The sequence below is a fragment of the Oncorhynchus clarkii genome, chromosome 19 (assembly GCF_045791955.1).
Source record: "Oncorhynchus clarkii lewisi isolate Uvic-CL-2024 chromosome 19, UVic_Ocla_1.0, whole genome shotgun sequence".
Taxonomy (NCBI): Eukaryota; Metazoa; Chordata; class Actinopteri; order Salmoniformes; family Salmonidae; genus Oncorhynchus; species Oncorhynchus clarkii.
In genome coordinates, this window is record NC_092165.1 from 15024275 (window position 1) to 15159131 (window position 134857).

At 42.9% G+C, this 134857-nt stretch overlaps 8 protein-coding genes across 8 annotated transcripts; all 8 read left to right on the forward strand.

Moving 5' to 3' along the window:
- The first annotated feature begins 81 nt into the window (after positions 1-81).
- Positions 82-19891, forward strand: LOC139374768 (uncharacterized). Its single transcript, XM_071115901.1, has 6 exons — positions 82-484; positions 652-782; positions 980-1168; positions 18028-18180; positions 18552-18663; positions 18870-19891. The coding sequence occupies exons 1-6, from the start codon at positions 217-219 to the stop codon at positions 19889-19891; spliced, it is 1875 nt and encodes a 624-aa protein (XP_070972002.1). The 5' UTR covers positions 82-216.
- A 10370-nt stretch (positions 19892-30261) lies between these two features.
- Positions 30262-34027, forward strand: LOC139374792 (uncharacterized). The gene is made up of 3 exons (XM_071115933.1): positions 30262-30745; positions 31159-31289; positions 31509-34027. Exons 1-3 carry the CDS (start codon positions 30478-30480, stop codon positions 32769-32771), a joined length of 1662 nt encoding a protein of 553 aa, XP_070972034.1. The 5' UTR covers positions 30262-30477; the 3' UTR covers positions 32772-34027.
- Positions 34028-48755: 14728 nt separating this feature from the next.
- On the forward strand, positions 48756-68351 carry LOC139374787 (uncharacterized). The gene is made up of 6 exons (XM_071115926.1): positions 48756-49259; positions 51332-51462; positions 51646-51810; positions 62090-62201; positions 63492-63589; positions 64253-68351. Exons 1-6 carry the CDS (start codon positions 48971-48973, stop codon positions 65189-65191), a joined length of 1734 nt encoding a protein of 577 aa, XP_070972027.1. The 5' UTR covers positions 48756-48970; the 3' UTR covers positions 65192-68351.
- Positions 68352-76269: 7918 nt separating this feature from the next.
- Positions 76270-88372, forward strand: LOC139374815 (uncharacterized). Its single transcript, XM_071115961.1, has 6 exons — positions 76270-76742; positions 77233-77363; positions 77539-77700; positions 81712-81864; positions 85014-85135; positions 86703-88372. Exons 1-5 carry the CDS (start codon positions 76484-76486, stop codon positions 85128-85130), a joined length of 822 nt encoding a protein of 273 aa, XP_070972062.1. The 5' UTR covers positions 76270-76483; the 3' UTR covers positions 85131-85135; positions 86703-88372.
- Positions 78217-78672, forward strand: LOC139374818 (gastrula zinc finger protein XlCGF49.1-like). The gene has a single exon (XM_071115964.1). It carries the CDS (start codon positions 78217-78219, stop codon positions 78670-78672), a length of 456 nt encoding a protein of 151 aa, XP_070972065.1.
- Positions 85136-86061, forward strand: LOC139374816 (zinc finger and SCAN domain-containing protein 5B-like). Its single transcript, XM_071115962.1, has one exon. It carries the CDS (start codon positions 85259-85261, stop codon positions 85958-85960), a length of 702 nt encoding a protein of 233 aa, XP_070972063.1. The 5' UTR covers positions 85136-85258; the 3' UTR covers positions 85961-86061.
- Positions 88373-102143: 13771 nt separating the features above from the next.
- On the forward strand, positions 102144-107127 carry LOC139374807 (uncharacterized). The gene is made up of 3 exons (XM_071115950.1): positions 102144-102634; positions 102992-103116; positions 103322-107127. The coding sequence occupies exons 1-3, from the start codon at positions 102352-102354 to the stop codon at positions 104438-104440; spliced, it is 1527 nt and encodes a 508-aa protein (XP_070972051.1). The 5' UTR covers positions 102144-102351; the 3' UTR covers positions 104441-107127.
- Positions 107128-112855: 5728 nt separating this feature from the next.
- LOC139374820 (uncharacterized) lies at positions 112856-126570 on the forward strand. Its single transcript, XM_071115966.1, has 6 exons — positions 112856-113301; positions 114217-114347; positions 114553-114726; positions 124072-124236; positions 124853-124964; positions 125280-126570. Exons 1-6 carry the CDS (start codon positions 113055-113057, stop codon positions 126242-126244), a joined length of 1794 nt encoding a protein of 597 aa, XP_070972067.1. The 5' UTR covers positions 112856-113054; the 3' UTR covers positions 126245-126570.
- The last annotated feature ends 8287 nt before the right edge of the window (positions 126571-134857 follow it).

Sequence of the window (134857 nt, forward strand, 5' to 3'; positions counted from 1 at the left end):
CGCACACTTTTTTTCATTTAATCCCGCCCCAAGACGTCCACCAATGAAATCATTTTTCGTCGGTGTGGATGGGAAGTAAACAGTGACCAAGAACAATTTTCACGATAGTGTTTTTATTATTGTTATTTAGACATTTATTAACACAGGACTTGGTTGATCGATAGTACGTTATTTAGGCAACGCTAGATAGCTTCTAACGTTAGCTAGCTAACAACAATGGCTATGGGTTTTCACACTCAAATGGCCTCCATTATGGAGGTGCTAGCGAATGCAGCCGTGGCAGAGATCTGTAAACTCGTAGACGACGACTATGCAGTGTTTCGTTTGGAAATTTCTCAAAGCCAAAATGAAAACAGGGCATTGCGGAGGAAACTACAGCTACTAGAATTGAAGGTGGCACGGGAGCGCGCAGAGAGGACAATCAGAGAACGCGTCCTCGTCAGTAGTGACAAGATCCTTGACCGATACAGAGGAATGGCAAGAGGTACATTTTGCCCCGTTCCCCTCTGTGCATGGTGGATAGTATGCAGTAATTCCCCTGATTACAACTTAGCTATCTTTCAATAAGTTATGAGAAGTGTTACCTAACAGACAGTGTAAAATTGAGCATTGACAGTACCTAACCACCTCTTTTCCCCCAATCACTCTCAGGTGAGGGACATCTCACTGGAGGCCACAGGAGCTTTGTGAAGTCAGCGGGACACAATACATGGAGGGATGACCAACAAATCACTGTTGATGAGGGGAGTGGAACCTCAACCCAGCACGTTATTGTGATAGAGGTTAGTGTAATAGTATTACATCAAAATTACAGTACATCAAATGTGTCCAGTTTTATTTCAGAAAGACTCCCCTCAGCTATTCACTTCCCTACATGCAACATCCTCATTTATCTGCCATAGGGGAGCTTGTGAGACTTCCTTAAGACATTGTTACCCAATAAACTCATGTATCGACAATAACCTCTTTCTTGTGTCAGTCTGCAGATGCAGAGGCTGGTTATGGAGGATCGTCACTGGTCAAGCAGGAGAGGACTGAAGCAGAGGACCCACAACACAGCAGAGACATTCAGACTGGAGCAACGTCTGGAGTGGTGCTCCCTGTAGCCACGGAGGACCTATCCACCATCGCTGCGCCTCAGCCCAGAACCCGACACAGCATTACGGAGGTCAGTGGAATGCCAAACGCCATCCTCAAGTCAGAGACAGAGACTTTAACTGTAACACAAAGGCTTTTACACGCAGTACCTGACCACAGGTCAGACCCAGGGAGACTGGGCTGTCCTCCTGCTCCTGGCTCAGAGTATTTACTTTACGGTAACCCGAGCCCGAGGACTGTTCATTCCCATCGGGACTCAGGTGACGCCTTAGAGACTGGCAGTGATCCGTCTTGTTCTTACACTACAGAGATGGACCCTGGCAACATGCCCTTGGGTTTAGAAACACACACTGATCTGTCTAGAGGGGACTGGAACCGGTACAGTAGTAGTGTATACTCTGAAGGGTGCCTAGATAAGAAAGAGGCAGGTCTGGTCGTAGATGAAGTGACCATGAAAGTGGAGGGCGACGTTCCTCCAACATGGAATGCAGATAATCACCTAGGAGATAGACACTCACAGGGCAGAGATTTCTTAGATTGCAACGAAAGCTTAGAGACAAATCCAAATGTTGCAACCCACTCCCCTTTACACGTGTTCGGGGATTGCAACCCAGTGTGTACGTTGATGAGGCATTCCGACTCAGACAGCCGTGTCCTTTTCAATCAGGTATTGAACTCAAACGACAGGGCTAGAGACCAGGCTCAGGGAGGGGGAGCCACATCAGGCAATTGTAAAGAAAAACGATTCCTCTGCATGTTCTGTAACAAAGGCTTCAGCAGCCCCCAGAAGGTGGAAATCCACCAAAGGGTCCACACAGGGGTGAAACCCTTCAGCTGTACCAAGTGTCACATGTGCTTTGCCCAGGCTAGTGACCTGAAGAGACACCAGAAGGTCCACACAGGGGAGAAACCCTTTGGCTGCCACCTGTGCCAGGCCAGTTTCTCCCACTCGTTCAACCTGAAGAGGCACCAGAAAGTCCACACAGGGGAGAACCCTACAGCGGCCCCCAGTGTGAGAAGAGGTTCTCCCACCAGCTGAAGATGCACCTTGAAGGTCCACATGGGATAGAGGACGTTCACCTTTACGCACTGTGGAAAGAGGTTCTCAGAGAGGAGCAACCTCAAGATACACCTGCATAAAGAACCCTTTTGCCCTCAGAACAGCCACAATTCTTCAGGCCATGGACTCTACAATGTGTCAAAAGCGGTCCACAGGGATGCTGGTCCATGTTGACTCCAGTGCTTCTCACAGTTGTGTCGGGTTGTCTGGATGTCCTTTGGGTGGTGGAACATTCTTGATACACATGTAAACTGTTGAGTGAGAAAAACCTAGCAGCGTTGCAGTTCTTGACATTCAAACCGATGCGCCTGGCACCTACTACCATACCCCATTGAAAGGCACTTAAATATTTTGTCTTGTCTGGTCTCCCTCTGAATGACACACATGCACAATCCATGTCTCAATTGTCTCAACGCTTAAAAATCTACACGGATTTGAAATGGATTTAAAATAATTGCGTCATGTATAATGGAAACGGCAGAAATAGCAGACATTTTCTAGAGATTGACAACATTTATATCCGTTCGACCGGTGGATTTTTCTTCTGTCTAATTTTCTTTGTGACAAATTAGGACGTAAACTGTTTTTCAAAATAAATTGCAGAATCATTTTGAAGGTACGCAGGGCACGTGATGTCACCGTGTAACAATAATGCTCCACTCCACATTTAATTCTAAATGCCAACTGCTTGCAAAATACATTTTCAACTGTAAAAATGTTTCTTTGCAGAACAAGGATTGTCCTGAACTTCAAGAGCGCCTGAATTGTTTCACCTTGCTTTTCTGGTTGGCTTTAAGTTTCACCATCCAATTATTTCAGATCGACAGGAGTGCACGTTTCACCATGGCACAGACCATGGCGATACATTGGCACTTGAGAGTTATTAGTAAATGGAAAATATGAGTAAATTCTTGCATTCTATCCATGGGGGCTTTCATAGACTACCTGAGACATGAAAGAGATAGGTGGGAGGGCATACAGGCTCGCCAATTTATGAATGCGCAATTTGCCTAAATGGGTAATGGAAACACTTCAACCACTACATTTTTATTTGACACTATAGGTTCTTGCGATGTTGAATTTTTTTTGAAAATGAAAAAAAAACAAAAACAGGTGTGACATCATTACGTCCAGGCGTTTCCATTTATCTATCTTGTGTCGATGAAGACGCACACTAGCAGGCAATTGTCGCATCTATATTCTAACGTTCTAAATGTCGACAAAAACAAAATGACTGGACAAGTTAATGAAAACACCAGCTTTGTCACTGAAATGACGTGTTCCTAATGTGTGTACACTCAGTGCATAAAGCCTAAAGTCTGTTACATGTTGTGTTTGTACTGTGTTGGCTATATGATGTTCACAAAGTGCCTGTTTCATTACTTCTATCCAACTACTTTAAACTGCATTCAGAAAGAAAAAAATATTACGTTTATGCAAGTCTTTAGTTGAGATGGGCATGTGGTTTTCATGTGGTTTATTTAAAACTTGTTCATGTTTAATAAACACAGTTGGACCTTTTCGTTTTAAGACTTTCATTGAAACTATCTTTAGTATACATCACATCTGATCCCACCCTATTCTACATATACCCGACAGCGCTTGATAACCAATATACACTTACAAAATATACCCACACAACTACTGTACACGTCAGAATAGCTTTGTCAGGATTTTCTGACTTTTGAATTATCATAGCTGACAAAGTTTTAACAACAATGAAGTTCATCTGTACCTACAGTATAGGACTCCAATGTAGTGGGGATGGGTAAACACTTTGGATAAATACTTGCAAACACAGGGGTATAAAAATACTTTAAAGTAATACTTTTTATTTTATGTTGGGGTATCTGTACTTTACTATTTATATTTGACTACTTTTATTTCACTACATTCCTAAAGAAAATTCTGCACTTTTTACTCCATACATTTCCCCTGACACTCAACAGTACTCGTTATATTTTGAATGCTTAGCAGGACAAGAAAATGGTCCAATTCACACACTTATTAAGAGAACATCCAAATAAAATGTTATTGGTCACATACACATGGTTAGCAGATGTTAATGCGAGTGTAGCGAAATGGTTGTGCTTTTATTTCCGACAGTGCAGTAATATCTAACAAGTAATCGAACAAATTCACAACGACTACCTTATACACACAAATGTAAAGGGATGAATAAGAATATGTACATATAAGGGCCTCCCGGGTGGCGCAGTGGTTACGGGCGCTGTACTGCAGCGCCAGCTGTGCCACCAGAGACCCTGGGTTATTGCCCAGGCTCTGTCATAACCGGCCGCGACCGGGAGGTCTGTGGGGCGACGCACAATTGGCCTAGCGTCGTCCGCGTTAGGGAGGGCTTGGCCGGTAGGGATATCCTTGTCTCATCGCGCACCGGCGGGCCGGGCGCAGTGCACGCTAACCAAGGTTGCCAGGTGCACGGTGTTTCCTCCGACACATTGGTGCGGCTGGCTTGGATGCGCGCTGTGTTAAGAAGCAGTGCGGCTTGGTTGGGTTGTGTATCGGAGGACGCATGACTTTCAACCTTCGTCTCTCCCGAGCCCGTACGGGAGTTGTAGCGATGAGACAACAATTGGATACCACGAAATTACAGTAGAAAAATCTATATACAGCATGTGCAAATGAGGTAGGATAAGAGAGGTAAAGCAATAAATAGACCATGGTGGCAAAGTAATTACAATATAGCAATTAAACACTGGAATGGTAGGATGTGCAGAAGATGAATGTGCAAGTTGAGATACTGGGGTGCAAAGGAGCAAGATAAATAAATACAGTATGAGGATGAGGTAGATTGGATGGGCTATTTACAGATGAGCTATGTACAGGTGCAGTGATCTGTGAGCTGTTCTGACAGCTGGTGAGGGAGATATGAGTCTCCAGCTTCAGAGATTTTTGGAGTTCGTTCCAGTCATTGGCAGCAGAGAACTGTAAGGAGAGGCGGCCAAAGGAAGAATTGGCTTTGGGGGTGACCAGTGAGCGCGTGCTACGGGTGGGTGCTGCTATGGTGACCAGTGAGCTGAGATAAGGCGGGGATTTACCTAGCAGAGACTTGTAGATGACCTGGAGCCAGTGGGTTTGGTGACGAGTATGAAGCGAGGGCCAGCCAACGAGAGCATACAGGTCGCAGAGGTGAGTAGTATATGGGGCTTTGGTGACAACTCGGATGGCACTGTGATAGACTGCATCCAATTTGTTGAGTAGAGTGTTGGAGGCTATTTTGTAAATGACATCGCCAAAGTCGAGGATCGGTAGGATGGTCAGTTTTACGAGTGTATGTTTGGCAGCATGAGTAAAGGATGCGTTGTTGCGAAATAGGAAGCCGATTCTAGATTTAATTTTGGATTGGAGATGTTTAATGTGAGTCTGGAAGGAGAGTTTACAGTCTAATCAGACACCTAGGTATTTGTAGTTGTCCACATATTCTAAGTCAGAACCGTCCAGAGTAGTGATGCTGACGGGCGGGCAGCAATCGGTTGAAGAGCATGCATTTAGTTTTACTTGCATTTTAAAAGCAGTTGGAGGCCACGGAAGGAGAGTTGTTTGGCATTGAAGCTCATCTGGAGGTTAGTTAAAACTTCTTAGAACTACCCATCCCGGATCCGGTATATTTGTCATCAGCAACGCTGAATAGCATAGCGCTACAGTCAAAAAATATTACTAGAAAATATTCATATTCATGAAATCACAAGTGAAATATAGCGAAACACAGTTTAGCCTTTTGTTAATCACCTTGTCATCTCAGATTTTGAAATTATGCTTTACAGCGGAAGCAATACAAGCGTTTGTGTAAGTTTATCGATAGCCTAGCATAGCATTATGTACACTTAGCATCAGGAAGCTTGGTCACGAAAATCAGAAAAGCAATCAAATTAATTGTTTACCTTTGATGAGCTTCGGATGTTGTCTCACGAGACTCCCAGTTAGACAGCAAATGTTCCTTTTGTTCCATAAAGATATTTTTTATATCCAAATACCTCGGTTTGTTTGATGCGTTATGCCTAGGAATCCAACGGAAATAGCGGTCACGACAACGCAGACATAAATTCCAAATTATATCCATAGTATCGACAGAAACATGGCAAATATTTTTTATAATCAATCCTCAAGGTGTTTTTCAAATATCTATTCGATAATATATCAACTGGGACAGTTGGCTTTACACTAGGACCGGGAGGAAAAATGGCTACCTCTCTATGTTGCGCAAACATCACACTGAGAGCCAACAACAGACCACTTACGCAATGTGCACGATTACGCTCATTCTTCAAAATAAAGGCCTGAAACTACGTCTAAAGGCTGTAGACACCTTAGGGAAGCCACAGAAAAATGAATCTGGTTGATATCCCTTTCAATGGGCAATAGGGATGCATAGAAAGACAGGGGTTTCAAAATAAGAGTCACTTCCTGATTGGATTTTTCTCAGGATGTCGCCTGCATTATCAGTTCTGTTATACTCACAGACAATATTTTTACAGTTTTGGAAACTTTAGAGTGTTTTCTATCCTAAGCTGTCAATTATATGCATATTCTAGCATCTGGTCCTGAGAAATAGGTAATTTACTTTGGGAACGTTATTTTTCCAAAAATAAAAATAGTGCCCCCTAGCTTCAAGGGGATAATTATTAACACAGTGTCCAGCGAAGGGCCAGAGATATACAGAATGGTGTCGTCGGTGTAGAGGTGGATCAAAGAATCACCAGCAGTGAGTGCAACATCATTGATGTATACGGAGAAGAGTCGGGCCCGAGATTTTAACCCTGTGGCACCCCCATAGAGACTGCCAGAGGTCCGGACAACAGGCCTTCCGATTTGACATACTGAACTCCATCGGAGAAGTAGTTGGTGAACCAAGTGAGGCAATAATTTGAGAAACCAAGGCTGTTGAGTCTGCCAATAAGAATGTTGTGATTGACAGAGTCGAAAGCCTTAGCTAGGTCATGAATATGGCTGCACAGTAATGTCTCTTATCGATGGCGGGTATGATATCGTTTAGGACCTTGAGCGTGGCTGAGGTGCACCCATGACCAGCTCTGAAACCAGATTGCATAGCGGTTACGGTGAGATTCGAAATGGTCTGTAATCTGTTCGTTAACTTGTCTTTCAAAGACCTTAGAAAGGCAGGGTAGAATAGATATAGGTCTGTAGCAGTTTGGGTCTAGAGTGTCTCCCCCTTTGAAGAGGGGGATGACCGCGGCAGCTTTGCAATCTATGGGAATCTCAGACGATATGAGAGGTTGAACAGGCTAGTAATCGGGGTTGCAATAATTTTGGCAGATCATTTTAGAAATATAGGGTCCAGATTGTCTAGCCCGGCTGATTTGTAGGGGTCCAGACTTTGCTGCTCTTTCAGAACATCAGCTATCTGGATTTGGGTGAAGGAGAAATGGGGGAGTGCAGTGGGCAGCTGGGAGGAGGTGCTCTTATTCTCCATGGACTTTACAGTGTCCCAGAACCTTTTTGAGTTTGTACTACAGGATGCAAATTTCTGTTAGAAAAAGCTAGCCTTAGCTTTCCTAACTGCCTGTGTATATTGGTTCCTAACTTCCCTGAAAAGTTGCATATCACGGGGGCTATTCGATGCTAATGCAGAACACCACAGGATGTTTTTGTGCTGGTCAAGGGCAGACTGGTATGGAGTGAACCACCATCTATTCCTAGTTCTACATTTTTTGAATGGAGCATGCTTATTACCAGGCATCTTCTACTGATGGGACGAGGTCATGATACTCCGGCCAGGTCGATTAGAAAGGCCTGCTCGCTGAAGTGTTTTAGGGAGCGTTTGACAGTGATGAGGGGTGGTAGTTTGACCGCAGACCCATTACGGATGCAGGCAATGAGGCAGTGATCATTGAGATCTTGGTTGAAAACAGCCGAGGTGTATTTGGAGGGCGAGTTAGTTACGATGATATCTTTGAGGGTGCCCGTGTTTACGGATTTGGGGTTGTACCTGGTAGGTTCATAGATAATTTGTGTGAGCTTGAGAGCATCAAACTTAGATTGTAGGATGGCCGGGGTGTGAAGCATGGCCCAGTTTAGGACACCTAGCAGCACAAGCTCAGAAGATAGATGGGGGGAAATCAATTCACATATGGTGTCCAGGGCACAGCTGGGGGCAGAGGGTGGTCTATAGCAAGCGGCAACTGTGAGAAACTTGTTTTTGGAAAGATACATTTTTAGAAGTAGAAGCTCAAATTGGTTTGGTATAGACCTGGATAGTAAGACAGAACTCTGCAGGCTCTCTCTGCAGTAGATTGAAACACCGCCCCCCTTTGGCAGTTCTATCTTGGCGGAAAATGTTATAGTTAGGGATGGAAATTTCAGGGTTTTTGGTGGTTTTCCTAAGCCAGGATTGAGACATGGCTAAGACATAAAGCAGTGAATAAAGCAAACTTAGGGACTATGCTTCTAATGTTAACATGCATGAAACCAAGGCTTTTACAGTTGCAGAAGTCAACAAATGAGAGCACCTGGGGAGTAGGAGTGGAGCTAGGCACTGGAGGCCCTGGATTAACATCTACATCACCAGAGGAACAGAGGAGAAGTAGGATAAGGGTACAGCTAAAGGCTATAAGAACTGGCCATCTAGCATGTTTGGAACAGAGAGTAAAGGGAGCAGGTTTCTGGGCACGATAGCATAGATTCAAGGCATAATGCACAGACAAAGGTATGGTAGGAAGAGAGTACATTGGAGGTAAACCTAGGCATTGAGTAATGATGAGAGAGATGTAGTCTCTAGAGACGTTTAAACCAGGTGATGTCATCACATATGTGGGAGGTGGAATAACATGGTTGGTTAAAGCATATTGAGCAGGGCTAGAGGCTCTACAGTGAAATAAGTCAATCGCTAACCAGGACAGTAATGGACAAGGCATATTGATATTAGGGAGAGGCATGCGTAGCCAAGTGATCGTATGGGTCCAGTGAGTGGTTGGCCTGGCTGGGGACACAGCAATTCAGACAGTTAGCAGGCCGGGGCTAGCAAGCTAGCAGTTAGCAGGCTGGGGCTAGCAAGCTAGCATAAGGGCCTTAGAGAGACGTCGCGATGGGGGGGGGGGGGGGGGGGGAGTCTGTTTTTGCCTCCTCGTGCGGTGACGTTGCTAGACCAGTCGTGGAATTAGTAGGGTTACAAGTAGCAGAGGGGTCCAAGTCCAATTGGCAAAATGGGTATAGTGGTTCAAGAAACTGGCCGATGGATCAGCTAACAGTCCAATATGCTATAGATAGCTAGCAGGCCGCGGTTAGCAGAATGGGCCTTCAGGGGACATCGCACCTGAGGGGCCTGTTGGGATCCTCGGGCAGATTATGTCGGTATTCCAGTCGTGAAGGATCGGTGGGGTTCCATGCAGTTAGCTAGCTGCCATGATCCAGATGAAAGGTTCAGAGTTTGCGGTAGGAATCCGGGGATATGGAGAGAAAAATAGGTCCGGTATGCTCTGGTTTGAAACGCATTGTACGAACTGGCGAGAGATTTCCGAGCTAAAGGTTAGCTGATGACCGCTAGCAGTGGTTAGCTGACTGATAGCTGATAGCTAGTTAGCTAGCTAGCTAGCTTCAGTTGAGGTATTCCAGTTCGGAGGAATATAGAAATTCTTTAGAAAAAAAAACAGATCCACACCCCATTGGGTGAGGCGGGTTGCAGGAAGTTGAGGTTTAGGTGAAAATTACAGGCCTCTCATCTTTTTAAGTGGGAGAACTTGCACAAATGGTGGCTGACTAAATACTTTTTTGCCCCACTGTATACAAGGGACGAGACAAGACAAAGACATATGACTGCTCTGCCATCTTGGAAAACTCAAGGAGTTTTCATTATAAATGATGTCTGAGTGTGTCCCTGGCTATCTGTCGATTTAAAAAAAAATAGCATTGTCATTTGGTTTGCTTAATATAAGGAATTTGACATTATTTATACTTTTACTTTTGATACTTAAGTATATCTTTGCAGTTGCATTTACTTTTGATACTTAAGTATATTTAAAACCAAATACTTTTAGACTTTTACTCAAGTAGAATCTTACCGAGTGACTCACTTTTACTTGGTATTTTTCTATTAAGGTATTTTTACATTTACTCAAGGATGAGTGTCGGGTATTTTTTCCACCACTGTGCAAACATAAACCATTTAAATGGTTGCTTATCTGGCACAAAATGCGTATCAACCAATTAAAATCATCATACTTGCACATGACAGAATGCTAAATTGTAGTAGCTGGTCCCATAACATGGCACACGTTGGCCTATGCTAACCTCAACAGGTAGCACTGATTTATATCCTGGCACAAATTCTTAATCAGCCTATCAAAGACCTTAGACTTTATATCCACCAACCAATAGCATTTCATAAAATAGGTCAACCCTAGCAACTAGATTGATATTTTAAACCTTCAAATTCAAGGTTACTTTTGTTCCGTTGGTCTGTAACAAAATGTTGGGTGCCAATATTGCATTGATGCATCCTAGGTTACTAGCTAATACTAATGTTAGACTACATTTTCACAGTTTTGGCATATATGACAAAATTCATGTTTCTGTTTCACACACGCCTATCCACAAGAGGTCCTTACGACACAAGTTTATCATACATCGTAAACACGTTTTCAGTCATGTAGGCTACCATTCTCACCATTACTTCTAGGCGGCACACTCTGCTAAAGAGGTTGACTCTAAATCAATAGTGCACTTTCACCATGAGCCCCTCCGCATCAAGCTTTTTAGTTTAGGAAAAAACTGTTCACTGCCGGACCTTGATGTTCGATTCAAAACGCACGTGACGAAATGGATGATTTATAATAATGCATAGCCTATAAAACGTTAGAACTGCAATACTGCCTCGTGTAGGATGAGAACGAGAATGCAACCTATAATCATACTGTACACTAACGCTCATCCTCCTCCAGTCAAATGATGCATCTGTAACCACGTTTCCATCCACAGTTTAAGTAAAGTCATACTGTATATAAAAAAAGGACAGCTGTGATGATGGAAAAATTTGGTAAAATTGTATAATTGCAGACATAATTTGTTCTTTCGTCATGGTGGGATGTTTTTGGGTTGGTAAAGTGTATTGTGTGAGAAATGGTGGTGGAAACGCCTTTTATATCTAAATATTGATATTTAGATATCATCAAGCTCGAGACCCTGGGTCTCGACCCCGCCCTGTGCAACTGGGTACTGGACTTCCTGACGGGCCGCCCCCAGGTGGTGAGGATAGGTAACAACATCTCCACCCCGCTGATCCTCAACACTGGGGCCCCACAAGGGTGCGTTCTGAGCCCTCTCCTGTACTTCCTGTTCACCTGTCACAGCTTTCGTCGGAAGAAGAAGAGGAGTCATTGGACCAAAATGCAGCGGGGTACGTGTTCATCTTTATTAGCTTAACTGACTGAACACTGAATACAAAATAACAAAAAGAATAGCCGAAACAGTTCTGCAAGGTGCAACCAACACTAAACAGAAAAAAACCACCCACAACTAACAGTGGGAAAACAGGCTACCTAAGTATGGTTCTCAATCAGAGACAACGATAGACAGCTGCCTCTGATTGAGAACCACACCCGGCCAAACAAGTAAGAAATCCAAAACATAGAAAATGAACATAGAATGCCCCCACTAGTCACAACCTGGCCTAACCAAAATAGAGAATAAAAGCCTCTCTATGGCCAGGACGTGACATCACCCACGACTGCGTGGCCTCCAACTCAACCATCAAGTTTGCGGACGACACTACAGTGCTAGGCTTGATTACCAACAACGACCAGACGGCCTACAGGGAGGAGGTGAGGGCCCTCGGAGTGTGGTGTCAGGAAAATAACCTCACACTCAACATCAACAAAACAAAGGAGATGATTGTGGACTTCAGGAAACAGCAGAGGGAGCACCCCCCTATCCACATCGACGGGACAGTAGTGGAGAGGTTAATAAGTTTTAAATTCCTCGGCGTACATATCACGGACAAACTGAATTGGTCCACCCATACAGACTGCGTTGTGAAGAAGGCGCAGCAGCGCCTCTTCAACCTCAGGAGACTGAAGAAATTCGTCTTGTCACCAAAAGCACTCACAAACTTCTATAGATGCACAATCGAGAGCATCCTGTTGGGCTGTATCACCGCCTGGTACGGAAAACTGCTCCGCCCACAACCGTTAGGCTCTCCAGAGGGTAGTGAAGTCTGCACAACGCATCACCGGGGGCAAACTACCTGCACTCCAGGACACCTACACCACCCGATGTCACATGAAGGCCATAAAGATCATCAAGGACAACAACCACCCGAGCCACTGCCTGTTCACCCCGCTATCATCCAGAAGGCGAGGTCAGTACAGGTGCATCAAAGCAGGGACCGAGAGACTGAAAAACAGCTTCTATCTCAAGGCCATCAGACTGTTAAACAGCCACCACTAACATTGAGTGGCTGCTGCCAACATATTGACCCAACTCCAGCTCACTTTAATGATGGAAATTGATGTAAAAAATGTATCACTAGCCACTTTAAACAATGCCACTTAATATAATGTTTACAAACCCTACATTACTCATCTCATATGTATATACTGTACTCGATACCATCTACTGCATCTTGCCTATGCCGTTCTGTACCATCACTCATTCATATATATATTTATGTACATATTCTTTATCCCTTTACACTTGTGTGTATAAAGTAGTAGTTGAGGAATTGTTAGGTTAGATTACTCGTTGGTTATTACTGCATTGTCGGAACTAGAAGCACAAGCATTTTGCTACACTCACATTAACATCTGCTAACCATGTGTATGTGACAAATACAATTTGATTTGATTTGATTTAACTATCATATCGAAGTAAACTTGGAGTCACGCAACAATATGGTGTGTGGTCCTCCCACTACGACTCGGGAAACCATGCAGTTTACAAGGCTCCAGATGAAATAAGTTACGATGAGCATCACAGGGGAATGAAAGTGCACAGTATTGAGTTTGATGCTCCTTTCCAATAAATATTGAGGGTCAGGTGACTTGATGATTGATGCTTGACCGCCATTTGGCAAATACAAATATTATCGCTCTTATCCATAATCTAATTATGTAGACTAGCTTACGCAATAAATGTGAAAGTGTTACATTTAACACTGTCAGCGAGTACATATGGTCCCACTCTACACAGAGGAAAAAGCACAAAGTGTTACATTTTCTAGTGTTGATTTAACACGAGTGCAAAAAGTTAACCCTGCACTACACTGGCCAGTGTTGATCCAATTGAACACTAAGGTAATCAACACTGTGTTATAGTGACACTCACTAGTGTTGATCTTGGGTGACTCCTATTAGAGTACAAATGTGTTGACTCTATTCAGTGTTTAATTTATTTACTCTCTTGTAAATCATATTTTGTTAAAGCGCTTGGAATTTCACAAACTCAAGCAAAGCGGTTTCAACATTGAAATATGTTTTATGACCAAAACATACGTCTCAGCCCTGGCTTAAACTATTATCAAGTGACAGTAGAATGTAGTCAAACAAATCCCTTGCTCCATATGACATGAGCAAATCAATAGGTTTGTTGAAAAATGCTGACATTTACATTAAAAACAAATGTTTCTCACAACCTAACCATAAGTAACAGCCCTGGCTAAAACTTATCAAGTGACAGTATGGGACAATATAGTCAAAAAAAACCTTGCTCCATATGACATGAGCAAATCAAAAAGTTTGTGATCATGTTAAATACCTTGCTTCAAAACAACTTTAAATGCATGCAAATTATCATAAGAACGAGCTGACCCAACCAACAAAAAAAACATTCTCTTTCGGAACAATAGCCGTAATTTTGTAAAATACTGCCATTTCAATGACTATTTCACCACATATGACCAAATCAAGACGATATTCTGTAGCATGGGGCTTTTATCCATTTACCTGACAAAACATTTGTGTGCACTGAGACATTCAACTTGGCAGCAATCTCATTGCTTTCTTTCAGGTCATTGAGCCTTGACATCTTTCTGGACCTATAGCTAGTCTACCCTGGCTGAACGCTTCCCAATTATATGCCATGTCATTTTGGTGTTACTTGGCGACATTCTTAAAAACCCTTCAGTTTCTTTTTAAAGAAATTATGTTTTGCCTCGAAGCGCATACGTGAAGAATGGGCCCAATATTCCTTATACAACGAGGATAATGTGTCATGAAGTGGTGTTTCGGTAACAGATTTCTATCAGGAAACAAATACTTGAAAAGCCTGATGATGTTCAGCAATTAAGTGCTTCAGATTGTTTTTTTAAATCTAACATTTTATTTAGCTTTAACTAGGCAAGTCAGTTAAGAACAAATTCTTATTTTCAATGACGGCCTAGGAACAGTGGGTTAACTGCCTTGTTCAGGGGCAGAACGACAGAGTTTTTTACCATAGTAACAGAAGCAGCTGCCAGTATGTCATCTTTCTGTACCAGATCACCAAATATCAATGTCAAATTACGAAGACACCAAGACTGAATAGCATTTAGATCCAAATCATTGCTCCCATCATCCAATTTGAGTGCAGGTGGACGATTCCTCTTCTCTGTGCGGCCACAGTTAAATGATACCGTACACATCTTTAGCAGTCACAAAGTTGGCTTGTATATAGTGTAACAAGTTTTACCTCATTGTGCAACTCCTTCTAGAATGTCATGCATTATATCAACAAAAATTGCCTGTAGTATTGAAGTACTGCAGAGTTCAATAAGCAAGCATGCTTCACACCGTACATATGAGGTAGTGTTGAGGTAGTGTTGAGGTAGTGTTGGGTTTGACTGAGTAGTTTGACAATGGTCTGAGTTCATGTGCTTTGTTCGTAAAGTCAGTCTTTGGTAATCCTCAGAACACGGTTTGAAAATCCACTTTCTCATTGAGGCAAAAACGGCAACAATAACGAGCACAAAATGATTCCACACAACCAAACAGGCAATATATACCAAGATTATCTCCAGTTACTTGGACAATACTGCCATGTATACGACCACTGAAGAAGGGAACTTCAATACCCCCAGTCTCAAGCACTTTCAAATCGCTTACTATTGGCTCATGAATGGATTCAAATCCATAAGTTAAGGTCCTGGGTATGGAATAGTGCACATAAGTGAATATTTACCAAAATTGAATTAAACTTTGGGGTAACATTTCTGGAAGTAAAGTATATACCTCCCAAATTGTGAATACCCTTTTTTGATCGCAATGGATTAGCAGTCTCAAAGTCATCAAAATAGTTGAATTTGCAATGCATTTTTCTCGTTAGAATATATTTTAGGCCATCATCCAAATCAAAGTAAACTCCATATTTACAATTGTGCCCCGAGTTAAAACATGCCACTTGTGTTTGGGTTCTACAAAATTGACTGCAATGTCTCGAGAATTGGAACGTAAGAACATGTATCAGTTATGACTGTTTGATCATAATGTTCCAGTAGTGTTCTTTCTTCTACTGTCAAATCTAACAGTAGAAAGGATGTGAAAGGATTTTCAATATCCTGAAAAGAATGTTGGATGTTTCTGACAGTTTGTCTCTTTTGAAGATATACATAAGCGGTCGCTTTAGCTTGACCCTGTATCTCCTGAACTAGTCCTTCCATGGAAGATACAAAACTATTTACAGTTGTCTGACCTGCAGACTGCAGTTGTGCAATTGCAGACGCACACATATCAAGTGTGTTCTTGTTAGATATTGGTACAACCTGGTTACAACTATAATTTGAAGGAAAATCCCCATTACTTGGCTGATTATTAATGGCTATATTAGCATCCAAGTTAGCATTTAACAAAATTTGATTTGTCTCCGGAATTGTGCCCTGTTCAAATGCTTCCTAAAGCCTGAAAATGTACCAAATACACGACAACAATCTGCTTGACCACATTTTAGTTTAAGAGTTCTACCAGGGCACATTCCATGCATCAACTTGAGATGCCTCACGAGGAAGTTGGTACTTCCATGAGTAGCATGGCAAACAAAACATAACTTAATCAGCATTAGTGCAGGAGTCTAACTCTGAGCTCAGAGTCTCCTTAACCTTCCCAATGTCTGTTGTACACAGTTGTCTGTTTATGAAGGTGTACATGTTGCGCAGCATTGTATTGTAAGCAGTACCAAAAACAAAGTGAGTCTTGAAAAGCTCATCGAAGGCACCAAGAGTGCTCGTTGACATGCAAGGCTCGCTTGTCCAGGATGATGAAGTAAGAATGGATGCTGCTCTTCCTGGTCCCGACTGCAAGAATATATGGTTGGCGGCTCTGGTCAATCGTATCAAGGTGCTCCTGAATACTGGTTCCTGCCTGAAGACGATATGAACTAATGATGGTGTTAGTTTTTAACGGCTACAGCACTGTCCAAGAATAAGAATGCCAATACAAACCTTTTAGAATATCACAAGATGCGGTTCAGCTTGGGATTCAAACATCTTGGCTGGTCTTTTGCGGCTTTGTGATGAAGGAGGAATCAAATGGAGCAGGAGAAGGATGGAGGAAAGGTCACCGTCCCATCCTAAACAAAGAGATCCTGATTAAAATGGTAAATTCCATCATCAGTGACATTAACATTTCAGAGTCATTTGAAATATAAATGATAAATGATGATCATCTAACCGTCAGCATTCGTGTCAGCTCGTCAACTGCAGATTCTGCCATCTGGATCAGTTCCTGAAGTTCAGCTCCCTGAGTGGCCTTGCTTAGGGTCTTGCTTAGCATGAGGATCTTTTGCTTGAATGTAGTTGGCCACCTCTGCAAAAACTTGGCTGATGTTCCCTCTCCAAACAGCAGCACAAAATCCTGTTCAATCTGAAACAAATAAGACAAAGACAACTTTAGTTTTGTGTCAATTTCTTTCTCACAAAACATTCCACTTTAAACACAGTTTGAGTAAATCACCAGCCTTCAACTCACTCAGCAGTTGGGCCTCCAGAGTATAATTGAGTGGGCAGTTTCTTGAAGTTGAAGCCAAATTCTATACCAGAGGTACCCTTCTCCACTATTAGGGTCGCAATAATGTTCTTTAAGAAAATGAACATGGTTACTAATCTTGAAAGAAAAACCAAATAACCAAGTCCCATTTGCTCCGATACCATACCAGACAAATTAAACACAGATGCCCTTTATCAGTCGTAATGTATACTTACATAACCATTTGCAGTGTAGGGATCTTTCAGGTTATGGGAACAAGGAGACGATTCCTTGTGCAAACGTTTCTCACACTGAGCGGTGGTGATGTCCTGACAAGGATATAATTATAAAATTGCATATAAACATTTAGGCCTACATTTAAGTGTATGCGTATGACCATTTGAAATAACCTATACAATACGACTATTAGCCAATAGCAGTGTGTTTGTGCAAGGCTTAATGATTCATTCTTAATCTTCATTTTCAAGTTGTTGGCTGTAGGCCACGCCCCTTTTCAACACACTAAGACAATACATGTACATCTACATTTCAAAGAGTGTGGAAAAACGTGTGCGATTCGAACACTTGCCGCCACAATTTGCAACAATTATGTGGACTAGGCAATTTACACAGAGAGCAATTTGACCAGTCAGTCAAATACACGTGATAGTTGTTTTGATGATCAGAACGTGTGGTTGGAAGAACTTGTGCCTGGATAAAATCGCATAGTTAGCATAGGGCTAACCTCACTGTGTGCCATGTTGTCTGATGGGGCCAGCTACAATTTAGCGTTTCGTCCCGATTTTAATTGGCTGATACAGATTTTGTATCAGGGGATCAGTTTAAATTTAAGAGGTTGCTTATGTTTGCAAGTATGGACGCTCCATGTTGAAAGTGTGTTTATTATCTGTGTGTATGTACCTGAGGGAGTATATGTCTGTGTAATCTGTATCACCTCTCTTCCAGGAGGAGGAGGGTCCAGAGGTGCTGCTGGTGAAGGAGGAGGGTCTGGGGAACACTGAGGGGACCATGGTCATGGAGGACAACCAGACTACACCTCCTCCTGAACCCACAGATGAACCAGCTGAGCAGCACAGGACCACACACAGTCTCACTGAGGTCAGCCCACTATGAATTAATGTTTTAATGGTACTAGGTCAGGCCCTGTCCACAAAGTAGGAGTGCTGATCTAAGATCAGTTTGGTCATCAAAATGAATAAGACTATATAGACAGGTGCGGGACCTGATCCTCAATCAGCACTTCTACTCTGAGATAGTTTGTGGATACAAGCCCAGGTCTTGATTAATTTGGTCTTAAGATTTGGGCCATATCAAACAATGAATTAAAAAGTGTCAAGTAATCAAATCAACTAACATGTTTGCATAGTACTCATATCAATCCCTTATTGCCCAATCAGGAGATGCTCCATAGCAGGGTGCTCATATCAGATTTCTTGATCCAACATCCTCTCACTCTGTATCTCTTACAGTCAGTAGACATGGAGGATGGGAAGATTGATCTGCTGGTAGTCAAAGAGGAGACAATAGAAGATGGACCAGAGAGCATTGATCTGCTGAGTGGACTAAAGATGGGGGAGCAAGGTAAGGGAGATAATAGATCTCAATGGGAATAGTGATGCACCTGGCTATAGTTTTTCTCCATTCATGAAATGAAATGAATACACCTTATGTTTATTCACAAAAACACGTATTATAATGTATGAACTTGACCAGGTAATTGACAAACTCCATATATAGAGTTTTCTCTGCCATTTTTATGAATTAGATTTTGTAACCTCTTCCTGCAGGTGGTTGGCAGGAGGCTAACAGAGGAGACTGGGCAACCATTTTGGATTCCCAGACTGGTATAGCCAAGAGCCCAGGGGACGCCATCACCGACCAGGACAGGACCAGAGGCGACATAGTGGATGTTAGTGGATGGGACAATGTACTTAACTCTGGGCTGGGGAACAACGCTGTTAACCACAACCAGAAACAGACAGTGGAACACAAAACAACATCTGAATTTAGTCTCCAAGGCAACAGACTGGCTGAGACCAGGGCGAGGCGTAGATTTGGTCTGCGGGGACGGGGAGGTGTCTGTATGAGAACAGACTCGGCTAGCGATGCTCCGTCCTGCTCCTATAGTTGTGATTCAGAGAGACTGATGGCGCCTCAGGTTAACCCCCTAACAGGTTCTGCCTTCAGCCTGCCTTCTATAGGATCTATCAACTGGAACATGGACCCTGAGAAAACACAGACACTCCCTGGCCTTCGTCCTCCTCACACTCTCCTTATGTTAAACCAGACCTCAGAAAATGCCAGTGCCTCAACAGCAAATGGCTACACAAGCCCATTGACAAATGACAGTAGTAGTAACGCTATCAGTAGATCTGGTAGCAAAGAGAAGCGCTTCCTGTGTTCGTTCTGTGGGAAAGCCTTTCGTTTCTCTAAACAGGTGGAGATCCACCAGAGGATGCACACGGGAGAGAAACCGTTCGGCTGCCACCTGTGCCGGGCCAGTTTTTCACACTTGTCCAGCCTGAAGAGGCACCAGAGAGTTCACACAGGGGAGAAACTTTTCAGCTGCCTCCTGTGCAGGGCCAGTTTTTCACACTCCTCCAGCCTGAAGAGGCACCAGAGGGTCCACACAGGGGAGAAGCCTTACACCTGCTCTCAGTGTGAAAAGAGGTTCTCCCACCAGCACCATCTCAAGATGCACCTGAAGGTCCACACGGGAGAGGCCATTCACCCATTCGCAATGCGGGAAGAGGTTCTTAGAGAGGAGCTACCTGACAATACACCAGCAGAAAATGCACACTCCCCATGAATAGTGTATGTACTAGTTTGTTTGTAGTTAATTTTGCTGGTTTTGGATGTAGTCGGGAACTGGATGAGGTGAACTGAGGAAAGAAGGAGTATGATGAGGCAGATGAGAGATGGTGGTTAGTATGATGGTGTAAAAATGATTCTCCGATGGAAAGTGACAACCTTGTCCTGTTTGATGCTGGTGTTTTATAAGGAAATGATAGTGCCTTAAATGAATGTTTTTTTTTACTTTAAGTAGTGACGATGTTGAACCTTTTTCAAAGCATTCTAAAAAATAATTTTATCAAAGCAAACCTTTTTCAAAGCGTTCTAAAATTAATTTATCAAAGCGAGGATACCAGATTCACAGAAAAGTGTTATCATAGAGAGAAAAGTTATTCTACAATACTTGTCACATGTATATTTTTGTGCAATAAAAGTACTGACCAGTTTGTTGAAATTAAATAGGAAATTGAATCTGTGCTGACTGACTTGGTTATTTTTATCATTGCAGGGACTGAGTTTCACTTATTTCAGTCAATCCAAATCATTCTTAATTCTTGAATCAACACATGGATAAAAAAAAAAAATTTAAACTCCAATGGTCCATATTGTTAGGTACTTGAATCACATTCTTAGAAATGGGCTTGCTTGTGGTTAACATTTTATAATGTCATGTTTCTGTGTGTACAGCAGAGTTTTATATAAACCATTATGCTTTTCTGTTCAATATGTGTTTTACAGTCTGCAGCCCATGAGGACATACTGATATCTGATGTTGCTGGTGGGAGAGACTGGACCTCTGAAGCGGCTGGTCACAAACCCTGGCACCAAATCGGACCGAAGCGCGAGGGACAGACTCCACCACACAGAACAAAACCAGTGGACAGATGGACTAAACAACCTCAGTCCTGGTGGTCATCAGAGAGACAGAGGCTCCAGTCAGGAATCCAGTCTGCAGCCCAGACCCTTCTTTTCACAGTCTCAGTGCAGGGATGAAGCAGGGCCTGGGGCTGATAGAGATAGACCTTCCTATTCCTATGATGCAAACACCACAGTATCCATGATGAACAGAGCAGGTCACCCTGCGCTTCAGCCTTCACAGAGAGTGGGGGTGACCCTCCTGGTGGTAGTCTTTCAGGAAGAGCCTTCTTCTTCTTCTTCAGGATCTCATCCAATGCCTAGCAAATTGGATCATAGGGTCTGTGTTGGTAGCTCTTGTGGGCGTTCACCGCGAGGTACCTAGCCTTTAACACAGCACACAATCCCAACAACACCCAAACAATGGCTAGAGGTTAAGGAGGGAGCTCAAAGATTGGCTCCTGCTTCTACCTCCTCTGGTGTCATTGGGTCACAACATGAGAGGCCGAGCAGTAGGACAGGCACCGACAAGCCATATGACGTGTGGGAAGCGCTTTACTGAGGCGAACTGGGAAGAAGCACCAGACTGTTCACACCATGGACGCCCATCAAGTGCAAACTGTTACATGAGCTTCTCCTTCCTGAGTAGCCTTAACAGACATAGGGAAGAAATCGTAGCAGTGTGGCTTGAGATGTACACATGGGATATCTGGGAACCATTCCCCATATATTCCCATACGCATCGGAGTCCCATCTTTCCAGGTTATTTCACAGCTTGTTTCTAGCATAAGGCATTGCAGCCAAAGCGCTGTTATACTGTAGATCACCTTATATAATCGGATCAGTTTAATTTTCTTTCAAATCATAAGCTGTAAAAGGGGTAGGCGGCCTGTGCTTTTTGCAATTTTCTTTAATAAAATGTAAGTCGGTTTGACAGACAATTAGGCTATAGGCTGCTATGTCCATCGATTTGTCGATCAATTCCCCCACCCACCAAGCACTCGTTAGGACCAAGTCTCTAATTGACGGGGTATGAGAGGGTATTAAAATGAAGACTGTTTAAATGAATTATGCCTACTCAAATTTGTCTACTTTCAGCACCATGTGCTGTTAATTTCCAATTGATTGTGCCTTTGCTACTGCTTCACGTTTCAGCACCACAATGTAAGTCACTTGAATTGGGCTTATTGTGAGGTCAGTAACTTTGATAAATACATAATTGGCAAGAAAAAATGTTTTTAATAAAATCACTTCTAGTAGTAGCAAGCTATAAAAGTTGAGCTCCAGTCCTCCTCATCTTCGCCCTCTCCTCAATTGAAATTGCGCACCCAGCGTTGAATCAGAAATGGCATTGGGCATACCAATATACACTGCTCAAAAAAATAAAGGGAACACTAAAATAACACATCCTAGATCTGAATGAATGAAATGTTCTTATTAAATACTTTTTTCTTTACATAGTTGAATGTGCTGACAACAAAATCACACAAAAATGATCAATGGAAATCAAATTTATCAACCCATGGAGATCTGGATTTGGAGTCACACTCAAAATTAAAGTGGAAAACCACACTACAGGCTGATCCAACTTTGATGTAATGTCCTTAAAACAAGTCAAAATGAGGCTCAGTAGTGTGTGTGGCCTCCACGTGCCTGTATGACCTCCCTACAATGCCTGGGCATGCTCCTGAAGAGGTGGCTGATGGTCTCCTGAGGGATCTCCTCCCAGACCTGGACTAAAGCATCTGCCAACTCCTGGACAGTCTGTGGTGCAACTCCTGGACAGTCTGTGATGGATGGAGCGAGACATGATGTCCCAGATGTGCTCAATTAGATTCAGGTCTGGGGAACGGGCGGGCCAGTCCATAGCATCAATGCCTTCCTCTTGCAGGAACTGCTGACACACTCCAGCCACATGAGGTCTAGCATTGTCTTGCATTAGTAGGAACCCAGGGCCAACCGCACCAGTATATGGTCTCACAAGGGGTCTGAGGATCTCATCTCGGTACCTAATGGCAGTCAGGCTACCTCTGGCGAGCACATGGAGGGCTGTGCGGCCCCCCAAAGAAATGCCACCCCACACCATGACTGACCCACCGCCAAACCGGTCATGCTGGAGGATGTTGCAGGCAGCAGAACGTTCTCCACGGCGTCTCCAGACTGTCACATCTGTCACAAGTGCTCAGTGTGAACCTGCTTTCATCTGTGAAGAATCTTGGTGTTCTCTGGCAAATGCCAAACGTCCTGCACGGTGTTGGGCTGTAAGCACAACCCCCACCTGTTGTTCGCCTTTTTAGAAAGAATTTTAGCAGAAATCAGGTCCCCAGAAAGGGATTGTTCTATGGACACACTTGTTTTAGTTACTTGTTACTTGTTTTAGATTCAATCTCCATGCCTGCACAGTTTCCCTTTATCTTGTCAGCCCTAAGAAATCTATGTTTTTACCAAATGTAGCGACAATTTGTCAGTCAACCAATCTCTAACAAAATGCAATTCCTTACTCAGGGTCTCCTCTATATAAACATTATCCTTCACTGATACCAGTATGGCTGAGTCATCAGCATAAAGCAAGAGTTTGCACTTTACTGTATCTGGCATATCATTAACGTATATAAGAAATAAGAGAGGCCCTAAAATGTATCCCTGCGGTACTCCACAGGATATTTATTTGGACTTTTGACAGAACATCACCAACATTACATACTTGTGTTATGTTGGTCAGATAAGACCTAAACCAATTCACTGCTACACAATTTAGACCCATGGATTACAGTTTCATCAGAAGAACATCATGGTCCACAGTGTCAAAAGCTTTCTGCACGTCTAACATGACCATACCTGTATAGTTCCCCTTCTCACTTTCCTGCTTGATGTGGTCAAAAAGGTGGATGAGGCAACTATCAATGTAATGAGCTGTTCTAAAGCCAGATTGGAGTTCATAAAGAAGTTTGCGCTCGAGAAGGTATCCCTCAAGTTGATTAAAAACAAATCTCTGAACAACTTCGGATAAGGTGCTGAGGATTGACACAGGCCTGTAGTTTACTACATTTGTTTTACTGCTCTTCTTGTGGAGTGGAAACACCCGGTCTGTTTTGAGATCATTGAGAAATGTACCACTACTAATAGAAAGGTTAACAATATGTGTTATCATTTTAGCAGTGACACAAGCACTATACTTTATGAATCTTGCAGGAAGGTTATCCAGCCCAGTTGCTTTGTTTGTGCTCATTAAGCATAGTAGATTGGAAACTTTGTCCTCTGTTACCATGTACAGCTCAAGGAAATCATCTGAGATAACTTTGCTAAGGTACAAGTTGTTAAGGAATGACTGGCCATAGTGTCCAGAGCAGGTCGGTAATTCTTAACTAGAGATGAGGCTATAGTGGTAAAAAATGTGTTAAAAATAATTGTTCAACCTTTGCCTGGTCATGACATAAAACATGATCAATATCCAGGCCAATGTGCAGAATAATCCATGTTTCCCACATTTGCATTCTCATTTTATTCACAACGAGCCTGGGAGGAGAATGCAGAACCTTGCATTAACCTCAACACCAGGTAAGGAAGGGGAAGGGAGAGGTAATTGGAACAGAGGGAGAGAGAGGACATGCAATCTCAATGAATCTTTCCTCGATTCCTTGCATTCTATCCCCTCACCCCCTTTTCAACTGTATCAGAGTATGTAATTTGGGAGCAGTAATACTGCCATTAACATTTTTATATTTGGCTGACAATCTTCCCAGAAACATTTAACTGGGGGACGCTGTGCTCTTCTAACCTGCTCAGTTTTCCCAACTGTCTATACATATCAACACAATATTTAAATATTACAGTTCTAAAATAATTTCATTCAATTGATATTAAATTAATCTATTTGGTTCAATGTTATTAAGCTAAAGCGGAAAGACTGACATAAATTCAACTGACATTCATTCAACTGGTGCTTCTTTTGTCTCCCGCAGGTTACACAGGGACTGGGAGAAGGGGAAACCTAAGGGAACTCTACTCGGACAAATCAAATCAAATGTATTTATATAGCCCTTCGTACATCAGCTGATGTCTCAAAGTGCTGTACAGAAACCCAGCCTAAAACCCCAAACAGCAAGCAATGCAGGTGTTGAAGCACGTTGGCTAGGAAAAACTCCCTAGAAAGGCCAAAACCTAGGAAGAAACCTAGAGAGGAACCAGGCTATGAGGGGTGGCCAGTCCTCTTCTGGCTGTGCCGGGTGGAGATTATAACAGAACATGGCCAAGATGTTCATAAATGGCCAGCATGGCCAAATAATAGGTCTGGGACAGGTAGCACGTCCAGTGAACAGGTCAGGATTCCATAGCCGCAGGCAGAACAGTTGAAACTGGAGCAGCAGCACGGCCAGGTGGACTGGGGACAGCAATGAGTCATCATGCCAGGTAGTCCTGAGGCATTGGCCTAAGGCTCAGGTTATCCAAGAGAATTAGAGAGAGCATACTTAAATTCACACAGGACACCGGATAAGACAGGAGAAGTACTCCAGATATAACAAACTGACCCTAGCCCCCCGACACATAAACTACTGCAGCATAAATAATGGAGGCTGAGACAGGAGGGGTCAGGAGACACTGTGGCCCCATCCGATGATATCCCCGGGCAGGGCCAAACAGGAAGGATATAACCCCACCCACTTTGCCAAAGCACAGCCCCCACACCACTAGAGGGATATCTTCAACCACCAACTTACCATCCTGAGACAAGGCCAAGGAGAGCCCACAAAGATCTCCGCCACGGCACAACCCAAGGGGGGGCGCCAACTCAGACAGGAAGATCACATCAGTGACTCAACCCACTCAAATGACGCATCCCTCCTAGGGACGGCATGAAAGCGCACCAGTAAGCCAGTGACTCAGCCCCTGTAATATGGTTAGAGGCAGAGAATCCCCGTGGAAAGAGGGGAACCGGCCAGGCAGAGACAGCAAGGGCGGTTCGTTGCTCCAGAGCCTTTCCGTTCACCTTCACACTCCTGGGCAAGACTAGACTCAATCATATGACTCACTGAAGAGATGAGTCTTCAGTAAAGACTTAAAGGTTGAGACCGAGTTTGCGTCTCTCACATGGGTAGGCAGACCATTCCATAAAAATGGAGCTCTATAGGAGAAAGCCCTGCCTCCAGCTGTTTGCTTAGAAATTCTAGGGACAATTAGGAGGCCTGCGTCTTGTGACCGTAGCGTACGTGTAGGTATGTACGGCAGGACCAGATCAGAGAGATCGGTAGGAGCAAGCCCATGTAATGCTGTACAACCCCCATCCAGGATTCTGCAGCCCATTTTGCATGACTGTGGAAGGATTCTTTGATTGTCAATCTCTCTCTCTCACACTAGCATAATTCCAATTAAATAAGTAGTGCAGGATATGAGGGGGTGTAATGGATGAAAACCAGTGTGGGGATGTGGACTACTTACTACAGGATGAAGATTCACTCATAGAAGGGGTCAGCAACCCAATCCTCATTGTGGTAGTTCTGAGTCGCTTTTTTGATTGGACTTCGAACACTGCTCTGCAGAGATGATCAACAAAACATCCACCCAGAGAACCAGGAGCATGTGCGTGCTGTTCGGTAGCAGCTTCTGCCACCTCCTCTATGGTTCCTGTATAATTGCGTATTGGAGGCGTGGGACTTGGTGTGGTGCTATTAACTGTCCCATCTGTTGACAAATTGTGAAATTTTTTCCCTGCTCTTTCAATAACACGCCTCACTGTAGCAGGTCCAGGATGGGCAGACTGAGCCGATATGATACTCATCTTGCAGGATCTCGTTTCTGTTCTTAGAAATACTAAAACTAGCATTCCTGCAAGATTATTTTGTTTAAATATAATTTAATCTCTGAGAAATTAAGCTAACTGATTTCAACCCAATTGGCTATTTTAATGTACAGGATTAATTTAATATTCAACAAATCTAGTACCTAACATCCGATTTGGACAAAAATAAAATTCTAACAATGACTTGGGTGCAATCAATTAGCTGAATTTCTCAGAGATCACATTATTATTTTATCTGTTTCTAAATACAGAACAATCAGATGGTGGGTGTCATGGCTTGCAGAAATGACATGGAATGACCCGGAAGCAATATCTAAATGACATACGTCATATCATGTTGATTGACTATCTGTATGGATTATTATTACAGCTGTGGTAATTGGGTAACTGATAGGGGAATTATATGCTTAAAGGTAATGATTCAAATATTCCACCCTGAAACCATATAATTGTATGAAATTTATAAGAATCATAAATCTATAATCTGATGGTGTGTGTAGTTTTAGTCAGAATTAGAACAAGGACCTTTTGCTCCTTTTTAGTATGTAAGCAGGGTGCAAGTGGGAAACAAATGATAAGAGGAGCTATCGACAGACAAGTTGTACTACTGTGTTCCTTACAGGACATTCTGTCTCCACCCGTGGAGGGGAGAAACTGTTAGGTTTGCAGAAGATTATGAAACGTTGCAGATTAAAGAAAGAATGTATCTGTTTAGTGGAAAAACACTGACTGTCTGAGCAAGGCGTAGCTTAAGATTTGAACTTGTTAGTGTGTGTGTTATAAAGACTGTTTGCATTTTTGATTTCAGAGCGCTCTCGTGAATAAACTGTACGAACATTTTGCATAAGCTGAGTCTTTGCCTAATTATTATTAAACACATGGTCTTACAAACCTCGGGGATTGGTCAAAGCTATTGATTGTTAGTTATTATCGTTGTGATTGAAAATTCTCCTGACAGTAACACACTGGAAAGATTCTTTTTTTTTAAGTATTATGATGATTAAGTAAGCATTTCATTGGACGATGTACACCATGTGTATCCCGAATATCTGATTAATAAAACTGTAATAATAATAATAATAATAACACAGGGTCATATTCAATCTCTCTTCCCCCCTTCAACCAGTGCTATTCTTGTCATTTTCTTTTGTGTTACGTAAGCATTTCGTTGGATGATGCATCTACCAGCTCTCACAGTCTCACATCAGAAGACGCTCATCCATTTGTCACATTTTTTAATGCCTTAACTTAACTCCGCATTTTTTAAGTTAGTGTTAAGTTCAGGCATTAACTCCAAATTCTTAAGGTTACACCCACCCGCCATCCCCGTCCACAACGCCCTAGCAAAATCAAAACCTACTTGAAGGTAACAGAGCTCACCTGTAGCCCCTCGTGGCCGGTTTCCATCTCATCTCCCAATGTTCTCAAACATGGATGGACGTTGAGTACTGACTTGTATCATGGGTGACCTGGCTGAGTGTATACAGTAGGCCTACCATGTGTATCCCGTACATATGACCAGTGGCGATATTAGCATGTAAATCTTGGTGGGTCAAAAAAAAAAGTGGAATGCATGCCAGCAAAGCCACTACACAACACTGAACAATACATTAATTGCACTAGAACGGTGACAAACTGTGCCCTCAAACTGTTAGGACCTACAACAAACTTTGTCATCAAAGTCTGGCATTCTCTGGATTTATGGTGGGAACTCAAGGGGGGAAAAAAACAGCCACTCCATTGAATAGCAGGCTGACTGACGTTAGTGGTTTCTTTGCAATGCTTGCTGTTAGCCACTGATTCCTTCCAAACGACTCATTGTTGAATTTGCGATTTCCAACTTGTGTAATCTATGTACATTGTAATCTTTATGTACAATTTCTCTTCATATGACAAGGAATAAAAAGGATTTGCCAGTAGATTGTCGACTTGATGACAACTGATGATGACTGCTGGCTAAGACTTTGAAAGTAAGATGATCAGTCCAATCAAATCTGCTGTAGATAGAATTATATCAAATCATGTTATAGCTGTGGTCAATGACCTTGAGCATTCTTGGATGGGCACTTCTAATATAACTCTATGGCAGAACTTAAGGGGCAACATTTTTAGAGCTCTAACCTTAGTACGTCATCCCCAATTCTGTCTCATGAGTGACAGAAAACTGAGCCAATCAGGTGCAGCGCTCTCTATTTTCTGCTGGCTAGCTCCACCACAGAAAGCTCTGAGCTAGGCTGAAACACCTTCATTTTGGAGCTGCCTTACTCAAGAAAGCAAAAAGGAGACCATGTTAGTATGAGGCTTTAATGAACTCAATTATATATTTTTTGTTTGCTAACTGATATGACACATATTAATACCAAAATAACATACATATATATATTTTTTACCTAAAAGTGTGGTGCTCAAAACAGGTGTGGCTCTGCCCTGAATGACAGGTTGCCACTGCATAGGACTAATAAAACTTGATTAAGTATAACACAGGGTCATATTCAATCTCTCTTCCCCCCTTCAACCAGTGTTATTATGGTTGGAGTAAAGATTACAGGAGCTGATGGTAACAAATAATATAATGTAACATTTGTTCACGGAAAATCAACTATATATAAAATGCATCCAGTAGCTGGCAATTCTCATACTCTAGTCTGTTTACAAACCCCCAAAATAAGGACAACAGAAAAAAACTTCTGCTGTTTCAGAAAACGTGATTTTTTTATTTTCAACAATACACAGACATTACAGTAGACCATTCAATTACAGATTATATTATAATAACTTTCCCCAACAAGAGCAAAAAATGACATGGTTAGATTAATCTCACCCGGGCGTGCGTGCATGCATGTTTTGAATCGGCTGAAAGTTGATTGCATTCGATTAGGAACTGGGCTGCCTCACGGAGTGACCTAATTAAGCTAACATTTTTACATTTAGAATGAAAGTGTTTTTAGGTATGATGTACACTGAACAAAAATATAAACACAACATGTAAAGTGTCGGTCCCATGTTTCATGAGCTGAAATAAATGATCCCAGAAATGTTCCATATGCACACAAAGCTTATTTCTCTCACATTTTGTGCAGAAATGTGTTTACATCCCTGTTAGTGAGCATTTTGGCCTTTGTCAAGATGATCCATCCACCTGACAGATGTGACATATCAACAAGCTGATTAAACAGCATGATCATTACACAAGTGCACCTTGTGCATGGGGACAATAACAGGCCACTAAAATGTGCAGCTTTGTCACAACACAATGCCACAGATGTCTCAAGTTGAGGGAGTGTGCAATTCATGTCAATGTGAAGAAAGAAGGGGCTTTGCAAGGGAACGTACCCTTGCCGCATTCAGACCATATTTAAGCAATAAGGTGCGAGGAGGTGTGGTATATGACCAATTAACCACGGCTAACGGCTGTTCTTAGCACAACGCAACGCGGAGTGCCTGGATACAGCCCTTAGCTGTGGTGTATTGGCCATATGCAACACACCCCGAGGTGCCTTATTGCTATTATAAACTGGTTACCAACGTAATTAGAGCAGTACAAATAAATATATCCGTGGTATATCACGGCTTTCAGTTAATCAGCATTCAGGGCTCGAACTACCCAGTTTATAATGCAAATTAGAGCCTTGAATGTGTAATGTAATAAGCAATAACGTAATACAAATTACAGCGCGCATATCTTGAAATATAATACCCGTTTTCATTTAGCCACACCCTTTGAGCTATGACGCACACCAATAAGATCCGTTCTCTTCAGTGTAAACGGAAGTGAACATTGACCAAGAACCACTTTAGCGTTTTTAATTGTTGTTATTTAGACGTTTATTTACATACTGAACCAAAACAATTACTCAAAACAGCATCACATACTTACCCCAGGTAGCGTTTAATTTGCGTTGGAGACTGGACTTTGTTAATCGATGTTATCTAGGTAAAGCTAGCTAACAATGGCTAACTGTATGGTTTTTCACACTCAAATAGCCTCCATCATGGAGGTACTAGCGAATGCAGCCGTGGCAGAGATCTGTAAACTCGTAGACGACGACTATGCAGTGTTTCGTTTGGAAATGTCTCAAAGACAGAAAGAAAACAGGGGATTGCGGAGGAAGCTACAGCTATTCGAACTGAAGGTGGCACGGGAGCGCGCGGAGCGCGTCCTTGCCAGTCGTCCCAGTAGTGTCAAGATCCTCGACCGATACAAAGGAATCACAAGAGGTACATTTTGCAGAAGGCCGAGGGTGCGTGACATGTGGTCCTGTTCGCCTCTGCGCATGTGTGACTTTAGATGTTTAACCACATTATGGTTAACCTGAATTGGGTCTTGGTCGGTTTTTGATACCTTGCTAAACTTATTCCCCTGATTACTTAGCCTGCACAAAGACACAATATCATAATTTCTAACCATATTTTTTATTTACTGCATTTCCTATTATTTATTAATTAAAACAATGTGACACATGGAACATAATCAAGCAATCTATAAATATTATATCAAGAACTTATGGAAAGGGTTAGCCTACATCCTTGCCAATTCTAGACAGTGGCAAAATTGTATTGGTGAACAATATAGCGTTGAGCATTGACAGTAGCTAACCTAACCACCTCTTTTCTCCCAATCACTCTCTCAGGTGAAGGACATCTCACTGGAGGCCACAGGAGCTTCGTGAAACCAGCGGGACACAATACATGGAGAGATGACCAACCAATAACTATTGATGAGGGAAGTGGAACCTCAACCCAGCGCGTTATAGTGATAGAGGTTTGTGTAATAGTGTTGCATAAAAAAACTAGTCACTTTGTAAATAAAATCTGGCCTGTTAATTTTAGAAAGGCTCCCCTCAGCTATTCACTTGCTTACATGTAAATCCTAATTTGTTTGCCATATTGGAGCTTGTCGCGACTTCACTACGACATTGTTATCCAATTCTACTAATTTCTATTCATTCTACTCCAGTAATAACCTCTCTTCTTGTGCCAGTCTGCAGAAGCTGCAGGTCCAGGAGGATTGTCTCTGGTGAAACAAGAGAGGACTGAAGAAGAGGACCCACGACACAGCAGAAGCACCCCTACTGGTGTAACGTCTGGAGTGGCGTCCCCTGTAGCCACGGAAGACCTATCCACCGCTGCTGCGACCCAGCCCAGGACACGATGCAGCATCACGGAGGTCAGTGGAACGCTGAACGCCGTTCTCAAGTCAGACACAGATACTTCAACTGTAACACAAAGGCTTTTACAAGACGGATCATCTGACCACAGGTCAGACGCAGAGGGACTGGGGCCGGGGAGACTGGGCTGTACTGCTGCTACCGGCTCAGAGTATTTACTTTACGGTAATCGAAGCCCAAGGATGGTTCATTCCCATCGGGACTCCGGTGACACGTTAGAGACTGGCAATGATCTGTCTTGTTCTTACACTACAGAGATGGACCCTGGCAACATGCCCTTGGGTTTAGAGGCACAGACTGCTCTGTCTAGAGGGGACTGGAACCGGTACAGTAGTAGTGTATACTCTGAAGGGTGCCTAGATATGAAAGGGGAGGTTAAAGTGGTAGATGATGGGACTGTGAAAGTGGAGGCCGACGCTCCTCCCACATGGAATGCAGATAGTCACCTAGGAGACAGACAATCACAGGGCAGAGATTTTTTAGATTACAGCGAAAACTTAGAGACAAATCCAAATGTCACAACCAACTCCCCTTTACACACGCTCAGAGATCGCGACCCAGCGTCCATGTCATTGGGGCCTTCTGATTCACATGGCCATGTCCTTTTCGATCAGGTATTGAACTCAAACGACAGGGCTAGAGGCCAGGTTCAGGAAGGGGGAGCCACATCTGGCAGTAGTAAAGAGAAACGATTCTTCTGCATGTTCTGTAACAAAGGCTTCAGCTGCCCCCAGAAGGTGGAGATCCACCAGAGGGTCCACACAGGGGTGAAACCCTTCAGCTGTACCCAGTGTCACATGCGCTTCGCCCAGGCTGGTGACCTGAAGAGGCACCATAGGGTCCACACAGGGGTAAAACCTTTCAGCTGTACCCAGTGTCACATGCGTTTTGCCCAGGCTGGTGACCTGAAGAGGCACCAGAGGGTCCACACAGGGGAGAAACCGTTCGGCTGTCACCTGTGCCGTGCTAGTTTCTCCCACTCATCCAGCCTGAAGAGGCACCAGAGGGTCCACACAGGGGAGAAGCATACAGCTGCCCCCAGGTCGAGAAGAGGTTCTCCCACCAGCACCAGCTGAAGATGCACCTGAAGGTCCACACGGGAGAGAGGCCATTCGCCTGTACGCACTGCAGGAAGAGGTTCTCAGAGAGCCCATTCAATGCGTGGGTGGTTTGAATAAAAAAATATCAAACATTTGGGGGGGGCATTGAAATCACTAAAACCAAATGGGAACTGTGTAGGAATGATAATGGAGCTAAATTTATGGTCTCCTCACTCATGTCCAGCTTGCTAACAGGCATCGAAATGAAATCTAGACCGTTTTTGAGCATCAATTTATTTATTTTTAAAAGGGGAAAAATGGCAAATTTCAAAAAAGTCCTGACTCATTGTTTGACTGTCTGTCAAAGGGAGAGAGAGCTAGAGCCAGAGCTACATCACCATAGCTACTGATGCATGCATGTTATTGAAATGTGATTAATGCTCACTGTCCAATTTTTCATTGGGGTAGATCAAATGTGTTATTATTACATGTATTATAAGCCTACATTTACAAAATCGGTAGACCAATGACAATCATTTACAAAATGATGCAGGGGATTTTGTTTGTAAGCCAGGGCCATATTGCCTTCCTCAAGCAAGAAAGATAATGTGGTAATGCAGGCAAATTTTATGCAATGGAAAAGCATTCTAATAGCCGTGCATCAAATAACCTACTCCTTGAAAGTCATGTATTGATTATACACTGAGTTTACAAAACATTGGAGACACCTGCTCTTTCCATGACATAGACTGACCAGATGAAAGCTATGATCCCTTATTGATGTTACTTGTTAAATACACTTCAATCAGTGTCGATGAAGGGGGGGAGAAGGATTTTTAAGCCTTGAGACAATTGAGACATGGATTGTGTGTGTGCCATTCAGAGGGTGAATGGGCAATACAAACAATGTAGATGCCTTTGAATGGGGTTTGGTAGTAGGTGCCATTAGCAGCAGTTTGGGTCAAGAACTGCAACACTGCTAGGATTTTCACACTCAACAGTTTCTCGTGCGCATCAAGAAGCATTGGAGTCAACATGGGCCAGCATCCCTGTGGAACGCTTTCGACGCCTTGTAGAGTCCATGCTCTGACGAATTGAGGCTGTTCTGAGGGCAAAAGGTGGGGGTGCAACTCAATGTTAGGAAGGTTTTCTTAATGTGTTGTACACTCAGTGTACAGTATATAGCATACTTGATGAATGATGATCACTGCAATCAACAGCTGCAGTGTTGCCCATTGGATTACCCCATATCATGAAATAGGCTATGTGGAAAGTATATAAAGACAAAAGGCGAACACATGGAATTATTTTCATTTGGATGGATGGTTGGCATTACAAAGGTAAGCAGATATTTTCTTATCTAAAATGTGGGTGAAACTTTTCTTCTGTATACATTTGTCAAGCTCGTTATGTGTTGTTTCGCGCACAGGACCCTCGTCTGAATGGGCTTGTGCTTGGTAAAAACCTTAGACTATTTACGCAATAAGGCCTGAGGTGTGGTATATTGGCCAAATACCACAAATCCCCGAGGTGCCTTATTGCTATTATAAACTGGTCACCAACGTAATTAGAGCAGTAAAAATAAATGTTTTGTCATACCCATGGTATACGGTCTAATATACCACAGCTGTCAGCCAAATCAGCATTCAGGGCTCGAACCACCCAGTTTATAATGCACAATATATTCCAACAAAATACACCAACGACATCAGTTAGGAGATAAAGGTTGTGAGGACAGTGTTTCTGATTAGATCAACAATTATATTCTAATGTACAGTGCCTTCGGAAAGTATTCAGACCCCTTGACTTTTTCCACATTTTGTTACTTCAGCCTTATTCTAAAATGGATTAAGTAAAAAACACTCTTCTGCAATATACACACAAAACCCCATAATGACAAAGCAAACACAGCTAATTATATGTATTAAAAAAAATATATATATATACATAAGTATTCAGATCCTTTGCTATGAGACTCAAAATTGAGCTCAGGTGCATCCTGTTTCCATTGATCATCCTTGAGATGTTTCTACAACAGGATTGGAGTCCACCTGTGGTAAATTCAATTGATTGGACATGATTAGGATAGGCACACAACTGTCTATATCAGGTCCCACAGTTGACAGTGCATGTCAGAGCAAAAACCAAGCCATGAGGTCGAAGGAATTGTCCGTAGAGCCCAGAGACATTGTGTCGAGGCACAGATCTGGGGAAGGGTACCAAAACATTTCTGCAGCATTGAAGGTCCCAAGAACACAGCGGCCTCCATAATTCTTAAATGGAAGGAGTTTGGAACCACCAAGACTCTTCCTAGAGCTGGCCGCCCGGCCAAACTGAGCAATCGAGGGAGAAGGGCCTTGGTCAGGAAGGTGACCATAACCCGATGGTCACTCTGACAGAGCTCTAGAGTTCCTCTGTGGAGATGGGAGAACCTTCCAGAAGGAAAACCATCTCTGCAGCACTCCACCAATCAAGCCTTTATGGTAGAGTGGCCAGACAGAAGCCACTCCTCAGTAAAAGCCTGCTTTGAGTTTGCCAAAAGACACCTAAAGACTCTCAGACCATGAGAAAAAGATTCTCTGGTCTGATGAAACCAAGATTGAACTCTTTGGCCTGAATGCCAAGCGTCACACCTGGAGGAAACTTGGCACCATCCCTACGGTGAAGCATGGTGGTGGCAGAATCATGCTGTGCGGATGTTTTTTAGCAGCGGAGACTGGGAGACTAGTCAGTATCGAGGCAAAGATGAACGGAGCAAAGTACAGAGAGATCCTTGATGAAAACCTGCTCCAGAGTGCTCAGGACCTCAGACTGGGGCGAAGGTTCACCTTCCAATAGGACAACAACCCTAAGCACACAGCCAAGACAACGCATGAGTGGCTTCGGGTCAAGTCTCTGAATGTCCTTGAGCGGCCCAGCCGGAGCCCGGACTTGAACCCAATCGAACATCTCTGGAGAGACCTGAAAATAGCTGTGCAGCAAAGCTCCTCATCCAACCTGACAGTTCTTGAGAGGATCTGCAGAGAAGAATGGGAGAAACTCCCCAAATGGCTGCAATCGCTGCCAAAGGTGCTTAAACAATGTACTGAGTAAAGGGTCTGCATATTTATGTAAATGTGCTAAGTTTGACATTTTTTATAAATGTTCAAAAATATTTCATCCATTTTAGAATAAGGCTGTAACTAAACAAAATGTGGAAAAAGTCAAGGGGTCTGAATAAGTTCCGAATGCACTGTATTTGTGTGGCTACGATGTAATCTTTAGAGCACAGCATTTTCTGCTTGGTTTCCCGAAAAATGCATTGAAAGAAATTGAATAGGCTACTAACGAGGTCTGATGATGCTTCTAACAATATAGTAAAAGGCGTGTTGTGTTGGGTAATGTGCTAAAGTCTGATGTAGGCTATTTTGAACACTACCGGTGTGTTTGAGTTGTCCCCTCTCAGAAAAGGTCAAATTGCAACCCACAGCCCAAATGTATCACATAAAAGTTATGGCATTTCTCAATCGTTTGGGCTTCCTGAATTTAGTATGTTTGCTGATAACGTTTATTATTATCGTAGATTTGCTTTTATTCTACAAAGCTCTATCTTAAGTTACCTTAACCTGGTAATGTAACTCTTGCTCTACCTCTGCCTCTCGCTCCCTGAATGAGAAAGGTGTACACTTTGACAGTCCAACAATGAGTCAGAAAGATTTAAGGTTAAGACACATTTTCTAAATGTGCTGTTATTCCCTTTTAAGAGTAGCCCCCCGACCTCTGGGAAGACTGAATGCGGCCTGTGGGGCAAAATGAGTTTGACTATAGGCTATATGATGTTCACAAAATGCCTATTTCATTACTTATTTTTATCCCAATACACTTTTAATGAGAAAATGTATGCAGTTTGTCAAGTTCATGATTATTTTTTTGTTGAGGTATGTGTGGTTTTCATATGGTGTATTTAACATTTGTTTATGTTTAATAAACACAAAATGAGACTTTTCATTCTAAGACTAATTGAGACTCTTTAGTATACATCACATCAAGGCTCGTGTCCACAAAGCATATCAGAAAAGGTCCTAGGAATCCTGAGGAAAAAAAAACTCCCAGCTCAGAGTAGGTTTTAGGATGATGTTAAGACACTGCTCAGACAAACTCTGAGCCAGGAGTAAAATCAACTCATAAAAGTTTATATCAGCTGATAATCAAGACAGTTTGAGATACCGCAAAGGGAAGACAGTGACGACGACGCTCATTGAAATTGTTGCAAATGAAGGGTGATAATTGCGATCGCCCGCTATGAACTCTATAGCACGCTTCAGACAACCACAGTGAATGTGACAGTACATCAAATGTTGCGATGGTAAAACGTTTGATAGAATTTTCACCTGACACGATCACTTTGCCTTCTCTTAATTATCGCCTAATATGTTGGCATGCATAACCTTTTCATTTTTATTATATTCTTGTTGTTGACAACATTACCATTATATCAACACACTCGTCACTCCTGTTTGACAATTGTAAATTGCTTTGGCACATTTGGAATCAAGTCACTTGCCGATAATGTTGTATACAATCATTTGAATTATTGAATTATCTATTTGAACACAATCAAATTTAACATAAGCCAATGTCCAATTTAGACATGTTTTTAACAATGTGTTATTGCGCTCTAAAGGGATAACTTGAAATAACATAATGTAGGTAATTAAATAATCAAAAGAAAAACAGGTTTATTTATTATGTGAAATATGCCTAATTTGAAGTCATTGTCAAAGGTGCAAGGTATACTGTTGCATGTAGGTCTAGATTATTTATGGATTGATCACATGGCAGTATCAAAACATTATTTCAACAACTCCAAAGTAATTGCATGTGGCGCAGGAACCACTGACTCGCTGCATTGTTCTATTTCCAAGACACTCTTAACTGGTTAGGACAGCTCAAGAGGTCTCCTAAATATCTGTCAACTAGGTGTGACTCTTATGACTCAAGAGGCTTCATGCATAGCTTTTATTTTTGACCCATTAGAGTAGGAGTAAACTCCCACTGGGCACAGAAGTCTATTCCATGTTGGTTCAAACGTGGAAACAACGTTGATTCAACTAGTGTGCCCAGTGGGATGTCTCTATTCTCAACCTATTTTGCATACACCTAACAGCACTTTATTACCAATCACTTAATTATAAATACATGTACATAGTGTAAAGTAATCAAATCAACTAACATGTTTGCAATGTCTCATTACCCAATCAGAAAATGCTCCATAGCATAACCTTACAGCAGAGTGCTCATTTAGATTTCTTAATCCAAGATTCTCTCACTCTTTATCTCTTACAGTCAGTAGACATAGAAAATGGGAAGCCTGATCTGCTGCTGGTCAAAGAGGAGACAATAGAAGATGGACCAGAGAGCACTGACCTGCGGAGTGGATTAAAGATGGGGGAGCAAGGTAAGGGAGAAATACATATAGCCTACATACAGTAATAGATCTTCAATGGGAATAGTGATGCACCTGGCTATAGTTTTGGTCTTCATTCATAAAATTAAATCAATGCAACTTATGTTGCCACAAAAACTCACATTATAATGTATGAACTTGACCAGGTAATTGACAAAAAAACAACTGTAGAGTTGTAGAGTTTTCTCTGCCATGTTTGTAATGTCTATTTTGTAACTTCTTCATGCAGGTGGTTGGCTGGAGGCTAACAGAGGAGACTGGGCAGCCATATTTGATTCCTAGACCCAGACTGATGCAGTGAAGTGCCCAGGGGACAACATCGCTGAGAAGGCAATGGACCAGAGGTGACATAGTGGAAGTCAGTGGATGGGACAAAGTCCTGGGGGACGAGGCGTAGATTTGGTCGACGGAGAGGTGTCCGTATGCAGGGGGAGAGAACGGACACTGACTCGACTAGCGATGCTCCGTCCTGCTCCTATAGTTGTGATTCAGAGTGACTGATGGCGCCTCAGGTTAACCCCCCAACAGGTGCTGTCTTCAGCCTGCCTTCTATAGGATATGTCAACTGGAACATGGACCCTGCGACAACACAGACACTCCCTGGCCTTCGTCCCCATCACACCCTCCTTATGTTAAACCAGACCTCAGAAAATGTTGGTGTCTCAACACTAAATGGCTGCACAAGCTCATTGACAAATGAGAGTAGTAGAGATGGAATCAGTAACGTTGGAAGCGTCAAAGTGAAGCGCTTCAGTTTTCCCAAACAGATGGAGATCTACCAGAGGATGCACACGGTGGAGAAACTCTTCGGCTGCTATTTGTGACGGGCCAGTTTCTCCCACCCGTCCAACCTGAAGAGGCACCAGAGGGTCCACACAGGAGAAACCCTACAGCTGCCCCCAATGTGAAAAGAGGTTCTTAGAAAGGAGCTACCTCAGGATACACCAGCAGAAAATGCACACGGCCCATGTATAGAGTATAGTGACATGTAATGTAGTACTAGTTAGTTTGTAGTTAATTCTGTTGATTTTGGCTGTACAGGGAACTTCAACTGGATGAAGTGAACTGAGGAAATAATTAGTATGAGGCAGAGTAGATATGGTGATGGTTGGTTTGGTGGTGCCTGTAAAAATGCTGATATGTTGAAACTAGTGTCAGTGCTGGAAAAAGTACCCAAAGGTCATACTTTAGTAAAAGTAAAGATACCTTAATAGAAAATGACTCAAGTAAAAGTCACCCAGTAAAATACTACTTGAGTAAAAGTATAAAGGTATTTGGTTTTAAACACACTTAAGTATCAAAAGTAAATGTACAGGGCCTCCTGAGTGGCGCAACGATCTAAGGCACTGCATCGCCGTGCTAGAGGCGTCACTACAAACCCGGGTTCGAACCCAGGCTGTATCACCACCGGCCGTGATCGGGAGTCCCATAGGGCGGTGCATAATTGGCCCAGCGGGTCATGTTTCAGAGGACGCATGACTGGACCTTCGTCTCCCAAGCCTGTTGGGGAGTTGCAGCAATGAGACAAGATCCAAATTGTGCATTTATGCTTAGTGTGTCCACAAGATCAGAGGTAGTAGGGATGACCAGGGATGTTCTCTTGATAAGTGCGTGAGGAACATTTTCCTGTCCTGCTAATCATTCAAAATGTAATGAGTACTTTTGGGTGTCAGGGAAAATGTATGGAGTAAAAAGTACATTATTTTCTTGAGGAACGTAGTGAAGTAAAAGTTGTCCAAAATATGAATAGTAAAGTATAAATGCCCCAAAAAACGACTTCAAATACTTTAAAGTATTTTTACTTAAGTACTTTAGACCACTGACTGGTGTTTTATAGTGAGATAAGGATAGTGCCTTAATTCATGTTTACTTGACATGAAGTAGTGAAGATGTGTGTAATGTTGACCCTTTTCCAAAGTATTCTAAAATTCATTGTATCAAAGCTAGGGTACCAGATTTACAGAAAAGTTATTATTTTTGACACGTATAGTTTTGTGAAATAAAAGTACTGTACTTCAAAGTCCCTTATGTGAGTGTATGACCCTTTTGTTGAAATTAAATACAAAAGTGACTTTTTTGGGGGCTGTTTAAATACATATTGTTTCCCTTATCTCAGTCAGCTCCTAGTGTCCAGGGACTTTAATGCAGGGAAACTTAAATCCGTTTTACCTCATTTCTATCAGCATATTAAATGTACAACTAGAGGGAAAACAACTCTAGACCACCTTTACCCCACACACAGAGATGTGTACAAAGCTCTCCCTCACCCTCCATTTGGCAAATCTAAACATAATTATTTCCTCCTGATTCCTGCTTACAAGCAAAAATTAAAGCAGGAAGCACCAGTGACTCGATCATTTAAAAAAGTTGTCAGATAAAGCAGATTCTAAGCTACTGGACTGTTTTGCTAGCACAGATTGGAATACAGTGCCTTGCGAAACTATTCGGCCCCCTTGAACTTTGCGACCTTTTGCCACATTTCATGCTTCAAACATAAAGATATAAAACTGTATTTCTTTGTGAAGAATCAACAACAAGTGGAACACAATCATGAAGTGGAATGACATTTATTGGATATTTCAAACTTTTTTAACAAATCAAAAACTGAAAAATTGGGCGTGCAAAATTATTCAGCCCCCTTTATTAAGTAAATACTTTGTAGCGCCACCTTTTGCTGTGTTTACAGCTGTAAGTCGCTTGGGGTATGTCTCTATCAGTTTTGCACATCGAGAGACTGACATTTTTTCCCATTCCTCCTTGCAAAACAGCTCGAGCTCAGTGAGGTTGGATGGAGAGCTTTTGTGAACAGCAGTTTTCAGTTCTTTCCACAGATTCTCGATTGGATTCAGGTCTGGACTTTGACTTGGCCATTCTACCACCTGGATATGTTTATTTTTGAACCATTCCATTGTAGATTTTGCTTTATGTTTTGGATCATTGTCTTGTTGGAAGACAAATCTCCGTCCCAGTCTCAGGTCTTTTGCAGACTCCATCAGGTTTTCTTCCAGAATGGTCCTGTATTTGGCTCCATCCATCTTCCCATCAATTTTAACCATCTTCATTGTCCCTGCTGAAGAAAAGCAGGCCCAAACCATGATGCTGCCACCACCATGTTTGAAAGTGGGGATGGTGTGTTCAGGGGGATGAGCTGTGTTGCTTTTACGCCAAACATAACGTCTTGCATTGTTGCCAAAAAGTTCAATTTTGGTTTCATCTGACCAGAGCACCTTCTTCCACATGTTTGGTGTGTCTCCCAGGTGGCTTGTGGCAAACTTTAAACAACACTTTTTATGGATATCTTTAAGAAATGGCTTTCTTCTTGCCACTCTTCCATAAAGGCCAGATTTGTGCAATATACTTGATTGTTGTCCTATGGACAGAGTCTCCCACCTCAGCTGTAGATCTCTGCAGTTCATCCAGAGTGATCATGGGCCTCTTGGCTGCATCTCTGATCAGTCTTCTCCTTGTATGAGCTGAAAGTTTAGAGGGACGGCCAGGTCTTGGTAGATTTGCAGTGGTCTGATACTCCTTCCATTTCAATATTATCGCTTGCACAGTGCTCCTTGGGATGTTTAAAGCTTGGGAAATCTTTTGTATCCAAATCCGGCTTTAAACTTCTTCACAACAGTATCTCGGACCTGCCTGGTGTGTTCCTTGTTCTTCATGATGCTCTCTGCGCTTTTAACGGACCTCTGAGACTATCACAGTGCAGGTGCATTTATACGGAGACTTGATTACACACAGGTGGATTGTATTTATCATCATTAGTCATTTAGGTCAACATTGGATCATTCAGAGATCCTCACTGAAGTTCTGGAGAGAGTTTGCTGCACTGAAAGTAAAGGGGCTGAATAATTTTGCACGCCCAATTTTTCAGTTTTTGATTTGTTAAAAAAGTTTGAAATATCCAATAAATGTCGTTCCACTTCATGATTGTGTCCCACTTGTTGTTGATTCTTCACAAAAAAAATACAGTTTTATATCTTTATGTTTGAAGCCTGAAATGTGGCAAAAGGTTGCAAAGTTCAAGGGGGCCGAATACTTTCGCAAGGCACTGTATGTTCAAGGATTCTTCCGATAGACTTGACGACTACGCCACATCAGTCACTGGCTTCATCAATAAGTGCATCGATGATGTCATCCCCACAGTGACCGTACATACCCCAACCAGAAACCATGGATTACAGGCAACATCTGCACTGAGCTAAAGGAGCGGGAATCTAATCCGGAAGTTTATAAGAAATCCTGATATGCCCTCTGACAAACCATCAAACAGGCAAAGCGTCTATACATGACTAAGATTGAATCATACTACGGATGTGGCAGGACTTGCAAACTACAAAGAGAAGCACAGTCGAGAGCTGCCCAGTGACACAAGCCAACCAGACGAGCTAAAGTACTTCTATGCTCGATAAGAGGCAAGTAACACTGAAACATGCATGAGAGCATCAGCTGTTCCAGACGACTGTGTGATCACAGTCTGCCGAGGATTCAACGGTGGTCTGATCACCAACAACTACAAAACAGCATATAGGGACGAGGTCAGAGACCTAGCCGTGTGGTGCCTGGATAACAACCTCTCCCTTAGCGTGATCAAGACAAAGAAGATGATTGTTGACTACAGGAAAGGGAGGACTGAGCACGCCCCCGTTCTCATCGACTGGGCTGTAGTGGAGCAGGTTGAGAGCTTCAAGTTCCTTGGTGTCCACATCACCAACAAACTAACATGGTCCAAGCACACCAAGACCTTGCTTTGTGCATGGGGGCATTGTCATGCTGAAACAAGAAAAGGCCTTCCCCAAACTGTTGCCACAAAGTTTGAAACAGAGAATCGTCTAGAATGTAATTGTATGCTGTAGCGTTAAGAATTCCCTTCACTGGAACTAAGGGGCCTAGCCCGAACCATGAAAAACAGCCCTAGACCATTACCGGTACCGAGTCAATGTGCGGGGGTACAGGTTAGTAGAGGTAATTTGTACATGTCCGTAGGGGTAAAGTGACTATGCATAGATAAATGTAAATAGTCCAGGTGGCCATTTGATTAATTGTTCAGCAGTCTTATGGCTTGGGGGTAGAAGCTGTTAAGGAGCCTTATGTAGTGTATTTACTGAACAAAAATAGAAAATGCAAGAATTTCAACAATTTTACTGAGTTACAGTTCATAAGGAAATTTAAATAAATAAATGAGGCCCTCATCTATGGATTTCACATGACTGGGCAGGGGCACAGCCATGGGTGGGCCTGGGACGTTATAGGCCCACCCACTTGGAAGCCAGTAGTGATGGGTCGTTCACGAACGAGTCAGCTCTAAGAGCCGGATCTTGTAGGTGAACGTTGGGAGCCGTCTCGCATATCAGAAGAGCCTAATGTATTTATAAAAAAAAGATATGAATAATCTAAATAATTAAATTAATAACTAATTCAAAGAACGAAAAAAATAAAATATGTCACGTTTCTTCAAAATCGAACCCAGAAGCAGACCAGGACAAGGAGAGTAGGAAGAAGGTGAGTATTTATTTACAAGTGAATGTGAATGGGTAGATATATCCAGGTGGCGTAGCGGGTAGCGGTGGTGAGTTGATGAGAGTAAATAGGTGGATCCAATGGGGAAGCGGAATCCTCCGACGACCAGGCGGGAATGGGGTAAATGATCCGGGTGAGTAACTGAAGACAGAACAAACGGAGGTAAGTTCAAGGCAAGCAATACGTAACAAACAACAAAACAAATTCTATCCAACTTGAGGCTGATACTCTGGCACAACATACTGTTCATGGCTAACGATCCGGCAGGGAATGGATGTCAGGTCCGGGCTTATGAAGAGGAGAGATGATGATCAGGACCAGGTGTGCAGATAGCTGATGGGATACAGGTGCGGGTAATCATAAACCCCAACTGGCTACATTGCCCGGCAACCAGACAGGGTGCGTTCCAGGACGCCGGAAAAAAACTCTCCAGGACAGAGCATAGGCAAAAAACAGACTCAGGAAACGGGATTCGTGACAAAATAATATAGGCCTAAATGCTTAAGCGCACACAGGTTCGTTCTGACTGTCTGCTCAGACTAACAGCCTCACCTGTTGTTCCTGTCAATCAATGAACCAATGAACCAAAGATGCGTGAGGGAGGGCCAAGACAACTCACTCACAGTCACACACTTAGCAGCCGAGGAGAGAGAGGAAGGACAGCTGTGAAAACAACAGCTGGAAAATGAGTCGGAAGCATAGTAGCATTTGGATGCATTTTAATAATGTAGACCATGTTAGAGCACAATGTTGAATTTGCCAAAACAAAATCTCATATAAAGCCAGTTCTACGCACAACCTACACTGGCAAATGCGAACTGTGTACCCAACTGTGAAGCTAGCTGTAGTGGAGCTTCGAGAACTGTACTAGAGCACAAATGCATCAGTGCGGGAAAGAGTCCAAAAGCTACCGCAGTTTGCCTTACCACTGACTGCTGAACATCAGGGGTAACCACTTATTACATGCCGGTTACATGTCACTTCATTGAAGATTTCGATGTCTAGCTGTCTTCTGGACTGCTTTGAGTTCAGTGACAGACACACCTCAGAGAACTTGGCAGAGGAACTGTTGAGAGTGGCCAGAGAATGGCAAGTAGATGGAAAAGTGGTCTGTTGTGTTAGCGACAATGCAGCTAACATAACCAAAGCCATGAAAATGTTTAAAAGTACCTATCATCCATGTCTTGCCCACACAATCAACATGATTGTAAGAGATGGTCTGAAGGTGACAAAGCCCACTGTGGACAAAGTGAAAGCAGCTGTGGAATACTTCCACAGGAGCACAGCAGGTGCTGAAAAACTCAAGTCTACACAACACCAGATGAGCTGAGGCCTAAACAAGACTGCACTACAAAGTGTAATTTAAAATGTTATATGTTGAAGCGGTTTCTTGAGTCAAAGGATGCCATCATCTCTACCCTGGCCATTGTCAATGCACCTGTTGATGCTCTGACCTAAGAGAAATGGGAGGTGGTGGAGGAGGTGTGCAGAGTCCTGGAACCCTTTGAGCAGGTCACTGGAGATCAGTGGAGAGAGGTACAGTAAGCAGTTATTATTACATAATTATTTAATCCCGTATTATATATGTATGTGAGCAGTGGATGAGAATGTAGTGTCAGTACACAAAACATGAACCTAAACTAATAAGTTACTGTTCTCTCTTTTCAACTATGTGACAGCCTCAAAAATGATACTCCTGTGTAAGGGTCTGCAGCAAATCACAGCCAGCCACCAGAGAGAAACAAATGTAACCACAGGACATGTGACAGAGTTGATGGATACCCTGTGTTCATCAATGGACAGAAAGTGCCACAGAATGGAATATAATCACGTGCTATCAGAAACCGCTGCACTTGACCCCAGTTTAAGAAGTTAGCCTTCAGTGATACAAGAGCAATTGATGAGGCTCTTCAAAAAATAGCCTCAGCAGCAGGGAGGGACAGCCCCAGCAGTCAGCTGGCTCAGGCTCCAGGGCAACAGGAAGAAGAGGGAGCAGAAGCACCAGCAGTAGTGCCACAAACGTCTGCTGTTTGACGAGAGAGCAACTGGGGACGCAGCATGAAGGAATCCCTTAGCAGATGCCATAATGGAGGTCCGATCCTATTTGGAGGAGCCCCTCTCTCATAAAAGCAAAACCTTCTCCAGATCCTTCAGGTTTCGGGGCTGTCGCTGGGCAATACGGACTTTCAGCTCCCTCCAAAGATTTTCTATTGGGCTCAGGTCTGGAGACTGGCTAGGCCACTCCGGGACCTTGAGAGCTTCTTACGGAGCCACTCCTTAGTTGCCCTGGCTGTGTGTTTCGGGTCGTTGTCATGCTGGAAGACCCAGCCACAACCCATCTTCAATGCTCTTACTGAGGGAAGGAGGTTGTTGGCCAAGATCTCGCGATACATGGCCCCATCCATCCTCTCCTCAATACGGTGCAGTCGTCCTGTCCCCTTTGCAGGAAAGCATCCCCAAAGAATGATGTTTCCACCTCCATGCTTCATGGTTTGGATGGTGTTCTTGGGGTTGTACTCATCCTTCTTCTTCCTCCAAACACAGCGAGTGGAGTTTAGACAAAAATAGAGCTTTTTGGTCTAATCAGACCACATGACCTTCTCCCATTCCTCCTCTGGATCATCCAGATGGTCATTGGCAAACTTCAGACGGGCCTGGACATGCGCTGGCTTGAGCAGGGGGACCTTGCGTGCGCTGCAGGATTTTAATCCATGACGGCGTAGTGTGTTACTAATGGTTCTTTGAGACTGGGGTCCCAGCTCTCTTTAGGTCATTGGCCAGGTCCTGCCGTGTAGTTCTGGGCTGATCCCTTACCTTCCTCATGATCATTGATGCCCCACCAGGTGAGATCTTGCATGGAGCCCCAGACCGAGGGTGATTGACCGTCATCTTGAACTTCTTCCATTTTCTAATAATTGCGCCAACAGTTGTTGCCTTTTCACCAAGCTGCTTGCCTATTGTCCTGTAGCCCATCCCAGCCTTGTGCAGGTCTACAATTGAACCCTGATGTCCTTACACAGCTCTCTGGTCTTGGCCATTGTGGAGAGGTTGGCATCTGTTTGATTGAGTGTGTGGACAGGTGTCTTTTATACAGGTAACGAGTTCAAACAGGTGCAGTTAATACAGGTAATGAGTGGAGAACAGGAGGGCTTCTTAAAGAAAAACTAACAGGTCTGTGAGAGCCGGAATTCTTACTGGTTGGTAGGTGATCAAATACTTATGTCATGCAATAAAATGCAAATTAATTACTTAAAAATCATACAATGGATTATCTGAATTTTTGTTTTAGATTCCGTCTCTCACAGTTGAAGTGTACCTATGATAAAAATTACAGACCTCTACATGCTTTGTAAGTAGGAAAACCTGAAAAATCGGCAGTGTATCGAATACTTGTTCTCCCCACAGTATATACATTTTTTAAAGAGCCGTTTGGGAGCCAAATAAGCGGTCTCTTTTTGGTGAGCTGAGCCGAATGAGCCGGCTCACTGGAAAGAGCTGGAATGCCCATCACTAGAAGCCAGGCCCATCCACTGGGGAGCCAGACCCAGCCAACCCAAAAAAAAGGGCTTTATTACAGACAGAAATACTTCTCAGTTTCATCAGCTGTCCGGGTGGCTGGTCTCAGACGATCCCGCAGGTGAAGAAGCCGGATGTGGAGGTTCTGGGCTGGCGTGGTTACACGTGGTCTGCGGTTGTGAGGCCGGTTAGACGTACTGCCATACTCTCTAAAACGACGTTGGAGGCGGCTTATGGTAGATACATTAACATTAAATTCTCTGGCAACAACTCTGGTGGACATTCCTGCAGTCAGCATGCCAATTGCACGGTCCGTCAAAACTTGAGACATCTGTGGCATTGTGTTGTGTGACAAAACTGCACATTTTATTATGGCCTTTTATTGTCCCCAGCACAAGGTGCACCTGTGTAGTGATCATGCTGTTTAATCAGCTTCTTGATATGCCACACCTCTCAGATGGAGGAATTATCTTGGGAAAGGAGAAACGCTCACTGACAGGGATGTAAACACATTTGTGAACAACATTTGAGAGAAAAATGCTTTTTGTGCTTATGGAACATTTCTGGGATTTTTAATTTCAGCCCATGAAAAATGGGACCAACACGTTACATGTTGCGTTTATATTTTTGTTCAGTATAAATGCATATTCCCATGAAACTGATTGAGATCAATTAAATGGTTGTCATGGAGATGCAGTTTGAAAATTTCACCAGTATAAGGTGACAAATTATCATACATGATTGACAGCGATGGTCTATTTTGAAATGAGGTAGCCTATTCCTAACTTGGTGTTTAAGGGGATGTAAAAAATATTAACTTTTGAGACAATAGGGTTTGGTCGTAAATGAAATCTGGAATGCCAAAGTGTGATCTGGGCGTTCATAAATTCAGAGGGTTTCGCTCTGGAGCGTTCACACTGGATGCTCTTGCCGAGGAGTACAGTTGATCCGAGCGTTCTGACCTCACAACGGCAGTCATGCACCCAAGCTAACCGGCTAACGTTGGCTACCTTGCTAGCTACTTCCAGACACAAATGAGAGAACACCTCACTCTGACCATTTTACTCGCCCTAGCAGAGATGGTTATGCTATTTTCCTTTTATCCAGTGCCAGCGCTCTGGCACACTTAGACGAGAGTGCTCTAAAATCGGAGTAGATAGCCAGAGTGAATTTACAAACGCACCCATAGTGTGGGCATGGGCAGACGTTCCAATTGGAGGATGTATTATATGCATATTCTATACACTTTGCGAACAAATGTTGATTGAGGAAATTATTACGTCATTGGAATATTTTTTTTTTGGGGGGGGCGCTCCCTCATCTAAAAACAATTGCACAACACCAATACATGTAACTTTAACGTTTTTTCAACAGACTCTTGTATTTGTTGATTTAATCCGACTGTATTCATATAATGAGTAATCCAGGAATGTCACGAGTTAATGGACACGTGAAAACAGCAAGTCCACAGATCGCAATCACACTCTATAAACAGTACCGTATTTCAAAGAACAGCGCGCATACCTTTTTAATTTAACCACACCCATTTGAGCTCTGACGCCTACCAATAAGATCCTTTCTATTAGTGTAAACGGAAGTGATCAAAAACTATTTCCACGTTAGCATTGTTATTTGGACGTTTATTATCCCCATGGAACTGAATATCAGTCGTGTTGATGCCAGGACTTGGTTAATAGATATTATTTAGGTAACGCTAAATAGGTATAGTAGCTGATCACGTTAGCTAACAATGGATAACTGTAACGATATGGTTTTTCACACTCAAATAGCCTCCATCATGGAGGTGCTAGCGAATGCAGCCGTGGCAGAGATCTGTAAACTCGTAGACGACGACTATGCAGTGTTTCGTTTGGAAATAACTCAAAGCCAGAAAGATAACAGGACATTGCGGAGGAAACTACAGCTACTGGAACTGAAGATGGCACGGGAGCGCGCAGAGGGGACAATGCGAGAGCGCGCCCTCGCAAGTCGTCCCAGTAGTGTCAAGATCCTCGACCGACACAGAGGAATGGCAAGAGGTATATTTTGCAGAAGGCTGTCGCCGTTCATAAAGTTAATTGCCCCTTTCCTCCCTGCACACGTGTTCAGATGTTACACATAATTGGGTCTTGGTCAGTTTTTAGATGGTATGCAATATTTCAAATTCCCTGATTACGAGCCATCTAGCGCAAAGATTCAATATCATATTCTAAACAAATGCACACGACTTGGATGCAGAATAAAAGCAGGTCATCTTGCCAGACGATACCGACCCTACTATTACTGTTGTTTACAATGAGCTGCACTGGGGCTCCAGTCATGGTTAGTAAGTGTAAATAACATTTTATTCAACATGCTGGTATGTAGAGACTATTGTGTCTTTTTTGGGGGGCTCCAATCATGTTTACATTAAGACACCAGCACGAGATATGGTCGGAAAACGTACCTCAATGTAGGGATAGGATATGCCACTGTACTCCAAATTTGACCTTAAATGGGTTTCCAGCCGCATACAAGCCTAAGATCACCATGCGCAATGCCATGCGTCGGCTGGTGTGGTGTAAAGCTCACCGACATTGAACTCTGGAGCAGTGGAAGCACGTTCTCTGGAGTGATAAATCAAGTCTCACCATCTGGCAGTCAGACGGACAAATCTGGGTTTAGCGGATGCCAGGAGAATGTTACCTGCCCGAGTGCAGGGTGCCAACTATAAAGTTTGGTGGATGAGGAATAATGTGACTGTTTTTCATGGTTTGGGCTAGGCCCCTTAGTTCCAGTGAAGGGAAATCTTAATGCTACAGCATACAATGACATTTTAGACTATTCTGTTCTTCTGACTTCGTAGCAACAGTTTGGGGAAGGCCCTTTCCTGTTTCAACAGGAATGGTTTGTCAAGATCAGTATGGAATAACTTGACTAACCTGCACAGAGCCCTGACCTCAACCCCATCGAACACCTTTGGGATGAATTGGAACACCGACTGTGAGCCAGGCCTAATCACCCAACATCAGTGCCCGACCTCACTAATGCTCTTGTGGCTGAAATTGAATGGAAGAAAGTCCCTGCAGCAATGTTCGAACATCTAGTGGAAAGCCTTCCCAGAAGAGTGGAGGAGCAGAGGGGGGACCAACTCCATATTAATGGCAATGATTTTGGAATGAGATGTTCGACGAGCAGTTTTGGCTATGTAGTGTATCACAGCCAACGTGACGTGCAATTCCATTATGGCTAATGCTAGCTAGCATGAGAACGAAAATGGCAGTTTTCTGGGAAAATGAACACTATTTCAATCTTCTCGATGAAGCAGTGTGGATAAAGGTCAGATCTCGAGTACTGCACTGTTGTACGGACCCATATCTCGTGCCGGCTCCATGGTGTCTTAATGTCACCATGAAAAGATGCAGTAGTCTCTACAAGCCAGAATGTTTATTAAAATTATATTTACACTTTACCGGTTGTTCATGCTGTTGGTCCTTTTGGCAGTAGGAGATAAGGTATCCACAGGAAAGGGTTGTTTACCCTACTTTTTGTGGCGCCAGTAGGTTCTGTCACTTGTATTTTCATTCTCTTGACACGTACGTTGACCGAAGCACATTTCCTCGGAATCAGCTGGAAGTGTTTGCCGTTCGGTTATGCTCGGCCATATTGTGCAAGTATTGGTCAAGTGCGAATTGCATCTGTAGGCCGGGGTTTGATAACACTTCCCTGTGGATATTTTGTAACAGGTTACCACCGACATAGGGACAAAATCAGCAGACAACAAGTAAAGTAAGTTGAAATGAAGTTTGTTCAACATTCTGACTTGTAACGAGACTGGTCAGGAATGCTGAGCCTACATGTTAGAGACGAGTGTGGAAGTATTTCACCCTCAGATTCTGAAAGAGGCTATTATAACCAGAGCCATTGATTTTTGGGTTGTCATATGCTTACACTGTTATATTAAGTAGGACTTTCATACAAGCCTTAAAATGAGAACTCCCCCGTGTTCTGCAACCAAATTGCACTCTTCGCCCTCTTGCAGAAGTATTTGCAAACACAGAAAAGGCTCTATACCGTTGAGCAGACAGTAGCCAACACAACCTCCTTTTTTTTATCCCAATCACTTTCTCAGGTGAAGAAAGTCTCACTGGAGGCCACAGGAGCTTTGTGAAGCCAATGAAGCACAATTCATGGAGAGATGACCAACCAATTACTGTTGATGAGGGGAGTGGAACCTCAACCCAGCATGTTATCATGATAGAGGTTAGTGTAATAGTGTTGCATAAAAATTACAGTTACTTTGTAATCTAATGTGGCCCGTTTATTTCAGAAAGGCTCACCTCAGCTATTCACTTGCTTACATGTGGGGAGCTTTTGATACTTCGCAACGACATTGTTATCCAATTCTACAAATTTACCGGTAATAACCTCCTCTTTTTGTGTCAGTCTGCAGATGCAGAGGCTGCAGGTCCTGGGGTCAAGATGGAGAGGTCTGAAGGACAGGAAGACCCACGGCACAGCAGAGACATCCAGACTGGAACGCCCTCTGTAGCCATGGAGGACCCCACCACCGCCCCAGCGCAGCCCGGGACCCGAAGCAGCATCACTGAGGTCAGTGGAACGCCGAACGCCGTCCTCAAGTCAGAGACAGACTCCAATACTTTAACTGTAACAAAAATGCTCTTACACACAGGATCTGACCACAGATCAGACCCAGAGAGACTGGGGTTGGGGACACTGGGCTGTCCTCCTGCTCCCGGTTCAGAGTACTTACCCGTATTTCACCAGAGCCAAAGAACGGTTAATTCCCGTGGAGATGGTGATGCGTTAGACACTAGTGGTGATGATCCGTCTTGTTCTTACTCTACAGAAATGGACCCTGGCAACATATCTTTGGGTTTAGAGACACAGACTGATCTGTCTAGAGGGGACTGGAACCAGTACAGTAGTAGTGTATACTCTGAAGGGTACCTAGATAAGAAAAGGGAGGTTATAATCATAGATGAGGTGACTGTGAAAGTGGAGGGTGACGCTTCTCCCACACGGAATGCAGAAAGTCACCTTGGAGATGGACACTCACAGGGCAGAGATTTCTTAGATTATAGGGAAAGCTTAGAGACAAATCCAACCGTTGTGACCCACTCACCTATACACGAGTTCAGGGATCGCGACCCAGTGTCCACGTCGATGGGGCCTTCCGATTCACCCATCCATGTCCTTTTCGATCAGGTATTGAACTCAAACGAAAGGACTATAGCCCAGGCTCAGGGAGGGGGAACCACATCAGGCAATGTTAAAGAGAAACGGTTCATCTGCATGTTCTGTAACAAAGGCTTCAGAAGCCCCCAGAAGGTGGAGATCCACCAGAGGGTCCACACAGGGGTGAAACCCTTCAGCTGTGCCCAGTGTCAAATGCGTTTCGCCCAGGCTCGTGACCTGAAGAGGCACCAGAGGGTCCACACAGGTGAGAAACCCTACAGCTGCCCCCAGTGTGAGAAGAGGTTCTCCCGCCAGGACCATGTGAAGATGCACCTGAAGGTCCACACAGGAGAGAGGCCGTTTGCCTGTACGCACTGCGGGAAGAGGTTCTCAGAGAGGAGCTACCTCAGGATACACCAGCAAAAAAAACATTTCACTCTATAACATAGAAAGTAACTATTTTACTCAATAGCTTCTGATGTTTAGATCAAACTCTGCATTAGCTAGCAGTTTCACATCCGTTACACCAACAAAGTCTGATACATGTTGTGGTTGTACTGTGTGGGCTATATGATGTTCACAAATGCCTATTTAATTACTTTCATTCAACTACTTATTTTTTTTTCCCAAGACACTTTTCATGAGAAAATTAATACAATTTATCAAATTCATTCAGATTATTAGTTGAGATGTGCATGTGTGGTTTTCATGTGTATTTAAATCTGGTTTATGTTCAATAAACACAAAATGGAACTTTTCATTCTAAGCCTTTCATTTAGACTCTTAGTTTACATCACATCTGATCTCACCCTATTCTGCATACACATGATATTATAACCAATATACACTTACTAAATATACCCAAACACCTACTGTACACGTCAACATAGTTTAGTCAGGTTTGTCTGATGACTTTTAACTTATCATAGCTGACTTATTTTTAACCACGTAATATTTATGCCCCATTATGTTTTTTTAATTTTTAAATGAAGTCATTCTGTAACTACAGTATAGAACTCTGACATAGTGGGAAACATAAGTAACAATTTCAATGTAAATATTTTCTGCGGCTCAAAATGAGTATCAGCCAGTGAAAATGTTTGATTTACTTGCAGTTGACAAAACACTAAATTGTAGCTGGTCTCATCAGATTATATCCTGGAACAAGTTCTGCATCAGCCAATTAAAATGGTCGACGTAGTTGGACGTGTCAAATCAAATCAAATTTTATTTGTCATATACACATGGTTAGCAGATGTTAATGCGAGTGTAGCGAAATGCTTGTGCTTCTAGTTCCGACAATGCAGTAATAACCAACAAGTAATCTAACTAACAATTCCAAAACTACTGTCTTGTACACAGTGTAAGGGGATAAAGAATATGTACATAAGGATATATGAATGAGTGATGGTACAGAGCAGCATAGGCAAGATACAGTAGATGGTATCGAGTACAGTATATACATATGAGATATGTTCCAACACTTGTTCATGGAAGTGTCCTTAACATACCGCAGTCCAACCACACGTTCTGATCATCAAAGCAACTATCACGTGTATTTGACTGACTGATCAAATTGCTCTCTGTGTAAATTGCCTAGTCTGCGTAATTGACGCAGATTGTGACAAGGCTTTGAATCTCAAATGAGTCCCCCCCCCCCTTTTTAAATGTAGATTTATGTGTATTGTGTTAGTGTGTTGAAAAGGGACGTAGCCAACAGCTTGAAAATGCAGAGCTGCCTCTTAAGAGTTGCACACAAACACACAGCTATTTGTGCATCTAACTTTCCTACGGTGTGTTTGTAAATCCAATCTGGAGTGCCAGAGTGCCCTCTGGGCATTTGTAAATTGTCGGATTGTTCGTTTGTTGGAAATTCAAGAGCGTTGTGCTCGCGGAGCGTTCAGAGCGCATACTGGACGCTCTGGCAGAGGAGTAGGGTTGATCCAGGTTTCTGACCTCACAACGGCAGGCAAGCACCCAAGCTAACCTTCATTTAACTAGGCAAGTCAGTTGAGAACAAATTCTTATTTTACAATGACGGCCTACCCCGGCCAAACCTTCCCCTAACCCAGACGACGCTGGGCCAATTGTGTCCTGCCCTATGGGACTCCCAATCACGGCCGGTTGTGATACAGCCCGGGATCAAACCAGGGTCTGTAGTGATTCCTCTAGCACTGAGATGCAGTGCCTTAGGCCGTTGCGTCACTTGGGAGCCCTAAAGTGAGAGAACACCTCACTCTGTCCATTTTACTCTCCATAGCAGAGCTGGTTAGGCTGTTTTCCTTTTACCCAGAGCATTGGTGTCTAAACTGTGCTCCTGGCAACAATTTAATTACGCTTTTTCGCTGAGGTTTACTGACACCGGCCATATTCAAGGGGTGTTGAGCGTCAGTTATTCTGCGCTTTTGCACACTCAGAGGAGAGTGCTCTGAAATCAGAGTAGATAGCCAGAGTGAATTTATGAATGAATTGTGAATAATGATGAGTAAGAAGGTTACAGATGTAGAAATATCATACCCCCAAGACATGCTAACCTCTCACCATTACAATAACGGGGGAGGTGTATGATATTTGTAAGTGTAACTTTCTCACTCATCATTATTCATGATTCATTCAGGATTATCCGTTAATGATGGTAGCATCCACATTAATGTAGAAGAGTTTAGAAACATATTCTATTCTTATTTACAATAAAAGTGACTCAAATGACACAATACATTAATTTCTATTGGGCACAAAATTCTCTGAAACGCAACCAAAATTAACAGCAATGCATCCAACAAGTTTGTGGAGTCACACGCTTGATGTAATCATTGCGCGCTAGGAATATGGAACCAAATACTAAACTGTTGAAAACTTTAATGCACATAAGTGAGGGGACTATGTACAAAAGGTGCTCTAATTTCTAAACGGTTCACCCGATATGGATGACAATAACCGTAAATAAAATCTAACAGTCTTCACTTTAACCTCAGTCGTGTGGTCAGGTGCCACAAAGGGAGTCCTCGGAAAATTACAATTGGCTCAGAACAGGGCAGCACGGCTGGCCCTTAAATGTACATGGAGAGCTAACATTAATAATATGCATGCCAATCTCTCAGGGCTCAAAGTGGAAGAGAGATTGACTTCATCACTACTTGTTTTTGTAAGAAGTGTTGACCCATGCATACCCCACAAGACATGCCACCAAAGGTCTCTTCACAATCCCCAAGTCTAGAACAGACTATGGGAGGCGCACAGTACTACATATAGCCATGTCTACATGGAACTCTATTCCACATCAGGTAACTGATGCAAGCAGTAGAATCCGATTTTGAAAACCGATAAAAAATACACCTTATGGAACAGCGGGACTATGAAGAGACACAGACACACATACATGGATGTTGTATTGTAAATATGTGATTGTGGAGTAGTGGCCTGAGGGAACACACTAAATGTATTGGATAAAGTGTTATGAAATGTAATGTCATGTAATATTTCAATTGTATATAACTGCCTTAATGTTGCTGGACTCCAGGAAGAGTAGCTGCTGCATCGGCAGGAACTAATGGGGATCCATAATAAACCCCAGGAAGATTAGCTGCTGCCTTGGCAAGAACTAATGGGGATCCATAATAAACCCCAGGAAGATTAGCTGCTGCCTTGGCAAGAACTAATGGGGATCCATAATAAACCCCAGGAAGATTAGCTGCTGCCTTGGCAAGAACTAATGGGGATCCATAATAAACCCCAGGAAGATTAGCTGCTGCCTTGGCAAGAACTAATGGGGATCCATAATAAACCCCAGGAAGATTAGCTGCTGCCTTGGCAGGAACTAATGGGGATCCATAATAAACCCCAGGAAGATTAGCTGCTGCCTTGGCAGGAACTAATGGGGATCCATAATAAACCCCAGGAAGATTAGCTGCTGCTCAATTGTCTAGACACCCCCAATAAAGGAGTGATTCTGCAGGTGGTGACCACAGACCACTTCTCAGTTCCTATGCTTCCTGGCTGATGTTTTGGTCACTTTTGAACGCTGGCGGTGCTTTCACTCTAGTGGTAGCATGAGACGGAGTCTACAACCCACACAAGTGGCTCAGGTAGTGCAGCTCATCCAGGATGGCACATCAATGCGAACTGTGGCAAGAAGGTTTGCTGTGTCTGTCAGCGTAGTGTCCAGAGCATGGAGGCGCTACCAGGAGACAGGCCAGTACATCAGGAGACGTGGAGGAGGCCGTAGGAGGGCAACAACCCAGCAGCAGGACCGCTACCTCCGCCTTTGTGCAAGGAGGAGCAGGAGGGGGACTGCCAGAGCCCTGCAAAATGACCTCCAGCAGGCCACAAATGTGCATGTGTCTGCTCAAACGGTCAGAAACCGACTCCAAGAGGGTGGTATGAGGGCCCGACGTCCACAGGTGGGGGTTGTGCTTACAGCCCAACGCCGTGCAGGACGTTGGCATTTGCCAGAGAACACCAAGATTGGAAAATTCACCACTGACGCCCTGTGCTCTTCACAGATGAAAGCAGGTTCACACTGAGCACATGTGGCAGACGTGACAGAGTCTGGAGACGCCGTGGAGAACGTTCTGCTGCCTGCAACATCCTCCAGGTTTGGCGGTGGGTCAGTCATGGTGTGGGGTGGAATTTCTTTGACGGGCCGCACAGCAACCTCCATGTGCTCGCCAGAGGTAGCCTGACTGCCATTAGGTACCGAGATGAGATCCTCAGACCCCTTGTGAAACCATATGCTGGTGCGGTTGGCCCTGGGTTCCTCCTAATGCAAGACAATGCTAGACCTCATGTGGCTGGAGTGTGTCAGCAGTTCCTGCAAGAGGAAGGCATTGATGCTATGGACTGGCCCGCCCGTTCCCCAGACCTGAATCCAATTGAGCACATCTGGGACATCATGTCTCGCTCCATCCACCAACGCCACGTTGCACCACAGACTGTCCAGGAGTTGGCGGATGCTTTTGTCCAGGTCTGGGAGGAGATCCCTCAGGAGACCATCCGCCACCTCATCAGGAGCATGCCCAGGCGTTGTAGGGAGGGCATACAGGCACGTGGAGGCCACACACACTACTGAGCCTCATTTTGACTTGTTTTAAGGAAATTACATCAAAGTTGGATCCGCCTGTAGTGTGGTTTTCCACTTTAATTTTGAGTGTGACTCCAAATCCAGACCTCCATGGGTTGACAAATTTGATTTCCATTGATAAGTTTTGTGTGATTTTGTTGGCAGCACATTCAACTATGTAAAGAAAAAAGTATTTAATAAGAATATTTCATTCATTCAGATTTAGGATGTGTTACTTTAGTGTTCCCTTTATTTTTTTGAGCAGTGTAGTTATTGTATCATTTCAAATCCAAAGTGCTGGAGTACAGAGCCAAAACAACAAAAATTGTCCCAATACGTTTGGAGCTCACTGTATGTCAGGGAAGTGTTTGATGCCCTCCCAGCTCCCCCGTTGCTATCCCTTTACTATCGCCAATAAACACCATAGGAATTGACCTATAATGGCAAACAAGAAATAATAATGAGTTGTCCTCCTAATTTGTCCAGAACTCTTATTCATTTTGCAGCAGGTTTGCAAGTCACAAAAATAAATACAATTACATTGTAGTATAGATGAATCCTTTCTTCCCACTTTTCCAAGCCAAACTTGTCCCTCAAAACCTCCCCCTCCCAGTTTTCCTCCTCCCTTTACCCCCCCCTCACCAAAGCCAAGCTCATCACACCCTCCCCCAAGCCAAACTTGTCACACCCTCCCATCCTTGCCCACCCAGACCAAGCTTGTCACACCCTTCCATCCTTGCCCACCCAGGCAAAGCTTGTCACAACCTTCCATCCTTGCCCACCCAGGCAAAGCTTGTCACACCCTCCCATCCTTGCCCACCCAGGCCAAGCTTGTCACACCCTTCCATCCTTGCCAAGCTTGTCTCAACCTCCCTTCCTTGCACACCCTTACCCACCCAAGCCAAGTCTGTCCCAACCTTTTCCCCTTCTTCTCAGATACATTTACATACATCGACTTACTCATCCATTCTCCTTCATTCACACATACGGTATGCATCCACACACCCATTCACCCACACGTATTAATTCACCCTCCTTCACACTCCCATTCATATGAACAGGCACACAAACATACACCCACACACACCTACACTCACGCCCAAACACACACACATCCATAGAACAGTTGGTTCCACTTTATTTGAAGGCTTCATAAAGCCTTGATATAGGGTTCATAAGCACTGTATAAATGGGCAAAAATCGTCATCTTTAATCGTATTTCATGCTCTATAAAAGATGTATAAATATGTCAAACAGTTATGCCACATTATGAATCTTTATAGAGCATGATATACGGTTATAGATGAGATGCTTCACAAATATGTAGTGTTATGATGCCTATATGAAGGCTTTATGAAGCTATCATAGGGGGCACTTAAAAAAAAGCGGGACCAAATAGTTATTTACATGCTATATTTTCCCTTTTGTATTATATTTTCAGTGTCCATGTAGCCCATTGGCATCGGCTACTTCTATTGTTACTTCCTAGAGAAGAATAGTTACTTGAGGAAAGTAGATTATATATTTTATTGGGGGAGGGGGAAATAATATTATCTCAATTTACCATAAGCTGATCATAGACATCACCGTATGTAGCCTAGTGCGCTCATAGTTTTTTCCTACTTCGTCCTCTTCTCAGAACAGGGGGCTCTCCTTCTTCAATTGGAAAGGTTTCTTGTAGCTTGATTAGGGCTTCATCGGCGCTTGTGAATCCCATCCTTTGCGTTCCCTTCCATACCCACAGCACTGCCGTGAAGCTGAGTTGAGATTTGATTCTGACTGTCTGATCTGAATGTATTCCTTGCGTTTTCTCCTCAGCCTAGCAGACAGGTCCGAGACGAATCGAATGGACTGGCTGTGGATTTTGATCTCCTTTCCCCCCTGTGCTTTCAGAATGTTGACTTTGGTCTGATAGTTCCGCAGTTTGAAGATTACCATGCAGGGATATTTAGCGTTCTTCTGTTTCACGCCCAATCCTTTTGGCATTGTTCCAGATCCTCTGGTGCTATATCCACGGCAAGTTCCTCTGCTATCAGTTTGACCACGTAGCTGGAAAGGTGTCCTTTTTCCTCGTCTTCTGGTACAGACAGTATTCTCATGTTTCGTCTCATTCTGTTTTCTTGCTGGTCCAATTAATCTTCTAAAGTTTGCAACTTTGTTTCCAGCAAGTTCATTTTTTGTGTGTTGTTCTTTCATGTGCATGTCTGACACGATAGGCTACTTTCTTTTCGAGCGAATCTACTTTTTTAACAACAGATTGTAGCAGTTTGTTTTGGTGTGCTTTGAGAGCATTTTAGCATTGCTTGATATTCTTTAGCTGTTCATTACTCTCGTTTGCATCTCATAATTGCTCCTTGTCTTTTGCTCTGGGGGAAGTAATGCCTTGTTAGATTTGTGTCGCCGCGCCGCTTTACCAAGTGATTGGCTTGCGTTTGTATATAACTGACCGCTCACGCTTTCCCAGTCGCTTGGGGATATATTGATCTATTTGATTTTAGAGACTTAATTTAAACTTTAAACTATTGTTTGCCTTCTACATATAACCACAGTTTTGTCAGTACAAGACGGAACTAGTCACACCTGTCATAACTCTCCTGTGAAGGGCTGAAGGATCAGGGTACAGTGGGTCCGCTCTACTGCGCCCTCTCTCTCCCGCAGAGGTGGAGGAGGACGCTTTATGGCGGTCGTAAAATACTCTGCTACTGGACTCTGTAGTATCGAGATTGGAATGTGACTATGGAACACAGAGACACTTGGACATCAAAAGTTTGAATAATTTAACAGTATTTCGGTATTCCAAGCAGTTGGAGTGGTCCGTGGACACTTAAGGAACAGTCATGTCGAGTTTGTTTCATTTGGTGACCTCATGAAGGACAGGAGACACACATTACTGTTTCTTTGTTTGCATACACTTCTCAATTATGGGGTTTGCATCTGAATGTTGTATTAAATTAATGATTAAGCATAAGAATAATTTTGGAAAGATAACAATGTGATCTTAGTCTTCTAAATTAGAATTGTTTTTCATAGTAACTTATGATCAGTCAGTGGCCACGCCCCCATGAGCACAGACACTACACGGTGTCATGGAACGCCCCCTTTTCTGCTCCTGTATAAAACCACCTGTGACAAAATGTACATTAGACCAGAAAACATGGAAGCTGTCGCTATATGTTGAAATGGTTGGCAACTCTACCAAAGGACAAGACCAGAGAACATGGAGATCATTCCCACGTTGAAATGGCTAAGAAATCTACACACTAAAGAACAATTATTCAGGCTGCAGCTGTTTAAGTACTTTAGTCTGGTAAATGCAACCGGTTGAATGACCGAATGGTACTCTGACGTATCCATTATAACAAGCTACAACCAGAGACTTTGATCTCTGGTGGACAAACTAGAGACTTTGTGTCGACAATCTATCCAGCAGACGGACTGGCGATCGCAGAGAGGGACAACAAAGGCATACACTTGTAAATATGTAAATTGCCATTTATTTTCGAATGAGCGGTTGTTAATGTTCAAAGTATTAGCATTTCCATGAGTGTAGTTATCAACTCTGAATTTTCCCGCTCTTAAGCTTTGCCCACCCCTTTCCTTTGTCTACCAAGCCATCATATTGGCTTAGCCCACTAGGGACTTTTCTTTGTGTCATGTTAGGAACCAATGTATTATCTACTGTGTGTGTGTTTATGTAATTCTGTGATTGATTAGTTAGTTAGTTAGTAAATAAATAAGCCAATTTGTATATCACTATTCATGATTTATGATGATAGGGTTCGTGCAGATATCCAAGGGTTTGCGACATTCAGGAATAAGATTGATGAGGTAATAATACATTAATATAAGTCGGTAATCAATAAGATAATAAAATATCTGAAGAGTTATATTTGGGAAATTGCAACTCTATAAACAAAATTTTCCTGTGGTGCCCCAAATTCTTAGTTAGTTACTATTCCGTGATTAAACGAATCGGGGCAATAATTACACAGATAATTGATTTGATAATATAACAGTCTTCACATTTAATGACAGCAAACGTTGCGACACACCCCATGCATTCTATCGGTACGCGCATGCGTGGCAATTACCTTGTACCAAGAGTTTGTGAGTTCTAACATGTAAACTAAGGACCTCATTTTTATTTTTTTCATAAAAGCACATGGATGTGTGTGAAACAGGCAAACAAAAACGTCGGATTTTGTCATATATGCAAAAATATGAGACTGGGCTTACTGAGGTCAGCACACTATGAACTACAGTCTAAATGGTATTAGGTCAGGGCCCGTATCCACAAAGCCTCTGAGTAGGAGTGCTGATCTAGGATCAGTGTTTCCTTGTAGATCATAAGAAATAGGATTATACAGAAAGATCCTAGATCAGCACTCCTACTCTGATTCTCTTTGTAGATAAGGGCCGAGGTCTTGATTAATTTTGTGGGACCATGGCTTTTAAATGATCAAACCATTAAAGAGTGTCAAGTAGTCAAATCAACTAACATGTTTGCATAGTATAAAATAAATTGACATGTTTGCACAGTATGCATAGAAATCCCCCATTGCCCAATCAGAAGATATCGGTCGCTTATATCAGATTTCTTGATCCAACATCCTCTCACTCTGTATCTCTTAGTCAGTAGACATGGAGGATGGGAAGCCTGATCTGCTGCTGGTCAAAGAGGAGACAATAGAAGACGAACCAGAGAGCATTGATCTGCTGAGTGGACTAAAGATGGGGGAGCAAGGTATGGGAGAAATACATTACCGTTCAAAAGTTTGGGGTCACTTAGAAATGTTTTTTCTTGTTTTTTGAAAGAAAAGTACTTTTTTTCTTCTCCATTAAAATAACATACAATTGATCAGAAATACAGTGCAGACATTGTTAATGTTGTAAATGACTATTGTAGCTGGAAACGGCAGATTTTTTATGAAATATCTACATAAGCGAACAGAGGCCCATTGTCAGCAACCATCACTCCTGTGTTCCAATGGCACATTGTGTTAGCTAATCCAAGTTGATCATTTTAAAAGGCTAATTGATCATTAGAAAACCCTTTTGCAATTATGTTAGCACAGCTGAAAATAGTTGTCCTGATTAAAAAAGCAATAAAACTGGCCTTCTTTAGACTAGTTGAGTATCTGGAGCATCAGCATTTGTGGGTTCGATTACAGGCTCAAAATGGCTAGAAACAAAGAACTTTCTCCTGAAACCCGTCAGTCTATTCTTGTTCTGAGAATTGCCAAGAAACTGAAGATCTCCTACAACGCTGTGTACTACTCCCTTCACAGAACAGTGCAAATGGGCTCTAACCAGAATATAAAGAGGAGTGGGAGGCCCCAGTGCACAACTGAGCAAGGGGACAAATACAGAGTGTCTAGTTTGAGAAACAGACGCCTCGCAAGTCCTCAACTGGCAGCTTCATTAAATAGTACCCACAAAACACCGATCTCAACGTCAACAGTGAAGAGGCGACTCCGTGATGCTGGCCTTCTAGGCAGAGTTGCAAAGAGAAAGCCATATCTCAGACTAGCCAATAAAAATAAAATATTAAGATGGGCAAAAGAACGCAGACACTGGACAGAGGAACTCTAACACAACGTGCCATTGGAACACAGGAGTGATGGTTGCTGATAATGGGCCACTGCACGCCTATGTAGATATTACAAATAAAAAAAATCTGAAGTTTCCAACTACAATAGTCATTTACAACATTACCAATGTCTACACTGTATATCTGATCAATTTGATGTTATTTTAAATGGACAAGAAAATGTGTTTTTCTTTCAAAAACAAGGACATTTCTAAGTGACCCCCAACTTTTGAACAGGAGTGTACATATAGCCTACATACAGTAATAGATCTTCAATGGGAATAGTGATGCACCTGGCTATTCTTTTTTTTCTTCATTCATAGAATTAAATCAATGCAACTTATGTTCACCTACAAAAACACATTATAATGTATGAACTTGACCAGGTAATTGACAAAAAACCCACCATATGTAGAGTTTCTATTCTCTAACCTCTTCCTGCAGGAGACTGGGTGGCCATCTTGGATACCCAGACCAGTGCAGCCAAGAGCCCAGGGGACAACATCATTGATCAGGGCAGGACCAGAGGTGATATAGTGGAGGTCAGTGGATGGGACAGCATCCTCAACTCTGGGCTGGGGAACAACACTGTTAACCACAACCAGAAACAGACAGGCGAACAAAAAACAACATCCACACTTAGTCTCCATGACAACAGACTGGCTGAGACCAGGGCGAGGAGTGGATTTGGTGTGCAGGGCGGGGACGGGGAGGTGTCCATATGCGGCGGGAGAGAACAGACACAGCCTTGGCTAGTGATGTTCCGGCCTGCTCCTATTGTTGTGATTCAGAGAGACTGATGGCATCTCAGGTTAACCCTCTAACAGGTGCCGCCTTCAGCCTGCCATCTATAGGATACTGGTGTCTTATAATGAGGAAATAGTGCCCTAATTACTTGATATGAAGTAGTAAAGTATTCCAAAAATGTATTTAATCAAAGCGAGGGTAGCAGATGTACAGAAAAGGGAAAGTGTTACCATAGTTAGAAAAAATATTCTACTTTTCAGGTGTATCAATTTGTGCAATAAAAGTAGTGTATGACCATTTTGTTGAAATTAAATACAGTGCTGACCGACTTGGTTATTTTTGTATCATTGCAGGGACTGAGTTTCAACACATGGACATTAAAATTAAAATTTAAAAAATCCAGTGGCTCCATGTCTTATATAAACCTTTATGCTTTTCGGTACAATATTTGTTTTCAGTCTGCAGCCCATGAAGACCTGCTGATATCCAATGTTACTGGTGGGAGAGAGTGGACCTCTGAGGTGGCTGGCCATAAACCCTGGACCCGTATCAGGACCCTGGATCAGGAGCCTTCGCTCTTCATTCCCGAGTCGGAACCAGGACACAATCGCGAAGTACAGAGACTCCACCACACAGAACACAACCAGTGGACAGGTGGACGGAACAACCTCAGTCCTGGTGGTCATCAGAGAGACAGAGGCTCCAGTCAGGGATCCAGTCTGCAGCCCAGACCCTTCTCTTCACAGTCTCAGTGCAGGGATGAAGCAGGGCCTGGAGCTGATAAAGATAGACCCTCCTGTTCCTATGATACAAACACCACAGTATCCATGATGAACAGAGCAGGTCAACCTGGGCTTCAGCCTTCACAGAGAGTGGTGGGAGACCCCCCTGGTGGTAGTTTTTCAGCAAGTCTCTCTTCTCCTTCAGGTTCTCATCTAATGCCTGGTGACTGGGTTCATGGAAAGCCTGGGCCTGGGTCTAACCTTCCTCAGTTTCTTCCTGGTTACCCCACCAATACAGACAGGGTCAGGATGGGTGTACAACACGAGAGGTACCTAGCCTATAACACATCACATAATCCCAACAACACCCAAACAATGGCTAGAGGTCAGGGAGGGAGCTCAAAGACTAACAATCTGAGGGTGGTTCTACCTGCTTCTACCTCCTCTGGTGTCATTGGGTCACAACATGGGAGGCCGAGCATTAGGACGGATGCAGACAAGCCATACGCCTGCCCCACATGTGGGAAAAATTTTGCTAAGGCAAAATATGTGAAGCAGCACCAGACCATTCACACCAATGAGAGGCCCTTCAAGTGCAAACTATGTTACAAGAGCTTCTCCTTCCTGAGTATCCTTATCAGACACAAGAGTGTCCACAATGGGGAGAAATCGTAGCAGTGTGGCTTGAGTTTTACGCAGGGGATATCTGGGAACTATTCTTTAGCTTAAATATTATTGTTATCATGTGAAGTGTCTTGGGGTAAGATAGTTTTTTGGATTACTAAGTCCCTCAGTATTTGGGCATGCTGTCTTTCTCACAGGATACAGACTTCTTGTTTGATGTGCTGGCATAGCTATAACACTGTCATTTAAGTCTATATTCACCCTTTCAATTTGGTTTTGCCTGTGTACTATTCATAACAAAAATAATGTCCCTCTTTTATATAACACCTTTATAACACACCCCTACCCCCAAAAATTATTTGGCATAATCAGGAGGCATCTAAAAATAGATGATCAAATCGGTTAATGAGAAATTATGTTATCTTTTTATTTGCTTCAAAATTTGACTTTGTTTCCTTGAATTCCTTGGCTTCCTTCAAACATATTGTCACATATTGTCCTTCGAAACATATTGTCACAACAATGAGGCAGATATTTCACTGGATGTATAAATGTGAAGCATCCATTTGGTGTTGCCACTCACGACCAAATATGGTGATGAGAGGAAGCCCAGTGGTCGGCAGTGAGAGAAAATGGAGCGAGATTGATTTTGGCCGACATTCTGTTAATTTTCTCATCAATTAAACATTTGATCTCAATACAGTTTTCTGCTTTCAAAACTATAATCTGTTAGAAACAGAGTGGACTAAGTTTGGCAGACTTTACCCTTTGCCAAAACACAATACCCCATAATGACAAAACCAAAAAAAGGTTTTTAGACATGTTTGCTCATTTACAACCTCAAGTCTTCTTGGGGATGACGCTACAAGCTTGGCACACCTGTATTTGGGGAGTTTCTCCCATTTTTCTCTGTTTGATCGGGTTCATGTCCGGGCTCTGGCTGGTCCACTCAAGCACATTCAGTGACTTGTCCCGAAGCCACTCCTGCGTTGTCTTGGCTGTGTGCTTGGGTCCTTGTATGGTTGGAAGGTGAACCTTGGCCCCAGTCTGAGGTCCTGAGCGCTCTGGAACAGGTTTTCATCAAGGATGAAATGGTCAGAGTCCTTTAGGTGCCTGTTGGCAAACTCCAAGCGGGCTGTCATGTGTGTTTTACTGAGGAGTCGCTTCCGTCTGGTCACTCTACCAAAAAGGCCTGATTGGTGGAGTGCTGCAGAGATGGTTTTCCTTCTGGAAGGTTCTCCCATCTCCACAGAGGAACGCTGGAGTTCTATCAGAGAAACCATCGGGTTCTTTGTCACCTCCCTTACCAAGGCCCTTCTCCCCCGATTGCTCAGTTTGGCCGAGACAGCCAGTTCTAGGGAGAGTCTTGGTGATCCATACTTCTTCCATTTAAGAATGATGGAAACCACTGTGTTCTTGGGGACCTTCAATGCTGCAGAAATGTTATGGTACCTTTCCCAGATCTGTGCCTCGACACAATCCTGTCTAGGAGCTCTACGGACAATTCAGTATTTCAGCCACACCCGTTGCGGACAGGTGTATAAAATCAAGCACACAGCCATGCAATCTCTATAGACAAACATTGGCAGTAGGATGACCTTACTGAAGAGCTCAATAACTTTCAACGTGGCACCGTCATAGGATGCCACCTTTTATCACATTTCTGCCCTGCTAGAGCTGCCCCGGTCAACTGTAAGTGTTGTTATTGTGAAGTGGAAACCTCTAGGAGAAAGAACGACTCAGATGCGAATTGGTAGGCCACACAGGCTCACAGAACAGGACGGCTGAGTGCTGAAGTGAGTAAAAATCGTCTGTCCTTGGTTGTAACTCTTGCTACCGAGTTCCAACCTGCCTCTGGAATCAACGTCAGCACAAGAACTGTTCTTCGGGAGCTTCATGAAATGTGTTTTGGCGGATTCCAGGAGAATGTTGCCTGCCCGAATACATAGTTCCAAATGTAAAGTTTGGTGGAGGAGGAATAATGGTCTGGGGCTGTTTTTCATGGTTCTGGCTAGGCCCAGCAAACAATGATATTCAAATTGTATTTTTATTTCACCTTTATTTAACTAGGCAAGTCAGTTTATAACAAATTCTTATTTACAATGACGGCCTACCCCGGGCCAAACCCGGACGATGCCGGGCCAATTGTGCGCCGCCCTATAGGACTCCCAATCACGGCCAGATGTGACACAGCCTGGACTCGAACTAGGAACTATAGTGACACCTCTTGCACTGAGATGCAGTGCCTTACACCACTGCGCCACTCAGGAGCCCATTCTAGAAGATTCTATGCTTCCAACTTTGTGGCAACAGTTTGGTGAAGGCCCTTTCCTGTTTCATCATGACAATGCCACCGTGCACAAAGCGAGGTCCATACAGAAATGGTTTGTCAAGATCGGTGTGGAAGAACTTGACTGGCCTGCACAGAGCCCTGACCTCAACCCCATCGTACACCTTTGGGATGAATTGGAACGCTGACTGCGAGCCAGGCCTAATCTCCCAACATCAGTGCCCTACCTCACTAATGCTCTTGTGGCTCAATGGAAGCAAATGTTCTTGCAGCAATGTTCCAACATCTAGTGGAAAGCCTTCCCAGAAGAGTTGATGCTGTTATGGCAGCAAAGGGGGGACCAACTCCATATTAATGCCCATGATTTTGGAATGAGATGTTTGACGAGCAGGTGTCCATATACTTTTTGTCATGTAGTGTACATGTGATCCTGAAATGGAATGAGGCCGACCTGACTGCGAGGCAAGTGCTGGCTGGGGCTGCTGAGCAGCACAGGGAAATTAGTGTGGAAGGGGCACAGTGCGTCCGAATGCTGATTGTTTATCAATAAATTATTGAGGGGGACGAATCGACCCATTCTGAATATTGTGGGTGACATTAATATCTTTGGAATCAATGTTTGTGGGTGACATTAATATCTTTGGAATCAATGTTGGTAATACCATGATTATGGATAGTCATGAATGAGTTGTGATTAATGATGAGTGAGAAAGTTACAGAGGCATAAATATCATACCTCCACCCCCCCCAAAAATGCTAACCTCCCCTGTTATTGGTAATGTTGAGAAGATACCATGTTTTGGGGGTATTTATTAGGATCCTCATGACTCTACCTGGGGTCCAAACAGAGTTAAAACAGTTACAGTACATCAAAACACAACAACAGCCTACATCATAAATAAAACAATACATCATACAAAACATTATTACATTATGGAAAAATGTACAATATAAAATCCACAATGCCACAACATTACAGTGTGTATGTATGAGCGTGTCTCTTCGTGTTTCCGGGAGGTGTTTTGTCGTCTTTTTTTAAATCAGATTTTACTGCCCTTCTGGCATGAATTCTACAAGGTGATGCATTGCTCAATTCATATCAAGGGACCTAACGTGTACCAGGAAAACATTCCCCACACCATAACACCAGTCTGTACTGTTGACACCGGGCAGGATGGGGCCATGGACCCATGCTGCTTACGCCAAATCCTGAATCTGCCATCAGCATGACGCAACAAGAACCGGGATTCTGCTGCAATGGCCCATCCGTGACAAGGACCAAATAGTTGTGCGTTCCGAGATGCCGTTCTGCGCCGGTATTTTCCTGTTTGTGGCCCACCTGTTAGCTTGCACAATTCTTGCCATTCTCCTTCGACCTCTCTCATCAACAAGCTATTTGCGGCCACAGGACTGCCGCTGACTGGATTTTTTTTTGTTTGTCGCACTATTCTCGGTAAACCATAGACACTGTCATGCATTGTAAGCCCAAGAGGCCGGCCGTTTCTGAGATACTGGAAGCGGCACGCCTGGCACCAACGATCATACCACGCTCAAAGTCGCTTAGGTCACTAATTTTGCCCATACTAACGTTCAATTGAATAGTAACTGAATACCTCAATGCCTGTCTGCCTGCTTTATATAGCAAGCCATGGCCACGTGACTCACTGTCTGTAGAAGCAAACCATTCTTGCGTACGGAGTATTGTACCAAATAAACTGGCCACTTAGTGTATTTAGTACTAGCTTATTGCTTGCCATCCATTCTAAAACTGACTGCAGATCTTTGTTAAGTGTAGTATGGATTTCACTTGCTGTGGTAGGTGACTAATGTTGAATAGGTATACTAATAGGTATACTAATGTTGAATCATCAGCATAGATAGACACAGGCTTTACTCAATGCTAGTGGTAGATAATTTGTAAAAATAGAAAAAAGTATGGGGCAAGACGGCTACCTTGAGGTATGCCAAGCTCTACCTGGTTTAAGTTTAGAGAGGCTTCCATTGTCTGTGTTCTGTTAGATAGGTAACTCTCAGTCAACGATATCGCATAGGATGTAAAGCCATAACACATTTTTTCACCAGCACACTATGATCGATAAAGTCCAAAGCTGCACTGAATTCTAACAAAAAAGCTCCCACAATCTTTTTCACAGTATTATTTTCAATTTCTTTCAGCCAATCATCAGTCATTTGTGTTAGTGCCGTACATGTTACGTGCCCTTCCCTATAAGCGTGCTGAAAGTCAGATGTCAATTTGTTTACTGTAACATAGCATTGTATCTGGTGAAACACAATTTCTTCCAGAAGTTCACTAAAGGTCGGTAGTAGGCTGATTGTTCGGCTGTTTGAACCAGTAAAGGGTGTTTTGCTCTTCTTGGGTAACGGTATGACTTTTGCTTCCCTCCAGGCGGGAGGGCACACACTTTCTTGTAGGCTTAGATTGAAGACATGGAAAATAGGAGTGGCAATATATGTATATACAATATCAAATCAAATGTATTTATATAGCCCTTCGTACATCAGCTGATATCTCAAAGTGCTGTACAGAAACCCAGCCTAAAACCCCAAACAGCAAGCAATGCAGGTGTAGAAGCACGGTGACTAGGAAAAACTCCCTAGAAAGGCCAAAACCTAGGAAGAAACCTAGAGAGGAACCAGGCTCTCTTCTGGCCAGTCCTCTTCTGGCTGTGCCGGGTGGAGATTATAACAGAACATGGCCAAGATGTTCAAATGTTCATAAATGACCAGCATGGTCGAATAATAATAAGGCAGAACAGTTGAAACTGGAGCAGCAGCACGGCCAGGTGGACTGGGGACAGCAAGGAGTCATCATGTCAGGTAGTCCTGGGGCATGGTCCTAGGGCTCAGGTCCTCCGAGAGAGAGAAAGAAAGAGAGAAGGAGAGAATTAGAGAACGCACACTTAGATTCACACAGGACACCGAATAGGACAGGAGAAGTACTCCAGATATAACAAACTGACCCTAGCCCCCCGACACTACTGCAGCATAAATACTGCAGGCTGAGACAGGAGGGGTCAGGAGACACTGTGGCCCCATCCGAGGACACCCCCGGACAGGGCCAAACAGGAAGGATATAACCCCACCCACTTTGCCAAAGCACAGCCCCCACACCGCTAGAGGGATATCTTCAACCACCAACTTACCATCCTGAGACAAGGCTGAGTATAGCCCACAAAGATCTCCGCCGTGGCACAACCCAAGGGGGGGCGCCAACCCAGACAGGATGACCACATCAGTGAATCAACCCACTCAGGTGACGCACCCCTTCCAGGGACGGCATGAGAGAGCCCCAGTAAGCCAGTGACTCAGCCCTGTAATAGGGTTAGAGGCAGAGAATCCCAGTGGAAAGAGGGGAACCGGCCAGGCAGAGACAGCAAGGGCGGTTCGTTGCTCCAGAGCCTTTCCGTTCACCTTCCCACTCCTGGGCCAGACTACACTCAATCATATGACCCACTGAAGAGATGAGTCTTCAGTAAAGACTTAAAGGTTGAGACCGAGTTTGCGTTTCTGACATGGGTAGGCAGACCGTTCCATAAAAATGGAGCTCTATAGGAGAAAGCCCTGCCTCCAGCTGTTTGCTTAGAAATTCTAGGGACAATTAGGAGGCCTGCGTCTTGTGACCGTAGCGTACGTGTAGGTATGTACGGCAGGACCAAATCAGAGAGATAGGTAGGAGCAAGCCCATGTAATGCTTTGTAGGTTAGCAGTAAAACCTTGAAATCAGCCCTTGCTTTGACAGAAAGCCAGTGTAGGGAGGCTAGCACTGGAGTAATATGATCACATTTTTTGGTTCTAGTCAGGATTCTAGCAGCCGTATTTAGCACTAACTGAAGTTTATTTAGTGCTTTATCCGGGTAGCCGGAAAGTAGAGCATTGCAGTATTCTAACCTAGAAGTGACAAAAGCATGGATTAATTTTTCTGCATCATTTTTGGACAGAAAGTTTCTGATTTTTGCAATGTTATGTAGATGGAAAAAAGCTGTCCTTGAAATGGTCTTGATATGTTCTTCAAAAGAGAGATCAGGGTCCAGAGTAACGCCGAGGTCCTTCACAGTTTTATTTGAGACGACTGTACAACCATTAAGATTAATTGTCAGATTCAACAGAAGATCTCTTTGTTTCTTGGGACCTAGAACAAGCATCTCTGTTTTGTCCGAGTTTAAAAGTAGAAAGTTTGCAGCCATGTATATGTATAGCCATGTATAGCCATGTATATGTAGTCCGCTACCATCCTAAATAATTTTCTATCCAAGTTGTCAGTGCTAAGTTGTTTGTCATTATAGACAGATAACACTACCTTTTCCCCACTTCCACACTCACAATAGGGAATTAAAAGTTACAATGCTTGTCTTTCATTATTTGGTCAGTTATGCATGGGTATGAATGTTCAGAGTTTGTTGTTGTCATGCCTAAATTTGCCAACCTTGCCAATGAAAAAGTAATTAAAGTAGTTGGCAACATCGGAGAGTTTTGTGATGAATGAGCCATCTGATTCAATGAAGGATGGAGCCGAGTTCGCCTTTTTGCCCAAAATCTAATTTAAGGTGCTCCAAAGCTTTTTACTATCATCCTTTATATAATTTATCTTCGTTTCATAGTACAGTTTCTTATTTTTGTTTAGTTTAGATACATGATTTCTCAATTTACAGTACGTTTGACAATTGGCTGTGCAGCCAGACTTATTTGCCATTCTTTTTGCCTTGTCCCTCTCAACCATACAATTGTTTTATTCCTCATCAATCCATGGGGAATTAGACATTTTTACAGTCCATTTCTTAATGGGTGCATGTTTATTAGTAACTGGAAAAAGCAATTTCATAAATGTTTCTCCTCATTACACACAACAGATCAGCAAATATTATTTACATCTTCAAAATCGGACTTCCTACACAACCTCATGTATGATCTCTCATACACAATTTTAGGCCCAGCCTTTGGAACTTTGGTTTCTGATCACTTTATCCGATGGGTGTGGATACTTCTTTAGAGCAGATTTCTGCAGCATTAGTAAAGATGTGATCAACACATGTGGATGATTTATTTCCTGTGCTGTTTGTATGTAGGTTGAATGATTACCTGAACCAGATTGCAAGCACGGGTTACATTTGGAAGATTTTTGTTGAGTGGACAGCTTGATGAAAACCAGTCAATATTTAGGTCACTCAGAAAATATACCTCTCTTTTAATATCACATACACCATTGAGCATTTCACACATTATCTAGATACTTACTGTTAGCACTCGGTGGTCTACAGCAACTTCTCTTTGTGCCTCTGTAGCTTTCTCCCTCATCATTATTCACAATTCATATTCATAATTATCCATAATCATGGTAGCATTTATATTAATATAGCAGTGTTCAGAAACATATTATATTCTTAATTACAATAAAAGTTACTTCAAAATGACACAGTATTCATTATTTGCCATTCGTTTATATCGCTTCATAGGAAACATTTGATCTCAAATCCAAAATGCTGGAATAGGCTATAGAGCCAAATTAAAGCTTCACTGTCCAAATAAATAAGTAAGGCAGTGTACATAACCATGTCACTGTGTTTAGTCTACAGTCCTTGGCCTCAAGCTGTTTGCAGTAAATGGCCTATAATCTACCTTCAGGTCTAGTGATGATTGAGATGAAATATTAAACATGAACTAAAGTCCACCTGTACTTGATATTCCAGACTGACTGGTCTTTACAAACTGGGTCAGAGTGTGTGACCTGTTTACTTCTGTTTAGGAGGGTGGTAAACAACAAATCAAAGTTTATTGGTCATGTACACAGTTTAGCAGATGTTATAGCAGGTGCAGCGAAATGCTTATATTATTAGCTCCTGACAATGCGGTAAAATGTCAAACAGGTACACAAACAATCAATAACTGCGGTTAAGGGTGAAAGGCCACTGGTTTGAATCCCAGTGACGACTAGGTGTAAAATCTGCCCTTGAGTAAGGCACTTAACCCTAACTGTTCCTGTAAATCGCTTGGGATAAGAGCGTCTGCTAAATGACAAAAATTGAAATGTAAATGTAATAAACATTTTAGAACTGTAAGAACAGCAATAATTCAAGAAATGTCAGAACGAATCCAATTTACAACCCAAACAAACATATTAACATACTCCTCATTAACCCTTTGTTAACTTGAATTTGAAACAGGCTTGTAAATACCTGGTTTTAGAGAGACAGTATACCTAGGCTAGATAAACCTAGGCTAGAATGTGCATCTGATGCACATTCAAATGTCATTTAAAAAAATCATCACTGCAGAGCTCTCCCTGTCCTCTGCTGTGCCCTGATTGTATTGCTACTGGTGATATTTGGAAATGTGCATGTACACCCTGGCCCATCTACTGTTGCTATCACCAATTCTGACTTATGCTCTGATATCTGCTTCACTGATTTCTACTCTTGTAAAAGCCTGGGTTTTCTGCACGTTAACACTAGAAGCTTATTACCTAAAATTGATCAATTGAAAGTGTGGGTTCACAGCTCCAGTCCAGATGTGTTGGTCATTACTGAGACATGGTTAAGAAAGAGTGTTTTGAACATGAATGTTAACATTTCTGGTTATAACCTTTTTCGGTAAGACAGCTCTTCCAAAGGTGGTGGAGTGGCAATCTTTACCAAGGAACACCTTCAGTGCTCGGTTGTCTCCACCAAGTCTGTCCCCAAACAACTTGATTTGCTGGTTTTAAGCATTAAACTTTCAAATAGCTCTTTGTTGACTGTCGCTGGGTGTTATCGTTCACCATCAGCACCTGTGTTTGTAATGGCTGCTCAATGAAACAACCTGTCCTGATTTGTCATAGACACTTGCTAAAAAACTTTAATGAGCAAGCCTTCCTTCATGACCTTGAATCAGCTTGATCCCCTCTGTCGAAGACACTTGGACCTTATGTTTTGATATTTTCAGTGGTATTGTGAACAAACACGCCCCCCATAAAGAAAATTAGAATTAAAACTAGGTTCAGCCCCTGGTTTGATAGTGATCTGGCAGAGTTACTCTACCTCAAGAATTCCATTTGGCGAAAGGCTCGGCTATTACGCATTCATGCGTCTGTCTCCCAAATCTCTTCATACCAACGTGACAAGGATGTCACCATTGCCTTTGATTCTAAGCAATATTGTGCTGCTATTTGTATTGACTTGGCCAAAGCTTTTGATACGGTAGACTATTCCATTCTTGTGGGCCGACTAACGAGTATTGGTGTCTCTGAGGGGGTCTTTGGCCTGGTTTGCTAACTTATCTCTCTCAAAGAGTGCAGTCTATAAAGTCAGAACATCTGTTGACTCAGCCACTGCCTGTCTCCAAGGGAGTACCCTAAGGCTTGATCCTAGGCCCCACGCTCTTCCCAATTTACATCAACAACGTAGCTCAGGCAGTAGGAAGCTCTCATTCATTTATATGCAGATGATTAAGTCTTATACTCAGCTGACCCCTCTCTGGATTTTGTGTTAAACACTCTACAACAAAGATTTCTTAATGTCCTACAATCTTTCTCTGCCCTTAACCTTGTTCTGAACACCTCCAAAACAAAGGTAATGTGGTTTGGTAAGAAGAATGCCCTCTCCCCACTGGTGTGATTACTACCTCTCAGGGTTTAGAGCATGAGGTAGTCACCTCATACAAGTACTTGGGAGTATGGCTAGATGGTACACTGTCCTTCTCTCAGCACATATCAAAGCTGCAGGCTAAGGTTACATCTCTAATTAGTTTACTCTATTGTAATTGCTCCTCTTTCACCCCAGGTGCCAAACTAACCCTGATTCAGATGACCATCATACCTATGCTAGATTACGGAGACGTAATTTATAGATTGGCAGGTAAGGGTGCTCTTGAGCGGCTAGATGTTCTTTACCATTCGACCATCAGATTTGCCACCAATGTTCCGTATAGGACACATCACTGCACTCTATACTCCTCTGTAAACTGACCATCTCTGTATACTCGTCGCAAGACCCACTTGTTGATGCTTATTTATAAAACCATCTTAGGCCTCACTTCTCCCTATCTGAGATACCTACTGCAGCCCTCATCCTCCACAAACAATGCACGTTCTTCCAGTCACATTCTCTTAAAGGTCTCCAAAGCACACACATCTCTGGGTCGCTCGTCTTTTCAGTTCACTGCAGCTAGCAACTGGAATGAGCTGCAAAAAAACACTCAAACTGGACAGTTTCATCTCCATCTCTTCATTCAATGACTAAATCATGGACACTCTTACTGACAGTTGTGGCTGCTTCTTGTGGCTGCTTTGTGTGATGTATTGTTGTCTCTAACTTCTTGCCCTTTGTGCTGTTGTGCCCAATAATGTTTGTACCATGTTTTGTGCTGCTGCCATGTTGTGTTGCTACCATGCTGTGTTGTCATGTGTTGCTGCCATGCTATGCTGTTGTCTTAGGTCTCTCTTTATGTAGTGTTGTGGTGTCGCTTCTCATGATGTGTTTTGTCCTATATTTTTATTTCTAATCCCAGCCCCCATCCCAGCAGGAGGTCTTTTGGTAGGCCATTATTGCAAATAATAATTTGTGCTTAACTGACATGCCTAGTTCAATAAAGGTTCAATAAAAAAAATAAAGGACAATTGAATATTTACCTTAATGAGGTGATGTAGATGGAATAAAATAATTATATTGTATTCTATTCTACTATGTTCTTGCTAACACACTGTTCTTTATAAACAAATCTGATCTGAGCTTGAAAGATACTTGAATTGGAGACTTGACTTGTAACGTAATAATCAGTACCGTATTTCAGAAAACAGTGCGCATACCCTATATTTAGCCACACCTTTTGCGCTATGACGCCGGCATTAATATCCGTTCTCTTCAGTGTAAACGGAAGTGAACAGTGACCAGGAAAATGACCACGTTAGCGTTTTATTGATGTTTATTAACACAATGGAATTCAAAATATGACTAATTTAACTTCCCAGCATTACATATTCAACACATGTAGTCTTTAATTCGCGTTGGAGAAAAGACTTGTTCGATATACATTATCTAGGTAACGTTAGCTAGCTGCTAACAATGGCTAACTGTATGGTTTTTCACACTCAAATAGCCTCCATCATGGAGGTCCTAGCGAATGCAGCCGTGGCCGATATCTGTAAACTCGTAGATGACGACTATGCAGTGTTTCGTTTGGAAATAACTCAAAGCCAGAAAGAAAATAGGGCATTGCGGAGGAAACTACAGCTACTGGAACTGAAGACGGCACGAGAGCGCGTCCTCGTCAGTCGTCCCAGTAGTGTCAAGATCCTCGACCGATACAGAGGAATCGCAAGAGGTACATCAGTGGAGGCTGCTGACATCAAACACATTGATTCACATCATTCTACTAATTATGTTCCAGCCATTACCATGAGCCCGTCCTCCCCAATTAAGGAGCCTCCAACCTCCCGTGGTGTTCATATATAGCTTAGCACATTAGCACCGTTTCCCTCTGCACGTGTTCAGATGTGTTACCCAGAATTTGGTCTTGGTCACTTTTTGGATAGTATGCAATAATTCCCCTGATTACTTAACTATCTTGCAAAGACAAGATATCATATTCTAACCAGATTATTGATTACTGCATTTCCTATTATTTCCTCAATGAAAACAATGTGATGCATGGAACACAATACATCGATCAATAAATAGTATACCCAGAAGTTATGCGAACTGTTATCTTTCATTCTTGCCAATTCTAGATCAAAACTGTCAATAGTGTACAACATAGTGGTAAGCATTGACAGTAAGTAACCTAATCACCTGTCCCCAAATCACTCTCTCAGGTGAAGGACATCTCACTGGAGGCTACAGGAGCTTTGTGAAGCCAGCGGGACACAATACATGGAGAGATGACCAACCAATCACAGTTGATGAGGGGAGTGGAACCTCAACCCAGCATGTTATCATGATAGAGGTTAGTGTAATAGTGTTGCGTTAAACATTTTAGTTACTTTGTAAATCAAATATGGCCCTTTTATTTCGGAAAGGGTCCCCTCAGCTATGTACATCCTCATTTATCTGCCATAGAGGAGTTTGTGAGACTTCTCTATGACATTGTTATCCAATAGCCTCCTCTCATCTTGTGTCAGTCTGCAGAGGCTGCAGGTCCTGGGGTCAAGCTGGATAAGTCTGAAGAAGAGGAAGACCCACGGCACAGCAGAGACATTCAGACTGGAGGGGCTGGAGCGCCCCCTGTAGCCACGGAGGACCCCACCCCAGCGCAGCCCAGGACCCGACACAGCATCACGGAGGTCAGTGGAACGCTGAACACCGTCCTCAAGTCAGAGACCGACACAGAGACTGTAACTGTAACACAAAGGATTTTACACACAGGATCTGACCATAGGTCAGACCCGCAGCGACTGGGGCTGGGGGGACTGGGGTGTCCTCCTGCTCCAAGCTCAGAATATTTACTTTATGGTAACCCGAGCCAGAGGACGGTTCATTCCAATCCCGATTCAGGTGATGTGTTAAATGGTGGCGATGATCCGTGTTGTTCTTACACTATAGAGATGGACCCTGGCAACATGCCCTTGGGTTTAGAGAGACAGACTGATCTGTCTAGAGGGGACTGGAAGCGGTACAGTAGTAGTGTGTACTCTGAAGGATGCCTTGATAAGAAAGGGGAGGGTCTGGTCGGAGATGAAGTGACTGTGAAAGTGGAGGGCGACGTTCCTCCCACATGGAATGCAGATAGTCACCTAGGCGACGGACACTCACAGGGCATAGATTTCTTAGATTACAGGGAAAGGTTAGTGTCCACGTCGATGGGGCCTTCCAATTCACACAGGTGTATGCTTTTCGATCAGTTATTGAACTCAAATGACAGGACTAGAGCCCAGGCTCGGGGAGGGGGAGCAACATCAGGCAATGTTAAAGAGAAACGGTTCCTCTGCATGTTCTGCAACAAAGGCTTCAGCTGCGCCCAGAAGGTGGAGATCCACCAGAGGGTCCACACAGGAGAGAAACCATACAGCTGCCCCCAGTGTCACATGCGCTTCGCCCAATCTGGCAGCCTGAAGAGGCACCAGAAGGTCCACACAGGGGAGAAACCCTTCAGCTGCCCCCAGTGTGATAAGAGGTTCTCCCGCCAGCACCTGCTGAAGACGCATCTGAAAGTCCACACAGGAGAGAGGCCGTTCGTCTGTACACACTGTGGGAAGAGGTTTTCAGAGAAGAGCTACCTCAAGATACACCAGAAGAAAAACCATTCCACTCTATAGCTTCTGACTTGTTGATCACCTGCATTAAAAACAAACATTGATTGCCATTGTTGTCAAGAGAAAAGATCCACAGATGCATTTGGAATAACAAGAGTAACAGATTTCAGTGTTGAATATTCAACACTACGTAAAGGTAGATTAAGCGAGGTTATGTAGATCCGGGTTCCCCAACTGGCGGGTCAGTTTTCTGAGCAATTAAAACTAATACATTCGTATATGTTTTTTATTGTTGGACATAAAACACCAGCAAATTAAGTCCAATTGATTTTAATTTTGGAAATCTCTTCCAAAGTATTCCCACGCCTAATGGAAATATATATGTGATCATATACAAATTTAAGCAAGATTTGAAATTCTTACAGTGGGGCAAAAAAGTATTTAGTGAGCCACCAATTGTGCAAGTTCTCCCACTTAAAAAGATGAGAGGCCTGTAATTTTCATCATAGGTACACTTCAACTATGACAGACAAAATGAGAAGAAAAAAAATCCAGAAAATCCCATTGTAGGATTTTTAATCAATTTATTTGCAAAATATGGTGGAAAATAAGTATTTGGTCAATAACAAAAGTTTATCTCAATACTTTGTTATATACCCTTTGTTGGCAATGACAGAGGTCAAACGTTTTCTGTAAGTCTTCACAAGGTTTTCACACACTGTTGCTGGTATTTTGGCCCATTCCTCCATGCAGATCTCCTCTAGAGCAGTGATGTTTTGGGGCTGTTGCTGGGCAACACGGACTTTCAACTCCCTCCAAAGATTTTCTATGGGGTTGAGATCTGGAGACTGGCTAGGCTACTCCAGGACCTTGAAATGCTTCTTACGAAGCCACTCCTTCGTTGCCCGGGCGGTGTGTTTGGGATCATTGTTATGCTGAAAGACCCAGCCACGTTTCATCTTCAATGCCCTTGCATTGTGTTGGTGGAAGGAGGTTTTCACTCAAAATCTCACAATACATGGCCCCATTCATTCTTTCCTTTACACGGATCAGTCGTCCTGGTCCCTTTGCAGAAAAACAGCCCCAAAGCATGATGTTTCCACCCCATGCTTCACAGTAGGTATGGTGTTCTTTGGATGCAACTCAGCATTCTTTGTCCTCCAAACACGACGAGTTGAGTTTTTACCAAAAAGTTCTATTTTGGTTTCATCTGACCATATGACATTCTCCCAATCTTCTTCTGGATCATCCAAATGCTCTCTAACAAACTTCAGACGGGCCTAGACATGTACTGGCTTAAGCAGGGGGACACGTCTGGCACTGCAGGATTTGAGTCCCTGGCGGCGTAGTGTGTTACTGATGGTAGGCTTTGTTACTTTGGTCCCAGATCTCTGCAGGTCATTCACTAGGTCCCCCCGTGTGTTTCTGGGATTTTTGCTCACCGTTCTTGTGATCATTTTGAATGGTCAATCTTGCATGGAGCCCCAGATCGAGGGAGATTATCAGTGGTCTTGTATGTCTTCCATTTCCTAATAATTGCTCCCATAGTTGATTTCTTCAAACCAAGCTGCTTACCTATTGCAGATTCAGTCTTCCCAGCCTGGTGCAGGTCTACAATTTTGTTTCTGGTATCCTTTGACAGCTCTTTGGTCTTGGCCATAGTGGAGTTTGGAGTGTGACTGTTTGAGGTTGTGGACAGGTGTCTTTTATACTGATAACAAGTTCAAACAGGTGCCATTAATACAGGTAACGAGTGGAGGACAGAGGAGCCTCTTAAAGAAGAAGTTACAGGTCTGTGAGAGCCAGAAATCTTGCTTGTTTGTAGGTGACCAAATACTTATTTTCCACCATAATTTGCAAATAAATTCATAAAAAAATCCTACAATGTGATTTTCTGGATTTTTTTTCCTCATTTTGTCTGTCATAGTTGAAGTGTACCTATGATGAAAATTACAGGCCTCATCTTTTTAAGTGGGAGAACTTGCACAATTGGTGGCTGACTAAATACTTTTTTGCCCCACTGTATATCTTCGTCAAATATTATATCTGTTTGAGCTTCTTGCGGTCAATTTGCAGTCTACAAATTATAATTATGTTCCGGCTCCTTGACCATCTGCAAAAAATAAATTGGCCCGTGGCTGAATCTAGTTGATGATCCCTGACTTAGATGCACAAAGTGAACAGCAGTAGTGGGTCAATTTCCGCAACAACGAAGAGTGTTGAAGCACGAGGCTAAACAAGGAACAGTGTGAGTAACAGATTTCAGTGTTGAATATTCCTGGGTAGAATATTGCATCCAGACATTGTGTGATATATAAGGCATATATAAGCCTAACGAGTCTGTTTCAGATTGTTTGTACTGTACATTTGATGTTAAAAATGCATTACTTCCATTCAACTACCAACAAAAATTCCCCAAGACACTTTTAATGAAAAAAGAAATGCAGTTTATCCAGTAAATACAGATGTGTATCTGAGACGTGTATGTGTGGTTTTCATATGGCCTATTTAAAGGTTTTTTTATTTAATAAACACAAAATGGGACATTTCATTCTAAGATTTTCATTGAGACTCTTTAGTATACATCCCATCTGATCTCACCCTGTTCTGCATAAACACGACGTTATAACCAATATACTCTTTACACTTACTAAATATACCTACACATACCCACCACAGGAGGCTGCTGAGAGGAGCATGGCAAATGGAATGACGTCAAACACCTGGAAACCATGTGTTTGATACCATTCCACCTATTCCGCTCCAGTCATTAACACAAGCCCGTCCTCCCTAATTAAGGTGCTACCAACCTCCTGTGATTCCCACACGCTAACAAACACCTCCTCTACACATCAGAATAGTTTTGTCAGGTTTGGCTGATGACTTTTGACTTATCATAGCTGACTTGTTTTAACCCACAACGTCATATTTATGTCCACCATGATGGGTTTAACATCAATGAAGTCATTCTCTAACTACAGTATGGGACTCAAATGGAGTGGGGATTGATAAACACTCCATGTTGAAAGTGTGTTTATTATCTGTGTGTATATACCTGAGGGAGTGTATGTCTGTGTAATCTTTATCACCTGTCTCTTCCAGGAGGAGGAGGGTCCAGAGGTGCTGCTGGTGAAGGAGGAGGGTCTGGGGAACCCTGAGGGGACCATGGTCATGGAGGACAACCAGACTACACCTCCTCCTGAACCCGCAGAGGAACCAGCTGAGCAGCACAGAACCACACACAGTCTCACTGAGGTGACCCCACTGTCTGTATGGTGTTAAGTCAGTGGCGTGTATCCACAAAGCCACTCAGAGTGCTGATCTAGGATCAGTTTAGCCTTTTAGAGCATAATGAATAAGATTTATATAGAAGGATCCTGGATCAGCAATCCTACTCTGAAACTCTTTGTGGATACGGGCCCAGGTTTTAATAATTTTGTCTTAAGTGTGGGACCATGCCTTTGAACTGTCAAACTATTAAACAGTTTGTGGTGGGAATTCTACACATAGGATACTCAAAGGAAATCTTAAATTAATCATTGTTTATTACCAGCATGCTGAAGAGGTCACAGTTAAACTTAGATGCATAAGGTATCAGTCTGAAGTGAGCCCTACCGGGGCAGTCCCGTAAGCTCTCTTATATATTTACACAGGCAAGTTATATTTGATGATTTAGCTCATTCATCATTCATAATTAATTAATCATTAATGTTTGGTTCATGCTTGTGACAGACCAATACCTCACGAGGCATCTTCTCTACAAGCTGAGACATTGAAACTGAGAGAGCCTTTCAAATCAAATCAAATTTTATTGGTCACATACACATGGTTAGCAGATGTTAATGCGAGTGTAGCGAAATGCTTGTGCTTCTAGTTCCGACCATGCAGTAATATCTAACAAGTAATCTAACCTAACAATTTCACAACAACTACCTTATACACACAAGTGTAAAGGAATGAATAAGAATATGTACCAGTATATATATGGATGAGCGATGGCCGAACGGCATAGGCAAGATGCAGTAAATGGTATAGAGTACAGTATATACATATGAGATAAGTAATGTAGGGTATGTAAACATTATATAAAGTGGCATTGTTTAAAGTGGCTAGTGATATATTTATTACATAAATGTTTCATTATTAAAGTGGTTACAGATGAGTCAGTATGTTGGCAGCAGCCACTCAATGTTAGTGATGGCTGTTTAACAGTCTGATGGATAGAAGCTGTTTTTCAGTCTCTCGGTCCCCGCTTTGACGCACCTGTACTGACCTCGCCTTCAGGATGAACAGGCAGTGGCTCTGGTGGTTGTTGTCTTTGATGATTTTTTTGGCCTTCCTGTGACATTGGGTGGTGTAGGCAGGTAGTTTGCCCCCGGTGATGCGTTGTGCAGACCTCACTACCCTCTGCAGAGCCTTACGGTTGTGGGCGGAGCAGTTGCCGTACCAGGCGGTGACACAGCCCGACAGGATGCTCTCGATTGTGCACCTGTAGAAGTTTGAGTGTTTTTGGTGACGAGCCAAATTTCTTCAGCCTCCTGAGGTTAAAGAGGCGCTGCTGCGCCTTCTTCACCACGCTGTCTGTCTGTGTGGGGGGACCATTTCAGTTTGTCCGTGATGTGTACGACGAGGAACTTAAAACTTTCCACCTTCTCCACTACTGTCCCGTCGATGTGGATAGGGGGCTGCTCCCTCTGCTGTTTCCTGAAGTCCACGATCATCTCCTTGTTTTGTTGACATTGAGTGTGAGGTTATTTTCCTGACACCACACTCCGAGGGCCCTCACCTCCTCCCTGTAGGCCGTCTCGTCGTTGTTGGTAATCAAGCCTACCACTGTAGTGTCGTCTGCAAACTTGATGATTGAGTTGGAGGCGTGCATGGCCACGCAGTCAATGGTGAACAGGGAGTACAGGAGAGGGCTGAAAACGCACCCTTGTGGGGCCCCAGTGTTGAGGATCAGCGGGGTGGCGATGTTGTTACCTACCCTCACCACCTGGGGGCGGCCCGTCAGGAAGTTCAGGACCCAGTTGCACAGTGCGGGATCGAGACCCAGGGTCTCGAGCTTAATGACAAGTATGGAGGGTAGTATGGTGTTAAATGCTGAGCTGTAGTCGATTAACTACATTCTTACATAGGTATTCCTCTTGTCCAGATGGGTTAGGGAAGTGTGCAGTGTGATTGCGTCGTCTGTGGACCTATTGGGGCGGTAAGCAAATTGGAGTGAGTCTAGGGTGTCAGGTAGGGTGGTGATATGGTCCTTGACTAGTCTCTCAAAGCACTTCATGATGACGGAAGTGAGTCATTTAGCTCAGTTACCTTAGCTTTCTTGGGAACAGGAACAATGGTGGCCCTCTTGAAGCACGTGGGAACAGCAGACTGGGATAAGGATTAATTGAATATGTCCGTAAACACACCAGCCAGCTGGTCTGTGCATGCTCTGAGGACACGACTGGGGATGCCGTCTGGGCCGGCAGTCTTGCGAGAGTTAACACGTTTAAATGTTTTACTCACGTTGGATGCAGTGAAGGAGAGCCCGCAGGTTTTGGTAGCGGGCCGTGTCAGTGGCACTGTATTGTCCTGAAAGCGATCAAATAAGTTGTTTAGTTTGTCTGGGAGCAAGACATCGTGGTCTGCGACGGGGCTGGTTTTCCTTTTGTAGTCTGTGATTGACTGTAGACCCTGCCACATACCTTTCGTGTCTGAGTCGTTGAATTGCAACTCTACTTTGTCTCTATACTGACACTTAGCTTGTTTGATTGCCTTGTGGAGGGAATAGCTACACTGTTTGTATTCGGTCATGTTTCCGGTCACCTTGCCCTTTCTTTCTCAGAACAAAGTTCTGGGCATACTGCCAAATTGCAGATACTGATAGTGAGGATTGGTTCAATCAGTCACTTGCATGAACACAGAAATTGATTAAAGCACAAATATACAATTTGTCATCATAAGTGTCAAGTAATCAAATCAACTAACATGTTTGCATAGTACTCATCGCAATCCCTCATTGCCCAATCATAAGATGCTCCATAGCGGGGTGCTCATCAGATTTCTTGATCCAACATCCTCTCACTCTGTACCTCTTACAGTCAGTAGACATGAAGGATGGGAAGCCTGATCTGCTGCTAGTCAAAGAGGAGACAATAGAAGACGAACCAGAGAGCATTGACCTGCTGAGTGGACTAAAGATGGGGGAGCAAGGAAAGGGAGAAGTACATACAGTAATAGATATTCAATCGGAATAGTGATGCACCTGTCTATTTTTTTTTTCTTCATTCATAACTGCAATTTATGTTTACATACAAAACCACACGTTATAATGAATGAACTTGACCAGGTAAAAAAATCGACATACGTGGAGTACTCTGCCGTGTTTGTAAAGTCTATTTTGTAACCTCTTCCTGCAGGTGGTTGGCTGGAGGCTAACAGAGGAGACTGGGAGGCCATCTTGGATTCCCAGACCGGTGCAGTCAAGCGCCCAGGGGACAATATCACTAAGCAGGCCAGGACCAGAGGCAACATAGTGGAGGTCAGTGGATGGGACAGTGTCTTCAACTCTGGGCTGGGGAACAACACTGTTAACCACAACCAGAAACAGACAGTGGAACACAAAACAACAACCGATCTTAGACTCCATGACAACAGACTGGCTATGACCAGGACGAGGCATAGATTTGGTCTGCAGGGACAGGGAGGTGTCTGTATACGGCGGGAGAGAACAGATACAGACTCGGCTAGCGATGCTCCGTCCTGCTCCTATAGTTGTGATTCAGAGAGACTGATGGCGCCTCAGGTTAACCCCCTAACAGATGCTGCCTTCAGCCTGCCTTCTATAGGATCTATGAACTGGAACATGGACCCTGCGACAACACAGACACTCCCTGGCCTTCGTCCACATCACACCCTGCTTATGTTAAACCAGACCTTAGACAATGCCAGTGCCTCAACACTAAATGGCTGCACAAGTCCATTGACAAATGACGCTATCAGTAGATCCGGTGGCAAAGAGAAGCGCTTCCCCTGTTCATTCTGTGGGAAAGCCTTCAGTTTCCCCAAACAAGTGGAAATCCACCAGAGGATGCACACGGGGGAGAAACCATTCAGCTGCCAACTGTGTGAGAAGAGGTTCTCCCATCAGCACCACCTGAAGAGGCACCAGAGGGTCCACACAGGGGAGAAACCTTTCAGCTGCCCCCAGTGTGAGAAGAGGTTCTCCCACCAGCACCAGCTGAAGATGCACCTGAAGGTCCACACGGGAGAAAGGCCGTTCGCCTGTATGCATTGCGGGAAGAGTTTCTCAGAGAGGAGCTACCTCAGGATACACCAGCAGAAAATGCACACGGCCCATGTATAGAGTATAGAGTGACATGTCATGTAGTACTAGCTAGTTTGTTTGTAGTTAATTCTGTTGGTTTTCAATGAAGTAGGGAACCGGATGAGGTTAACTGAAGAAAGAATGAGTATGATGAGGCAGAGTAGATTGTATGGTGATGGTTGGTGTTTGTAAAAATGCTTCACTGATGAAGATTGACACATTTTCTCCCTTTAGGTTATACTGGTGTTTTATAGTGAGATCATGATGGTGCCTTAATTCATGTTTACGTCACATGAAGTAGGGAAGCTGTGTCTTATGTAATGTTGAACCTTTTCCAATGTATTCAAAAATATATATTTTTAAAGCAAGGGTACCAGATTTACAGAAAAGTGTTACCATAGTGAGAAAAGTTATTATATTTGTCACATATCGTTTTGTGCAATAAAAGTACTGTACTTCATGTTATGTGAGTGTATGACCATTTTGTGAAATGAAATCCAAAGTTGACACTGTGCTGACTGACTTGGTTAATTTTGTATCATTGCAGGGACTGCGTTTCCCTTATTTCAGTCGAACCAAAACATTATACTTAATTCTTGAATCAACACATATGTAATCGTTTTATAATAAACTCCAATGGCTCCATATTGTTAGGTACTTCAATCACAGTGTTAGAGATGGGCTTGACTCTGGTTAACATTTTAAAATGTCATGTTTCTGTGTACAGCAGAGTTTCTTATATAAACTTTTATATGCTCTTCTGTACAATTTGTGTTCACAGTCTGCAGTCCATGACGACCTGCTGATTTCAGGTGTTGCTGGCGGGAGAGACTGGACCTCTGAAGTGGCTGGTCACAAACCCTGGCCCCGGACCCTGGATCAGGAGCCATCACTCTTCCTTCCAGAGTCGGAACCAGGACCGAACCGTGAGGGACAGAGACTCCACCACCACACAGAACACAACCAGTGGACAGGTGGACTGAACAACCTCAGTCCTGGTGGTCATCAGAGAGATCGAGGCTCCAGTCAGGGATCCAGTCTGCAGCCCAGACCCTTCTCTTCACAGTCTCAGTGCAGGGATGAAGCAGGGCCTGGGGCTGATAGAGATAGACCCTCCTGTTCCTATGATACAAACACCACAGTATCCATGATGAACAGAGCAGGTCACCCTGGGCTTCAACCTTCACAGAGTGTAGTGGGAGACCCCCCTGGTGGTAGTCTATCAGCAAGTCTGTCTTCTCCTTCAGAGTCTCGTCTAATGCCTGGTGACTGGGTTCATAGGACGTCTGGGTCTACCCTTCCTCAGTTACCTCAGATTTACCACACAAATACAGACAGGGTCAGGATGGGCGTTCACCACAAGAGGTACCTAGCCTGTAACACAGCACACAATCCTAACAACACCCAAACAATGGCTAGAGGTCAAGGAGGGAGCTCAACGACTAACGACCTGAGTGTGGTGGCTCCTGCTTCTACGTCCTCGGGGTCACAACGTGGGAAGCGATGCATTAGGACAGATGCCGACAAGCCATATGCCTGCCCCACGTGTGGGAAGCGCTTCTCTGAGGCGAACTATGTGAAGCAACACCAGACTGTTCACACCAAGGAGAGGCCCTTCAAGTGTAAGCTGTGTTACAAGAGCTTCTCCTTCCTGAGTAACCTTATCAGGCATAGGGGTGTCCACAATGGGGAGGAACCCTTCAGCTGTACCCAGTGTCACATGCACTTCGCCCATGCTGGCAACCTGAAGAGGCACCAGAGGGTCCACACAGGGGAGAAATCCTCCAGCTGACCCCATTGTGAGAAGAGATTCTCCAGCCAGCAACAGCTGAAGATGCACCTGACGGTCCACACGGGAGAGAGGCCTTTCGCCTGTACGCAGGAAGAGGTTCTCAGAAAGGAGCTACCTCAGGATACACCAATAGAAAACTATTCCACTCTATAACATAGAAAGTAGCCATACCACTCAAACCCTGCATTAAAGACAAACATGAATTGTCATTTTTGTCAGCAGATGCATTTGGAATAACGAGAGTAACCATGTTGAATATTCCTGGTGCAAATATTGTATCCAGACATTGTGATATATAAGCCTAAAATGTCTGTTCATATTGTGTTTGCACTGTGTACAGTGCCTTGCGAAAGTATTCGGCCCCCTTGAACTTTGCGACCTTTTGCCACATTTCAGGCTTCAAACATAAAGATATAAAACTGTATTTTTTTGTGAAGAATCAACAACAAGTGGGACACAATCATGAAGTGGAACGACATTTATCGGATATTTCAAACTTTTTTAACAAATCAAAAACTGAAAAATTGGGCGTGCAAAATTATTCAGCCCCTTTACTTTCAGTGCAGCAAACTCTCTCCAGAAGTTCAGTGAGGATCTCTGAATGATCCAATGTTGACCTAAATGACTAATGATGATAAATACAATCCACCTGTGTGTAATCAAGTCTGCGTATAAATGCACCTGCACTGTGATAGAGAGGAGCTAGAGCTAGTTTCCGCCCTCCTCTGGGTACTTGACTTCAATGCAAAACCTAGGAGGCTCGTGGTTCTCACCTCCTTCCATAGACTTACATAGTAATTATGACAACTTACGGATGACGTCCTCCAACCTATCAGAGCTCTTGCAGCATGAACTGACATGTTTCCACCCAATCAAAGGATCAGAGAATGAATCTAGTACTGAAAGCATAAGGTACAGCTAGCTAGCACGGCAGTGCATAAAATGTGGTGAGTAGTTCACTCAAAGAGCGAGAAAGACAATAGTTTAACAGTTTTGAACAAATTTGTTTTTTCAAAAATGGAGAAGGAAGAGTCATTTCTTTCCGTTTCACTTACTTACAGTTGAACTTTGAAGTTTACATACACCTTAGCCAAACACATTTGAACTCAGTTTTTCACAATTCCTGACATTTAATCCTAGTAAAAATTCCCTGTCTTAAGTCAGTTAGGATCACCACTTTATTTTAAGAATGTGAAATGTCAGAATAACAGTAGAGAGAATTGTTTATTTCAGCTTTTATTTCTTTCATCACATGCCCAATGGGTCAGAAGTTTACATACACTCAATTTAGTATTTGGTAGCGTTGCCATTAAATTGTTTAACTTGGGTCAAACGTTACAGGTAGCCTTCCACAAGCTTCCTAAAATAAGTTGGGTGAATTTTGGCTCATTCTTCCTGACAGAGCTGGTGTAACTGAGTCAGGTTTATTGGCCACCCTTTTTCAGTTCAGCCCACAAATTTTCCATAGGATTGAGGTCAGGGCTTTGTGATGGCCATTCCAATAGCTTGACCCTGTTGTCCTTAAGACATTTTGCCACAACTTTGGATGTGTGCTTGGGGTCATTGTCCATTTGGAAGACCCATTTGCGACCAAGCTTTAACTTCCTGACTGATGTCTTGAGATGTTGCTTCAATATATCCATATAATTTTCCTTTCTCATGATGCCATTTATTTTGTGAAGTGCACCAGTCCCTCCTGTAGCAAAGCACCCCCACAACATGATCTTTGTCCCCATGTGCAGTTGCAAACCGTAGTCTTGTTTTTTAATGTCGGTTTTTGAGTAGTGGCTTCTTCCTTGCTGAGCGGCCTTTCAGGTTATGTCGATATAGGACTCGTTTTTACTGTGGATGTAGATACTTTTGTACCTGTTTCCTCCAGCATCTTCACAAGGTCCTTTGCTGTTGCTCAAGGATTGATTTGTACTTTTCGCACCAAAATACGTTCATCTCTAGGAGACAGAACGCGTCTCCTTCCTGAGCTGTATGACGGCTGCGTGGTCCCATGGTGTTTATACTTGCGTACTATTGTTTGTACAGATGAACGTGGTACCTTCAGGCGTTTGGAAATTGCTCCCAAGGATGAACCAGACTTGTGGAGGTCTTGGCTGATTTCTTTTGATTTTCCCATGATGTCAAGCAAAGAGGCACTGAGTTTGAAGGTAGGCCATGCAATACATCTACAGGTACACCTCCAATTGACTCGAATTATGTCAATTAGCATATCAGAAGCTTCTAAAGCCATGACATCCTTTTCTGGAATTTTCCAAGCTGTTTAAAGGCACGTCAACTTAGTGTATGTAAACTTCTGACCCATTGGAATTGTGATACAGTGAATTATAAGTGAAATAATCTGTCTGTAAACAATTGTTGTAAAAATACTTGTGTCATGCACAAAGTATATTTCCTAACTGACTTGCCAAAGCTATAGTGGTTGAAAAACAAGTTTTAAGGACTCCAACCTAATTGTATGTAAACTTCCGACTTTAACTGTAGTTAGCAAATGCAGCTAGCTAGTTTAGCTCACTCAAGCCCTGCTCAAACAGAGGGATGCTATGTTAGCTAGCTGGCTATGTCCAACACAACACTGGTACTTCCAAATGTATTTAAATCAAATTTGATTTGTCACATACACATGGTTAGCAGAAGTTAATGCGAGGGTAGCGAAATGCTTGTGCTTCTAGTTTTGACAATGCAACGAATAATCTAACCTAACAATTCCAAAAGTACCACCTTATACACACAAGTGTTAAGGGATAAAGAATATGTACATAAAGATATATGAATGAGTGTGATACAGAACGGCATAGGCAAGATGCAGTAGATGGTATCGAGTACAGTATATACATATGAGATGAGTAATGTAGGGTATGTAAACAAAGTGGCATAGTTTAAAGTGGCTAGTGATACATGTATTACATAAAGATGGCAAATGCAGTAGATGATATAGAGTACAGTATATACATATGAGGTGAGTAGTGTAGGGTATGTAAACATTATATTAAGTAACATTGTTTAAAGTGGCTAGTGATATATTCTTACATCAATTTCCATGATTAAAGTGGCTGGAGTTGAGTCAGTGTGTTGGCAGCAGCCACTCAATGTTAGTGGTGGCTGTTTAACAGTCTGATGGATAGAAGCTGTTTTTCAGTCTCTCGGTCTCTGCTTTGATGCACCTGTACTGACCTCGCCTTCTGGATGATAGCGGGGTGAACAGGCAGTGGCTCGGGTGGTTGTTGTCCTTGATGATCTTTATGGCCTTCCTGTGACATTGGGTGGTGTAGATGTCCTGGAGGGCAGGTAGTTTGCCCCCGGTTATGCGTTGTGCAGACCTCACTACCCTCTGGAGAGCCTTACGGTTGTGGGCGGAGCAGCTGCCGTACCAGGCGGTGATACAGCCTGACAGGATGCTCTCGATTGTGCATCTGTAGAAGTTTGTGAGTGCTTTTGGTGACAAGCCAAATTTCTTCAGTCTCCTGAGGTTGAAGAGGCACTGCTGCTCCTTCTTCTGATGCTGTCTGTGTGGGTGGACCAATTCAGTTTGTCCGTGATGTGTACGCAGAGGAACTTAAAACTTACTACCCTCTCCACTACTGTCCCATCGATGTGGATAGGGGGGTGCTCCCTCTGCTGTTTCCTGAAGTCCACAATCATCTCCTTTGTTTTGTTGACGTTGAGTGTGAGGATATTTTCCTGGAACCACACTCCGAGGGCCCTCACCTCCTCCCTGTAGGCCGTCTCGTCGTTGTGGTAATCAAGCCTACCACTGTTGTGTCGTCCGCAAACTTGATGATTGAGTTGGAAGCGTGCATGGCCACGCAGTCGTGGGTGAACAGGGAATATTGCTGCATGATTAGCGAGTTTACTAACACGTTAGTTCTATTAGCTATGCTGACTCTGACGTTACTTTAGCTAATATGGTGTGTAGCGGTTTTGATATGGTTTGGCTAGGAAAGTTTTTTTTCGCCTGTTCAAATACAGCTAATGTGTTGTGCATTGAAGTCCACAAATGAAGGGAAAAGGTGAGGGGAGGAGAGCACATAGATGCGAGAAGGAATACAACTGTTTTTACACGTGATAAGGGGTGTATTCATTTCACCAATTCTGTTGAAAAACGTTTCTCAAACGGAACGAAACGGGGATAAACTTACCTGAATTTGTTCAATGGGAACTCTCGTTTGCAACTGTTGGACGAATGATTCCACATTAAATTAGCTAGATGCAGGCAAGAGTGTGCAAGGCAGTATTGAATACTTTTTGTAAACTTTCATTCGTAGGCTAAGTTGTAGCAACCTCATTATGGTTATAGAGAAAATGTGAGTATCATGTAGTAGCCTAAACCTATCAATGTTGCATTGAACTGGGTGAATGGAATTTGAATGACAGTCATCCAATATGCTGTAATAGAAATAAGGCCATGCTCATGAAAAAAAAACGTCCCCCCTCCTCATAAACGGCACCGACCGCCACTGCTATGACGTTAGCTAATTTGGTGACAACTAGTGGTGCGTGGGTCACCTGCACCCGCTAATAACCCATCTGCAACCCCCTTGACAGTGCATTTGGAAAGTTCAGACCTGTTCACTTTTTCCACATTTTGTTACAGCATTATTTTTCCTCGTCAATCTACACATCATACCCCATAACGACGAAGCTAAAACAGTTTTTTAGAATGTTTTGCTTAAAAAATATATATACAACTGAAATACCTTTTTTACCCAAGTATTCAGACCCTTTGCTATGAGACTCGAAATTGATCTCAGGTGTATCCTGTTTCCATTGATCATCCTTGAGATGTTTCTACAACTTGACTGGAGTCCACCTGTGGTAAATTCAAGTGATTGGACATGATTTGGAAAGGCACACACATGTCTATTTAAGGTCCTACAGGTGACAGTGCATGTCAGAGCAAAAACCAAACCATGAGGTCGAAGGAATTGTCCATAGAGCTCTGAGGGTACCAAACAATGTCTGCAGCATTGAAGATTACCAAGATCACAGTGGCCTCCATCATTCTTAAATGGAAGAAGTTTGGAACCACCGAGACCCTTCCTAAAGCTGGCCGCCCGGCCAAACTGAGCAAAAAAAGGCCTTGGTCATGGAGGCGACCAAGAACCCGATGGTCACTCTGACAGAGCTCCAGAGTTTGTCTGTGGAGATGGGAGAACTGTCCAGAAGGACAACCATGTCTGCAGTAGTCCACCAATCAGGCCTGAATGGTAGAGTGGCCAGACGGAAGCCACTCCTCAGTGAAAAGCACATGACAGCCCGCTTGGAGTTTGCCAAAAGGCACCTAAAGGACGCTCAGACCATGAGAAACAAGATTCTCTGGTCTGATGACACCAAGATTGAACTCTTTGGCCTAAATGCCAAGCGTCACGTTTGGAGGAAACCTGGCATCCTCCTTACGGTAAAGCATGGTGGTTGCAGCATCATACTGTGGGAATGTTTTTCAGCGGCAGGGACTGGGAGACTAGTCAGGATCGAGGGAAAGATGAAAAGAGCAAAGAACACAGAGATCTTTGATGAAAACCTGTTCCAGAGCGCTCAGGACCTCAGAGTGGGGCGAAGGTTCACCTTCCAACAGGACAACGACCATAAGCACACAGTTAAGACTTAAGAGTGGCTTCGTGAAAAGTCTCTGAATATCCTTGAGTGGCCCAGCCAGAGTGTGGACTTAAACCTGATCAAACATCTCTGGAGAGACCTGAAAATAGCTGTGCAGCGATGCTCCCCATCCAACCTGACAGAGCTTGAGAGGATCTGCAGAGAAGAATGGGAGAAACTCCCCAAATACAGGTGTGCCAAGCTTGTAAGGTAATACCCAAGAAGACTAGAGGCTGCAATCGCTGCCAAAAGTGCTTCAACAAAGTACTGAGTAAATGGTCTGAATACTTATTGGATGTGATATTTACATTTGCAAAAAAATCAAAAATCTGTTTTTGCTTTGTCATTATAGGGTATTGTGTGTAGATTGATTAAATTATTTCCCCCCTTCATCAATGTTAGAATAAGGTTGTATTGTACCAACATGTGGAAACATTGAATGGGTCTGAATACTTTACGGATGCACTTGTATGTGATAAAGTGAAAACCTGAGTCCCCCCTACCCTAACCCGCAAATATAAAAAATGTGCAATAGGCTACAGTCAAAGACCGCAGAACGATTATTTGACAGGGGGTGCAGGATTTACTTTTTTGTTGCCTGATATAGATATGTTTCTACTTATAATTTATATAATGCTTCGATCTAGTTGACATCGGTAAAGTTCTCTTTGTCATTTTCGCGGAGTCAATAAAAAATACAATAAAGAAAAAAAAAACGGGAAAGATTTCCTTGCAAAATCTCTAAATGACATCAATTTGAAAGGTTGTTAGGGAAAGGAAACCTGTGAAAACGACCCAACTTGTTTCTGATAAGATTTCAGTTCGGCTTCGATGCATATTTGATGTGGTTAAAATACTATCAGCTGTTATGATGAAGACAGCACCTCTACAGATGGTATCTAATTGAGCATTGCATTCTCTCAACATGCAGGAAGAACGAAATAATATTTCTCCACACCTATTCCCAAGTCCAAATATTGCCTACATTTGGTGTATCATTTTAGTGCAATAAATGATTAATTCTGCAGGAGTTATTTTGAAGGCTATAGCCCTATTCTCACGAGACTTGTATAACTAGAGAACCTTGGTTAAGTGTTTATTACCTCAGCATGTCTGTTATTCCGGTAGGACGATTCGTTTTTTTGCCCCCTGCGATGCTTTCTTTTTTTTCTATAAATTGACAGTTATGACGGAAGCCTATATGTTTTTTTTCTAGGCGTGAAGATGTTTCAACAAGTCCAGGCGATGCGCTGCACTGATAACTCGAGCTTGGTTCGCAAGTTTCTAAACCATCTTTGGTGTATTGTCGCAATCATGTTTGAATTGAGGAAGTGTGATCATAATCATTCGGATATTTTAGCGATCTGCAGTAGAATACGTCCTAAATGCACCCCAGCCTTCAGACGTGAGCTAAACAGACAACTTGCACTTGATATGCGTTTTTAGGCTATGGATGAGAAAGTGAACTGTGTTAAGTTGGCTGGATGTCCTTTGGGTGGTGGATCATTCTTGATACACATACATGGGGAAACTGTTGAGTGTGAAAACCCAGCAGCTTTGCAGTTCTTGGCACGCTCAAACCGGTGCCCCTGGGACCTACTACCATACCCTATTCAAAGGCACTTAAATCTTCTGTCTTGCCCATTCACCCTTTGAATGGCACACATACAATCCATGCCTCAGGCTGTGTTCCTAATATTTTGTGCACTCAGTGTATGTATGTATATATATATATACACTGCTCAAAAAAATAAAGGGAACACTAAAATAACACATCCTAGATCTGAATGAATGAAATATTCTTATTAAATACTTTTTTCTTTACATAGTTGAATGTGCTGACAACAAAATCACACAAAAATTGTCAATGGAAATCAAATTTATCAACCCATGGAGGTCTGGATTTGTGGAAAACCACACTACAAAAGTGGAAAACCACACTACAGGCTGATCCAACTTTTATGTAATGTCCTTAAAACATGTCAAAATGAGGCTCAGTAGAGTGTGTGGCCTCCACGTGCCTGTATGACCTCCCTACAACGCCTGGGCATGCTCCTGATGAGGTGGCGGATGGTCTCCTGAGGGATCTCCTCCCAGACCTGGACTAAAGCATCCGCCAACTCCTGGACAGTCTGTTGTGCAACGTGGCGTTGGTGGATGGAGCGAGACATGATGTCCCAGATGTGCTCAATTGGATTCAGGTCTAGGGAACGGACGGGCCAGTCCATAGCATCAATGCCTTCCTCTTGCAGGAACTGCTGACACTCCAGTCACATGAGGTCTAGCATTGTCTTGCATTAGGAGGAACCCAGGGCCAACCGCACCAGCATATGGTCTCACAAGGGGTCTGAGGATCTCATCTCGGGACCTAATGGCAGTCAGGCTACCTCTGGCGAGCACATGGAGGGCTGTGCGGCCCCCCCCAAAAAAATGCCACCCCGCACCATGACTGACCCACCGCCAAACCGGTCATGCTGGAGGATGTTGCAGGCAGCAGAACGTTCTCCACGGCGTCTCCAGACTCTTGTCACGTCTGTCACATGTGCTCAGTGTGAACCTGCTTTCATCTGTGAAGAGCACAGGGCGCCAGTGGCGAATTTACCAATCTTGGTGTTCTCTGGCAAATGCCAAACGTCCTGCAAGATGTTCGGCTGTAAGCACAACCCCCACCTGTGGACGTCGGGCCCTCATACCACCCTCATGGAGTCTGTTTCTGACCGTTTGAGCAGACACATGCACATTTGTGGCCTGCTGGAGGTCATTTTGCAGGGCTCTGGCAGTGCTCCTCCTGCTCCTCCTTGCACAAAGACGGAGGTAGCGGTCCTGCTGCTGGGTTGTTGCATCAGCCAGGAAGCATAGGAACTGAGAAGTGGTCTGTGGTCACCACCTGCAGAACCACTCCTTTATTGGGGGTGTCTTGCTAATTGCCCATAATTTCCACCTGTTGTCTATTCCATTTGCACAACAGCATGTGAAATTTATTGTCAATCAGTGTTGCTTCCTAAGTGGACAGTTTGATTTCACAGAAGTGTGATTGACTTGGAGTTACATTGTGTTGTTTAAGTGTTCCCTTTATTTTTTTGAAGGGAACACTTAAACAACACAATGTAGCTCCAAGTCAATCACACTTCTGTGAAATCAAACTGTCCACTTAGGAAGTTGCTTTAAGGACATTACAAAGTTGGATCAGCCTGTAGTGTGGTTTTCCACTTTAATTTTGTGTGTGACTCCAAATCCAGACCTCCATTGGTTGATAAATTGATTTCCATTTATCATTTTTGTGTGATTTTGTTGTCAGCACATTCAACTATGTAAAGAAAAAAGTATTTAATAAGAATATTTCATTCATTCAGATCTAGGATGTGTTATTTTACTGTTCCCTTTATTTTTTTGAGCAGTGTATAATGTTCTTATCCCTTTGAGAGGAGTGCCAAATGGCACCTATTGGTTGTGTGGGAAAATCCCTATTATACCCTGCCCCTGAACTGGGGAGGTAGTTGTACTGTTGGGTTTGTGGTGACAGCTATGAGAACTGTTCCAAACAATGATAAGACAGTCAGAAGGCTCTGTTTAGTGACTACAAACCTCCTGGCTGACATCACTCACACTCAGGCACCTGCCTCCAGGTTCTTTGGTGTGTTTTTTTCCTGAGGTATGTGAAGGAACACGTGGAGGTGAGCTGCCGACACTGGACGAGCTTCCTTTTCCCCCTGTAGATAAGGACGATGTGTGAGAATCGGGGATTGTTTTTGTTTGACAAGTTTAGAAGGCCCAAGCGGATTTCTTTTATGTTTTGACTAGTCTAAGGGACAGTTTGTGCAGAACAGATGTCGCTGCAACATCTGGTGGTATGGTGGTAAGAACTATGTAAACAATGTTTAAACATTGAGAGATTTAATCAATCCTGAGTTTATAGATCCCTTGTGTATGTGTGTGTATTTTAGATTGTAAAACCCAGAGTGAAGGGCTTGTAAGGATGGAGTAAATATAAATATATTGATAGAACCTCCTCTGATTGAAGCTATAATCTAATGCTTACATTAATGTAATGATAATTATCACAGAGTGATAAAAGGAGGGAATGTGAGGGAAATGTTATCTTTATGTACAAATCAATGCTACTTTCTAATAACTAATTGGAAAGATTCATGCAGGTGACTGACTGATCGTGTATGGCGGAACCCTCATTATCACTGTTACCCAACTTGTATCACGACTCAGGATATGACCCAGATGCAGACTGCAACTGGCAACAGACAAACAGAGAACACAGGTATAAATACACAGGGAAAAATGGGAAGATGGGTGACACCTGGAGGGGGTGGAGACAAGCACAAAGACAGGTGAAACAGATCAGGGTGTGAGAACTTGAATATTGAACCCAGAATATTGCTATGGGAACACGAGGTCTCTCAGTTTCAAGGTCTCAACTTGGAGAGAGAAAGCCTCATGAGGTATTGATCAGTCACCTGTGCGAGCCACCGCTAGTGATTAATTTAATTATGCTAAATCGTGCAAATATAACTTGTCTGTGTATAGCCGTATATAAAACAACTGTTGGGACCGCTCCAAAGGAGCTTCTTATAGACCTGTACGGTGTGCAGAGTTTGTTGTAACCTCTCCAGCTTGCTGATAATAAAGAGTGATTAATTTTAAGATTGGCTTCAGGTGTCCCTGGTGTTGAATTTCCACCACAACAACCAATAACATCCTTTCTCGTCAGTGTAAACGGAGATGGCGGTGGCTAGGTGAGATGGCAGAAGCGGATGTGGAACTTGAATTGGATGACAGTGAAAAAAAGATGCATGGACTTTTGTCCAAAATAATGGGAAAAGGAGCAAAATGGCTGTGGAAAATGTCTAGCTCTGATCATACCCGCTACAAGTGCAGTTTTTCGGAGAAACAATCTGTAGTTGGGGACTAGTGAACTACATGTAGTTCAACTAGTAATGGAACTACAGTTTGCAGTAGCTTGGTGGTAGTTTAACTAAATTCAAATCTATGTAGTGTTTTAAGTAGTTAATAACTTTTTTGCCATGTAGCGGTGTAGATTCCTGGATCTACACAATATTTTCTTAAGGGGGTAGCTTTAGTCTAGCTTAACTTCTTCCAGTGTAAAGTAATTGGCATCTTGGTAAATTATATTTTCAGAGTAGCTTCCCCAACGCTGAAAACAATGTATGCCAGTCTTGGTGAATCCGTTTGAAGCATCTAAAATGGTGGAGAAAGCTTTGGGTAAAGTGAAATCGGTGAAGATCACGAGAAAATGGGCTTGTTTTCCTTTTGTGTGTTTCTGCTGATCAGAAAAGGCGTGTTGCGTCTCCCCCAAATTGATGAATTGAATGTGTCTTGCATTGATCTGCGGAGCAGGGCTCCTGTCAAAGGAGTCATTTCTGGAGTCTCAGAATCATTTATTATTTAACCTTTATTTAACTAGGCAAGTCAGTTAAGAACAGTTATTATTTACAATGACCAGCAGTGTAAAGTACTTAAGTAAAAATACTTTAAAGTACTACTTAAGTAGTATCTGTACTTTACTATTTATATTTTTGACTACATTACTCCATACATATTCCTTGACACCCAAAAGTACCCGTTGCATTTTGAATGCTTAGCAGAACAGGAAAATGGTCAAATTCACACACTTATCAACAGAACATCCCTGGTCATCCTCTGATCCTCTGATCTAGTGGACTCACTAAACACACATTCTTTGTTTGTAAATTATGTTTGAATGTTGGAGTGTGCCCCTGGCTATTCTTAAATTTAAAAAACAATAATATAAGAATTAATATAAGAAATAATATAAGAAATTTAATATAAGAAATTAATATAAGAAATTTTAAATGGTTTATACTTTTACTTTTGATACTTAGGTATATTTTAGCAATTACATTTACTTTTGATACCTAAGTATATTTTAAACCAAATACTTTTACTCAAGTAGAAGTTTACTGGGTGACTTTTACTTGAGTCATTTTATTTTTTTATTTTTTTATTGAATTTTTAGCCCTTTTTCTCCCCAATTTCGTGGTATCCAATTGTTGCAGTAGCTACTATCTTGTCTCATCGCTACAACTCCCGTACGGGCTCGGGAGAGACGAAGGTTGAAAGTCATGCGTCCTCCGATACACAACCCAACCAGCCTGCTTCTTAACACAGCGCGCATCCAACCCGGAAGCCAGCCGCACCAATGTGTCGGAGGCTACACCGTGCATCTGGCAACCTTGGTTAGCGCGCACTGCGCCCGGCCCGCCACAGGAGTCGCTGGTGCGCGATGAGACAAGGACATCCCTACCGACCAAGCCCTCCCTAACCCGGACGACGCTAGGCCAATTGTGCGTCGCCCCACGGACCTCCCGGTCGCGGCCGGTTACGACAGAGCCTGGGCGCGAACCCAGGGACTCTGATGGCACAGCTGGCGCTGCAGTACAGCGCCCTTAACCACTGCGCCACCCGGGAGGCCACTTGAGTCATTTTCTATGACTAAAAAATGACAATTGGGTACCTTTTCCACCACTGACAATGACGGCCTACCAAAAGGCCACCTGCGGGGACGGGGGCTGGGATTAAAAATAAAATATAGGACAAAACACACATCATGACAAGAGAGACACCCCAACGCTACATTAAAAGAGACCGAAGACAACAAAATATCATGGCAGCAACACATGACAACACAACATGGTGACAACACAACATGATAGCATCACAAAACATGGTACAAACATTATTGGGCATAGACAACAGCACAAAGGCAAGAAGGTAGAGACAACAATACATCACAGAGGAAGCAGCGACAACTGTCAGTAAGAGTGTCCATGATTGAGTCTTATGAAGAGATGGAGATAAAACTGTCCAGTTTGAGTGTTTTTTTGCAGCTCATTCCAGTCGCTAGCTGCAGCGAACTGAAAAGACAAGTGACCCAGAGATGTGTGTGCTTTGGGAACCTTTGCTCTACTCTAGAATGTTCCTGGAGAACTATGCACGAAGGAGGAATGATACTGGGATGTGGGATGATTTTTGTAATGTTTTTTAATTTTTTATTAGTAGTGTGTATGGATTCATTACGTTTTTCCCTTATCCGTAATGGGAATGTACTTTGTATTTTCCTTCCCGACTCCCATTCAGTTGGTGGTGGCAATACAACATTAGTTGTGGTATGCCATAAAACCTCAAAGAAGAAGTAAACGGATGCGCTCCAGGACTTCACGGCTGGATCATTGCAGGGAATATTGACTGAAGATGTACTCCCCTCCCAGACTCCTGAGTCTGGAGGGGAGTGTAGGGATCTGAGAAGACATTTGAATCCGACTGAAGGAGTACATTTATTTTGTTGTAAATCCCTGTGAACTACCAAACTTAGTTATTATAATTTTTTTCTCCAACTGGTTATCCAAATAATAGTTTTTATTTGTATTTTATTAAGGATCCCCATTAGCTACTGCCACTCTTCCAGTCTCATTGCTGCATCTCCCCAACTGGCTCGGGAGAAACGAAGGTTGAGAAATGCATCCTCCGAAACATGATCCGCCAAGCCACGCAGTTTAAACCGAAAGTCAGCAGTATCAATGTGTCGGAGGAAACATTGTTCAACTGACAACCTAAGTCAGCTTGTAGGTGCCCGGCCCGACTCAAGGAGACGCTAGAGTGCGATGAGCCAAGGAAAACACTGCCGGCCAAACCCTCTCCTAACCTGGACGGCACTGGGCCAATTGTGGGTTGCCGGATGGGGCTCCCGGTAATGGATCGAACCCCAGGATGAAGTGGCGCCTCAGCTTAGACAGCTGCGCCACTCGGGAGGAAGGTGCAGCTTGCCATGCAACTTTGCTAACATCAGTTCGGCTGTTTCCACTCATGAAAACTGACGATGCTAATATGGCTGTAGCCATATATAGATTTAGCATGAACTATCCCTTTAAAGTCTCCCAGTTTTCACCTCACCCAATAGGTGGCTGCAATACACCTTTTTGGTGTAGTCTGCCAATAAAAACTAAAGAAAATGGAATTCCCTCTCTCTATTGAATAGTTTTGTCATCTGGCAAATCTAATAGAGGTGACCTACTATGGAGGCATTAATATTGCTATGGAAAATCGTGAGACTGGGTGTAGTCATGTGTTTATGCTGGGTTCCAGCATGGAATGTAGGTGAGGCCAAATGCAGTGCAGGCTGGTGGGAGGAGCTATAGGAGGACATGCTCATTGTAATGGCTGGAATGGAATGAATGGACCGTAGTCAAACATAGGCAGGAATGTAGGTGAGGCCAAATGCAGTGCAGGCTGGTGGGAGGAGCTATAGGAGGACATGCTCATTGTAATGGCTGGAATGGAATTTTTTTTTTTTACCTTTATTTTACTAGGCAAGTCAGTTAAGAACAAATTCTTATTTTCAATGACGGCCTAGGAACAGTGGGTTAACTGCCTGTTCAGGGGCAGAACGACAGACGGAATGAATGGAACGTAGTCAAACATATGGTTTCCATATGTTTGATACTATTCAATTCATTACATTCCAGCCATTACAATGAGCCTGTCATCCTATAGCTCCCCCCACCAGCCTCCACTGGCCAAATGTAAGATTAGAGCTATTATGATATATGTGTGGCAGAACAGGTGGGACAGCTAGCCCTCTAAAATGTGGGTGGACAAAGACTCAAATATCATGTAGGGCTCTTTTTTATTTTCTTAGTAGTACAGGATAAGGTAGGAAGGTTTAGATTTTCTTAATATTTGTTTATTTATTATTTTAGTTTGTAACCTGTGATTGCCTACACTCCAGTACAGTAGGTGGCGGCATGCACCTCTAACGGTTGTTTACGGACCGCCATAACACCATAAACGAAACCGTAGTAAACGAAAGTGTACAGTGACCAAGAGCAATTTAATTGTTGTTAGACGTTTAACACCCTGGAACTCAACATAAGATTAATTTAACCGCACAGTATCACATACTTACTCCCGGTATTCTTTAAATGTAATTGGAGACGACTTGGTTGATAGATGTGAACTAGGTAACGGTAGCTAGCTGCTAACAATGGCTAACTGTATGGTTTTTCACTCTCAAATGGCCTCCATTATGGAGGTTCTAGCGAATGCAGCTGTGGCTGAGATATGTAAACTCGTAGATGACGACTATGCAGTGTTTCGTTTGGAAATAACTCAAAGCCAGAAAGAAAACAGGGCATTGCGGAGGAAACTACAGCTACTGGAAATTAAGGTGGCACGGGACCGCGCAGAGAGGACAATGCGAGAGCGCGTCCTCGCCAGTCGTCCCTGTAATGTCAAGATCCTCGACCGATACAGAGGAAAGGCAAAAGGTACATTTTGACGGAGGCTGCACGGCGTGTCTCCTTTCATATAGAGCTCAGGGCTTGTCGCCCCGTTCCCCTCTGCATGTGTTACCCAGAATTGGGTCTTGGGCCGTTTTTGGACAGTATGCAATAATTCCCCATATTGCGCATAGACACTATCATATTCTAACCAGATTCTTGATTTATTGCACTTCCAATGATTTACTAAATGAAAACAATGTGATGCCTGGAACATAATACATCAATCAATAAATAGTATATCAAGAAGTTATGAGAAGTGTTACCTTACATTATTTCCAATTCAAGACAGTGTCAATAGAATACAATATACCTAACCACATCTTTTCCTCCAATCACTCTCAGGTGAAGGACATCTCACTGGAGGCCACAGGAGCTTTGTGAAGCCAGCAGGACAAAATACATGGCGAGATGACCACCCAATCACTGTTGATGAGGGGATAGGAAACTCAGCCCATCATGTTATAGGGGTTAGTGTAATAGTGTTATATAAAACACAAGTTACTTTGTAAATCAAATGTGGAGTTTATTTCAGAAAGGCCCTCCTCAGCTATTCACTAGCTTCCATGTGCATCCTTATTTATCTGCCATAATGGAGCTTTTGAGACTTCCCTACGGCATTGTTATCCAATTCAACCCATGTACCGGTAATAACCTCCTCTCTTCTTGTGTCAGTCTGCAGATGCAGAGGATGCAGGTCCTGGGGTCAAGCAGGAGATGACTGAAGGAGAGGAGGACCCACGGCACAGCAGAGACATCCAGACTGGTGTGCCCCCTGTAGCCACGGAGAACCCCTCCACCTCCCAAGAGCAGTCCAGGACCCAATGCAGCATCATGGAGGTCAGTGGAACGCTGAACGCCATCCTCAAGTCAGAGACAGACACCGAGACTTTAACGGGGATAAACCGACTGGGCTGTCAACCTGCTCCACGCTCAGAGTATTTACTTTACGGCAACCTGAGCCCAAGGACTGTTCTGTCCCATCGGGACTCAGGTGACACTTTACAGACTGTCAATGATCCATCTTGTTCATACACTACAGAGACAGAGATGATACCTGGTGACATGCCTGTGGTATTAGATACACAGACTAATCCAATGAAAGTGGACTGGAACCAGTACAGTAGTAGTGGATACTCGGAAGGGTGCCGAGATAAGAAAGAGGAGGGTCTGGTCGTAGATGAGGTGACTGTGAAAGTGGAGGACGATGCTCCTCTGATATGGAGTGCAGACGAAACTCATTTAGAAGAAGGACACTCGCAGGGCAACACCAGTGACTTCTTTGACTACAGAGAAAGGTTAGAGACGAATCTAAATGTCGAGACCCACTCCCCTTTACACGAGTTCAAGGATCGCGACCCATTATCCATGTCAATGGGGCCTTCCGATTCACACAGGAAACAAAAGGCCAAGGCGCGAGGAGGGGGAGCCACATCAGGCAATAGTAAAGAGAAACGGTTCCTCTGCATGTTCTGTAACAAAGGCTTCCGCTGCCCCCAGAAGGTGGACATCCACCAGAGGGTTCACACAGGGGTGAAACCCTTCAGCTGTACCCAGTGTCACATGCGTTTCGCCCAGGCATGCACCCTGAAGAGGCACCAGAGGGTCCACACAGGGGAGAAACCCTTCAGCTGTACCCAGTGTCACATGTGCTTCGCTCAGGCTGGTGACCTAAAGAGGCACCAGAGGGTCCACACGGGAGAGAGGCCTTTCGCCTGTGCGCACTGCGGGAAGAGGTTCTCAGAGAAGAGCTACCTCAGGTTACACCAGCAGAAAAAACACTCCACTCTATAACAAACACTTATATCAAAAGAGAAAGATTCATTTTAGTTGTCATCAGAAAATATCCACAGATGCATTTGGATATTCCTGGGTAGAATAATACATCCAGACATTGTGTTAAGGAATACTACAGTGCATTTGGAAAGTGCATTCGGACCCCTTGACTTTTTCCACATATTGTTACATTACAGCCTTATTCTAAAATTGATGAAATAATTTTTCCCCTCAATCTACACACAAAACATGTTTTTAGACATTTTTGCAAATGTATTAAAAATCAACTGAAATCACATTTACATAAGTATTCGGAACCCTTTACTTAGTACCTTTGGCAGCAATTACAGCTTCAAGTCTTCTTGGGTATGACGATACAAGCTTGGCACACCTGTATTTGGGGAGTTTCTCCGATACTTCTCTGCAGATCCACTCAAGCGCTGTCAGGTTGGATGGGGAGCATCGCTGCACAGGTATTTTCAGGTCTCTCCAGAGATGTTCGAACGGGTTCAAGTCCAGGCTCTGGCGCCGGGTTTTCTCCAGACGTGATGCTTGGCATTCAGGACAAAAAGTTCAATCTTGGTTTCATCAGACCAGAGAATCTTGTTTCTAGAGTCCATTAGGTGACTTTTGGAAACCCCAAGCGGGCTTTCATGTGCCTTTTACTGAAGAGTGGCTTGCGTCTGGCCACTCTACCATAAAGGTCTGATTGATGGGGTGCTGCAGAGATGGTTGTCCTTCTGGAAGGTTCTCCCATCTCCACAGAGGATCTTTGGAGCTCTGTCAGAGTGGCCATCGGGTTCTTGGTCACCTCCTTGACCAAGGCCCTTCTCCCCTGATTGCTCAGTTTGGCCGGGTGGCCAGCTCTAGGAAGTCTTCGTGGTTCCAAACTCCTTCCATTTAAAAATGATGGAGGCCACTGTGTTCTTGGGGACCTTCAATGCTGCAGACATTTTTTGGTACCCTTCCCCAGATCTGTGCCTCATAACAATCCTGTCTCGGAGCGCTACGGACAATTCCTTCGACCTAATTGCTTGTTTTTTTTCTCTGACATGCACTGTCAACTGTGGGACCTTATATAGACAGGTGTGTCCCTTTCCAAATAATGTCCAATCAATTGAATTTACCACAGGTGGACTCCAATCAAGTTGTAGAAACATCAAGGATGATCAATGGAAACAGGATGCAACTGAGCTGAATTTCAAGTCTCACAGCAAAGGGTCTGAATAATTATGTAAATAAGGTATGTGTTTTTATTTTTAATACATTTGCTAAGATGGTTTTTGCTTTGTCATTATGGAGTATTGTGTGTAGATTGAGGATTTTTTTTATTTAATACGTTTTAGAATAAGGCTGTAAAGTCAAGGGGTCTGAATACTTTCCAATTGCACTGTAGCTCCTTTCATATTTTTTTTGATCCTGACCAGTGTTGGAAAAAGTACAAGTCATACGTGAGTATAAGTAAAATACCTTAATAGAAAATGACTCAAGTAAAAGTGAAAGTCACCCAGTAAAATACTACTTGAGTAAGTCTAAAAGTATTTGCTTTAAAATATACTTAAGTATTAATAATATTTAATTCCTTAAAATTATGCAAACCAGACAGCACAAGGTTGTTTTTACATTTTATTTATGGAGAGGGGCACACTACAAACAAAGCATTTGTGTTTACTGCATCTGCCAGATCAGAGGCAGTAGGGATGACCAGGGATGTTCTCTTGATAAGGGTGTGAATTGGACTATTTTCCTGTCAATGTACTTTTGGGTGTCAGGGAAAATGTATGGAGTAAAAAGTACATTATTTCTTTACGAATGTAGTAAAGTAAAAGTTGTCAAAAATATAAATAGTAAAGTACAGATGTTTCGTGTAGGTTTACCCTGGGGTGACGTTTTGGTAACCATGTAAATCTCCCGGACATGGTGAATTTGATCAATATATTCAGCATCAAAGTAGACATCATGCAAGACTACAAATCCCTGCAAAGCCATCTCTAGCTGACACCTTTGCTAACTCGTTTGTATCATTTTAAAACTTGCAGAAGACAGTTCACAGAATTGTCAATTTAAAGAAATGTAGGCAATTTATATTATACAGGCAAATATTTTGATAAGTCACCTTGTCCTTGAGATTTACACCGTTATCAAATCAAATCAAAACGTCACGCCAAGGTAAGCCTACACGGAACACAGTCCTTATTTGAAGTGTTTCTTAAATCCCCCATGGGAAAAATGAATGGTGGAAAAACAATTGGAAAAAGTTCCTTGTTTGACCGCTAGGTTATATGGGTATTATGACTCATACTGAACTGAACTGAGGAAAGAAGGAGGGACTGAGGAACTGAGGAAAGAAGGAGTACGATGAGACAGAGTAGATGATATGGTGATGGTTGGTGTGATGGTGTCTGTAAAAATGCTTCACTGATGAAGAGTGACAACCTGTCATGTAGGTTGATACTGGTGTTTTATAATGAGGAAATGATAGTGCCTTAATTCATGTTTACTTGACATGAAGTAGTGAAGATATGTGTAATGTTGAACCTTTTCCAAAGTATTCAACAATTCATTTTATCAAAGTGAGGGTACCAGATTTACAGAAAATGTAAAGGGTTACCATAGTGATAAAAGTTATTCTACTTGCCACAGGTATAAAGGTACATTGAGTGTACAGTATGACCATGTTGTTGAAATTAAATACAAAATTTACTGACTTGGTATTTTTTGTGCCATTGCAGTGACTGAGTTTTGTATATCAGTCGAACCAAAACATACTTAATTCGTGAATCAACACATATGGATTTTTCCAGTTTTGCTGGCGGGAGAGCCAGGACCCTGGATCAGGAGCCTCTGCGCTTCCAAGTCGGAACTTCCAAGTTCCAAGTCGGAACCAAGATCTCACGTTAAATACTGTTGAAGTAATATAACTACAGGTTTATCTACCTCATCTAAAGCCCATTCTGGTGGGAAGCTGCTATAGACCACCAAGTTCTAACAGTCAGTATCTGGATAACGTGTGAAATGCTTGATAATGCAGGTGATATCAACAGAGAGGTATTTTCTGGGTGATTTAAATAGACTGGCTTTCATCAAGCTGCCCACTCAAGAAAAAGCGTCAGATTAACTAGTGCCTGCAACCTGGTTCAGGTTATCAGTCAACCTACCAGGGTAGTTAAACAGCACTCATGGTCAAAACATATTGTGATGGTGTCTGTAAAAATGGCTAAGATGGGGAGAAGTATGTCCATAATAAAGCGCTGCTCTACCTTAACAGCACCATCAACAAGGCAGGTCCTACAGGATCTAGTTTTGTCACACCTGGACTACTGTTCAGTCGTGTGGTCAGGTGCCACAAAAAAGGACTTAGGAAAATTGCAATTGGTTCAGAACAGGGCCGCACGGCTGGCCCTTGGATGTACACAGAGAGCTAATATTAATAATATGCATGTCAATTTCTCCTGGCTCAAAGTGGAGGAGAGATTGACTTCATCACTACTTGTATTTGTGAGAGTAATTGACGTGTTGAATGCACCGAACTGTCTATTTCAACTACTGGTGCACAGCTTGGACACCCATGCATACCCCACAAGACATGTCACAAGAGGTCTCAATCCCCATGTCCAGAACAGACTATGGAAGGAGCACAATACTACATAGAGACATGACTACATGGAACTCTGTTCCACATCAAGTAACTCATGCAAGTAGTAAAATAACATTTTAAAAATAGATTCAAATAAAACAAATAAAATAGATTAAAAACACCTTATGCAACAGCAGGGACTATGAAGCAACACAAACATAGGCACAGGCACATACATACACACAATAACATATGCACTATACACACAAATATTTTGTACTGTAGATATGTGGTAGTTGTGGAGTAGGGGCCTGAGGGCACAGTGTGTTATGAAAACTGTAAATGTATTGTAATGATTTTAAAATTGTATAAACTGCCTTAATTTCACTAGAACTCAGGAAGAGTAGCTGCATGGGGATCCATAATAAATACAAATACAAACCATGAGTGACAGAGACTCCACCACACAGAACACAACCAGTGGACAGGTGGACTGAACAACCTCAGTCCTGGTGGTCATCAGAGAGACAGAGGCTCCAGTCAGGAATCCAGTCTGCAGCCCAGACCCTTCTCTTCACAGTATCAGTGCAGGGATGGAGCAGGGCCTGGGGCTGATAGAGATAGGAACAGGAGGGTCTATGATACAAACACCACAGTATCCATGATGAACAGAGCAGGTCACCCTGGGATTCAACCGTCACAGAGAATGGTGAGTGGAACCCCTTGGTGGTAGTCTTTCAGGAAGTGCCTAGTGGCTCAGTTCATAGAAAGCCTGGGCTTGGACCTGGGTCTAGCTTTCCTCAGCTACCTCATGGTTACTGCACCGATACAGAATGTCAGGATGGGCGTTCACCACGAGGTACCTAGCCCATCACACAACACACAATCCAAACACCCAAACAATGGCAAGAGGTCAAGGAGGGAGCTCAAAGATCCTGCTTCTACCTCTGGTGTCATTGGGTCACAACGTTGGAGGAGGAGCATTAGGACGGACGCAGACAAGCCGTACACCTGCCCCACATGTGGGAAGCGCTTCTCTGATTACTAAATCCCTAAATTGAGCATCTGGGTATGCTGTTTTTCTCACATGAGACAGACTTGTTTTTTGGTGTGCTGGCATAGCCAAAACACTCATTGAAGTGTAACACTATTTCCCCTCTAAATTTGGTTTTGCCTATGTTCTATTCATAACAATTATAAATGTCTCTCTTTTTTATAACACCTTTATATTATAACATCCCTCCCACCGACATTATTTGGCATAATCAGGTGGTACCTGTTCCTTTATGTACTATAAATAGGTGATCAAATCTGTTAATGAATGAGAATTCATGTTGTCCTTTTGATGGGTTGACCTTTAATTTGCTTGTATATTATATAGAATTAAAATTGTCCTTGGCTTCCTTCAAACGTATAGGTTTCTGTCCTTGCCACCGATGGGATCTAGCCAGCAATTATTTTTCAATAATTTATGGTAATTTTTCTAAACAACTCTGCTCTGAGCTTAACAGATACCAGAGCGTAAGAGGCTAAATCTGTTGTCGAAAATAAGCCCACAAAGTGAGACATTTTGGATGGAGGTCAATTCTTCTTTTATTCCTTGTGTTACCATTTTATTTTTAAACTCTGCATCGTTGGGAAGGACTCGTAAGCAAGCATTTCACAGTGAAGTATACACCAGTTGTTTTGGCGAATGCCACAAATAAAACTGATGAGTGTTGAATTCGGTCAACAACAAAAAAATTAATTGCTAATTTGCTACATGAGGCTTATTTGAGTGAATATCAGTTTCGTAATTGTTAGGTTGTTACGAATGCACTGATAGGTGGACGCACGTGGCATTTCACCCAAAAACGACATTAAATTGGAGTTGTGCTTGTTGTCATAGAGATACAGTTAAAGTCGGAAGTTTACATACACTTAGGTTGGAGTCATTAAAACCAGTTTTTCAACCACTCCACAAATTTCTTGTTAACAAACTATAGTTTTGGCAAGTCAGTTAGGACATCTACTTTGTGCATGACAGAAGTAATTTTTCCAACAATTGTTTACAGACAGATTATTTCACTTATAATTCACTGTATCACAATTCCAGTGGGTCAGAAGTTTACATACACTAAGATGACTGTGCCTTTAAACAGCTTGGAAAATGTGTGGCTTTAGAAGCTTCTGATAGGCTAATTGACATAATTTGAGTCAGTTGGAAGTGTACCTGTGGACGTATTTCAAGGCCTACCTTCAAACTCAGTGCCTCTTTGCTTGACGTCATGGGAAAATCAAAAGAAATCAGCCAAGACCTCAGAAAAATAATTTGTAGACCTCCACAGGTCTGGCTCATCCTTGGGAGCAATTTCCAAACAGCTGAAGGTACCATGTTCATCTGTACAGACAATAGTACGCAAGTATAAACACCATGGGACCACGCAGCCATCATACCGCTCAGGAAGGAGATGCATTCTGTCTCCTAGAGATGAACGTACTTCGGTGCGAAAAGTGCAAATTAATCCCAGAACAGCAGCAAAAGGGCCTTGTGAAGATGCTGGAGGAAACAGGTAAAAGAGTATCTATATCCACAGTAAAACAAGTCCTATATCGACATAACCTGAAAGGCCGCTCAGCAAGGAAGAAGCCACTGCTCCAAAACCGCCATAAAAAAGCCAGACTACGGTTTGCAACTGCACACGGGGACAAAGATCGTACATTTTGGAGAAATGTCCTCTGGTCTGATGAAACAAAAATAGAACTGTATTGCCATAATGACCATCGTTATGTTTGGAGGAAAAAGGGGGATGCTTGCAAGCCGAAGAACACCATCCCAACCGTAAAGCACGGGGGTGGCAGCATCATATTGTGGGGGTGCTTTGCTGCAAGAGGGACTGGTGCACTTCACAAAATAGATAGCATCATGAGAAAGGAAAATCATGTGCATATATTGAAGCAACATCTCAAGACATCAGTCAAGAAGTTAAAGCTTGGTCGCAAATGGGTTTTCCAAATGGACAATGACCCCAAGCATACTTCCAAAGTTGTGGCAAAATTGCTTAAGGACAAAGTCAATGTATTGGAGTGGCCATCACAAAACCCTGACCTCCAGCCTATAGAAAATGTGTGGGCAGAACTGAAAAAGCGTGCGCGAACAATGAGGCCTTCAAACCTGACTCAGTTACACTAGCTCTGTCAAGAGGAATGGGCCAAAATATACCCAACTTATTGTGAGAAGCTTGTGGAAGGCTACCCGAAACATTTGACCCAAGTTAAACAATTTAAAGGCAATGCTACCAAATACTAATTGAGTGTATGTAAACTTCTGACCCACTGGGAATGTGATGAAAGAAATAAAAGCTGAAATCAATCACTCAACTATTATTCTGACATTTCACATTCTTAAAATAAAGTGGTGATGCTAACTGACTTAAGACAGGGAATTTTTACTAGGAGTAAATGTCAGGAATTGTGAAAAACTGAGTTTAAATGTATTTGGCTAAGGTGTATGTAAACTTCCAAATTCAACTGTAGATGGATATAATCCATTTTTGCATTGACATTGCCATTGAAGGCTTCCACCATTTTATAGTAGTCAACTGGGTGGGGATTCTTATGAGTTGGGAGCAATCAGCCAATAAAGAAGAAAATTGACTACTTTAAAATGGAGATAGCCTCAATGGCGCTGCCATAGACTGTAGAAATATGTCCATACTGTCACAGACACAAAGAGGATGCCGCGTTCAAAACAACTGGGAACTGAAATCTAAAGACAGCTGAGGGGAAAAAAAGGTCGTCCATCTTGGAATTCCAAATCGGGGAACTCGGGCCTCTTTCTCGTGCTCTGACATTTCAACCTTTAGATCACTGACGTCATGATTTGAAGTCCTCCCAACCAGAGTTCCCAGTTGCACCATCAGTCCTCTATCTTGTTTTTTATTTTATTATTTGTGTACTTGTGTACTTTACTGCATTGTTAGGAGCTAATAACATAAGCATTTCGCTGCACTTGCTATATCATTTGCTGATTTGTGTACACAAACAATTACATTTTGATCTCGCTCGTTGGCTTGTTGTTCCCACTTGCATCGGCCCTCACATTAGCCTAGGATGTTCCCACCTGATCTCACCTCCTCCCGCCTGCCTTCCATCTTTAAAGACAAGTCTTTCCATTTTTAGAGAGGTCACTCGAATATCTTGCCAATATAATAGACAATGGTTGAAGAGGTTTGATGTGTAAATGTAATACGCAGTACCTTATTTCCAGTGGTGTAAAGTACTTAAGTAAAAAATATCTGTACTTTACCATTTCTATTTTTGACAACTTTTACTCCACTATATTCCTAAAGAAAATATGTACTTTTTACCTGACATCAAAAAGTACTCCTTACATTTAGAATTCTCAGGCAGGACAGCAATATGGTCCAATTCATGCACCTATCAATATAAGGCATTGTCATCCCTACTGCCTCCGATCTGGCTGAATCACTAACACAGAAATTGCATTTGTCAATTACGTCTGAGTGTTGTTGTGCCCCAGTCTGTCCATAAATAAAAAATAACAAGAAAGTCGTGCTGTCTGGTTTGCTTAATATAAGGAATTTGATGTAAAGCATTTACTTTTACTAAAAAGTATGACAATTGAGTACTTTTCCCACCACTGTACATCTAAAACCAGATATTTTTACTCAATTAGTGTTTCACTGGGTGACTTTTACTTGAGTCATTTTCTATTGAGGTATATTTACCTTTACTCAAGTATAACAATTGAGTACTTTTTCCACCACTGCATATTTTAAGAACAGCGCAAATACCATTTTTTTTAAATTTAGCCACACCCTTTGAGCTATGACGCCAACCAATAACTTATATTCAGTGTAAACGGAAGTAAACAATGAACAAGAACCATTTCCACGTTAGCGTTTTTATTTAGACGTTTATTATCACCATGGAACTCAAAATATGACTAACTTAACTGCACAGCATTGCATACTTACCCCATGTCGTGTTTAATTCGCGCTGGAGACTGGACTTAGTTGATAGATGTTATCAAGGTAGGGCTAGTTAGCTACTATGGTTTTTCACACTCAAATAGCCTCCATCATGGAGGTGCTAGCGAATGCAGCCGTGGCAGAGGTCTGTAAACTCGTCGATGACGACTATGCAGTGTTTCGTTTGGAAATAACTCAAAGCCAGAAAGAAAACAGGACATTGCGGAGGAAACTACAGCTACTGGAAATGAAGATGACACGGGAGCGCGTCCTCGCCAGTCGTCCCAGTAGTGTCAAGATCCTCGACCGATACAGAGGAATGGCAAGAGGTACATTTTGCAGAAGGCCGAGGATGCGGGGCCTGTCGCCCCGTTCCCCTCTGCGCATGTGTGACTTTAGATGCGTTAACCCAGGGAGGAAGAGGCGAAGCGAGAGTTTTTCTCAACTCAAAATCTGTCCACGAAAATAAGTCCAGGAAGGCATTTTTGTATGGAGGTAAATGAGTGTCGAATTTGGTCAACATAACATGTAATGGCTAATTTCCTACGTGAGGCTAATTTGATCAATATACGTTTCATAATGGTTAGGTTGTTACCAATGCACTGATATAAGTTGCATTTCTGCAAATTTGGGGGGAAAACGCCTTTATATCAGAGTTTTGCCTGTTGTCATAGAGATAGATAGAGGACTCGTCATGGATATAACCCGTTTTTAGAATGGACATTGTCATTGAGGGCTTCCACCATTTTAAAGTCATCAACTGGGTGGGGATTCCTATGAGTTGGGAGCAATCAGCTGAAGAATAAGAAGAAAATTGACTAATTTAAAATAAATAGAGATTGCCTCAATGGCGCTGCCCATGCTCGCAGACTCTAATGGCACAGATACAAAGATGAGTCATCTATATATCTCCTCCCGCCTGCCTTCCATCTTTGAGGACATTATTATCAGGGCTTTCACTCATTATATCTTGTTGGTTAACCAATTAACCAGAATTGGGTCTTTGTCAGCTTTTGGATTGTATGCAATAATTCCCCTGATTACTTATCTTGCACAAAGACATTCCTATTATTTAATCATTGAAAACAATAAGATGCATGGATTATAATCAATCTATAAATAGTATATCAATCAGTTATGCGAAGTGTTACCTAACCTATAATTCTAAAACTGTCGACAGTGTGTAGCATTGAGCATTGACAGTAGCTAACCTAACCATCTCTTTCCCCCAATCACTCTCTCAGGTGAAGGACATCTCACTGGAGGCCACAGGAGCTTTGTGAAGCCAGTGGGACAAAATGCATGGAGAGATGACCAACCAATCACTGTTGATGAGGGGAGTGGAACCTCAACCCAGCAAGTTATCGTGATAGAGGTTAATGTAATAGTATTACATCAAATTTACAGTACATCAAATGTGGCCAGTTTATTTCAGAAAGGCTCCCCACTGCTATTCACTTGCTTACATGTACTGTACATCCTTATTTATCTGCCATAGGGGAACTTGCAAGACTTCCCTATGACATTGTTATACAATTCAACCCATGTACCGGTAATAACCTCCTCTCTTCTTGTGGCAGTCTGCAGATACAGAGGCTGCAGTTCCTGGTGTCAAGCAGGAAAGGCCTGAAGGAGAGGAGGACCCACGGCACAGCAGAGACATCCAGACTGAAGTGGCTGGAGCACCCCCTGTTGCCACGGAGGTCCCCAGCATCGCCCCAGCACCACCCAGGACCCGAGGCAACATCACGGAGGTCAGTGGAACGCCGAACGCCGTCCTCAAGCCAGAGACAGACACTGAGACTTTAACTGTAACACACAGGCTCTTACACACAGGATCTGACCACAGATCAGATCCAGAGAGACTGGGGCTGGGGAGACCGGGCTGTCCTCCTGCTCCTAGCTCAGAGTATCTACCGGTATTTCACCAGGGCCAGAGGACGGTTCATCCCCATGGTGATGGTGACACGTTAAACACTGGCGGTGATGATCCGTCTTGTTCTTACGCTACAGAGATGGACCCTGGCAACATGCCCGTGGGTTTAGAGACACAGACTGATCTGTCTAGAGGGGACTGGAACCGATACAGTAGTAGTGTATACTCTGAAGGGTGCCAAGATAAGAAAGTGGAGGTTATCGTCGTAGATGAGGTGACTGTGAAAGTGGAGGGCGACGCTCCTCCCACGTGGAATGCAGATTGTCACTTAGGAGACGGACACTCACAGGGCAGAGATTTCTTAGATTACAGGGAAAGCTTAGAGACAAATCTAAATGTCACAACCCAGTCCCCTTTACACTCGTTCAGGGATCGCAACCTAGTGTCAACATCGATGGGGCCTTCCGATTCACATGGCCGCGTCCTTTTCGATCAGGTATTGAACTCAAACGACAGGGCTAGAGCCCAGGTTCGGGGAGGAGGGTCCACATCAGGCAATAGTAAAGAGAAACGGTTCCTCTGCATGTTCTGTAACAAAAGCTTCAGCTGCTCCCAGAATGTGGAGATCCACCAGAGGGTCCACACAGGGGAGAAACCCTTCAGCTGTACCCAGTGTCATATGCGCTTTGCCCAGGCTGGCCACCTGAAGAGGCACCAGATGGTCCACACAGGGGAGAAACCCTACAGCTGCCCCCAGTGTGAGAAGAGGTTCTCCCGCCAGGACCAGCTGAAGATCCACCTGAATGTCCACACGGGAGAAAGGCTGTTTGCATACAAACGCACTGCGGGAAGAGGTTCTCAGAGAGGCTCTACCTCAGGATGCACCAGCAGAAAAAACATTCCCCTCTAACATAGAAAGTAACCATTCCACTCATTAGCTTCTGACGTTTAGATCAAACCCTGCATCAACAACAAAGAAGAATTTTCAGCAATAAAGATCCACAGATTCATTTGGAATAACAAGAGTAACAGATTTCAGTGTTGAATATTCCTGGGTAGAATATTGCATCCAGACATTGTGTGATGTACAATGGGGTCAGAAATTATTGACACACTTGATAAAGATGAGTAATAATGTCTTTATAAAATAAATCATTCAAACACTGAGCTATATTGTATGTAATTTTAAAAATCTAAATATAATGTATTATTTTATACTAATTAAATTGCTCAGAGAAAAATATTTAGTTTAACAAGTAATATTTTTTTTTCTCAAAAAGTTAGAGGTCAAAATTATTTTCACCGCTAAAGATTCTTCTAGATAAAGTAGTCAAGTTTGATATTTGGTTCCATATTCCTAGCATGCAATGTCTAAATCAAACTTGTGACTTTACAAACTTATTGGATGCATTTGCAGTTTTGGTTGTGTTTCAGATTATTTTGTGCCCACTAGAAATGAATGGTAAATAACCTTTTACTGCCGTGGGCTAAATCAGGGTCACAGAGTGTTTCTAGGTAGTCTTAAACAAATCTACTTTGAAACAAAAGTATACTCCTCACACACATGGTTATGGGCTTAAAAAAGAAGACACTTGAACCATGTCTGGTATAGAGTTGAAATGTATAAATGTTTGGCTTTGCATAAAAATATTATACTTCATATACATCAAAGACTGAAATATAACAAATCGTTTGAAATAGAAACATCGGATTTGACTTTTGTTTTTAAAGAATGTCTATCAATAACATTCCACCCATGAGGTCACTAGTGGGCAATTTGGTTAGTTGACTGCAGGAATTAAGTATTTTTTTCCCATATTCATAGCATGCCATGACTACATCAAGCTTGTGACTCTACAAATTTGTTGGCGCATTCACAGTTTGTTTTGGTTGTGTTTCAGATTATTTTGTGCCAAATAGAAATGAATGGTAAATAATGTATTGTGTCATTTTGGTGTCACTTCTGTTGTAAATAAGAATATAATATGTTTCTAAACACTTCTACATCAGTGTGATTACTACCATGATTACTGATAATCCTAAATAAATTGTGAATAATGAGAAATGAGAAATATCATACACCCAAGTTGGGCTGTGGTGGTCATGACATTTTGTTAATTAACAAACACATTTAGCATCTCCATGCCTTCACACACACAAGCCGCATACAAGCCACTGATGAAGAAAAAATGCTTCACTCTCCCAATAATTACAGAGGGCGCTGTAGCTAGCTAGCTAAGGTTAGCATGCTAGCTAGCTAGCTACACTGACAGCTGTCAGTGTCCTATTTGATGATGATTATCAACTGCATGGATATTACCACACCCAATTCGTGAATATGTATAAGTAGCCTTTGTCATTCTTTGGAGGTGGATCCTAAACGTGCATTTCCTCCACTTCTTCTGGGGTGGGGGGGGGTCCTTTGATGTACATTCACCGTAATCTTTTCCCCAGATTATTGTGCACAGCACATATGAGGAAGTGTCTGGGGACAAGATTACATCACAGTAGTTGTCAGAGAGGAAGAGGTGACATGAGAAGATTTACTCTGCCCAAAATCTGTACACAGTTTGGGGTTTGAACTGGTTCAGGGAACATAACCGAAAACCGGAAAATAATTAAGTTTTTAGAAGAACAGAATAAGAACCGGGAACGAAAGTCATCTATACTGTTCAGGAACAAAAGCGTTATTTTAAAAGCATGGGAACCGGTTAATAAATGTATATTATGTTCTAGACGTTTTTTTCCAGTCCCCCCACAAACGCAACAAAGCGAAGTGCCTATGCAAAGCCCTCACTCTTGTCACTCAGAAACTTATTCCAGTGTCTGCCTGCCAGATGAAAATCTTTGCCAGTGTGTGTATGCTATCTGCCCCTCCCCACCGAAGCTTGTCTACTAATGACGTTGCAAGCGTGATTCAGATATTAGGGAGAAAGATTTTTAAATAAAGAATGAATTAACTTTTTCTGTGCTAGTTAAGGATACTATAGTTATCAAGTTTCACAATGGATTGATTAACTATAAGAAGGTAAGATGTGTTTTTGTTTTAATTCTGGTGCCCTCTGCACATAATGTTATTAGATAGCTAACTAGCTATCTCTGGTCCAATGTTAAGCCAACTCGGAAGCTCAAAGACATCCAAAGTTCCTTCATAGAAGCCGCTCCTCTGTAGGTATAATTCTGTGGGCCTAATTCAGACAATTCATGTCATAACAACAAAATGCCCAGTGCTTCAAGCTAAGCTCCTCTTCCACCCTCTCTTGCTCTATCCCCACCTACAGGCGCATCTCGCGCCCAACACTTGTCTGTCCAATGCATGTAAATAGCTTGCCCGCTCCATAGCAAGCTGCTCTATCGTCACTGATTTGGTGAAGTAGTTTAGTGTCGAGTTAGCTGTAAAAACATTTAGATTTCAGAGGTTTAAAAAGGAACCGAAAGGAACGATATAAACCATCGCTTTTTGGGGGTTTTGTTCGAACCGGTTCAGAACTTTATTTTGCTGGTCGGATCAGTGGAACGGAACAAGGGGAAAAATGGTTGTGTTCAGAACTAAAGTATTGGAAAATAATTTGGGTTACAATCCCTGGTCCGTGTGAGATAAAACATGTTTTGTATGGAGGCCTATGAGAGTGTCGAACTACGTGAAAATGATTTGATCAAAAAATGTTTCGTAATGTTTAGGCTGTTACAAATGTACTGATATAAGTGGATGCGGTTGGTATTACGGCAACTTTGAGAAAAACGATTTAGTTGTGCCTGTTGTTCATTCATGTATCTGCCCTCTCGTTGGCTAGATATCGCCTGCCTTCCATCGTTTAGGACATACATTTCTATTGTTTGAGCGGTCATTCGAATATCTTGTCAACATAATAGATCATCCATGTCTGCGTTCACAGCTGGCGATGCCTAATCGCAATTGGTTATTCCCCATCATTTGCAACAATGTCATTGAGCTTCATCACTGTCTTTCCTTTGAGGTACCTTTGCTGTTTATAAACTTTTATGAATTGATTTTACTCCTGGCTACTCTGAGCTGGGAGTTTTTGTTGTCTTAAAACAGGCTTTAACAGGTTTCCTTGGACCTTTTCTGAGAGTTTTGTGGATATGGGCCATAATCTCACCCCATTCTGCATACATCCAACAGTGCTTTATAACCAATATACACTTACTAAATATGCCTACACATACCGACACACTAATAAACATCTACTGTACATGTCAAAATAGTTTGGTCAGGTTTGTCTGATAATGACTTTTGACGTATCATTGCTGACTTTGTACCCACAACCACATATTTACCCACAACATATTTATGTCCACGATGATGGGTTTAACAACAATGAAGTAATTCTGTAACTACAGTATAGGACTCAAACGTAGTGGGGATGGATATACACTCCATGTTGAAAGTGTGTTTATTATTATTTATTATCGTACAACGCATTTCAAAAGAGAGCATACCGGACCTATTTTTCTCTCCATATCCCCGCAACCAGGGTTGACTACTTCTGGCTAACGTTTCCGTCCCAGAGCTAGCACCAACTAGCCTGGGGCTAGCCCATGCTAGAACCATCTCCCGGCTCATTCCTGGGCTACAATATCCGGACCCCTTCTACTGCCGGTACGGGGAACGGAACCCCGCCGATCCTCTACGACTGGAATACCGACATAATCTGCCCGAGGATTCCAACTGGCCCCTCAGGTGCGACGCCCGCTGAAGGCCCATTCTTCTAACCTGCTAGGCCTGCTAGCTACCTAGAGCTACTTGGAACCCTACTAATTCCACGACTGGTCTATTGACGTCACCACACAAAGAGGCAAAAACAGACTTACCCCCATCGCGACGTCCCCCAAAGGCTAACTTGCTAGCCCCGGTCTACTAACTGCTAGTTTGCCTGCCCTGGTCTGCTAACTACTAGCCCCTGCTAACTGCTTGGTTGCTAACCCGGTCTGCTAGCTTGCCAGCCCCGGTCTGCTAACTGCTAGCTTGTTTAGCCCTGGCCTACTAACTGTTAGCATCGGCCTGCACTCTGCCAACCCGGATGTCTTAGTCGTGTCTGAATCCTGGCTTAGGAAAACCACCAAAAACCTTAATCTCCATCGCTAACTATAACATTTTCCGTCAAGCTAGAACTGCCAAAGGGGGCGGTGTTGCAATCTACTGCAAAGATAGCCTGCAGAGTTCTGTATTACTATCCAAGTCTGTACCCAAACAATTCGAGCTTCTACTTCTAAAAATTCACCTTTCCAAAAACAAGTCTCTCACTGTTACCACTTGCTATAGACCTCCCTCTGCCCCCAGCTGTGCCCTCGATACCATATGTGAATTGATTGCCCCCCCCATCTATCTTCTGAGCTCGTGCTACTAGGTGACCTAAACTGGGACATGCTTAAAACCTCTTAGAGACATATGAGACGCTAGCGTCCCACCTACTCAACAGGAAATGGAAGTGCGCAATGCCAAATGCTAATAGTACTCGATAAACCTCCAACTTTCATTAAAACACACATGCAGGGTACTGAATTAAAGCTACACTCGTTGTGAATCTAGCCAACATGTCAGATTTTTAAAATGCTTTTCGGCGAAAGCCTGAGAAGCTATTATCTGATAGCATGCAACACCCCGAAATACCTGAAGGGGACGTAAACAAAATAATTAGCGTAGCCGGCGCTACACAAAACGCAGAAATAAAATATAAAACATTCATTACCTTTGACGAGCTTCTTTGTTGGCACTCCTATATGTCCCATAAACATCACAATTGGGTCTTTTTCCCGATTAAATCCGTCCATGTATACCCAAAATGTAAATTTATATAGCCCGTCTGATCCATCCAAAAGCTCTGTTCCAAAACGCAACGTCATTTTTTAAAATTAAATAAGTTGCCTATATTCTTTGACAAAACACTTCAAACTACTTTTGTAACCCAACTTTGGGTATTTGTAAACGTTAATAATCGATCAAATTGATCACTGGGCGATCTGTATTCAATAGCAGCTACTCTTGAAATCGTGGTACTTTGTCTCTCTCCCATAAGTCTCTTCCTGTTTACTGGACGAAAGGAAGGACCTACTTCTCATTCCACAAAGGATTTAAACCAATGAAAATGCCAGTACTGGCGACATCGTGTGGAAGTTGTAGGAACTGCAAGCTCACCGTTATCTATTTTTGCTTGCAATAAACAATTCAGAGACTGGCGGATTAATACTTTTTTGTGGTTTTTGTGACCAGGTTTTTCTTGGGATTTCGCTTGCTGTTCACGTTCTGTTATAGTCACAGACATTATTTAACTAGTTTTAGAAACTTCAGAGTGTTTTCTATCCACACATACTAATCCTATGCATATACTATATTCCTGGCATGAGTAGCAGGACGTTGAAATGTTGCGCGATTTTTAACAAAATGTTGAAATAATTCAGGGGAGCTCTAATAGGTTTTAACACTCAGGCCATCCTACAATCCAAGCTTGATGCCCTCAATCTCACACAAATTATCAATGAACCTACCAGGTACAGCTCCAAATCCGTATACACGGGCACCCTCTTAGATGTCATCCTAACTAACTCGCCCACCAAATACACCTTTGCTGTTTTCAATCAAGATCTCAGCGATCACTGCCTCATTGCCTGCATCCGTAATGGGTCAGCGGTCAAACGGCCTCCACTCATCACTGTCAAACGCTCCCTAAAACACTTCTGCGAGCAGGCCTTTCTAATTGACCTTGACAGGGTATCCTGGAATGACAATGACCTCATCCCGTCAGTAGATGATGCCTAGCTATTAAAAGTGCCTTCCTCACCATCTTAAATAAGCATGCCCCATTCAAAAAATGTAGAACTAGGAATAGATATTCCTAGTATATTCCTTGGTTCACTCCAGACCTGTCTGCCCTTGACCAGCACTAAAACATCCTGTGGCATTCTGCATCAGCATCGAATAGCCCCCGTGATATGCAACTTTTCAGGGAAGTTAGGAACAAATATACACAGGTAGTTAGGAAAGCTAAGGCTAGCTTTTTCTAACAGAAATTTGCATCCTGTAGTACTAACTCAAAAAAATTCTGGGACAATGAAAAGTCCATGGAGAATAAGAGCACCACCTCCCAGCTGCCCGCTGTTCTGAGGCTAGGAAACCCTGTCACCACCGATAAATCCACTATAATGGAGAATTTCAATAAGCATTTCTCTACGGCTGGCCATGCTTTCCACCTGGCTGCCCCTACCCCGGTCAACTGCCTGGCCCCCTCCACAGCAACCGCCAAAGCCCCCACCATTTCTCCTTTACCCAAATCCAGATAGCTGATGTTCTGAAAGAGCTGCAAAATCTGGACCCCAACAAATTAGCCTGGCTAGACAATCTGGACCCTCTCTTTCTAAAATTATCTGCCGAAATTGTTGTAACCCCTATTACTAGCCTGTTCAACCTCTCTTTCGTATCGCCTGAGATTCCCAAAGATTGGAAAGCTGCCCCGGTCATCCCCCGCTTCAAAGGGGGTGACACTCTAGACCCAAACTGCTACAGACCTATATCTGTCCTACCCTGTCTTTCTAAGGTCTTCGAAAGCCAAGTTAACAAACAGATTACCGACCATTTCGAATCCCACCGTACCTTCTCCGCTATGCAGTCTGGTTTCAGAGCTCGTCATGGGGTGCACCTCAGCCACGCTCAAGGTCCTAAACGACATCATAACCGCTGTCGATAAGAGACATTACTGTGCAGCCGTATTCATCGACCTGGCCAAGGCTTTCGACTCTGTCAACCACCACATTCTTATTGGCAGACTCGACAGCCTTGGTTTCTCAAATGATTGCCTCGCCTGGTTTACCAACTACTTCTCTGATAGAGTTCAGTGTGTCAAATCGGAGTGCCTGTTGTCCGGACCGCTGGCTGTTCCTATGGGGGTGCCACAGGGTTCAAACCTCGGGCCGACTCTCTTCTCCGTATACATCAATGATGTTGCTCTTGCTGCTGGTGATTCTCTGGTGCACCTCTACGCAGACGACACCATTCTGTATACTTCTGGCCCCTCTTTGGACACTGTGTTAACTAACCTCCAGACAAGCTTCAATGCCATACAACTCTCATTCCGTGGCCTCCAACTGCTCTTAAACACAGGGAAAATGAAATGCATGCTATTCAACCGATCGCTGCCCGCACCTGCTCGCTCGTCCAGCATCACTACTCTGAACGACTCTGACTTAGAATACGTGGACAACTACAAATACCTAGGTGTCTGGTTAGACTGTTAACTCTATATCGCAACGAAGCATCCTTCACTCATGCTGCCAAACATACCCTCGTAAAACTGACCATCCTACCGATCCTCGACTTCGGGGATGTCATCTCTAAAATAGCCTCCAATACTCTACTCAACAAACTGGATGCAGTCTATCACAGTGCCATCCATTTTGTCACCAAAGCCCCATACACTACCCACCATTGCGACCTGTACGCTCTCGTTGGTTGTCCCTCGCTTCATACTCGTCGCTAAACCCACTGGCTCCATGTCATCTACAAGACCCTGCTAGGTAAAGTCCCCCCTTATCTCAGCTCACTGGTCACCATAGAAGCACCCACTCGTAGCACGTGCTCCAGCAGGTATATCTCACTGGTCACCCCCAAAGCCAATTCCTCCTTTGGTCATCTTTCATTCCAGTTCTCTGCTGCCAATGACTGGAACGAACTACAAAAATCTCTGAAGCTGGAGACTCATATCTCCCTCACTAGCTTTAAGCACCAGCTGTCAGAGCCGCTCACAGACCACTGCACCTGTACATAGTCCACCTATCTACCTACCTCATCCCCATACAGTATTTATTTATTTATCTTGCTCCTTTGCACCCCAGTATCTCTACTTGCACATTCATCTACCATTCCAGTGTTTAATTGCTATATTGTAATTACTTCGCCACCATGGCCTATTTATTGCCTTAACTCTCTTATCTTACCTAATTTGCACTCACTGTATATAGACTTTTTGTTTTCTTTTGTTCTACTGTATTATTGACTATGTTTGTGTTTTTTCCATGTGTAACTCTGTGTTGTTGTATGTGTCGAATTGCTATGCTTTATCTTGGCCAGGTCCCAGTTGCAAATGAGAACTTGTTCTCAACTAGCCTACCTGGTTAAATAAAGGTGAAATATATATATATATTTGTTTTATCTGTGTGTGTGAGGGAGGGAGTGTATGTCTGTGTAATCTGTATCACCTCTCTCATCCAGGAGGAGGAGGGTCCAGAGGTGCTGTGGGTGAAGGAGGAGGGGTGTGAGGAGGGTCTGGAGAACACTGAGGGGACCATGGTCATGGAGGACAACCAGACTACACCTCCTCCTGAACCCGCAGAGGAATCAGCTGAGCAGCACAGGACCACACACAGTCTCACTGAGGTGAGCCCACTGTGAACTACTGTCTCTATCCACAAAGTATCTTAGAGTAGGAGTACTGATCTAGGATTAGTTTGGCCTTTTAGATTATAATAAATAACATTATTTGGAAAGTTCCTAGTTCAACACTCCTACTCTGAGACTCTTTGTGGATACGGGCCCAGGACTTGATTCAATTTGTCTTAACTGTGGGACCAGGCCTTTGAATTATCAAACCATTTGGGATTTTGGCAATGAAAAATGGAAGTCTTCAGTTACAGCTAGCATGCTAGGGGTACCCAAACATTTCAATTCTTTGTGCTAAGCTAGTTAGCATTACTGGACGCAGATACATAATAATGGTATCCACAAGTTCATCTGACTCTGGGGAAGTATAAGAGTGTCTGCTAGATGACTAAAATGTAAATGTAGATAAAGGGCTTCATTGCCAAAATCCTGAACTATCCCTTTAAAGAGTGTCAAGTAATCAAATCAACTAACACTTTTACATAATATGAAATCAACATGTTTGCATTGTACTCATAGCAATTCCTCATTGCCCAATCAGAAGATGATCCATAGCAGCGTGCTGATATCAGATGTTTTGATCCAACATCCTCTCACTCTGTATCTCTTACAGTCAGTAGACATGGAGGATGGGAAGCCTGATCTGCTGCTGGTCAAAGAAGAGACAATAGAAGACGGACCAGAGAGCATTGATCTGCTGAGTGGACTAAAGATGGGGGAGCAAGGTAAGAGAGACATACATATACAGAACATAATAGATATACTTCAATGGGAATAGTGATGCACCTGGCTATTATTTTCTCTTCATTCATAAAATTAAATCAATACAACTTACACTCAGTGACCAGTTTATCTAGTGCCGGGTCGAACAGCCCTTTGCCTCCAGAACAGCCTGAAAAGGTCATACTGGTCAAGGTCATACATTATAACAAAATACACATTATAATGTATGAACTTGACCAGGTAATTTACAAAACAAACTCCATATGTAGAGTTCTCTGCCATGTTTGTAAAGTCTATTTTGTAACCTCTTCCTGCAGGTGGTTGGCTGGAGGCTAACAGAGGAGACTGGGCGGCCATCTTGGATTCCAAGACCCAGATGGGTGCAGCCAAGGGCCCAGGGTACGACATCACCGAGCAGGCCAGAACCAGAGGCGACATAGTGAAGGTCAATGGATGGGACAGCGTCCTCAACTCTGGGCTGGGGAGCAACACTGTTAATTCCAACCAGAAACAGAGAGTGGAACACAAAATAACATCTGAATTTAGTCTCCATGACAACAGACTTATTGAAACCAGGGCGAGATGTAGATTTGGTCTGCAGGGACAGGGCGGTGTCCATATGCAGCTAGAGAGAACAGACACTGACTCGGCCAGCGATGCTCCCTCCTGCTCCTATAATTGTGTTTCAGAGAGACAGGTGGCGCCTCAGGTTAACCCCCTAACAGATGCTGCCTTCAGCCTGCCTTCTTTAGGATCTATCAACTGGAACATGGACACCGTGACAACACAGACACTTCCTGGCCTTCATCCTCCTCACACTGTCCTAATGTTAAACCAGACCTCAGACAATGCCAGTGCATCAACACTAAATGGCTACACAAGCCCATTGAAAAATTACAGTAGTAGTAGCGCTATCAGTGGATCCGGTGGCAAAGAGAAGCGCTTCCCGTGTTCGTTCTGTGGGAAAGCCTTCAGTTTCCCCAAACAGGTGGAGATCCACCAGAGGATGCACACGGGGGAGAAACCATTCGGTTGCCACCTGTGCCGGGCCAAATTCTCCCACTCGTCCAGCCTGAAGAGGCACCAGAGGGTCCACACAGGGGTGAAACCCTTCAGCTGTACCCAGTGTCAGATGTGCTTTGCCCAGGCTGGTCATCTGAAGAGGCACCAGAGGGTCCACACGGGAGAGAGGCCGTTCGCCTGTACGCACTGCGGGAAGAGGTTCTCAGAAAGGAGCTACCTCAGGATACACCAACATAAAATGCACAGGGCCCATATATAGAGTATAGTGACATTTAATGTAGTTTGTTTGTTTGTAGTTTATTCTGGTGGTTTTGGATGTGGTAGCGAATTGGATGAGGTGAACTGAGGAAAGAATGAGCATGATGACTAGATGATATGTCATGCCTGCTCCCGCTCCTCCTCTCTGGCGCTCGAGGGCGCCAGGCTGCCCATCATTACGCACACCTGTCACCGTTATTACACACATCAGCGCTCGCTGGACTCCATTGCCTTGTTGATTGCCCCCTGTGTCAGCATTATTGTAGTTTTTGTTTTCCCCTATCCAGACGCTGTCCATATTCTATTCCTGTCCGTGTTTTATTAAATGTTCACTCCTTGTACTTGCTTCTCGTCTCCAGCGTCTGTCCTCGCGTGATATTGTGATGGTGTCTATAAAAATGCTTCACTGATGAAGAGTGACAACCTTCAACCTTTAGGTGAATACTGGTGTTTTATAATGAGATACGGATAATGCCTTAATTCATGTTTACTTGACATGAAGTAGTGAAGCTGTGTGTAATGTTGAACCTTTTCCAAAGTATTTTTAAATACATTTTTATCAAAGCAAGGGTACAAGATTTACAGAAAATGTAGTGTTACCATAGTGAGAAAATATATTATACTTGTCACGTGTCGTTTTGTACAATAAATGTGCTGTACTTAAAAAGTTATAAGTACATGACCATTTTGTTGAATTTAAATACAAAATTGACTGACTGGTTATTTTTGTATCATTACAGGGACTGAGTTTCCCTTATCTCAGTCAAACCAAAATATTGTACTTAATTCAACACATGGAATTTTTTTTTTTATAAACTCCAATAGCTCCATATTGTTAGGTACTTGAATCACAGTGGTTGTGTCCGAATAGCCTAACTGGCGTCCTAGATACTAGGTCCTTTGAGTATGAGAAAAAAATTAAGATCAATAGCATAGCTGTGGGAAGTAGGTGTGCTGCAGTACCCTGATAAATCTAAGAAAGAATTTCAAAAAAATAAAATACATTTCCACAAAATTTGTGAACTAGGCATTTATTACCTCCTCGTTCGACATTACCCCAACCCAAAACATCAAATCAACTAATAGCGGGAAACAACGCAATCACGCATGACGCATGCCCAATATGCAAACTAGAAGGTTCAGTAGTATGCAACATTTTGATATTAGAGTATGGCTCATACGCCAGGATGTTATACTCATCTTAGCTCTTCATCTAGTTGAATTTGATGCACACTTTTCCACAATGCATTGGAAGCGGTGGGATGCGAGTAATAGGCCCTAGTTCTCTTCAAGTTAGTGATGGAGGCTTAAACCAAATTGTGCAGAAAAACTATTAATTACTCTGAGCTTTTAAAAACAATGCACATTAGTGACTTGTGCTGGTCAGCAATGAAAAGCAGCATTTGATGTTCATATAGAAGTTTTTCCCACAATATTAATAAAATCTCTGTGGCACATTGGTTAGTCGTGGGTCGCCATGTTTTTGGTGTCCCAGATGAGTGTTGGTGAAATTTAATTTAATTTAACTAGGCAAGTCAGTTAAGAACAAATTATTATTTACAATGACGGCCTACCAAAAGCCAAAAGGCCTCCTGCGGGGATGGGGGACCTGGGATTAAAAATAAAATAAAAATATAGGACAAAACAAACATCACAACAAGAAAGACAACACTGCATAAAGAGAGACCTAGGATGACAAAATAGCATGGCAGCAACACATGACAACACAGCATGGTAGCGACACAACATAACAACAACATGGTAGAAGCACAACATGGTAGCAGCCCAAAACAGGGTACAAACATTGTTGGACACAGACAACAGCACAAAGGGCAAGAAGGTAGAGACAACAATACATCATGCAAAGCAGCCACAACTGTCAGTAAGAGTGTCTATGATTGAGTCTTTCAATAAAGAGATTGAGATAAAGCTGTCCAGTTTGAGTATTTGTTGCAGCTCGTTCCAGTTGCTAGCTGCAGCGAACTGAAAAGATGAGTGACCCAGGGATGTGTGCGCTTCGGGGACCTTTAACAGAATGTGTTGTATGTGAAGGATGAGGGATGCAGTTGGTATCTCAGATAGGGGGGAGTGAGGCCTAAGAGGGTTTTATAAATAACAACCAGTGGGTCTTGCGACGGGTATACAGAGATGACAAGTTTACAGAAGAGTATGGAGTGCAGTGATGTGTCCTATACGGAACATTGATGGCAAATCAGATGGCCGAATGGTAAAGAAAATGTTGCCGCTCAAGAGCACCCTTACCTGCCGATCTATAAATCGTGTCTCCGTAATCTAGCATGGGTAGGATGGTCATCTGAATCAGGATTCGTTTGGCAGCTGGGGTGAAAGAGGAACGATTATGATAGAGTAAACCAATTTGAGATGTAACCTTAGCCTGCAGCTTTGATATGTGTTGAGAGAAGGTCTAGCCATTCTCCCAAGTACTTGTATAAGTACTCTTCAAATAATATTTTTGCAGGAATCTCCTTGCGAATGATTTTGCCGAAGATTGTATCACCCCCTCAAGCTCTAAACCCTGAGAGGTAGTAATCACACCGGTGTGGAGAGGGCATTATTCTTACAAAACCACATGATCTTTGTTTTGGAGGTGTTCAGAACAAGGTTAAGGACAGAGAAAGATTGTAGGACATTAGGAAATCTTAGTTGCGGAGTGTTTAACACAACACATTATTCCTACTGCCTGAGCTATGTTGTTGACGTAAATTGAGAAGAGCATGGGGCCTAGGATCGAGCCTTGGGGTACTCCCTTGGTGACAGGCAGTGGCTGAAACAGCAGATGTTCTGACTTTATACACTGCACTCTTTGAGAGAGGTAGTTAGCAAACCAGGCCAAAGACCCCTCAGAGATACCAATACTCCTTAACTGGCACACAAGAATGGAATGGTCCACCATATCAAAAGATTTGGCAGCCAATAAAAATAGCTGCACAACATTGCTTAAAATCAAGGGCAATGGTGACATCATTGAGGACCTTTAGGTTGCAGTGGCACATCCATAACCTGAGCAGAAGCCAGATTGCATACCAGAGAAAATACTATAGACAGAGAGAGTACTATAGACATCAAGAAAGCCAGTCAGTTGATTATTGACAAGTTTTTTTCTACCCTTTGATAAACAGGGGAAAATAAGGACTAACCGTGGCTACCTTCCAAGCAATGGGAACCTCCCCAGAGAGGAGAGACAGGTTAAAAAGGTCAGAGATAGGCTTGGCGATTACAGGGCCAGCAACTTTACAGAAGAAAGGGTCTAGAGTGTAGAGAATTATTATATCATCTAAACCGCTGTGAAATATATTTCCCATAACCACAAATATTGTATTTTCAGCTGTTTGAAGCTGGTGTACAAAACCGAAAGTAAAAGAACAAATAAATACACTTAAGAATGAGAAGCATAGAAATGGTGCACATAGAACCAATCTACCAATTCTTAGACATGTTGCCAATGACAATGGTGGATCTATACCTCATATTTCTTTGTGAATTTGGTTGGGTCGTCCAAAAAGTTACATATTGCAGCTTAAATGTAAATGTTCCCATCGCTATATGGAATTTACTTTTATTTTGTACCCCCATCCAGTTAATGGTGACAATACACCTTTTGAGGCTAGTTCACCATAAAAAGAAGAAGAAGTCTGCTGGACACTGAGAGGTAGGAAGTCAAAGCCACGCCCAGACCTGATAATAGAGCTGTTGCCACTTCATAAGGTGGGGCAGAAAGGGTGTACGGTCAGTTTTCTGTGGGTCTCAGCTCATGTTGGAGTAGGGGGAAATGAGACAACAGATAAGGTTGCTCTGAAGAGGGAGTAGGTAGAGGTTATGGACCCGTTAGGGGGATGGAATGTATGAGCATCAAAGCAGAGGGGTTACACAGGAGTTGCAATGTGAGTGGGAGAAAGAGGAGCTAATAAGGCAGTTTTTCTCTATCCAGAATTCTGTGTGGAAGGTCGGTTGGTATCTGGGAGTGAAAGGATGGATGGGGTTCTGTTGACAAGGCTGAGGTTGGGTCATTGTGGATTGGGAAGTGAATTATTGTTAGTGGGGAAACACCCAGATAGCAAGTATGAGGAATGTGGGGAGGTAGCAGTAGTCTAAACTACTTAAGTAAAAATACTTTGAAGTACTACTTGAGAAGTTTTTTGGGGGAATCTGTACTTTACTTTACTATTTATATTTTTGACAACTTTTACTTCACTACATTCCTAAAGAAAATATTGTATTTTTTACTTACCCTGACACCAAAAGTGCTCACTACATTTTTAAGGCTTAGCAGAACAGGAAAATTGTGAAATTCATGCACTTATCAAGAGAACACATGGTCATCCCTACTGCCTATGTTCTGGCAGACTCACTAAACATACATGCATCTTTTTTAAATAATGTCTTAGTGTTTTAAAACATTTTTAAAACAAGAAATTGTGCCTTCTGGTTTGCTTAATACAAGGAATTTAAAATAATTTATACTTTTACTTTAGATAAGTATATTTTAGAAATTAAATTAACTTTTGATACTTAAGTATATTTAAAACCAAATACTTTTAGACTTTTACTCAAGTAATATTTTACTGGGAGACTGTCACTTTTACTTGAGTAACTTTCTATTAAGGCAGTGGTTCCCAAACTTTTTATAGTCCCGTACCCCTTCAGACATTCAACCTCCAGCTGCGTACCCCCTCTAGCACTAGGTTCAGATCACTCTCAAATATAGTTTTTTGCCATCATTGTAAGCCTGCCACACACACACTATACGATACATTTATTAAACATAAGAATGAGTGAGTTTTTGCCACAACCAGGCTCGTGGGAAGTGTCAAAGAGCTCTTATATGGCCAGGGCACAAATAATAATCAGTAATTTTGCTCTTTATTTAGCCATCTTACATATAAAACCTTATTTGTTCATCGAAAATTGTGAATAACTCACCACAGGTTAATGAGAAGGGTGTGCTTGAAAGGATGCACATAGTCCTGCAATGTTGGGTTGTATTGGAGTCTCAGTCTCAGTCTTAAATTATTTTCCACACACAGTCTGTGCCTGTATTTAGTATTCATGCTATTGAGGGCCAAGAATCCACTCTCACATAGGTACGTGGTTGCAAAGGGCATCAGTGTCTTATTAACAGCGCGATTTGCCAAGGCAGGATACTCTGAGCGCAGCCCAATCCAGAAATCTGGCAGTAGCTTTGGATTAAATTCAATTTTCACAGAACCACTTGTTGCAATTTTGATGAGGCTCTCTTGTTCAGATATCAGTAAGTGGACTGGAGCCAGGGCATGAAAGGGATAATGAATCCAGTTGTTTGTGTCATCCGTTTCGGGAAAGTACTAGCTTAATTGCGCACCTAACTAACTCAGGTGCTTCGCTATATCACATTTGACATTGTCCGTAAGCTTGAGTTCATTTGCACACAAAAAGTCATACAATGATGGAAATACCTGTGTGTTGTCCTTGTTAATGCAGACAGAGAAGAGCTCCAACTTCTTAATCATAGCCTCAATTTTGTCCCGCACATTGAATATAGTTGCGGAGAGTCCCTGTAATCCTAGATTCAGATCATTCAGGCGAGAAAAAACATCACCCGGATAGGCCAGTCGTGTGAGAAACTCACCATCATGCAAGCGGTCAGACAAGAGAAAACTTTAAACTTGTCTCTCAATTTAAAAAAAAATGTGTCAATACTTGCCCCTTGATAACAAGTGCACTTCTGTATGTTGTAAAAGCGTTACATGGTCGCTGCCCATATCATTGCATAATGCAGAAAAAACACAAGAGTTCAGGGGCTTTGCTTGAACAAAGTTAACCATTTTCACTGTAGTGTCCAAAACGTCTTTCAAGCTGTCAGGTATTCCCTTGACAGCAAGAGCCTCTTGGTTGATGCTGCAGTGTACCCAAGTAGTGTTGGGAGCTACTGCTTGCACGTGCATTACCACTCCACTATGTCTCCCTGTCATGGCTTTCGCACCATCAGTACAGATACCAACACATCTTGACCACCAAAGTCCATTTGATGTCACAAAGCTGTCCAGGACATTAAGAATATCCTCTCCTGTTGTCTTGGTTTCCAGTGGTTTGCAGAAGAGGATGTCTTCCTTAATTGACTCCCCATAAATGTAACGGACATATACAAGGAGCTGTGCCAGGCCCGCCACATCTGTTGACTCATCCAGCTGTAACGCATAGAATTCACTGGCTTGTATGCGAAGCAGTAATTGTTTCAAATTATATCCTGCCATGTCACTGATGTGTTGTGAAACTGTGTTGTTTGATGGAGGCATTGTCTGTATAGTTCTTTGGGCCTTTTCCCCCAGCATTGTCCCAGCCATATCCACGGCAGCAGGAAGAATTAAGTCCTCCACAATAGTATGGGGCTTGCCTGTCCTAGCCACTCGGTAGCTCACCATATAAGACACTTCTAGCCCCTTCTTATTAACGGTATCTGTTGCTTTTATACATGTCTTACTACTTGAAAGTCATCTTAAATTCTCACTCCAAAAACTCCTGTGGCTTATTTTTCAAATTGGAATGTTTTGTTTCTAAATGTCTGTGCAAGGTGAAGGTTTCATTGAGTTGTGAGATAGTACTTTTGCACATATAACACACTGTGGCTGAGGAAAGGCACTACTCCCAATATAAGTGAACCCAAAATAAATGTAGTTCTCATCATATTTGCACCTCTTCGATGGTCCAACGTCCCTGTCTGTTGTTCAGTGCTTTCCTGGGTAAGGGGGCAGTAGCTCTTCAGCTGCATCAGATTCCCAACTGTCAGTGTCTACACTAGCTGGGCTAACAAAAAATGTAGAATTACTGATGCTAGCATTGGATGTGCTCGTGGAAGCCAAACAACTTGTGTCGTCGACCGGTGCAGGTGTAGTACTGTTTGTCGTAACAGAACTATCAGTAGAGCTGGTATGTGTCTCTATGGATGTGGGCCTTGCTTTTTTAACCATTAATCAATTTTCGAGCAAATAAAATAAACAGCAGCTACGTTTGGCTACATACAGAATGTTAGTGGAATTCCCGCGAGAGAGTAACGGTTAATGTGATTGGATGTTAATCATTTGACTAGGCTACCTGTATTTGACATTGTGTTGTTATTTCGCTGAACACTAGATGGTTTTATTTTATTTTTTGGCAATGAAACGAGGCTACTCAGGTGAGAAAAAACCTCACCCAAATGTATAGCCCCGTTGAAAAATCAACTGTTTGAAAAAGTATTTTTTAAATTTAAAAATGTGAATCACTTTTTTATTTGGCGTACCAATCGACGGTATTGCGCATACAGTTGAAGTCGGAAGTTTACATACACATAGGTTGGAGTCATTAAAATTTGTTTTCAACCACTCCACAAATTTCTTGTTAACAACAATTTTCCAACAATTGTTTACAGACAGATTATTCCACTTATAATTCACTCTATCACAATTCCAGTGGGTCAGAAGTTTACATACACTAAGTTGACTGTGCCTTTAAACAGCTTGGAAAATTCCAGAAAATTATGGGCTAATTGACATAATTTGAGTCAATTGGAGGTGTACCTGTGGATGTATTTCAAGGCCTAACTTCAAACTCAGTGCCTCTTTGCTTGACATCATGGGAAAATCAAAAGAAATCTGCCAAGACCTAAAACATTTTTTGTAGACCTCCACAAGTCTGGTTCATCCTTGGGAGCAATTTCCAAACGACTGAAGGTACCACGTTCATCTATACAAACAATAGTACTCAAGTATAAACACCATGGGACCACGCAGCCGTCATACCACTCAGGAAGGAGACACGTTCTGTCTCCTAGAGATTAACGTACTTTGGTGCAAAAAGTGCAAATCAATCCCAGAACAGCAGCAAAGGATCTTGTGAAGATGCTGGAGGAAACAGGTACAAAGGTGTTTATATCCACAGTAAAACAAGTCCTATATCGACATAACCTGAAAGGCCGCTCAGCAAGGAAGAAGCCACTGCTCCATACCACCATAAAAAAGCCAGACTACAGTTAACAACTGCACATGGGGAAAAAGATTGAACTTTTTGGGGAAATGTCCTCTGCTCTGATGAAACACAAATAGAACTGTTTGCCCATAATGACCATCATTATGTTTGGAGGAAAATTTCTTCAGGCAAGAAAATTGCCTTGACAAAATCCTTCCCCCCTTCTTATTTCCTTAATTTTGTGGCTAGAGTCAAATACTTTCTGTGGCACATATCAGAGTCAAATACTTTCTATATAACAAACTTCACATTAGGATAGGCAACCGAAATTAATAATTAATGTATGTGTGTTATATTAAACAGAGGAGGGAGTAAAATGTAGGAAAGCAATAAACATTTCAGAACCACTACTAGTCGAATAAGACATGGGAGAGATGACGAACATTACTAGTGCCTCCCCCGCTATCAAACCGACATCAAGGTCACCCAAATTGAGGTTTACATTGAAGGTACCATCCACGAAAGTGAATCTTAATCGAACCTAACCTTCATGGATAAAAATATAAAACCATGGAAGTGAGATAGTCATTATGTATAATGCACTTTGTAATATTCATGTCATACCAGTGCAGTGGTATATTTTTATGTAACCAACAACCGCACCAATTTTAGC

Coding starts and splice junctions, on each gene's coding strand:
- LOC139374792 (XM_071115933.1), top strand. CDS start 30,478: ATGGCTAACTGTATGGTTTTTCACACTCAAATAGCCTCCATCATGGAG. Junction 30,746..31,158: donor ATACAAAGGAATCACAAGAG/GTACATTTTGCA, acceptor TCACTCTCTCAG/GTGAAGGACATCTCACTGGA. Junction 31,290..31,508: donor AGCGCGTTATAGTGATAGAG/GTTTGTGTAATA, acceptor TTCTTGTGCCAG/TCTGCAGAAGCTGCAGGTCC.
- LOC139374807 (XM_071115950.1), top strand. CDS start 102,352: ATGGCTAACTGTATGGTTTTTCACTCTCAAATGGCCTCCATTATGGAG. Junction 102,635..102,991: donor ATACAGAGGAAAGGCAAAAG/GTACATTTTGAC, acceptor AATCACTCTCAG/GTGAAGGACATCTCACTGGA. Junction 103,117..103,321: donor CAGCCCATCATGTTATAGGG/GTTAGTGTAATA, acceptor TTCTTGTGTCAG/TCTGCAGATGCAGAGGATGC.
- LOC139374818 (XM_071115964.1), top strand. CDS start 78,217: ATGGGGCCTTCCAATTCACACAGGTGTATGCTTTTCGATCAGTTATTG.
- LOC139374815 (XM_071115961.1), top strand. CDS start 76,484: ATGGCTAACTGTATGGTTTTTCACACTCAAATAGCCTCCATCATGGAG. Junction 76,743..77,232: donor ATACAGAGGAATCGCAAGAG/GTACATCAGTGG, acceptor TCACTCTCTCAG/GTGAAGGACATCTCACTGGA. Junction 77,364..77,538: donor AGCATGTTATCATGATAGAG/GTTAGTGTAATA, acceptor ATCTTGTGTCAG/TCTGCAGAGGCTGCAGGTCC.
- LOC139374768 (XM_071115901.1), top strand. CDS start 217: ATGGCTATGGGTTTTCACACTCAAATGGCCTCCATTATGGAGGTGCTA. Junction 18,181..18,551: donor CCACACACAGTCTCACTGAG/GTCAGCCCACTA, acceptor TATCTCTTACAG/TCAGTAGACATGGAGGATGG. Junction 18,664..18,869: donor ACTAAAGATGGGGGAGCAAG/GTAAGGGAGATA, acceptor CTCTTCCTGCAG/GTGGTTGGCAGGAGGCTAAC.
- LOC139374787 (XM_071115926.1), top strand. CDS start 48,971: ATGGATAACTGTAACGATATGGTTTTTCACACTCAAATAGCCTCCATC. Junction 49,260..51,331: donor ACACAGAGGAATGGCAAGAG/GTATATTTTGCA, acceptor TCACTTTCTCAG/GTGAAGAAAGTCTCACTGGA. Junction 51,463..51,645: donor AGCATGTTATCATGATAGAG/GTTAGTGTAATA, acceptor TTTTTGTGTCAG/TCTGCAGATGCAGAGGCTGC.
- LOC139374816 (XM_071115962.1), top strand. CDS start 85,259: ATGACCAGGACGAGGCATAGATTTGGTCTGCAGGGACAGGGAGGTGTC.
- LOC139374820 (XM_071115966.1), top strand. CDS start 113,055: ATGGTTTTTCACACTCAAATAGCCTCCATCATGGAGGTGCTAGCGAAT. Junction 113,302..114,216: donor ATACAGAGGAATGGCAAGAG/GTACATTTTGCA, acceptor TCACTCTCTCAG/GTGAAGGACATCTCACTGGA. Junction 124,237..124,852: donor CCACACACAGTCTCACTGAG/GTGAGCCCACTG, acceptor TATCTCTTACAG/TCAGTAGACATGGAGGATGG.